Below are 144,179 nucleotides of genomic sequence, written 5' to 3'. Positions count from 1 at the left end.
GGAGTGGGGAGGGATGTTAGGAATCAGGGGAAAGTGGAATCTCAGAGATTGAGTGAGGGGAAGGGGTCCAAAAGGGCAAAACACAGGCCCAACCTAGAAAATTGCCAGGTTGTAGCTAGAAACTAGGGTTTGTGCAAAAATGAGGAATTTGGGGGATCTAAGGAATGAGAAGCATTTGATAAGGTATTTTAAGGATAGGGGAAGGTGTATGAACATCTGGATACAAGTTTTACCAATGATTTGACCGTCCAAGAGAAATTGGCTTTCAAAACCCTAGGAGAGGGAAATGACCTTGCCTAGGTGCCACTGAAGCATGAACAAGATGTAAAATGACTCATTAGACACTGAGATGATAATGACAACCCTATGAATGATGATAGAATCAGCTGAATAGTGACATAGATTGGCATTTGGGCAACTTTTAGAAGGAGTGAAAGCAAACCCTAGACCTAATGCCTAGTGACCAAATTTTGCTTGAAAACTCACTGAAATGAAAAAATTTGACCTTGACACTTCAAAATCACTTTGTAAGAGCATATTTGATCACTGGAGGAAGGATGGAAAGACTGACACTAACAGGCAATACGTGTGGAGGGCCACACGAAGGCGCACCTGCTCGTCAGTTGTAACAGGGGTGGAGAGCCACATGAAGGCGCGCCCGCTCGTGGTTGGTGATATGGGTGGAGGGCTGCACAAGGCGCCCACCTGTCGGTTGAACATGCGGGTGGAGGGCTGCACGAAGGCGGCCGCCCGCCGGTCAGTAACATGGGTGGAGCGTCGCACAAAGGCACCCCCGCCCGTCGGTTGGTGAACTTAGGTGGAGGGTGCACGAAGGCGCCCGCCCGACGGTGAACTCGGCTGGAGGGTGCATGAAGGCGCCCGCCCGCCGATTGGTGACACGGGTGGAGGGCCGCACGAAGGTGCTCGCCCGCGGTTGGAGTTTCGTGTGAGGCTGCACGAAGGTGTTGTCGAAGTGGAAATTTGGCTAAGTGTGGAATGTAAGAGTGACCATCGTGCAAGGTGTCCACGAGGTGGGTAGCTTGTTGGCAAGACACGAAGTCTGAATTTTGTCTAAGTATGAAACTTGGGGTTTCCAAGGTAATACTTGTAATTGTATGAAAATTGAAAATATATTGAAATCGGGTAGACTCATGTTCAGGGAGTTGCCCCTCCCTTTATACTGTTGCAATTGTGTTGTTTATGTATAATTGTTGTGGATAATGAATGTGTATGGGTGTTCATTAGTATAAAGGCTAATAATAATACTTGGTGAAAAAAATAAACTAAGTATCGAATGTTAAGGCGTAGTCCATGAACATTAGTATTGGTGAAAAGAAAGTGTTTTGTGGTGCTGCACCTCGCTATAAGCGGTTGAAAGACTACCACAGGTGTAGGGGCATGACTAGGACGGGTAGGACGCACATCCGATCACCTCTCACCCAAGTTCATTTCACCGTCGGGCGGGCGCCTTCGTGCACCCTCCACCCGAGTTCATCGTCGGGCGGGTGCCTTCGTGCACTCTCCACCCGAGTTCACCAACTGATGGGCGGGCGCCTTCGTGCAGCTCTCCACCCGAGTTACCAACTGGCGGGCGAGCGCCTTCATGCAGCCTTCCACCTGCACGTTCAACCGATGGGTGGGCGCCTCGTGCAGCCCTCCACCCGTATCACCAACAGCAGGCGGGCGTGCCTTCGTGCGACCCTCCACCCGTGTTACAACCGACGGGCGGGTGCGCCTTCGTGCGACCCTCCACCCGTATTGCCAACTGCGGGCGGGCACGTCTTCGTGTGGCCTACCACCCGTTCACCGAGACTTCGTGCAGCCCGTGCGAGTATGCTCGGCGGGCGGGCACATCAACTTGCGGTTCGACCTGCGCCTTTACACTTGCTCCTCCATGCTATAACCTGCACCTCACACCTCCTTAGATGCTCGAACTCGTCCCTTGGTCGAATGACTTGATCATCTGTTGTGAATTGTTTTCATCGTCCCAACCACACCAACTATTCATATGGTGGGTGGGCGAGTCGTGCCACTCGGTCGACTCGTCCAACTCGCCCAACCGACTTCCTTCGTTCATGAAAACTCGTCGAAGGTGCAGGTCAACTTGCCCATCACACGAGACTGCCCCACCATAGTTTTCCTATTTCACAACTCGCTTGGTCGGCTCGTGGGTAACTCGTTCAACTTGCCAACGCGTATAAACTCGCCTAGCAAACCAACTCTTATGCGCACTTCACATCGCACGCTCGTCGTGTTTACCTCAGCTCACCTATCTTCGCATCGGATGTGCGTCCTACCCATCGCACAGACCGCAGGTCCTTACATCCTCCTCCTCCTGAAGTCATTGTCGTCCTCGACGATATGCCATCCCGGTAACCATACTGCCACCAAGAACTTCAAGATAACTGTTTCATCCTTGGTCCATAATATCAACGAGTCCATACACTACAACATCCCTGCAACATATGTAAAACAACTGTCTCCATCATGTGTTGTCCCATCCTGTGAATTGTCGTTAGATACTCCAACATAATGCCAACATCTCTCTGGTACACTGCTAGCCCTCATGACTCGAACTATTCGGGTGATCAGTCCAACTGTCACGCTCAAATCATAAGAATGTCCATCCTTATGTTTACACCAGCCTTTCACAGACTTTGCCACATCCTGGACTCACCAAGAATCTCTCCCATGCTTAGGTCCATGGAAACTCCATCCCATCTACAACATGTCATGATGCTAATGCCGAACCATTCCTACATCATCTGTCATACATGCTCAACTTGTTTAAAGGACTCACTGCCATGAGCTGCTAACAATGAGCCCCATCTTTTAAGTCACCTAAGAAGATGTAGAGGGAGTAGAGCTTGAAGGCTCACCCTCACTAATAAGCTCAATCCATCTGTCAGGATCCTCTATCTCCATCCTCTGTAGATATGCAACCCGATCCTCCTCTCGGACATTCGCCCTCACATAAATATCCTCGTCATCATCATCCTCAACCTCCTCTAGCCTTCTTGACAAATCCAAGATACTATCAGATAGTGTCCTGATAACCAATGACTGCTCAGTAAGCTTTGCCTCAACAATAGACAATCGCTTACACATATCATCCATGCGCTTCTCGTCCTCCATCTGCATCACTGCTAGTTTACAATCAGGTCTGGTCACACCAATGGTTGGAACACCAATGGGTACATCTTCCCTTCCATCGTAAATGTACAAATTCTTCAAATGTGGAACAATCATAACATCATATTGTTTCAAGAATTCCATCCCCAGTACAACTTCATAGTCATCAATCCGCACTATAGTGAAGTTGACTTTCCCGGTCCACTCACCTAGTGTTGTGTCCACTCTTTCAGCTACACCAAGCACAAAATCAGGAAGAGAATTCACTGTCTTCATTTGTGCCTTCACCGATACAAATTTCAACCCAATCCTTCTCGCAACATCCTCACTCATGAAGTTGTGAGTAGCCCCACTATCCACCATAGTGAGTACATCAACACTCCCAATCTTCATCCGAACATACTCCAAGCTGTTCCTTTCAGGATCTCTTCGAGAGACCACTTCTGTAGCAGCAGCAACTCCAAGAATCTGCATCATCCCCACAAAAGCTTCTTCTTTCTTCGTATTAGACTGTGCAATAGCGGCCACTTTCGGTCTTGAAGGACAATTCTTCACTGTATGTGGTTCAACACATATCCAACACTTCAAGGCTTTCTTCGTCTTCGTCTTCTCATCCGATTTCGAAGCATATTCCTTCTTCTTCTCTTTTGGCTTATTGAACTTCTTTTTCTCATCAGAATTTTCGTCATAATGCTCCACCAAACAATCCACAACAGCGAAAGCTTCCTCAAGTGTTTTTTCTTCTGCCTCTTCACTTCATTGCGTGCCCAAGGTTTCAATCCAATAATGAAGTTGAACACCTTGTTCCTCTCCGTCATGTCAGGAAGTTCCAGAACTGCACTTGCAAACTCCCACTGATATGTCTGTAGGTTCCCTGTCTGCTTAATAAACTTAATCTTAATCCTTGCTTCCCATGTTTCATCGTGAGAACTAAAGTGGGTCTGCAAAGCCTTCTTCATGTCATCCCACAAAGTTATGTCATCAGAACTGCCATTGGAAATCTGATCCATTCTCCTTCGCCACCACATCTTAGCATCCTTTGTCAAGAATTGAGCAGCTACCTTCACCTTTGTCTCATCATCGGATAGACCCAAGCGTTCCAAGTATTGCTCCATATCCCAGAGAAAGTTACCAAGAGTCTTCGCACGTCTTGTACCATCATCAGATTCCGATTCCTTGTTCTTCACATGAGACACTCCACCTATGTTATGCCTCACGACCTTCTTCAACATCGCGATCTCATCTTTTGCTTCATCAAGAGATTTCTGCAAGTTCAAGATTTTTGCCAAACCTCGGTCCCTTGCTTCTCCAATCTCCTTGACTTCATCTTCAAGTTGTGTACACTTGAGATTAGTGTACTCATGCTGAGTCCGGAGTTCATCGAGTTCTTCCCTCATCTTCGCATTGGCTTCTTGATCTTTCATGACCACGGTCATCTTCGCGGTCCAGTAAGACTCCAATTCCTCCATTCTTTCCAATATCCTTTCTATGAAAGCATCGGTCGCATTGTGGCTAGATTCTCTTGTTACAACATGAGATTCACCTGCCATGTCTGCTAACAACTTCCTTCTTTGTGATATAGTATAGACCATCCACCAGCTTCACCAAGTTCCCTGCAAAACCGAACCATCTCTTGTCTCACTTGTATGTGAAACCAACTTCCTTCACCTGCAAGTACCTTGTTTCCACTGTCACTTCGTCACGTACCATCTCCAACCGTGAGCTCTGATAGCTCTCATCGAGCTCTCATGGAGTGAGCCTGAGTGCTTGCAAACATCAAGTAAAAATCCAAGGGAGGCTCCGAAATTGTATGTAGGCCAAAATTTTGGAGGGTGTTGCAGCCACCACAACAGGGCTTTTAAATTATATGCATTTTCATAAACTATAGGATATTTCATATTTGATACATTTTGAGTTCTATTGCATTTTTGTAATAATTTTTTTGCAAACCTAACATCCAATAATCCATTGACCTAGTAGATTTCTTGTTTATTGAATATATACACAATTAGGTTCATTATAACAATAAACTCAATGGAAGAAAAATATACCAATCTTAATCACACAATTCATAGAAACAAATTTTGCCCAATCAATAGTTCTTTATTGAATAAAATCTCAAAACCTGCTTGGACTCCTATCTTGGTATAAGGACCCAAGTGAAAGGTTTACAAATATATCAATAAACCTAGAATTATCCACTTAATCAAGCCTTAGTTCTGTGCTTTGATCCTCCTTCGCTAATCAAAATATGTCTCCCTTGTTGCTCCTTACACCTTCTTCAAACTTGACACACACAAGTGAAAGTCCCTCTCCACAACGTCACTAAAATATCCCTCTTGTCATTCTATAATCCACAATCCACTCTATACCCTAAAATGTATAACATGTCTTATGAAACATGCACACGAAAAGAAACCAAGTACTATTTATAAATACATGACCTTTGCTTCCATAAGAAATTTACCCTAAATGAATGTAGTGCTACATTTTGACTAAAAATAAAATCAAAGATATGGTAAACAATTTGAAATATGCTCACTAAATGATGTAAAAAAAATCTTATAATTTACCTTTTGTTTTACACGTTCATGCACTAATTAGGGGAAACAATTACTGCATAGGCTTCTCTTGGAATTTTTCTTAGGAATCTGACACACACGTCTCCAAACCGCATTTTGCATGCTACTTTATGCAAATTATCAACACACCTTTCCTTATTTATCTACGTTAAGAGCAATGAAAAAATGGTTTCAATACCATGTAATTGTATTTTGTAAATGGAACAATGGTTCACATAATAGTTAAACAATTTATACATTGAACACAATATGGCTATTAATTCAAATGTATATGAATGTGACATCTAGTTCAAATGTATATACATATATGTAAATGTGATTTGGAAAAAACTTATTACTTTGCAATTTCATTCTATTTTTTCTCAAAATAAAGTGTGAACAATCTATTTTTTTTGAAATGTAAATTATCAAAATTTGTCATAAGTATGAATATTGTTATGCTCTATAAAACAATCTTAATTAAATAGTGCTTTCATTTGATAGAATGATTTTTTTTTTAAAAGATTTTTGATTTTTGTTTTTTTATAAAAAAAAGAAAAAGAAAATATAAGCATTTGTATAGTAAGCACTTATGCTCTATAAAAACAATCTTAATAAAATACTGCTTTCATTTGATTTTTTTTTAAAAGATTTTTGATTTTTGTTTTTTTATAAAAAAGAAAAGAAAATATAAGCATTTGTATAGTAAGCACTTTTAGATTCAAACTTGCTCAATGTGTTTGCTTATAATAGCTCACTTTTAAGCCGTTTAACAATAAGAGCTCATTTTTTTTTGAAAATGTAAATAATTTAAATTTGTGATATTATGAATAAAACGATATTTTTGTAAAACATTTTGAAAGAATAATAGTTAGATTATAGTGTGTGCAATTTCTTTTGAAAATGCATATATTTTTATACAAATTAAAATTACTACTTTGAATTGATAAACTTAATGGAAATTTCCTATAAATCTCAATTTGATTATCAAAATGCTCATGTGATTTTATGGTTTTAAGGTAGATTGGGAGAAAAACAAAACAAAACAAAATATGCCATAAAGAGCATATATATACCAATAAAAATAGAGTTTAAAATTTATCAAGTTATATTTTTATGTTCTATAAAATAAAATAAGTTATACTTATTTAAAGTAAGATAATACAAGCATATTCTATATATAATGTTATTAGCATTTAAGCATTTTTAAGACCATGTTGCATGCAACACTTGTTTTATTTTAATAGTTAATCATTTATGACTATAATTTAATGTCTCCATAAATAAACGCTGTCATATTATGTTATTGTGTCTAGAGGCTTTATAGTAAAAATAGAAGTTGGATCATGTGCACATATATTAACTTGATGCATTTGGTAGAGCATAATTTTGTGGGGAAGATTTATTCATATTTGGCAACATAAAAATAATTTGGAGAGAGCTTCGGGATCCCTCAAGTGAGCCGATGAAAAGGAAAGTTGTTGAATCTGTAAAAATGAAATATACCTCTATATATATACATTGTCTAAATACTCTAGCACTTTTGAGTACATATCTTATGTACAATACACACCTTAATTATCTTCAAGTTCCTTTTTCATGTCATGAATTGTTGTCTTCTATACAGCTAGGGAAGTGGTTGAATATCCTTGTCTTACATTTACAATACATACTTCAATTTTTTTAGGGTTTGTTTTCATCTTATGAAATGCGGGGACTTATTAAAAAATTAAGAGACTAATGATGCTAAAATATGGATAGATATCGTTATCAGGGTAGGCTTTGTGTCCTGAGCAATTACTATTACTAAGAAAATATTTAAAAACAAAAAGCTAAAATATGTTTTACTCCATTTTATATAATATAGTTAAAAATAACAAATTGAATTTCAAGAATGAAGTACTACAAAATTATCACTAATTTATTTTGTTGTTATAATTTAATAAATATAAAAGAACAAAATATTAATTGTTCAACATTGAAAGAACACTATAACAACTTTGTAGTTTAACATAAACTAGCCTATATCTATTTTAATCCCATATCTATCAAATGTTAAGAGGGACCAAATCTCTCTAGGTGCAAATATCCTTTTAAAATGTTTGCATCTCAAGAGATTTGATCCCTCTTGACATTTGATAGATCCAAGGTTAAAATAGATCTAGCTAGTTTAAGTTAAACTACAAGTTGTTATAGTGTTACTTCCATGTTGAACCATTAATATTTGTTTTCTTTTTCTTTTATTAAATTACAAAAACATACTAAATAAGTAAAAATATTGTAGTACTTCATTCTTGAATATGATTTGTTACTTTTAATTATAGTACTAGAATGTCCATAGGAGTAAAATAGATTATAACCTTTTTATTTTATTTTTTAAAATGTGTTTTCTTAGTTGTTCATGATACAAAGAATACCCTGATAATGAGGTGAAAACATTTTAAAAAGGTATTTGCACCTCGATGTTGAATGGTGTCATCATTGATGCCAACATCAGTCTTTGAATGCTCTTAATATACCTTAGTGGATTGCATTACTTGGAAGCTCCAATGGACAAGAAGCCCCGTAAGAGAGCCCAAGTCTAAGTGCCTCACAATTGTTATGGAAAGAGGATGTAAGGGTAATGAATTAACAAGCAAGACCATCATCATTTGAAAGCAATCATCATGTTGTTTATAATGGTAGGTGGCACGCCACGTAACTCCTCAAAGTTGAGGAGATATTCCATCGTAAAGTTAAGGCCCAAAAGTACGGTCATGGTGTCCAAATGGATGAGAAAATCAAACTTTATGATTGGTCAATTTTTGGCAGCAATATTTGAGAAAATATTGAATAATTTATGTGGGTCTTAAGTTGACCAAGTCACCTTAAAAAATTATTATTTCTAGCCCTCAAAACATTATGTGTATTATTGCAAAAAGGAAGTCGACACCTTCCTAAGGCTATGTTTTGGCCTCCTTAAGTAGGTTAAATTTGGACTTTGTGAGGCTTGTATTTATGCATTTTTGGCCCCTTCTCAAGGCTATGTTTCAGCCCTCCTGAGGTCATCTTTATAAGTCACAATTTTTCCAGATAGAACTGAGGCAAGACAACCCAAATTTTTGAGGCATCCTTCCAACCTTTATGTGGCAAGAATTTTACCTCCCTAAGGTATACTTTCAAACTCTTTCTGAAGGCTAATATGAGTTTTGGTTGAGGATTGTTTGAGGTAGAATTCAAGGTGTCAAGGTTGCGTTCTCTAAGGAGCATTTGTTACATCTTATCTAGTGTTTCACACTGGATAGTCCCTTTTATGAGGCATTTCCTAATCCGATTTTTTTTGTGAATACTTTCTTAAACAAAAAAATTCATTGCAGGACCTTTAACTAACATTTAAATTTGCATTCCCGGATGCGGGTGACATCACTGTCCATGCCGCGTGTTAGAACAGTTATGAGGCATGTGGCTTGTCACATGGGCCTCTGTCAGCCCGGACAAGCCACGCCAAGCCAAGGAGCAGGCTCCTTAAATTCGCCGGAAGGCGATGCAATCAGCAAATTCGCAATGTTTTGCGAGGAGAGGAATGTAGTTAGGCTGTCTAGTCTGGAGCAGGGGAACGACGGGGGAATGTATAGGAGGTTGCAGGTGCCATTCAATGCGCTGCAATATCCGAGGAGCATGGGAGCTATTAAGGTTGCCTCCCTGACCTCTCTGTCGCATACCAGGCCGTTTGAGTGGGTTATTGCTTGGAACAAGGTTTCTGGAGGAATTGTAGGTGAGGGAAGCCATCGCCAAATGCCAAGGGAGAGGCTCAGGATGAGCAGTCGCAGAGGAATGGCTAGATGGCATTCTGCCTCTCAGAGGCCTGAGATTTCTCCAACGTCCTCAGTTGAAATTACCTCTGAGCAAAACAGGCCTCCAGGCCGCAATGCTAGAGGCAATTGGGGCATTCCGGAGTGTGGTCACTCGGAACATCCGGCCATTCGATATAGAATTCCCTGTGCTTTTGCTAATAACACTCTGATAGTGTCGGTTACTGTGGAGCATTGTAGCAATGCTCGTGGGCGCTTGGATACGGTGACTGTCCCGCGGGTCGACATGGAGACTCCCACTGTAGACTTCACGCGTCCGGTTCAGACGGATGAAGCTGGCCCCAGCGAACCTGTTCAGAGAAGCTCGTGCCAGGGTAAGGAACCTGCTCAAAGGAGCTCGTGCCAGGGTAAGGATGCAGCGGAAAAGCTCAAGGGTCCAGCATCTGATGAACCTCACACCACGGATGACGATTAACTCAGCAGTCGCCAAGTCTGGGCAGCAAGGAATGAATTTCTCTGACCTTTTCATTTTCATGATTTTGTATATCTATTATGGAGTTTATGTCTGTAATTTCGGTCCATATCACCATAGTCTCAGCCCACGCGTCGTTCAACATGTTCACCATGTCGTTTTCCATACACAGCGTGTCGATTTGTGTTCACCTTGTCCAGTAATGCATCCATCGTGTCAGTTTCGATACTCACCGTGTCATGTAATGAATCCACCATGTCGATTACTGTATGCTACGTGTCGCTCTTCTATGCAAGGTAGCAATGACTGATATCTTCTCTGAAGGTACAGGGCTTTGGCCCAGATGTAATTTTTGTAATATTTTTGACTTTTTGTAATATAAATAGATCAGTGTTATCGAGAAAAAAAAAAAAAAAAACATTTAAATTTGCATGTGAACATGAGCAAGAACATACTTTAAACAATGCTTCACATATCCATCAACATAATAAAGAAGTAATTAACCAAGAAGCAAACATAAAACAAGACATGATAACGAAGATAATCCAGTGTGGACTATGCCTTTGGGCCTTGTGTCAATAATGGGGAGGTCTCTTCATTAATCTCAACAAAAGAAGATGAGTAAATGGCAAAAAATCTCTGTTAGCACGAGGATGGAACTCTCATCACGAGTGACATTGTCTCTCTTACAAAGATACATTATTCTACAAAGAAATATCACTCACAAAGACGTTCTCCTTTGATAAGACAAATAAATAATTTCTCATAAAAGTGGCATAAAATGGACACTCACATAAGTGTCCTCAAGTCCTCTTGGATCCGATAGTCAGATTCAAATTATACTCATCATCATCATAATTGTCTTGCAATTCTGATACAAATTGTTGTAAAAATGACTACTTTCTAACAAAGTGTCAACATGGTTTTTTCTCAACACTATACCACCTCGGTTTCCATGCAAAGGCTCAAACAATAAATTCCCTTCAAAGATTCAACTCTTGCTGCCTTGCTCCCAATTTGAACATGACCTGAAAATGAAATGCTCAAATGAAAAACTAGTTTGCACCTTTGTGATACTTGCGAAATTCTGAGCAATTTGAGTATAAACTTGATCCCATTCTGACACTGTCAAATATAAACCTCAAGGGAATTTTTTAGATTCCTCAAATATACCGCAATTGAATATTCCCTAGAATATTCCCTCTTCCTAGAATTATATTGTCAAGGTTCCGCCCTGGCTCCTAGTTTCGGGCACGTGTGGTTTCTCATCGACTCTATTGGTTCCGCTCACAACCCTCACGTCCTTCACCTTCTCCCCCGAATGGAAAATGAGTGGGTTTAAAATGTATGGTGCTGGCGGTGATTACGAAACACGACCTCGCTAGCACAACAGTTTGGCGACTATGTTGGGTTCTATGGGTCATGGGTTCAATACCCACTAGACTCATTTTAAAATATAAAACAACATAAATGTCAAAACAATCAAAATAGTATACATCCTTTGTTTGAATTTTAAACCTCTAGTCAGTTCGAAACTCTGCTGGTATATAAATAGACTGCTCGTCAATACAATTAACAACCATTTGAAAAAATGTTGTATGAAATGTTAATGTCACTGAAACTCCTTTGTAGATCGCTCGTGCTATGGTATATAACCGTGGTTTTTGGTTATCATAACCATTATTAATGTGCCGAGTATATACTGCCATTATACCGACTGTAACCACTGAATCATGTAGTTTGAAAACCGTTTGCAAACAATTTTATGTCTTCAATAATTATGTTGACCTGCCATGATTTTAAAACATTGCCATAACCATAACTTGCACATGCGGAGTCGTATTGAGGTGTTGTTTGCACTGTTGGAATAAGGATGATGAGCTCTTCGATCTGGTCCTCGTTTTTGATAAGATATGATGACTTCTATTTTTGATCTTTTCCAGAGCCACTTGGATCATTCCTCCCCATTAAGGAGAATTTAGTGCTCCAAAATCATAAACGTGAGCTGTAACCTTAATATTCATAACATATGCCTATGAAAAACCACCTTCCCTTTCCTTCACCTTTGTACTTTGGGACTTGAAATGATGAAATTGACACCCGTATCCATATGCAAACATATAGCTTCCAATACGTGTATAACTTACAAGACCCAAACAAAGCCATACTTGCCAAGAGTGTATAACACACTCATGGTCAAGTTTACATAAAAAATAATGCCCCATGCTATCTTTGTGAAAGGTTAGAATATCACTATGTTTCATATACAAGTGATGTTATACGTTCATTGCTTTTGCAAACAATTTCGTAACATGTGATTTACAATCATGGCCATGCCAAACTACTTAAAAATGCTTCCATCTTTGGATGGAGCTTCTTGAGATGCAACTCTGGATGGAGCTTTCAACAGGTAGCTCTCTGGTGTCTTTTCTCGTGGCAATGGCCACAATGGTTCTTCTTCCTCCAGAGTTTTGTGACCTTCCTTTTCTCCTAATGTGGAAAAGGGTCTTCATGTCTTGGCTTCTTCCTGGTTGCCATTCTTTTCCAACACTTGAAGGCAACATGATTATTCAAACCACAAAATGTACATGGTTTTCTACGCCATAAATTTTGCTTAACATTTCCAGTTTGTTTATAATTGAAAGGAACTCTAGAATACATGTGTGGATCATACCTTTTAGGATTTTCCTTACTGCAATTATGAGTAGGAGATTTGGACCATGTTCTTCTCCTGGATCTCTTGTTAGAGGCATTATTCCTAGAAAGTGATGTGCCACCCTTTCTCTTAGATGGTATTGGCGATGGCTTGGATTCTTTGTTTGAGGAATCCCTTGCTTCTGCTGCCTTTGAACATTCTCCTTCAATATACCCCAGTCCTGCAAATTGAGGCCTCCTAGAAACCTCCAATAGTTGAATAATTCCTTGGCTGCTAATACCAAGTCCCCCTCCTTTATACCCCATCTTGGTGAGGAGCTTCATGCTGGTTCCTGAAATAGGTACCTCAATGATTTCAGTAGAAATAACATCATGAGAAGGAGTTTCCTTTACCTTTGTTCTTGTCGGTGATGCTTGGTCATGTTCTTTGGCCAACTATCCTTTTGTAGTGGAACATTTTCCCATTTGTTCCTCCACATCCTCTTCTAACATGAGCCTCAATTTCTACTTCTCCTCCTCTGCATTTTGTAGAATTCTTCTAAGTGTTTCATTTTCTACTTGAATGCATCGATTAATTTATTCCAACTCTTGAAGTCTTTCTCGCTTCAATCCCTTGCCCATGATGACATTGACAATCCCTGGAAAAATGGTCGGACCACTCTAATACCATTTGATCCGATTTTTTTTGTAAATACTTTCTTAGAGAAAAATATTCGTTTTAGTACCTTTAACTGAAACTTAAGTTTGCATGTGAACATGACAATCACATACTTCAAACAATGCTTCACTAATCCATCAACATAATCAAGAAACAAATAACCAAGAAGCAAACATAGCACAATACATGATAACAAAGTTCGTCTAGTGTGGACTATGTCTTCGGGCCTTGGTTCAATAGTGGGGAGACTGCTTCTTTAATGTCAGCAATAGAAGATGAGCACATGGAAAAAATATTTTTCATCCCAAGGATGGAAATCTCATCTCTAGTGGCAATGTTTCTCATACAAAGAGACATTATCCTACAAATAAATCTCACTCACAAAGACATTCTCCTTTGATAAGACAAAGAAATGACTTCTCACAAAAGCGCATAAAATGGACACTCTCACATAAGTGGAAACAAGTCCTCTTGAATTTGTTCGTTAGATTCAAATCATACTCATCATCATCATAATTGTCTCGCAATTTTGAGATAAATGGTTGTAAACATGACTACTTTCTGACAAAGTGTCAACATGGCATTTCCTCAGCACTATACCACCTTGGTTTCCATGTAAAGGTTCAAATAATGAATTCCATGCAAAGATTAAGATCATGCTACCCTGATCCCAATCTGAAGATGACTTGAAAATGTGCTGCTCAAATGCAAAAACAGAGTACACCATTGCAATCCTAGTGAAAATTTGAGTATAAAATTGACCCTTGGCTCTTGGTTCTATGCACGAATGGTTCTGCATTGGCTCTACGGGTTTTGATAATAGCCCTAACGGCCTTCGACTTCTCCCGTGAATGGAAAATGAATGGGTTTTAAAATGTATGGTGCTAGTGGTGATTACAAAGGATGACCTTGCTGGTGCAATGGTTTGGCGACTATGTTTGATTCTGTGGGTCATGAAATCAATACCTTCGAGGCCCATTTTAAAATATAAAACAATATATATGTCAAAACTAACCTGCACCAAAAATAACCGTCTGTTGTTTGAATTTTAAAACTCCAGTTGGTTCAAAACTCCACTGGTATATAAATACACTGCTCATCAATATAGTTAACCACCGATTGATAAAAATTTTGTATGAGCTGCTAATGTCACCGAAAATCACTTGTAGACCGCTTGCGCTTTGGTATATAATTGTGGGTTTTGGTTATCACAAGAAGTTTGATAGTTTTTGGTTGGGTCCTTACATTATCAAAGGAATTGCCAGACCAGATTCATTTCACTTGAGCACATTGGATGGAAAACCACTTGACTTCCTTGCAAATGGCCAAATGCTCAAGTTGTTCTTCAAATATGACATATGATGTCATAGGGAATCCTTTCTATTGTATTTTTAACCCTACTCCTTGTTGTTTCAACATTTTATTTCATAGGTAAAATTTCATTTCTACCTTTATATTAGCTTTACATTTCATGTTAGTAGAATTGTTATTGGTTAAAAAGCTTCTATTTCATGTACTTAATGTTATATGGTGATTTTTGGATTATATTTGAATGGAGGCTAATTATATGAATTTGTGGGTTGCTTCAATGCAGCTTCTAGATTCTCACATTCCTTCAATGAAGCAACGTGTCCCCAAGTAGAGAAAAACGTTGACCACTCTGTTTCAACTACCTTATAGCAATACACTTTTTTGCAAAGGTGATTTCAGGGTCTCTCAAGATTGTATATGGTTGGGAATCTTGTTTCCATTATTCATCCTCTAAGATTTATTAACATTTCCATAATTATCATTTTTGTTTCATTGTTGATAAACATTTTGCTAAAAGGTAGCCTTGCATTAGCACATAAGCTCTAAATGACTTGCTAAATCTGATATCTAAAAGGGCATTGGGTAATCTTTTTACATTGCATAAAAAAATAATTGGCTAATTGTTTGAAAGGATAAGTGCTCTAGTTGTTATTTGACTTATTGTTCATGTATTATGTGGTTATCTAATTTATGAATTCTAAGTTAGTGCATTATTGTGGAGAGCATTCATCTCATAGCAATTTTATCTTGTGGTTACCCTCCTATTATTTTAATTTATATTGTATCTTGAATATCATTAATAAGTACTTGTTGATATAACTCAAGATTAACCATAAATAAAGTACTTGAAGCTTAAATAGTCTTGCATCAAGATCACTCAACTCACCTTGCACATCATTCTAAGCTAGTCTTGCATCTAAAAACTTACCTCCAAGCATAAGCTTGGTTGATATATTTCTAGGACATCCCTTCTCATTTAGATTGAGGGGCCTAGGAAACTCTTCAGTGGTTAACACAGTGACCTTGCAGTCGTCAGAGCCACAGTCTCTACAACGCTAGAGACACCGAATGGTAGGAGACTAACAAAAGGTGTCGTTAATCAATCCCTTGCTTGCTTCCTACTGGCCTCCTTCCCAAAACCTACCTTGGATCCCATCTTCAAAACAGTTAAGGGAGGGTCATATTTAGATCAAGCATTTAATTAATTAACCAAGATATTTTCATTTCACGTAAGACTTAATATTTTCATTTCATATAGGTTAGTAGAACATCAAAGCAACAGTTGTTTATCCGGTACTTGGTCTCAATTTTATAAAGTAAGAGTGTTGACTCCATAAGGCACTGGTTTCAAATATAATTTCAATCTAATCCTTAAATTCTTGCTAAATTTCATTAGGTTTATAGGACACTCAATTGTGTCTCTCAGACTTGTTGGTTCCCAAATTGTCTACCCCCCATAGCATGCTGTTGGGAGACAATTAGAATGAAGAGGTTGGGGACAAGGTGACAACCCTCGACGTAAGTCGCTGTCACGGTGCCTGTACAATTTGAGTGAGAACAAACACTATAAGAGAGATTGTCCTAAACTTAAGAAGGACAAGAAAATAAAATAAAGTATTGAAGCCCATATCAACGAAGTAGTGGAAGAACTAGATGAGAAGAAATACAAGAAATAAGGGATAGATCTTCACTATTAATATATCTATAGCAAGAAAAAGTGAGAGGTGAAAAGACCTCCACTATGGTTAAATATTACTATTAGATGGAAATAATTGTTAGCATGCATCATATTAGAAGCATACAATTGAAGCAAGAGCTTGTGATATTTTGCAAAACCTTGAAAGGATGTCTTAACTAGAAGTCTACATGGTTGTAGAAAGAAAGGAAGTAGATCTTGGTAATCTCATTGAAAGCACAAGTAGTACATATGTTTAGAAGAAAGTCATCTAGCATAAAAAGAGTTCATCATGCATCATCATCATTAGGAAGGAGCATTTGCATGATGAGGATAATCAAGTTCCTTTGTTGGAATCTTCATTAGAAGGTTCACCTCTACTTGGAAGATGAAAGTGTCTCGTAGATCATTCCACCTTGTGTGGGATCCATTGTTTAGAAGGATGATGGTATGATGACATAAGGAGTGCAACATGTCAAGATGGTTGAATTAATTTCAATCAAGGAAAGGCAGTTGCCGAAGGAAATATAGATGACCAAAGGGAGAAAAGAGGTATGCATATATATTTGATAAGTCATGCCATCACATAGTTGCAAACAACATGAGTGAATGCTTTACCTCATAAGCATGATTGTAGAAAAGGGATCTCTTCCTTTGGAACTATGGATAAAGACATGGTTCACATATTGAAAAGATGAAATAAATGTAATATGTCCTCATATGGAATATGAGGTAGTTGACAAAGATGAAGGAACTATGGATGGAAGTTCCTGAGGAGAAATATGCGAAGAAAGAAAGAAGAGATAATTAAAGATGCAACTATAGTCACATAAGATAAGAGAAAGTTTTCAAACATTCGATGAATAAAAGAATTGGCTAGGACATCTCCAATGAAAAGGTAAGGTATGAAGACTTTGATGAAGTCTGTAAAGAAAGGAGACCCTTGACATTGAAAGTCTTGGAGACGCGTTTAGGAATGTGCAGTATTTTGATGTTGCGAGCAAGAAGATGTCATGATGAAAAGGCCATCACAAAGGGTAACTTTTATTCTATGTTCATTTTCATTTTAAAAACATCTAGATGGGATGATGCAAGACTACCGAAAGAGAGTTGTAAATGTCACCTACATTTAGCACTCATGTGGTTGGATGGAAGATCCCGAAGGAAACATGACTTGGAAGAGGTAAATGTATGAAGAAAATCTAGATGTGGACTAGAAGATCACTTTTTGATGGAGAGAAGGATGACATGACTACATGGTTCATGAAGGAAAGTGATGGATGGTCGATGCAATACAAGATGAAGGCTCCATAAAGATGAATATGAAATTCATGACATAGAATGAAGGAGCTCTACAAGCAACTGAAGGTACCATTATCTCCACCAAATAATAGATAGTTGGTGCTGGAAACAAGTTCCTAATTAAAAGGGAGCTTGAACAAGTCCCTAGTTAAGAGGGAGCTTGGACAAGTCTCAGGATAATGTTGGGTTGTGTTATATTCTTTCCATGACTAACCTACGTAGTTAAACTGGGGGTTAGAGGGGGGCGGTAGCCCCCCTCTACGGGGTCCGGGGCAGCGCCCCGGGAAATTTTTTTTTGGACCCTATATTAGGTTGGGCGAACCTACCTATGGTTTTGTGCATGATTTTCGCACATGGTATTGGACACGATGGTTTTTCGGTCCATGGTATTGGATGCTTCGGCATGTATAAATATGTATTGTAACATTGAAAGGAACATAATGAAAAATCAAGCTGGTAGTCCCGGTTTTGGGATCCAGGGAAAAATCTCTGTGCATATGTGTTTTATGGGTTATGCTCTTGCATTGTTTATTTTCTTTGTTTAAGAATTCGTATGCAGGTAATTTCTGTACAGGGTTAAAACCTACATTTGGTATCAGAGCTGTTTTGGCTTCAAGGGGACGCCTTTGTTGCTGAGGGGTTTCGATCGGGCCTGTGGTAGACCCTGTTCAGTGGGAGATCTGCGAGATCGATTCTGGTGGTGAAAGAAGATGGCGAGCAGTGGAAAGATCGAGATTGAAAAGTTCAATGGTCAGAGTTTTGAGTTGTGGAAACTCAAGATGGAGGATCTGTTGGTCGATAAAGATCAATGGATCGCGGTAGATCCAGGTACTAAACCATCGGGAGTGACCGATGAAGAATGGAAGAAATTGGATCGGAAGGCAAAGAGCACAATATGATTGTGTGTCTCAGATTCAGTATTGCTGAATGTATCAGGGGAAGCTACGGCAAAGGCTTTGTGGGTCAAGTTAGGGACTTTGTACCAATCTAAGTCTCTGGTGAATAAACTGTTCCTGCGGAAAAAGCTGTATAACCTGAGGATGAAAGATGGAGACTCGGTGACTAAGCATCTGAATGCGTTTAATACTGTGGTAAGTCAATTATTATCTGTTGATATTAAAATTTCAGATGAAGATAAGTGCATCAGTCTATTGTGTTCTCTACCAGATTCGTGGGATAGTCTGGTTATTGCAATAGGTAGCAATGCAACTGCTTTGCAGTTTGATGAAATAGTCTCAGCCTTGCTGACGGAGGAGATGAGACGAAAGAATATGGACAACCAGAATGGTGATGCCTTGTCTGTACGAGGACGGTCCCAGAACAGAAACAAAAATAAGTCATCGAGTGGGAGATCTAAATCTAGAGGGAGATCTAAATCTCTAGGAAAACCTACAAAGGTGGTGTGTTGGAAATGCGGAAAGGAAGGGCACTTCAGAAGGGATTGTAAATCTAAAGCTCCTGATAAAGGAAAGGGATCTGATGATGCTCCTTCTGCAGAGGCGAAAACCACCTCAGATGAAGGTGGGGATGTGTACTTGGCTTCTTCAAGTACACATGTAGATCATGAGGCATGGTTGATTGACTCAGGTGCATCCTTTCACTTCACTCCCCATAGAGAGTGGTTCTGCGAGTATGAGAAATACGATGGTGGTGATGTCTTCTTAGGAGATGATAGGAAGGCTAGAATCATTGGTCGGGGAAAAGTAAAGTTGAAGTTGCAAGGTGGAAGGGTTAGAACACTTCCGGGTGTTCTACATATTCCTGCATTGGCCAGAAATTTGATTTCTCTAAGCAAGTTGGATGATGCAGGTGTAAAGACGGTGTTCGAGAAAGATACCTGCAAGATGGTTCGAGGAGCACTGATATTGATGCGGGGAGTTCGGACTGGAACTCTGTACAAACTGCAAGGTAGCACTGTTGTTGATGGGTGCAATAGTTCTATGGTTCCTGAAAATGGAGTAGAAAATCTAGTGGTCTCTGGAGAGAAGACCATGTTGTGGCATCAAAGGCTTGGACATATTGGAGAGAAGGGCCTTCGAATACTTCATGGTAAAGGTATGGTAGAAGGTATGAATGATAGCTCTCTGGATTTTGATTTCTGTGAAAATTGTGTGTATGGGAAGCAGAATCGAGTGAGTTTCCCCTCTGGTGGTAAGAGGACGAAACAGATATTAGAGCTTGTGCACAGTGATGTGTTTGGACCTGTGAAGGTTCCATCACTGGGTAAGTCTGTGTACTATGTATCATTCATAGATGACTTCTCAAGGAATACATGGATATATTTCCTTAAGAAGAAATCTGAAGTCTTTGACAGGTTTAAAGAATTTAAGGCTCTGGTGGAAAATCAGACAGAGAAGAAGACAAAGGTGTTGAGGACAGATAATGGTGGAGAATTTTGCAGCAAGGAATTTGAAGAATTTTGTAAGAAGTGTGGTATAGCACGGCAGAAGACTACTCCATATACACCTCAAAAAAATGGAGTCGCAGAAAGAATGAACAAGACGTTGATGGAAAGGGCAAGAAGCATGCTCAGTGGTGCCGGGTTAGGACAGGAATTCTGGGCAGAGGCGGTGGATACTGCACGTTACCTGATCAACAGATCACCCTCATCAACGTTGGAGGATAAGACTCCACAAGAAGTATGGACTGGTAAGAAACCCTCTCTTTCACATCTGAGGGTATTTGGATGTGATGCATATGTACATGTTCCAAAGGAGAAACGAACCAAGTTGGATAGTAAATCTGAAAAGTGCATCTTTATTGGGTATAAGGATGGTTTAAAGGGTTATAAGCTTTGGAACCCAGTCACACGGAAGGTTGTGTACAATCGAGATGTGGTGTTCAGAGAGGTAAAAGATGTTATTCAATCTGAAGTCCAACCAAAGGAACCTGAGAAGATAGAGTTTGAGCCAAAGAAGGAAGAATCAGACTCTGCAGCAGAGGAGGAATCAGAAGATGAAGAGCCACAAACTCCGGCTGTGAGAAGATCAGGTCGAGAAAGAAGGCAGCCAGAAAGGTATATTCCATCTGCTTTCAATTCAAATTTTGCTTTGTCTGTTACTGATGATGATCCCAGAACTGTGAAGGAAGCAGTGGATTCAGAGGATGAAAAACTCTGGAAAGAGGCCATGGTTGATGAAATGGCATCTTTGCACAAAAATGAGGCTTGGGATCTGGTAGAGTTGCCGGCTGGAAGGAAACCCATTGGCAGCAAATGGGTGTTCAAGAAGAAGACTAATGCAGAAGGAAAGGTGGAGAAATACAAAGCTCGGTTGGTAGCAAAAGGTTATTCCCAGGTGCCGGGAATTGATTTTGGTGATATTTTTTCTCCTGTTGCCAAGGTAGCTTCTATTAGATTACTTTTATCTGTTGCTGCTGCTTTTGATTTTGAGGTAGAACAGATGGATGTGAAGACATCATTTCTTCACGGGGATTTGGAAGAGGAAATCTACATGAGGCAACCTGAAGGCTTTGCGGTGAAGGGTAAGAAAGAACTGGTATGCAAGTTAAAGAAGTCTCTGTATTGGTTAAAACAATCACCAAGGATGTGGTATCAGAAATTTGATACATTTATACGGGGACTTGGCTTCACCAGAAGCAAAGCAGATCATTGTGTGTATTTTAAATTAATTGGTGACCGTGTTATTTATCTGGTCTTGTATGTGGATGATATGTTGCTGGTTGGAAATGACAAAGAAATTATCCAGGATTTGAAGACCCAATTGTCCTCCAAATTTGACATGAAAGATCTTGGTGCTGCAAACTATATTTTGGGCATGGAAATTAAAAGAGATCGGGCAAAGAGGAAGCTCTGGTTAAACCAGAGGAAGTATGTCGAGACAATACTGCAGAGGTTTAATATGCAGGATAGTAAACCGGTGAAGGTTCCTATTCCTGTAGGTGTGAGGTTATCTGCTGAACAGTGTCCCAAGACACAAGAAGAGGAAGAGGACATGTCCCGTGTTCCATATGCAAGTGCAGTTGGTAGCCTGATGTATGCAATGGTCTGTACTAGACCAGACATTGCACATGCAGTGGGAGTATTGAGCAGGTTTATGTCAAAACCTGGGAAGGAGCACTGGACAACAGTGAAGCGGGTTTTCAGGTATTTGCATGGCACTATTGATTATGGTTTGTGCTACCAAGGAAGACCAGGATTGGACATAGTATTGGATATTCATGGTTTTGTTGATGCAGACTGGGCTGGAGATCTGGATCAGAGAAGATCTACAAGTGGGTATGTGTTTAACCTATTTGGAGGTGCAGTCAGTTGGATGAGTAAGAAACAATCTGTAGTGGCACTATCAACTACAGAGGCAGAATACATGGCAGCCACTCATGCAAGCAAGGAAGCAGTTTGGTTGCAGAGATTGTGTTCAAGTATGGGGTTAGTACATGGAACTATAAGAATAGACTGTGACAGCCAAAGTGCAATTTTCTTGGCAAAGAACCCTGCTTATCATTCAAAGACAAAGCACATTGATGTTCAGTATCACTTTGTGAGGGATATGATAGAAGACAAAAAGGTGTTGCTGGTAAAGGTGGACACTTTGAAGAATACTGCAGATGCATTGACAAAATCTGTGAGCTCTGAGAAGTTCTCTTCGTGTAGAGAAACAATGGGTGTTTCAGGGCTGGAAAAATGACTAAGCTCTCCTGTGGCCCCCTGTGGAAAGAAAACAACAAGTGGGAGATTGTTGGGTTGTGTTATATTCTTTCCACGACTAACCTACGTAGTTAAACGGGGGGTTAGAGGGGGGCGGCAGCCCCCCTTCGTTGCGCCGATTGCGCAGCGGGGGGTGGCAGCCCCCCCTGTCCTGGGGGTTTGAGGGGGGCAGGTAGCCTCCCTCTACGGGGTCCGGGGCAGCGCCCCGAGAAATTTTTTTTTGGACCCTATATTAGGTTGGGCGAACCTATCTATGGTTTTGTGCATGATTTTCGCACATGGTATTGGACGCGATGGTTTTTCGGTCCATGGTATTGGATGCTTCGGCATGTATGAATATGTATTGTAACATTGAAAGGAACATAATGAAATATCAAGCTGGTAGTCCCGGTTTTGGGATCCAGGGAAAAATCTCTGTGCATATGTGTTTTATGGGTTATGCTCTCGCATTGTTTATTTTCTTTGTTTAAGAATTCATATGCAGGTAATTTCTGTACAGGGTTAAAACCTACAGATAAGAGGGAGCTTGGGTACATTCCTTTTATAGGAATGGGTATATCTTCCCTAGTTGAGAAGGAGAGGTAGACACATCATTCTTGTCTTCACTTTGTGAAGATAGAATGGAGGATTGGGTAAGCATATGGAATCTGAGACTCTTTGAGGATGAGGTAGGGAATCCAAGGTAAGAATAGTCATAGAGAAATTCCTTGAGGACGTGTCATTGCAAGATAGGAATTTTCCTAGAAGGACATACCCTGTGAACACTCAGGTGTGGTATGTGCCTTGAGAGATAATGATGATGGTGTCTATCAATCATTGATCTTGCCAGCATTATGCTATGATCTTGTGGAGAGATATAATTGTTAGTCAATGCCTTGCTATGTGACAATGTTGGTTGGTATGATCCAAATATATGGCTTAGCAATCCGAATCTTCTTATCAGAATTCTTTAGTTTGAAGATGTCCAAGTACCTTGTATGGATTATGAATACCTCCCTAGTTAAGAGGAAGTGTTGAAATATGTAACTAGGTTTGGTCTTCATAATGACATATGTGATCATGATTTTGCGTATTTATTGTAAAGAAAAAATTAAATTTATTATTGTTATTCTTGAGGTATGGGTTTCATGCTCTAGAGAAAATTATTTTTAGGTCAAGCACCCATTGAGTGCTTCTAGGGCTTGTTATTGAGTCTACAAGTCAATTGAGTCATTGTCTTGTATGGAAGACCCTTTTGGGCGTTACATATTGTAAAGTAAAATTATTTGAGTAAAAAATAGAGTCAAAGACCCTCCAAAACCTTGTCAAACAAGTAGCAACAAGTCGACCTACATGAAGCGACAAGTCCGCCTAAAGACAATGATTCGTACCCCTCAAAAGCCTATAAATAAGAAGGAACTCGACCTCATTTGTACATACTCTCAAGCAAGTTTTATCTCCTCAAGGTAAATGCTGGAAAAAGATGAAAAAGAAGAAGAAGAGCAAGATCAATTTTTTTGGCCTCTCTCTCTCTCTCATGTTAGGCTTTCTAGAGTTGCTAGGAAAGTTACTAGGCAAGTCAAAGTGTTGGAAAGTTGTTGGACAAGTCGAAGTGATGGAAATATACTTGGTCAATGTTGTAGAAGAAACTATTGGGTCAAAGTTACAAAAGAAATTGTTGGGTCGAAGTTGCAGAAGAAACTGTTGGGTCAAAGTTGTAGAAGAAACTGCTGGGTCGAAGTTGCAAAAGAAATTGTTGGGGTCGAAGTTGTTGGATTAAAATTACTGGAAATAAATTTCATCAAGGAGAAAGTTTGACTTGGTCTTAGAAGGGTTTGTGTCAAGGGTATTAGGTCTTGGAATTCGTCATTTGAAGATTCTATAAGAAGAGAAGAATTCTTATGGGTTTTCCTCTCAAGAGGAGAGATTTCGGCCATGGATGATCACCTACATCTTATGTCCTCTTGTCTCATTTTTATTTATGATTTGGTAGTTGTTTGATGATAAGAACACTAAATAGAATCAAGAAGATGAAGAAGCTAATTAAGTTAAGTAAAAATACACCACAATCAATTATCAAAGTAAGAGAAATCACCTAATCTAGTTGCCCTAGATTTCTCAACATCTTAGACCTCGATTCGGTTATTTGTATATATGTTATAGTATTTATATGTTGTAACACTAATGTTAGTATGGTGAACCATTGATGACAATGTCTAAATCTTGTTCACAAATGAAGTTGTGAACAAGCTTGTATAGGCTTCGAGAAGCTTGATGGTATATGTACCTTTTTTGTTGAACTTCGATGATAATCTAATTGAAGAAGAAGAAGAATTTAGAAGGATTTTCCCCCTTGTGGGGTTTTTCCCTAGTCTTTGGCCAATCCTATTGTCTCTATGTGTTCTTGTTTTTCTTCTATCGTTCCTTTATGTTTTGCTGCATTGTTGTTGATATTCTTCTTTCTACATAATCGCATATGGTTTAATGATGTTATAATGCTACTGGGTGAACTCAATATGTAAATGAAGAAACGTATAATGATGAAATTATTTAAAGAAAAGAACAATATAGCCCTAAGAGAAAAATTAACAACATGAAGAAGTCAAAGTTGTAGGTCCAAGTTACAATAGGACAAAGTGCAAAATATTGTAGCTGGAAGGAAGAAAACCCTATATTCACCTCATTGACCCTCGAAGAGTTGTCTTACTCTAGGAAGGTCTCAATAAGCAGTTGGATTAAGGTTTCCAAAGAAGATGCAAGGCTGAAATTGCAGGGTCGAAGTTGCAGGACGAGTTGTAGTATTGAAGCCACATTGTTTGTTAATTTTTCTTCTAGCACTCTTTAATTATGTTTATATTTCTTCAACCTGTCATTCTTGGGCTGATTGTTTTTGTTTTTCAATTTCTTGTCATGCCTCCATTTTCTACGACAAAGTTTTGAACCCTAATATTGTATTCTTTGTCGTGCCTTGTAACTATCTAAATTTCTTATTAACTATTGCCTCTAACTCTATTTAAATTTTTGCTCATCTCTTCTCCCCTTTTCTAGTGATTCTACATATTCATAAAAACTATTTAGGGTAATTTTGTTGGACCTTCATTTCACTGGTTAAGTTTTGGCTATGTAATGAAGTAAAAGAAGCTATGTAATAAAGTAAAAAAAGAGAAAATAAATAAGAACTTATGCACCTGATTATAGTATTGTAGTAAATTAGTTGCATGACATAATTAGCCCTACATCAAAATTGCCACAGGTTCAAAATCGCCCAAGTTCGCAGCAAATGATAGGATCAATCATATTATGTACCACTACAGAGAATCTATTCAAACGATCACGGAGAACTGATTTAGATCACCGTAAATACAACCCTTAAATCGCATAGAATCTATGTATGGTTAATATGGTAAGTTAATATGAAAATTTTACCCTAGAGTTGATATGTTGTAGTGTTAATAAATTTTCGTCGCGGTGTTCCTATGCCTAGATTTTACATACATCTTTGCTCGTTTGGAAGTTAATGCACAGAGTTGTCGTGTATGCCTAGAGTGTATTCAAATATCAATAAATCCGCATAGTTCATTTTTAGCATATGCCCCAATGTTATATTCATAAGTCAACAAATCCGTACACCTCAGAGTTCTTATTAGTCTCACTTACTCTAGCGTTCGATTTAGCTTTCACTACCAATTAGTTAATATTTGAATTTTAATATATTATTTGGAGTGAGTTTAATTTAGGAAAAATAGATATTAATTGTAATATTTAATATAAATTTATATATATATATATATATATATATATTATTAGATTGAAGAATTGTACTTTTATTGATCGATTTCATGGATGAAGACTTCACAATGTTTCACGTTGATATTTAATATTTCATTCTATTGAGTCAAAGCATATTTGTCAAGCCTCAATCATTGTGACAACCACTTCATGTGTCTTTATAGGGATTGTCACATCCTCCAAAACGGTCACTGCAATAGCTCATCTATGCAAATTCCACTAAACCCCTTGTCAAGCCCTCCACCATTGCCAAAACCATCTCATGCACCTCTACTAGGACTATCACCCCTTCCACGACTGCCACTATAACTACTTATCCAAATTGGAAACCCACTATGTCAACACTTAATTGATCATGTTCCTTCTACATCGGGGGAGCCAGTACTTGCAGCAAGGTCACTCCAGAAATCTCAAAAGAGACAAAGATAAGTAGGTCTAGAAGTACCACAAAACACAATCTAATTTGCATTTGGGTTATCGACAATGAGCATTGGTATTGTGGTTGCAATTTACGTTGTTTGTTAGAAGACTCAGACTTACCAACCTAGTAGATTCTCTGAAAGAGTTAGTATAATCTATCAACAATATGGTCATGAAGACATCAAGGTCCTATACATAATTGGTGAGTTTGTGTGTTCTAATTGTCATGCTTCTGTGCATAGGAATGCAAATATACTTAATTTAGTCTCTAAATGAATACTAAAAGTAGCCTGCAATCTTGAAGAATGGGGACAAGAGTTTTCATTCCTCTTTTTGGGTTTCCTTTTCTTGGATCCCCTTTAACATTGCTCATAACAGAGTTTAAGAGTACTTAGATCATGTTGCATTTTTTTGGCTCCAAAAGCCCTATTTTCATTTGTTGCATTGTATAATTTATGAATATCTAGTTTATCAATTCCTAAGAAGAATATATATTTATCCCATCCCCTTTTTTTCATTTGTGATGTGGCTTTAACATTTTCCAACCTTGTTGTGAGCATCAACTTATGGATTAGGCTCATCCTACGAAGAATTATGAATTATTTTGTATTTAACCTAATAATTATCCTCTTCATTTCTTGGTACATGTTTGACATTTTAATTAGATATATTGTAAGTTAAGCTATAAGATAGTTGAACTAGATGTTTGACACTATCAAATTCAATGGACATGCAAAAGGGACCGACGATATGTCAATCCTGCTTGCATCTTTTTATTTTGGATTTTGTAATGTTGTCATTTATGCTCCCAATACTGGACCCTTTTGGAAAACATATGAGAAGCTAGAACATGAGCATCATCATACTAGCTCCCCCTTGACTTCCATTTTGGTCATGCCACGATTTCTTACTTTGCATTTAGTGATTTGATTGATTCTAAGTTAGGTCTGGACTCTAGGTGAACAAGTCTGACTAGTTATAGTTCTTCATATCTAAGTGTATCCCTTTTGCCAAAATTCAAAGCGTGGCTTTTTGTTTGACTTATGTATATTAGAGTTGTGTAGTATATACATGCAGGTGCAAACTATAGACTATGGATTATGCTGCTAAGAAGGTGTTTTTATACTAAAGTAATGGGTTTATATTTTATTTGGTATTGCAAACAATTATAGTTGGAAAGCTATTTTGAATGAGGGTTGTCTTGTCAAAAATTGCTTAAGTATTGTTTTGGTCTACCTACTATAGTTTTATGGTTCTTTTAACAATCAATGACTTTTCTACATCCAACAATGTAGTTTGATGACTTGAACTTGTGGCTTTCTTGAGAAAGCATTTACAAGACAAAAATGCAACTACTTTGAGAGTAGCCTTGAACCACCACATCAATCATTACAAAGTGTGTGTCCTTGTTTAACCAAGTCTACACCCTACTTATCCTATTATCTAGAATTAAAGGTTGTGTTTGTAGTTGGGGCTAGTAGAGCAAGAGAATATTCTTCTCCATTATACTTCTTAAAATTCCTACTTTTTTATATATTCTTGTATATTCTAGGCTTAGTGTTTGACTCTTTTTTCTTTCTGATCCACTAATGTGGGAGTATGACTATAGTTTAATCCTTGATAACTCATCTTGGTTAGGTTGATGGGAAAGGACCATATTAGTACATAACACAATGTTACCATTTGGTGAGAAGATTGCAATTCCGAGTTGGTTATTGATGGACATGAAGTAATTAAATGAATTTCCTTTAGATCGTAGTCCGAGAAGATTGATAAAAATAATTAATACCAAAAATCCATCCACAGGAAAGAAAATGCTTGATCAAAATATAAGAGAAATCCTCTCTATATAACAAAGAAATGAAATCCATTCCAAGTTGGTTATAATGCTTAGTTACATATATATGAATTAGGTGGGATTTCCAAGCATATTTGAATGTCTGAAAAATCAGAATTGGGAGATAGATCATGTACATATTAAAATATTGTGCTATTTTATCTCAATTTGGCAGTGAAGGCTCAAAGTACAAGGAAAAATAAACATTAGCTATAAGTCAATTTATCTTATTTTTTTATTATTCAAGTACATTAATTGATTTCATACCATCATGGTATTGTTGCTATTTGACATTTTATCACTTGGTTGTGTGGCTAGATTCAAGGTCCAAATTTGTAATATCTCATATTGGTGATAAGGACTAGGAGTAAAGGAAGATTAAAACTCCCTTGGGTGTATTGAGATATATTTGAATTTGAGATTATATGACTACATTCAATTCATGCCACGACGGTTATACTTGATTGTAGAAATATCTCTTAACTCATAAATGGTAACATCAAAATTGCATATTGGAAACTCTCATTCACCAATTTGAACTAAATTGAAAGTAAAATATTGATTTCGATATTGTAGTTGGTACGTAATGTAGGCTTTGTTTTTCAAATGGATGCCTACTACCCTACAACAAGATCCTACTAAAACTTTGTAGGAGTATCCCTTCCAGTGGTAATTGGTAAATATAGAAGTTGTAGTTTCCCTTTGTAATATAATCAATTGTTTATATATATCTTATGTTCCTTTGATGTGATGTTATTGGTTTTGATACTAAATTGTAAGAAAAAAATTGATTCATTCCAATAGTAAAGGAGCAAACTTATTATTATAGGTGTTTTTTTTGTTTTATTTAAGAGAATATAACTTATATCAATTTTTTTTTGTTTTGTTGAGTGAAATATAGGTTATATGAAAGTGAGTTGAGTGAAAGATAATTGAATATAATTTATATCAAAGTTTTTGTTGTGTGGAGTGAAATATAGGTTAATAATGGCTGGCTTTGAAATGGTTCAATTAGTTGTCAGAGTTTCCTTTACTCCTTATTGGTAGCGGTGGGATCAGTAATAACAGAATGACAATGGACAAGATAACTCAATAACGACAAAATAACAATGGAGAAGATAACATAAAGATAAAAAGGTGAAAATTATTAACATAGGGTGACGCAGAAAACCAACAAGTGGGTGTACATATACACCATCCATAGATCTAATTTCATTTGAACTGGACTGATTTTTTAAACTCAAGAAAAGTGCATTTCTATGCAATTTTCTATTTTGAATAATACAAATCAATTGGGAGCCCTTGTGTTCAATGTGCGCCTTAGCCCCTCACACTATTTGTCCCTTGTGTTCAATGTGCGCCTTAGCCCCTCACACTATTTGTATTTTATTGGTGTGCCTTTACACTAAAACGACAATTGATAGTGACTATGTTTCTTTCTTTTAAATTTTGTTGTACATGGTTAATACTTATCCTATATTGAGTTTAATAAAATAATAATATGTTAATTAAATATAAAAATAAAGTATAAACAAATGTTTTTAAAAATATATTTTATAAAAATAAAAAGAGATAATTAAAAAAGAATATAAATTTATAAAAATAAAAGGAGATATGAAATTAAAAAAGAATATAAATTTATAGATAAATGTTGTTATCATGTAAATATAAATGTATTGATGATAATGAGTTTTGGGTATTTAGTTAATAGGATATTAATTTTTTTTAGGTGGATATATAGTAAATATAATATATTTTTGTTAAAGTGTTTAGAAGTTTTAATGGTTTTTTCATCTTAATTGGATGTTATAGAAAATTTTATAATTGGATATTTTTCATTAAGTTAAAATATTGGTGAATGCAATAAATGAGCGGCTCTTGGTTTTATTTTTGAAGAAGATTGTCAATTTTTTCATATACTTATATGTTCATATTTTTCGTATAATTATGTCCAACATCCCCTTCTTAAGTCAAAGGGGTGTTTGTGAGTTCAAGCATCATTCTCAAATTTTCAAACTTATTTATTGAGCAGTTTGGTGAAGTTGTTCACAATTTGGTTATCTCCGAAACAATGTTTCAATTGAGTTTTTTTAGTCTAAATGTCATTAATTTAAATGGTACTGTGTTGACGTGTTTAGTTCGATCATAGAATATGGGATTCTTAGCCAAATTAATTGTATAAATATTGTCAATGGGTAGGGGAATATAATTCACTTGTTTGTTCTACAAATCTTCAAGTATTTTTGGGCCATGCAATCTCCTTTGTTGCTTTTGCAACCGCCACATATTTTGCTTCTCTTATGGAATTTGTTGGAATTGTGTCACTTTTAGGAGACAATTGTTGATCCAAGACTCATGAGATAATCTAAAGTTGACATCATTTTATTTGTCCCCATCTAGATCATTGCTAAGATAAATCACAATAGCAAAAGAAAGGTACATAAAGCCCTTGATGATAGCTTCAAAATTAAAGATTCTTGGAGACTTGTTCTGCAAATAATAACAATAATAGCAACTCAAAGTAATATCTATATTGTTGGTTGTTCTAATGGGTTAACTATTTATTCAGGGTTTGAGAGATCATCAATGATTGAGCATAGCCAACTCATGATGATGATCTCAACTTGGGGATTGAAATGTTGAGACAAACTAATTATGAACTTAGTTCCATTTCACTAAAATATCCAATCAAGCTAAAGTCATCAAGTATTTTAGAGTTCTTTTCTTGGTAGATCAATGCGCTTCACATGGTTTTTGTGTAAACTTTGAAAGAACAACAACAAATGAAATGTTTGGTTTGGTGGTAGTAGATAAGGTCTATAACATGATACCTTTATTTGGTCGAATCCCAAAATTTCTCTACTTTTGATGTGAACTTCAATTTCTATTCCGTTGGGGTAGATATAGGGTTGCATTCAACCATACCAAACTTGTTTAACGATTCTACAATGTGCTCCTTTTGGTAGATGAATATGTCGTGTGGATGTTGAATCACTTCAATGTCCAAGTAATAGTGAGAAGCCCTAAATTTTTCATTTCAAATCCCTTCAACTCTTTTATGGATACAATATAGCTGATATTGTTCCCTGTCATAAATAAATCATCTACATACACTACAAAATATACAACAATTTTGCCAACTTTTTTGATGAATAAAATTGCATCATCAAGATTAAAGTGTTTGACATTCAATTTTATCAATGTGTATTTACACTTACAATAACAATTAGTAATGATTAAATTACTTTCTCTTAAAATATATTTTTTAATATTCTACATGGAAAATCAATATGTTATCTTTATTTTTACATTAATTTTAATGTTATGAAGATAGGATAGTTTTAGATTTAAACTTGTCCATTGTGAGAGATATCTTGTACATGGTTAATACTTATCCTATATTGGGTTTAATAAAATAATAATATATATTATATATTCATTAAATATAAATATAATTAATAAAAAATATATCATATAATTTTTTTTAATAAAAATTTTAATAAAAATAAAGAGATATATGAAATATAAAAATAAATATAAATCTATAAATAAATATTCTTATCATGTGAGTTTGGGGTTCTTAGTTAATGGGATATGAATTTTTTTTAGATGAAATATTGGTTATTAAAGTGTTTATAAGTTTTAATGGTTTTCTTAGGGTAGAGACAACTTTGTAATGGGATGTTTTTTATTAAGGTTAAAATTTTAGTGAATGTAATAAATGAGTGATTCTTGGTTTTTTTTTTTTTTTTGAAGAGGATTGCTAATTTTTTCAAATACTTATATGTTCATATTTCTTTTATAATTGCGTTCAACATCTTTTTCTTAAGTCGAAGGGGTGTTTGTGAGTTCAAGGACCATTATCAATTTTTTAAACTTATTTATTGAACACTTTGGTGAAGATGTTCTCAATTTGGTTATTTGTAAAACTGTGTTTCAATTGAATTTTTTTAACCTAAATGCCATTAATTTAAACGACACCGTGTTGATGTGTTTAGTTCGATCATAGAATATGGGATTCTTAGCCAACTTGATTGTAGAAATATTGTCAACGAGTAGGGGAGTATAACTCACTTGTTTCTTCTACAAATCTTCAAGTATTTTTTGAGCCATGCAATCTCCTTTGTTGCTTCTGCAACCACCACATATTTTGCTTCTCTTATGGAATTTGTTGGAACAATGTCACTTTTAGGAGAGAAATTCTGATCTAAGACTCATGAGATAGTCTAAAGTTGACATCCTTTTATTTATCCCCATCTAGATCATACAAATACCATTGCTAAGATAAGCCACTATGGAAAAAGAAAGGTACGTAAAGCCCTTGATGATGGCTTCAAAATTAAATATTCTTGTAGACTTGTTCTGCAAATAATAACTATAATAACAACTCAAAGTAATATCTATGTTGTTGGTTTTTCTAATAGTTTAACTATTTATTTACAACTTGAGAGATCATCAATTATTGAGTTGATCCAAATCATCACGATGATCTCAACCTAGGGATTGAAATGTTGAGACAATCTAATTTTTTTTTTTTTTGTGTGTAAGCCTGGTAGTCCTTTTTCTATTAATATTTTCTGAAAATAAGTATATCTTTAATAAAAATTGCAGGTGTCCTCAACCTGCCTGCAGGAAACCAGGTCTGTTGGCCACCTGTCTGCATTGAATGCTATCCAAAATTTAAAAAGAGTTTTCATTACCATCCAAGCTACATTGGCAACTTTATCTACTATGAAATCAATATTAAAACAATAAACGGTAGCTGTCATATAAATGAAATTCTACTTAAAGACCTTCTTCATTCATCTCATGAGTCCACTAGGGTTGGGGCTTTTGCGCTGGAGCCCGAGATTTCACTTCTCTTCATATCTTGAATGCTCTGTTCAATCCTGTTTACCGTGAGATTGTTTCGATACAGTTGCATTTGGACAGACTGGATCTCCCTATGCAGATCCTTCATGCTTGACTCAGTTGGTCTGGCATCCTCTAGCTCCTCCCTTTCCTTATAGTTTGTCATTGCTCGGGCTAGGATATTCTTCATGACCCAATACTGTTGAATTGTTTGATAGAACATCGTTTGAAATCCTCTGGTATTCCCAGGGTCTTTAACCATTGTTTCCCATTCCTCTGCCTTAATCTCTTGATTTTCTATATTGTCGTTTAGCTCTCTCTCCCATTCGGAAATTATTACTTTCACCTCCAGCGGTGTTCCTACCACATATGCATTGATTAGGTTCTGCATACTCTCCTTCCCGGTCTTCCTTCCTCTTTTACTTGGTCCTCTGCTGAAAGTCGCCTCCAACCCTTTCGTATTTTTTCCGGCCTTTCCCATTCCTCTGTTTCCTCTGTTTCCCACTTCGTTACCTTCCTTTTCCATCCTGTTCTCCTTCCAACTTACTTCCTCCTTTCCGGACGACGCACCTATTCCTGGGATGGAGCACAGGATGAGTTCTAAGACTCCAGAATTCTCTGCACTTTGCTTGTTATATTACCTAAAATAGAAACGAGGCAAATATCCTTATAATTCAATATCAATTTAAACAGAGTAAACACAGGCTTCCCCCCTCCCGGTTGGGGCTTCTCTGGCACAAGCTTTTCCTATTGCTACTGACCTGGAGAATTGTAATAGACCCTATTATCACCCACATTCCCCCCTCCCTCCTCAGAGAAATTGAGGCTTCTGACCTCCTCTTCATTCTAGTTGTTCCCCATTAAAATTTGAAGAACCTAGTTTCCCAGTGCCCACGAGGTTTCTCTGCTTCTCCTCCCGACTATAATTTCTTCCCTCCCCTGAGTATCACCACCCCAATGGACGAGGGGATGCTTCTCAGAATGGATAATTGTAATTGTAGCCCTACCCTGGGTCCCGACAGAGGGGCAGGACAGGGATTTTCTCAGTGTTATATCCCTACCCCGATTGCTACCCCAATTACTGCCTTTGATCCCGCGACCTTCGACCGGGTCTCGGTTCGGCTCAGGTTTGAGAATAGATAGCCTTGCCGCTAAATCAAAGAAGGTGTCTGACCCTCCACACTTAACTATGACTCCTTCCTTCCCAGGCAACGGACTGCACCATAAGGTTTGATAGGTTTGATTCTACCCCCATTGTGGAAACCCCAAAGGATGTCCTAGCGGGCCACAATACCTTGGGACCTATCTACCCTGAGACCAATACCAATGTTCCCGAACCCCCTTCCCCGGGTGGCATTCCAAACAAATTCACTCTAGGTTGATAGGCCAGAACCGCAAGAGAAACAAAGGGTCTCTACTATGGCTGCTTCCAGGGGTATCATTTCCATTAACCAACATTCCTATTTGAAAATCATATTTGTCATACAGTTGAGAATGGGAGCCGAGGGAACATACCAGTTCTTGCAGACGAAAACCAGTTGCAGCTTGACGTCCTCCAGCCCACCACTTCCACCACCTTCAACAACACGTCTTGACTCCTCACTCTGCATGCAAATGCCTCCTATCCTAACTATCTTACCTTTTAGTTTCCTTGGCCAGCTACCCCACCTGCTGTCTGAAGGACTCTCCACGTGCCGTCATCCTCCTTCCCCTGCCCATTCTCTCGTTGGATTTTCTAGGGATGGGGTTTCCCTGACATCTCCATAATTTCCCTTCATAACTCCTCTCTTACCGCGACTTATCCTACTGTGAGCTAGCTCTATCCACATTGCCACTCGCCAACTGCCATTGCCTACCCTCTACCATGCTTGACACCTGGTCTCCTTCTCTCCCCTCAACCCTCATCCACATCTTCCCCTGCCATGTACTTCCTGCTGCCCCACTCCCCTTCACCTACTCTTGTGGCCTCGTGTTGTCCGCTTCTTCCTCTACCCTCCAAGCCAGCTGGGTGACTGATCCCTCCTCGCCCCCCATGCCCTATGTCCCACCTCACCTTCCTTTACTTCATCGTACCTTTTGCACCCCGATTGTGGGTTTTCTCCCTTCTTCTTGTCGATTCTTAGGATTTCCTATAAACTTCCCATGCCTTCCATTTGACTTAAATCCTCTCCCATTATATCAAGGCTGCTGCTTGCCTACCTGCACCCCTAGTTGGCTAGGTTGTCTACTGCCATGTTACCTGATTTGCGGACATGCAAATTAGATTTCCTATTTCTTGGACTAGCCGTTCTGTTCTCCAACTTTGGCTTATCTTCTCCCATGTAGTTCCTTGCTGAATTTTTTTCACCATTTCTATTGCCAGCTTCGAGTCTCCCTCCACCTTAAGTCTATGAAAGCTTTCCCTATTTGTGGTTTCCAACCCCCACTTCAATGCATAGAGCTCATATTAGTTATTGTTTCGCAGTGCCACAATCCATAGAAAACATGTGGATAGTGTTGCCTTTGTCATCTCTGAACACGCCTCCAGATCCTGCTGCCCCCGGGTTCCCTTTTGCAGTTCCGTCAAAGTTGAGTTTAATGAAGTCTTTCCGAGGAAGCACGAAAATGGTTGAAGACTCATAGTGAGGGGATTTCTGTTTCCACGAGTTAGGATTCAGCATGTTGGGTTTTAGGCTTAGTCCTGCCATTATTCGTCCTTCCTGGGGATTAGTTTCCTAGTCCTCTATGTACCAATTCTCAGCTAAGATCGTTTCTCTTATATTATGGACTATCATTCCCCATCATTCTGCTGATATTCTCTTTTACCCTTTGAATATTCTTTTGTTTCTTTCCTTTCAGACCACCTAGAGTAAGAATCGTAATGATATCTGGTAAGCACCAGTATTGTAGCAATAATGCTGCAACTCCTGGGCTGCCTACTTTACTCTTATCAACCCGGTAGTTCGTAAAAAACTTGGAAGCAACGGTGCTGTATGCACAAGTACTAGTTCTTACTGCAGGTTGTCACTTGTTCAGTTGACGCAAGATCACTAGGATCTCAAGCCAACTTCTATGGATTCTAGAAGAAGCTCTATATGTGATGAAAGGAGAGAAAGAATACTCTACAGATACTACTCTAACTACAGAAAGGTGAAAGACTGAAATGTAAAGCAAATCAAGTAAATCCTAATTAACCAACTAATCCTACTTTTGCAGAAAGCACTATGAAAACCATGAAAAGAATACCATTACGTACTCAAGGAAGTAAACATCTAACTAACTATTTCTGGAAGTAAATGAGCAAAAAACATCTTTTTGGATTTTTAGGTATTTTTATGTGAATTTGTCATGCATGTAATTTATTTGTTTGTGAACGTGGCAACGAATAGGTGGTGTTGGAGGGTGTTTTTGGGACTTGAGAGGATGTAGGATGGTGTGGTTGGGTCCTAGGAGGTCTCAGGTGGCCTTTTGGAGGCTTTTCCCACACTTGTCCTTCAAAATAAAGCCTACAAGAAAATCTACAGGAGGACACAAGAAATCTACAAGAGGAAAAGAAACGTTCTACAAGAGGCCTACAGGAGGAGGCCGAGAGCAGTTTTGGCTGTTTTGAAGGTGTGAGAGTGGGTGGAAAAGGTGAATGAGGGTTGGAATGAAGTGTTAGGGCACATAGGGTCTACAAATAATCATTAGGAGAGAGAAATATGATTGGATTTTCTCAAGGAGAGAGGAAGAAATTCTATGGAAAATGAAGGAAACTAAGCCAGAATTGAGGGGAGACTTGGGCGACCTGTAGGGCATGGATGGGATGGAGGATGGGATGGATGATAGGCTGGAATGCTACTAGAAGATATCTACTACATAAACAACTGACATTAAACCAATGAGATTAAGCAAGCAATGAAATAAGTGCATCTAGAAAAATAAATTTTTGCATCAAACTAGTCTAAACTATGATCTATGAAAGGAAGTGCTGAGAAATGTTGCAAGAAAGGAAAGAATGAAAGAAGACTGTTGTAAATGAAGAAATGATCATGATGGAGAAGTTTTGAAGCAAAGCAAGACTAGACTATTAACCAACTAAAAAGATGCAAACACTAGAAGTCCCATGAATGAAGAAAATCTGTGTTTTTGGGGCAGCAAGAGGGTCTTTGCCTCAAATCATGGTCCCAAAGGGAGGAAGAGAGGCCAAGGCAATGTTGCTAGCCTTTTGGATATTTTCTTTATCACTGCTCAACCTACTATAGGAAGCACAAATGGAAGAAAATTATTGAATCATCAAAAGCAACCTATTCTTAACCATGAAAGAGATACATCTAACAACAACCTAATCTACAAACTGAAATAAAACATACAAGTACAAGTAAAGAGGAGCTTGGCTGCTTGGATTGGGCCCTAACCCAAGAGCTTCAGCCCTCTGAGGTAACTCAGTGCTAGCTCAAAAAGGATTCCATCTTTATTTCCACAACAATAACAAGATTACATGGAACTGTAAAAAAAAATAATAAGCTCGAAGTTGGAGCAGAGTTTACATCAGAAAAAATACAAAAAAATCCGACAAAAATCCGACCCTAGTGAGGCCCTAGGCCTCTCTACTTATAGAAATGAAGATACCAACAACTTCCTTAAAATCAGGGAGGCTTGGCTCCCAAAACTCGAGATAATCATCAATCACCCTCCACTTGCTCGACTGCCTTCTAGTGCATGAATTGGTTGCTTGTACTTCGAGCTGAATGAAGGGTAATTCAAAGTGAGGAGTAATAAATGAGGGGGATTCCCTCCTATAATTCCTCTCCTTTGTCCACTTCGAGTTATTGCTGCCATTTGTCCACTGGATCCTTGACTTTGACCTCAAAATTCATCAATAATCTACATTAAACACATATTAGACCACATGGCATCATAACTAACTCAACTCACTCCATAAGCATAAATATAATCAGAAAACAATACAATAAGCTAAGAAAATGGTTGATTTGACTAGGTTACGAGGTAAAATGAGCCCACATAATTACCCATTTATGAGGCTCATCATCACCCCCCTAATGAAAGTGTTGCTCATCCTTTGAGCAACTTAGTCCATCTCCTCATATTTTATGGCCCTGGTGGCCTACCTAGCATCCCATGCTTTTGATGTGGTCTCCTCTTCCTTGTCATAGAATCCTACCTTCCTGTCTATTTCTTCCCACTGCTCCTATTCTTCTTCTTCTCTTCTACCTTCCAGCATGCTTAGCAGCAGTGGAGGACTCAATTTGAGGCCAATCCAATTGACCTTCAGCCTCTGCATGGAGCACTTGTACATTGACACTCTCCTTAATGCCTCCTTCATCCTCATTGGGGAATGATATTCCCTGATCTGCAGACTGTGTGGTAAGGTGTTCCATCTCCTCATACATGCATGCACACAGTCATACCCAAGTAGCCTTTCTATATCCTCAAAGTGTGTAATGGCTTGTGCCTGATCACTTATATATATAGGGGAAACCTGAGGATTATTGGCAAGCAGGTTATGTGTGCTGATGAGTGCCATGGGGTCTGATGGCTTAGCTCTGATCATTAATGGCTCATTCTACTGCTTTATCATCAACTTCTTATTTATGATGCCCTTAACTCTTCATGGTTCATGCATGAGGCCATGCCCATTAGTTGCAGGTCCCCTAGCCTAGCATTGGGGTCCCACACATTTATGTCTGTGAGGGCCATATTATGTAGGTAGAATTCTGCCATCTTTGTCTTATCCTCTGATGTGCTTTGGTCACACAGGTCCATAAACTGCCTATAATCTTGGAAAGACATTGTGCCTCTTTATGCCAAAGTCTTGACCTGAAATTACAACCATTGGTACTTGAGATACAAGCCATAGGATTTTGCTGGTGTTCTACATTGCAATGCCTCCATGGACCAGCTGGCCATGAATGCCAGTTGGGTCTCTTTCTCTTGCAGCTGCCTCCTTAGAAATTCATTTTCTGTTTCAAGTTGGCTTCTTGTAATTTCTTCCCTATGTCTGATAGCACTTAACTCTCTGCCCATTTCTCTGAGTTTGTTCTCCATATGGCCAATATCCTCAACTCCTTTGGATTTGGCTATTTACATCCACCTATGTGTTCTTATTCTCTCTTTCTCTAATTCAAAGAATAATGGAATTGCAAATTTTTGTGGAATTATTCTTCCCCCCTCAAGAAGATTGTAGTAGGAGCCAAGAATAGGCTGGGGATCAGGTTCTTGTAGCTCTATTCCTTCCTCCTTTACCTGTGGATGTCCTTCCATTTATTTCTCCAGCTTTTTGGTCTCCTGTAGTTTTGACATTGTCTCCTGTAGAACTGTCTGTGCCTCCTGTACGACTGTTTTTGGGTCCTGTAATTCTACCTTTTCTTTCCATGTGGGAGATCTAGGAGTCCCCCTTTCATATGTGATAAGTTCCTTAGAAGGGGATTCCTTTGCTTGGGCAGAGGGTGAATCTTCAATTATAATTGGCACTTTTGAAGAAGGCTGGGGTTTCCTTGTTTTGATTCTTGTGCTCTTCCTAGCGTTGAAATACATGGAGGCCTATCTTTTCCTCTTTTGTTTTGGCTTTATGGGTGTACTGAGGGCAGTGAGAGCAGCTGCTGCTTCTCTTTTCAGAGTCTCAGGGCATACTTCTCCTTGTTCTGTCTTTTCTACCCATTTTTCTCCTCCTTCTGTCTCTTTTTTATGTCTCTGTTTCTTCCTGCTTTGTTTCTTCAGCTTTCTCCTCCTCTATCTTAGTTTCTTCCTTCTTCCCTTCTTATTATGCTAAGTCACCAATTGCTTCACCTTCTCCCCCTAGCCGCTCTTCCTCCCTAGTGCCAGTAGGAATGATATCATATGTTAGGGTCTTTATGTCATCCTCAACTGTCATGTTTCAGAAGATTTCCCATGATATAGGGAGTGTAAATGTATGGAGGGATTCTTCCACTAAAATTTTGATTAACACATGGTGAGCTAGGTGCTCTGAATTTCCTGCTTGAACTTTAGTGCTGGAGTCAATGAGAGACTACAGGAGGAAGTAGGGGATGCTGAGCTTCTGAGGGGCTGGAGTGTCCATGCCATTCCTTAATTCATGAAGGATTATAAAGTGGTAACCATCCCAAGGATATGGTATTCTAGCCCTTCTAATGCCATTTTTGTCCTCTACAGGGATTTCATTGTTTTGGAAGAAGTTTTTCTTAGCAGCTTGGCAAATTGGTTTCTTATCCTTACTCCAAGGCAATCCAAGAGGAATGGTAGTGACCCTACTGATAAAATCAGGGGTTATCTCCATGGAAAGACCTCTAAAGGTGACAGTGGTATGTGTTCTAGTGTGAGGGACCAAAGAGGGAAAATTCTTGAGCAATTTCCTCATCAAACCCTCAGAATTTCTCAAAAAATTTCATCCAATTTGCTCTTGTGAATATGTCCACTACTTGGGGATGTGCATGGAGCCTGGAGGATTTGGTGGGATCTTTCCTCATAAAACCTCTTGTCATTTTGTTAATGCTTCTTTGGGAAACCAAATGTGGAGAAGGAGACAACAATTTTAGAAGAAAACAGAGAAACAAAGAGACTGTGTTTTTTGTTTTTTGTTTTTAAATAAACAATTTTTTTTTATGTATCTCTTCCACCTAAAGGCTTGATTTCACCCTCAAATTGAAACCACTGCTTGCATATTTTGATATTCAATGGGGGTATGCATGGAACCTACCTTCCAGCCTGAGAATCGTGCTAAAACCCATGTTTTCACCCTTCAAAACAACTCACTGGCCCTCCTGTAGAAGACTGCTGTCCCTCCTGTAGAATCCATGAAGGTGCTCCTGTAGAACCTGTAAGTGCTCCTGTAGAAAATGCCGAGAGTAGGAATATGGGAGAGATCAATGATAACAATGGTTATGAGGCAGTGGGGGCATGAGGAGATTACAGGAGTGGAGTTTCTAGGAGAGAATGAAGGAAAAGGTGGTGAGAGTGCGCGGGGATGAGTACTTATTAATTTTTATGGATATTTCCAGTGATGGAGGGTGAGCTGGCAAAGTGTATGCTGGCCATATTTGGACTGTTGGTCCCCACCTACCTTGTCATCATGGCCCTTTCCTCGTAATCATCCCTCATGATTGCATCGAAGTTCACACTTCCTCCACTACTTGTCCTTGACATCTTTCTTGAGTTGATTGTGCGCACGTGTGGGTGAAATCTTCGGATGAGTGGAGTCAACTAGATGAAGGTGGCCAATTTAACTGGCCACATTTCCCTCGTTCAACCTCAACCATCTCATTTCTGTTGCATGCCTTCTAATTACACAGATGCAAACAGAGGGGCGGGTTAGTTACTTACCTGAGATCCGAATGCATTTGCTGTGAGGTTCTGTGGCTCTCTCTCTCTGCTGCATGCCTTTGTTTCTTTTGTTGCGTGCTGTTGATGTGTGGCTGTGCCTTGTGCAGGTTCTTCTTTGGCTGGATATGAGCTTCAGGTTTCTTCTTCAACCTTCATATTTGCACCCTCTTGCTGCTAATGCTGGATTTTAATGGGATCAGCTGCTACAGTAATTCTTACAAGAGCTCCTGTAGCTGCTTCTCCCCTTGAAACTTCAGCTTGTTTTTGTGCTTGGAGCTGTGAGGATGATGCCAAAGTTGTAGATAGAGATATAGAGGTAATAGGTCGGCTTCAGGTGAGGTGGATGGTGCTATTTCCTTTTTTATTTTTTTGTTTTTTTCTTTTCCTGAAAAACTGTTTTTTTGTGTTTTTCTTGGACAGGAAGAAGAATAATGCTTGGGATGTGATGCAGGCTTGGAAATGATGGCAAGGAGGTTTGAAGACTACAAGAGGATTTGTAGATTTTTTGTGAAGCTTCCCTACCTCAAACTGCCTTTGATATCCATTTCTGCCTATTTGTAATTCCTACAGGAGCCTCCTGTAGAAAATACAGAGCCTCCTGTAGAAAGCACAGTTTTTGAAAAAGAAGCATAGTGAGGTGAAAAAAATGCCAAGAATGATGGAGAAAGGTGTGGAAAGGTAGGATAAGTGCTAGTTTTGGTTTTAGGGCTCCCTTGGCACCTTCTGCTGCTTCCTGTAGTCCTCCTGCAAACCTGCAATGCAACTATTTTTTTTTTTTTTGAAAACAACTAGGGTGCCTCAGGGAGGCTTTCACCCTAATTGCTTGACCTGGGCACCTCCAAGGGAGGTTTTCACCCAGGGATCTTATTTTTATCTCTTATTTTTTTGACATCATTAGGTTGCCTCAAAAGAGGTTTTCAACCCAATGATGGGACTCAAGCGCCTCATGGAGGTTTTCACTTGAGTCCTTATTTTTTTTATTTTTTCTTTTTCTTTAGTGAGTGGGTGAAGTGGAGGCTAAGACATGCTCTACTACCATCACTGTCTTATTCAAATCTTCAATGAACTCTGGCTTAGAGAGGGTTTTCTTGTATACTTCAACCGATGTCCATTAATAGGCATGGGGATGGCTTCATCATCAATTGTTCTGATCAGAACTGAACCATTTTCATTGCATTTCTCCATAGTGTAGGGTCCCAACCATCTTGTCCTTAGCTTTCCCTTGAAATATTTGTATCTGGAATCATAGAGTAGTGCCCATTCTCCCTCTTGGAATTGCTTTTCCTTGATATTTTTTCATGCCATATATTTCTTTGAAGCTGAACTACCTCTGTATGGAGAAGGGCTTGTATTCTGTGTTCATCCAATCCATTGAGCTGAAGTAATCTTTCTTTATGTGCACGGCTGAGGTCTAGGTCCAGCTGAGCTTCCATTCTCAGGGTATTGAATTCAAATTCTATTGACAGCAAAGCCTTCTTCCCATAGACCAGTTCATAGGGTGTGAACTCTGTAGTGGTCTTCCATGTTGTCTTGTAGGCCCAAGTGGCCTCAACTAATCTGTCCACCCAGTATTTCTGCTGCTGCTCACTACCTTTGTCAGGATCCCTTCCAATGCTTTGTTAGTGATCTCCACCTGCCCATTGGCTTGTGGATGGTAAGGGGTCGAAGTCCTGTGATTGATTCTATGATGTGCAAGCAGGTCTTCAATCAGATTGGAAGTGAACTGACTACCTTGAACTGTGACCAACTCTCTTGGATACCCAAACTTGTAGAATATGTTTTCTCTCAAAAATTCAGCTACTTTTCCCTCTGTCGCTGCTTTGATTACTTTTGTCTTTGCCCACTTTGTCAGGTAATCGGTGCACACAATGATGTATTTCTTTTGCTTTGAAGGAGGGCTGATAGGCCCCACAAAGTCCATGCCCCACTTCTCAAATGGCTCAAAGGTCACTTGAGGTTGCATGTGCATTTCATCCTTTGGAGTAGGTTTCTCCATCCTCTGACACCGATCACATTGGATGGTATATCTTCTCACATCCTCATGAAGAGTGGGCCAGTAGTAGCATGCTTGCAGTATCTTGAAGGCGGTTCTTTTTGCTGCAAAATGACCTCCACAAGGCCCATCATGATAGGTCAGGAGAATGTCAAATACTTCCTCCTCCCTGAGAAATCTTCTCAGGATCTGATCTGGGCCAAGTTTGATGAGATTGCCTCCAATCCAGGTGAAAGGGGTGCTTTTCCTTATTATATTGCTCTTTTCTTTTGAGGATAGGTGTGGTGGGAACTGTGCTGAAACCAAGTAGTTTGCTATATCAACAAACCATGGAGAGAGTACTGAGATAGCAAACAAATGTTCATCTGGCATTTGGTCATCCACCATTCCTTCTTCACCTACAGGCAAATTTACTTTAGACAAAAAGTCAACAACAACATTTTCTTTACCAGGCTTATCAATAATGGTCAAATCAAACTGCTACAGTAAAAGAAACCATCTAATAATGCGAGCATTTACATCCGGTTTCTTCATTAAATATCTAATTGTAGCATGATCAGTGTGCACAAAGGTTTGATAGCCTGTGATATAATGTTTGAATTTGTTTAAGGAATGCACGACAGCTAGGAGTTCTTTATCGGTCACTGTATAGTTTAACTCGGCCTTTGAACAATATTTGCTTATAAATTATATGGCATAAGGCAACTTTTCATCAATTTGTCCCAAGGTTGCTCCTATTGCTTTGTTCAAGGCATCTGTGTGAATGTGGAAAGGTAGGGCCCAGTTTGGGCCTCTCAGAATTGGGGCAGTCATGAGCTTGCTCTTCAAGGTACCTAGGGCTTCTTGACAGTTTTTTGACCATATAAACTTGACAGCGTTACCTAAAAGGCCAAACAAAGGAGAGGCTAGCTTATTGAAATCTTTAATGAATCTCTGGTGATCCAGCCGCACCTTCCAGTACGGCTACCTTGATACGACTTCACTCCAGTCACTAGCCCAGCCTTCGGCATCCCCCTCCTTGCGGTTAAGGTAACGAATTGGGGCATGGCCAGCTCCCATAGTGTGACGAGCAGTGTGTACAAGGCCCGGGAACGGATTCACCGCCGTATGGCTGACCAGCGATTACTAGCGATTCCGGCTTCATGCAGGTGAGTTGCAGCCTGCGATAGTTCGTTCCCTGTGAATAGAAACAAATATTAAAAAAACTTGATTAGATCCAGAAATAGAATAAGTGCACAAAGGTACCTATCAGAAATTTGATCCGGGTTGCCCGGGACTCGAACCCGGAGCTCGTCGGATGGAGTGGATGATCTGCTCTTCAGTATCCTGGTTCACCAATCATTGATGGTTCTAGAACCGCTAAACCTATTGTACATGCAATAGTACCTAAAATTACTATTGGAAAAATATATGAAAGATCATTGGGCCAAGCGGGCTCTCCATAATAATTATGTCCCATAAGCTAAGCCTAGGAAACTTTTGACATCTTTCACTTTTTGAGGAGGTAGGACCCTTTTTATGATGGAAATTTTGTTGGGGTCCATCTGCAGTCCCTGTTGAGATATTGCATGACCTAGCATGATCATAAAAAATTCACATTTTTCCAGACTGAGGGACAGGTTCATCTCAATACACTTGTCTATAACTTTTCCTACATTAGATAAGGCTTACTAAAAGTCAGATCCATAAGGAGTAAAGTCATCCATGTATATCTCTACTGCATCATGAACTAATTCATAGAATATACTCAATACCACTCTTTGGAAAGTGGCGGGAGTGTTACAAAAACCAAAAGGAAGGACCCGGTATGCAAAGGTACCCCAAGGACAAGTGAAAGTAGTCTTATCTTGGTCCTCCAAGCTGATTTGAATTTGATTGTACCCACTAAACCCATCTAGGAAAGAGAAAAACTTTTTCCCTGCCAGACCGTCTAACACTTGATCTATGAAAGGTAAAGGAAAATGGTCCTTTTTAGTGGTTTTGTTCAATTCCCGATAGTCGACACAGATTCTCCACTTACCATTTTTCTTTGGCACTAGCACCAAAGGAGAGACCCATTCATTGTCAGAGATGGGATAGATGAATCCTGCATCAAGCAATTTATGTAGTTCTTCCTTAACAATATCTTTAAGTGCTGGATTCATCCTCCTTTGAGGCTGCTTGACTGGCTTGCAATCCTCCTTGATGTATATATGATGAGTACATATTGAAGGGTGCACTCCCTTCATCTCCTTATAACTCTAGGCGAAGGCATCTAGGTGTTTTCTCAGTAAGCTACATAGTTCCTTCTCCTGGGAAGTGGATAGGGATGGATTGATTTTCAAGGTTCTTTCTGGTTTGAACTGTATATTCTTAACACGGAGAGGAGTCTAGTCGGCCACACAAAGATCAGTTTAGGGGTTGTTTTGGGTTCTCTTATTATGTACTGTAATGGTGATACATTGGGAGGTGGATTCTGAATCAAATTTTCAATCATATCATCCTCATCTTGCGGTTTTCCCCCCATGACGATTTCTAATGCACACAGTGGTGCAGAATAGACTTCATCCTCATCTTCCTCCTCCAACCAGAGAGGTAGATCATGTTCTAACAAGGGTTGTGTAGGAGGATATAAGATTAACTGCTTGGACATATGCCTGTTCTTTATGGTCATGTTCCCAGCTTGATAGCTGATGTAGGCATCGACAGTAGCCAACCAGGGTATTCCAAGAATGAGAGGATACCCAGTGAGCTTTGCCTTTGGCTGGAGAACTAAGAAATCAATAGGGTACTCCCAAGAATCAATGGAGACCATCATATCTTCCACAATCCCCTCAGGGGTCACAGTGGAGCGGTCTACTAACTGTAGCATGGTCGTGGTCTTCCTTAAGGAGCCCTGGAGGTTGAGTTTGAGCATTGTGTCCTTTGTCATCACATTAATGGCAGCTCCCAGATCAATCAAGGTGTGTGGGATCATGGTGCTATTGATGTGGACATCAACTACTCGGCTTCCAGGGTCCAGATATTTTGGACAAATTACCTACCCCAACATCAGGTCAGACAGTTTCCCTATGACATTGATGGTTGGGGCATCTCTCTTGCGCCTTCCTGGATGCCTAAAGCACTTCTGTTTGATCAACCTATTGTAGATAGGCACATCTTTTATGGATTGGAGAAGTGCTATCTTCACACATAAATGTTTCAATTCTCCCAGGAGTTCAGTTTCTTCTGGGGTAGGCTGGATTATTGCGAATACTCTCTGATGAAAGGGTGGATTTGCTTTAGGTTCGCTTTCCTCTTTATCTTCCTCAACCTCCCTGGGTGGAGGCTGGCTATTTGGGAGAACATTCCTAGATCACAAGTTAATTTATTGAATCTCCACAACATAAGTTGGGCATGATGGTTCCCCACTATACACTTGCTGAGCCTATCTATTGTTCAGGTTCAGATTTGGTTGGGTAGGAATTTGGGGTTGCTTTGGTGGAGAAGGAGGTAACAGTTGTGGTTGGGTAGGTGGTGGAGGCGAAAGAGCAGGAGGAGAGTTGTATTGGGGCATCCACCCCTGATGAGGTGCATTCCATTGAGGTGGTGCCTGAGCATAGGATTGAAATGAATGGCTGGCTGGTTGGGCATGATATTGAGATGTGAAGGACCAAGGAGGAGGCATGGACCAGGAAGGATGAGCAGGGGGGCCCCAAGAAGGTATGGAATTGACTTGGTTGGGGTTGTAGTATGCTTGAGATGTCCATTGCATCCCCTGCTAGTATGGTCTAGGTCCATGCGGCCTTCTTTGGTTTATGTAATAGAGCTGTTCAGTGACTCCCTCAGTCCCTTGATATACAACTTTAAGTCCGGGTAAGAAAGGGCACTTGTCTGTAGAATTATTTTCTTCACAGACTGAACAAACTTCTATAGAGTTTAATGGGCATTCATTCCTAGGATGCCTCTTGGTGCACCTAGGGAAAAAAATGGCCAAAGCCCTCTCTGCTTCCTCTTGTTTCCTTTTGATATGAAAGGTATCCATTTGCATGGAAAGAGTCTGAAGCATTTCACTCTTGAAGTCTTCCAGCATGTTTCCAGTTTCTCCTTTAATGGATGAGTTAGAGGAAGAGGTACTGACTATGGGTTGACTCCCCCTATCGTTCATTCTAGCTGCTCTAGAATGGTTTTTAAAAACAATATTTATGTCCTCATAGGACAGTTGGTAGATGTCTCCCCCAACCAATAGATGGAGGGTGTCTAACAGATCTTCCCGAATTCCCCTTAGTAGGACCAGCTTCAGAGACTCAGGGTCAAGTGTAAACCTGACCCTTTTGTAACTGAGTTGGAACCTCTCCTCATAGTCTTCCAAGGACTCATCACTTCCTATAGTCATTCGGAAAATTTCTTCTTTAGTATCTTTTGACCTACAATAGTCTCGATACTTGTTGTTAAAGGTTTGCTGCATCTAAGCCCAAGTTGTGATGCTATTTCCAGGTAATCTCATGAACCAGCACAATGCTGCATCCTTGAGAGTAGAAGGGAACAATTTCAACTTTCGCTCATCTTCTGCATAGTCATAGGTTCGACAGATAACAAAAAACTCAAACAAAAAGGTGTCAGGATCTTTTGTAGTCAGACCATGAAAATGAGGTAGGGTGGAAGGGCTTATATTCTTCATTTTGGTGTCCCCATTGGTCTCCTTAATGGGAAAAGTACCCTCTATTCTCTCTCCATTCCCCCTAGCATTTCCGTGTTCAGCCATTGGCTCCAAAGGAATGTTTTCTTCTTCTTCTTCCCCTATAGGTTCTTCAAATATGTCTGGCTATTCACCTAAGGGTTCTTCTTGATCGCATCCATTGAAGAACAGAGAAGGTTGGCTGTGTGAAGCAATGGGGGTGTTGGGCAAGAATTTTCCTAAATTATCTCTATTCCTACGAGGCATGAAAGGAAATCTTTTTGGGTGGTTTTTGTTTCCTTTCCCCACATTGATAGTACCTGCAAAACTGAAATTGATTGAACAAAACAAATTGCAACTAACTGGAATGAACTTGCTGAAATGAAATTTGCAGAATTGAAGAAGAGAAATGACTAGTCTACTTTTGTTGAAATGAAATTTCCAGAATTGAAAAGGAAAAGAAAGGACTCGTCTACTTTTGCTGAAATAAACTATTAGCAGAATGTTGCAATAGAAAATAGAAGAAAGCAGTAATCACATAATACTCTGACGCTTCCCCGGAAATGGTGCCAAAAAAGTGATGAGCACCAGTATTGCAACAATAATGCTACAACTCCTGGGCTGCCTACTTTACTCTTATCAACCTGGTAGTTCGTAACAAACTTGGAAGCGATGGTGCTGTATGCACAAGTACTAGTTCTCACTGCAGGTTGTCACTTGGCTAGCCGACACAAGATCACTAGGATCTCAAGCCAACTTCTATGGATTCCAGAAGAAGCTCTATATGTGATGAAAGGAGAGAAAGACTACTCTACAAATACTACTCTAACTGAGGAAAGGTGAAAGACTGAAATGTAAAGCAAACCAAGTAAATCTTAATTAACCAACTAATCCTACTTTTGCAAAAATCACTATGAAAACCATGAAAATAATGCCATTACCTACTCAAGGAAGTAAACAACATCTAACTAACTATTTCTGGAAGTAAATGAACAAAAAACATCTTTTTGGATTTTTAGGTATTTTTATGTGAATTTGTCATGCATGTAATTTATTTGTTTGTGAATGTGGCAGCGAATAGGTGGCGTTGGAGGGTGGTTTTGGGACTTGAGAGGATGTAGGATGGTGTGATTGGGTCCTAGGAGGTCTTAGGTGACCTTCTGGAGGATTTTCCCACACTCGGCCTTCAAAAGAAAGCCTACAGGAAAATCTACAGGAGGAAAAATAACATTCTTCAAGAGGCCTACAGGAGGAGGCCGAGAGCAGTTTTGGCTGTTTTGAAGGTGTGAGAGTGGGTGGAAAATGTGGATGAGGGTTGGAATGAAGTGTTATGGAACCTAGGGTCTACCAAGAATCATTAGGAGAGAGAAAGATGATTGGATTTTCTCAAGGAGAGAGGAAGAAATTCTATGGAAAATGCAGGAAACTAAGGCAGAATTGAGGGGAGACTTGGGCGACCTATAGGGCATGGATCAGATGGAGGATGGGATGGCTAATAGGCTGGCATGCTGATAGAAGATATCTGTTGCATAAACAATTGACAGTCAACCAATGAGATTAAGCAAGCAATGAAATAAGTGCATCTAGAAAAACAGAGTTTTGCATCAAACTAGTCTAAACTATGATCTATGAAAGGAAATGCTGAGAAATGCTGCAAGAAAGGAAAGCATGAAAGAAGACTATTGTAAATAAAGAAATGAGCATGATGGAGAAGTTCTGAAGCAAAGCAAGACTAGACTATTAACCAACTAAAAAGCTGCAAACACTAGAAGTCCTATGAATGAGGAAAATCTGTGTTTTTGGGGCAGCAAGAGGGTCTTTGCCTCAAATCATGGTCCCAAAGGGAGGAAGAGAGGCCAAGGCACTGTTTCTAGCCTTTTCGATATTTTCTTTATCACTGCTCAACCTGCAATAGGAAGTACAAATGGAAGCAAACTATTGAATCATCAAAAGCAACGTATTCTTAACCATGAAAGAGATACATCTAACAACAACCTAATCTACAAACTGAAATAAAACATACAAATACAAGTAAAGAGGAGCTTGGCTGCTTGGATTGGGCCCTAACCCAAGAGATTCATCCCTTTGAGGTAACTCAGTGCTAGCTCAAAAAGGATTCCATCTTTGTTTCCACAATAATAACAAGATTACATGGAACTGTAAAAAAAAATAATAAGCTCAAAGTTGGAGCAAAGTTTACATCAGCAAAAATACAACAAAAATCCAACAAAAATCTGACCCTAGTGAGGCCCTAGGCCTCTCTACTTATAGAAATGAAGCTACCAACAACTTCTTTAAAATAAGGGAGGCTTGGCTCCCAAAACTCGAGATAATCATCAGTCATCCTCCACTTGCTCGACTGCCTTATAATGCTTGACTTGGTTGCTTGTACTCTGAGCTGAATGAAGGGGAATTCGAAGTGAGGAGTAATAAATGAGGTGGATTCGCTTCTATAAGTCCTCTCCTTTGTCCACTTCGAGTTATTGGTACCATTTTGTCCACTGGATCCTTGACTTTGACCTCAAAATTCATCAATAATCTACATTAAACACATATTAGACCACATGGCATCATAACTAACTCAACTCACTCTATAAGCATAAATATAATTAGAAAACCATACAATAAGCTAAGAGAATGGTTGATTTGACTAGGTTAGGAGGTAAAATGAGCCCATATAATTACCCACTTATGAGACTCATCAATATCCACCAAGCGTGATTCAGAATGGGGTTCTGGTAAATCTTTCTTCTCCATTTGTCCATTGTTGCTTTCATGCTTGTTTGATCCCTGTCACTAACACCGAAGAGATGTTCATGGTTTTTCTAGAGGATTTCACTATAGCTGCAGGCATTTGTTAGATGTTCCATTGATTCTGAGTGTCCTCCATAGGTAGTACAGGCCGATGGTCCCTGTAGAACGTTTATCTGGAGTTGATCCCAAGTGAGTGCTCTACCATGCCAAGTTATCCATAGGAAGAAAGTAATTTTCAGCCATGATTTATCTTGCCAGATTCTATCCCATATAGGTGGCCCTTGTTGCAGGTGGTGCGCTGCTTGTAGGTGGTAGCCTTCTTGAATGGTGAACATCCCTTTGATTTTGTACCCCCACCTTATTATATTCGAACCTTTCGAGATTGAAATTTTTCAGGTTTCCATCTCTTTCTCATATGTTTCCCACTGGGTAGATTCAGGAGCACCCGACTAGTCTTGTTTCTTCTTCCATTTTCACCAATATTCTCCCATGTCCGATCTCCAAAATCCTTTCACTATCTGTTTTGCAAGGTTATTGGTTAATTGACATATTTCCCCTAGATCAGTTCTATTATGTAGTTTTTTCTCTGATGCCACACCTCATTCCAAAAAATTTCTTTGTCTCCTTCCATTATTTCCTAGAAGTTGTGAGTTCTTATCAGTTCTATATTTTCTGATGTTAAATTCCATATGGCCGATCCCTTGATGTTTTCCTGGACTCTTAGCCTTCCTTCGATTGATATTGGCATTCCATATTTCCTCCCCCATATTTCCTTCCATAGATCTATTCCTCCTTGAACCCATTGCCACCATAACTCGTCCCCCATGACTTGGTTGAGAATATATAGGTCTCTGAGACCCAACCCTCCTTCTTTTAATGGCTTGCTGAGGCAGTTCCATGATAGCAAAACCCATTTTTTCTTCTGTTTTTGGCCCTTGCCACATAATTTTTTAAATATGTCAATCATCCCTTGACACACTGTTTTTGGAACAACTTGACTAGATAGTTGGTAGATCAGAATTGACTGGAGCACATCTTTCAACAATATATCATGGCTTGGCATATTCAGTGATCTGAAGGTCCAGTTCTCCATTCTCCCTTGGATTTTTTCCAGGAGAGTCTTCTAGTTCGCCACTCTGGTTTGGTGGACACGTATCTGAATTCTCAAATATTTTGAAGGGATATTTCCAATGCGAAATCCCATAATTCTTGCTAGGAAGGCTTGAGATGGGGCTGTAGTATTAAATAAAAATATATCCAACTTATCCTTATTGATCTCCGTCCCAGAGGCACTCATGAAGTCGTTCAGGATTTCCATCAGGCCTCTGGCTTCCTTGAGGGTTGCTTGCCCAAACATCATTATGTCATCAAAAAACTGTTGATGTGTTAATGAAAAATCATTGCCCCACATTCTGAGACCTGTAAATTGATCACCTTGCACTTTTTCTTTTACATACCTTCCTAATCCTTCAACAACCAATATAAACAAGAACAGGGACATTGGATCGCCTTGTCTAAACCCCCTAGTTGCATTGAATGCCTCAGTAGGAGACCTGTTAAGGAGGATTGAGAATACCGAGGTCGAGATCATCGGCGTTATCCAACTTATCCATCTTGAAAAAAAGGTAAACACCTTTAGGGTACTCTGTAAGTACTTCCAGCTCAGACGGTCATAGGCTTTCAATAATTCTAGTTTTACCAACATCCCTTTAGTTTTTTGGCTCTTCAGGGAGTATATAGCCTCTTGAGCCATAACAATTCCGTCCACTATTTGTCTCCCTTTGACAAAGCTTGTCTATTCTTGAGAGATTAATCCATGTAGGATAGGTTTGAGGTGATTCACCATGATTGTGGCCATGATTTTATATATTACATTGCAGAGAGCTATTGGTCTGAATCCTTGCAGTTCTTCTAAGTGGTCAGTTTTGGGGATGAGGGCAAGGAAGGTGGAATTTAGGGCCAGATGCATTCTTTTATTACGTCGTGACTCCTCCACGATTTCCCAAATATTGTATCCCATGAATGGCCATGTAGCCTGGAAGAACTCGGCTGTGAACCCATTTGGGCCTGGTGCTTTGTTTTTCACAAGGCTTTTGATTACTTCCTCCACCTCGGACTTGGTGATTTCCCTTAGGAGGGCCAAGTTCTAATCCCTGCTCACTAATTGGGGAATATGTCGAATTAGTTTGGATATATTCTCTATCCTATCTGTTAGAGTCGGTGTAGTAGCCCTCCATCAGCGATCAAAGCTCTTTGAATTTGCATAGGTAGGTGTCTCATCAGTGTCATTCTCTGCATCCCGTTAGGCATGCCATAACCCTGATGGAGGAGCTGGTGTCTTTGTCCCCCTCTTGGCACTGCTGGATCAACTTGTTTCAGTCATTAAACTTTGTCAAGCTTACTTGTCTTGTCTTGAAGTCAAATTCTAGGTCTAGGGTTTTGGTCAAGATTGTCTTCAAGGTCATGTCTCTGAAGGTCAATAAGTGCCCAGCAAGCCAGAGGGATGATTTTCAAAGTATTTCTTCGAAAGATTATATCTTGTACAGTTAAATTTCACCTTGGATTTAAAAACCCTGTTTTTAAAGCCAAGGTCATTTTTCCAAAATTTTGTAAAAAATGTTAAAATTTCAAAAGGCTTCAAAGGATAGCATGTAACCCTGGCTCCCTTGTCAAGATCCCTCAGATGTTATCCCTGCAAAAAGTATCGAGCAAAAGCATCAAATTAGTCAATTTCAGGATAAAAGGAAACCAAAAACATCAAGTTTATAAAGTGTCAAAGAAAAACATTATAAAGTGGGTTTGGGCATGAAATTAATTCAAATCAAGGTTATAAAAGCCCAATCTCCCTCCATCGAGCCTCATTCTGAATCCAAGTCACTTGCAAGAGAGATTGGGCGAGAGATTGGACGAAGTTTTTGAGCTGGACATGCGCGCGACCCGTCAGAGGAGCGCGACCCGTCAGCGCCCTCCTTATAAAACCGCCTGCAAATTTCACCAAAGAGCCACAAAATTGCCGGATTGTGTGAGGTAGGCCCTCAAGCTTAAAAAATTTGTTGCCTGTTATGGTTAAAGGAAATCATGAGTACATTTTCAAAGATCTCCATGTGCAAGAGAAAAGCTCCATGTTGCTGTAGTTTGAAATTGTAAAAGTGGCTAGGGTTTTATGCTGTTTTAAGGTATTCCCTTGTAATCATTTTTTCCCCATTCCCATTTCTTTTTCCTTGACATTTCATGTAAATTTCCCTTGCAAAATTAGTGAAAAGCCCTAAACCCTACCCCTCTTCCCTAACAAGTAAAAATCAAACCCTAACCCTACCTCTAATAATATCCATGTTAATAAGTTTGTATAATGGTGTATATGCAATGATTTTTCCCAAAATCCCTGTTTTATATATTTATTCCCATTTTCCCTTTAAAGTGTCCCTCCCCTAACATTCCCCTCGTGCTCCTTGTCCCCTTGAAAACAACATTTCAATCAGCAGTTTATAAAGCAGAAACAACAGTACATTTCAGCCATTTTTCTCCTAAAACAATGTCAGAAACCGAAACCAGTTATGAGCAAAGTGATGACCATGCATCAGCTTCAGAGTTTGAGGAACAGAGGAGGCCTCACAAGGGTGGAAAGGGTGGTCATCATAGGAGATAGGAGCCCACTTCTTTGACAAATTTACAGGCTTGTCCTATGGCAGTCTCATGCTTCCGGTATATGTCTTGTTATGAGTTTTGCGAGAGGATCTCTCGAATTCAGCATCACAGGGAGTTGGCTCGCCTATTTGTTTTACATTTCCATGATGGACATGTCAACCTTGCCGGGGTGGACTTTACATTGACACCCGAGATGATTGCTCAAGCCACAGGGATACCGAATGTCGGAGAGGTGTGGAACAAGCGCAGGATGTTGGACAGTGTTCAGTTTGAGCCTTTCATTGGACCTGCATTCATGAGACATTTGACGGGTGTATTTCCCTTCAGATTTTTGAGGAGTGAGTTTGCTCCCATGATGAGGCTTATCATGCTCTTTTTCACCTGTGAGGGCAGATTTTCACAGATATATTCGTACCATATTCACCTATTGATGCATTTCACATGGGTACGGATGATGAACATCCCTGTTTTCATGTGCCAGAACATTGAGAGGATGGTGCCTTTGATGCAGAGGAAGAGCCCAGCTCAGCAATATAGGAGTCTCTATCATTACGGTTTGATTCAGCTTGTGGTCAGACATCAGTTGGCTCAGCAGGGCATCGCATGGGAGGAATTCATCTCTCGTGAGTTCTTTACAGCACCACCACCACACCCGGAGATTGTTCATGAGGAGGGAGGATCATCACAACAACATGATATCCCCGGGACTAGTCATGTCAGCTCTCCTCCGCTTGTCACTTATCAGAGAGGCCAAAGGGCCTTATTTGCAGCAGCTCGGCGAGTATTTTCTCCACATCAGGTGGAAGGGGTCTCGCCTTCTTCATCAGCTCAGCGAGTGTTATCTCCACAGCAAGTGAAAGGGGCCTCGCTTTCTTCAGCAGCACAAGCAGCACAGAGGGGCAAGCAGCCCAAGATTGATGAGGGGCCATCAGGTGTTCCAGATATAGAGCTTATTGATCTTGATGTCAGTTCTCCTAGCCTAGAGTCGAAGGAGATCATTCAGCACCTTAGAGCTGAAAATGATGCATTGCAGAGGAGATTAGAGGGGGCACAATGGACAATCTCATATCTAGAGCAACGCAACAAACAGTTGGAGGATGAGCAAACTCTTGATGAGTTGTGGAGGATTCGTAGTGACCGCAACTTGAATCGAAGAAGACCTGGTGATCTATTGCCCACTGAGCGAGAGTCTATGATTATCCAGCTCAATGCTCATTTGGAGAGGCTGTTGGCCAAGGCCAACCAAGATAAAGAATTGCTTAGAAACATGAAGAATCATTATTGGGCACGGATGCATGTGTACAAGGCGAAGATGAAGGTGTTTCAAAGGCGGTTGGCCAAAGCACAAAAAAGGAGAAAAAGGCCCGATCCCCTCCACATCTTGGCCGAGGCTTCCTTGAAGGAGCAAGGCATTAAATAGTTCAGTCACAACACAAATCCCAAGAAATTTTGAGCGTTTTGGGTCAATTTTGGCTTTTTCAGGCAATTTACAGGTTTTTCTGCTTGACGGGTCTCACCCCCCGCGCGACCCTTTCACTTGGCAACTCTATTTTCAAAAAACTCAGAATTTCTGGATTTGGCATGAAAAGTTACACATGCTCACCCATTTCCAAGAGATTTTATGAAGTTTTGGGCCTCCTGAAAGTCAAAAAACAAGCAAAAAATGACTTTCTGCCACATTTTTGACACACAGAAAGCAGTCTTTTGAGATTGCAATTTTGGAGGGGCAAATGACAACCAAATTCAGAAATTCTAGTTGGGTTGGAAAGTAGACTCAAATAAATTTCCAACAAGCCTACTCTTGCCTCATTTGAACACCTGGAAGTGCCCCAAAAATGCTCTCAAATGCGTGCGACTCGTCAGGATCTGGCGTGCGACCCATCAGGCAAATTTCATAATTTTTCACTTACAGCTCATGGATTCGCCCAGCTATTACTAGTTTTGACTTTTGATGGGGTTTTTCACCCTCTTTGATGTAATTTATGTATTTTCATGTTGATGTGATACTTAGTTACCTATTCTAGAAGATTCATTCATGAAATAGCTTGTATTTAATGAATGAATTGGTTTCCTAGCTTATAGAGGCAAGTTGTTTTGATTGCCTAGTTTTCAGTGCTTAGTTTAGAAGTGGTTGAAACAGCTCCTAGGATAGTGAGCTCGACCCCTAGAGGCAGGGAAAGATGTTAGATGGTCTATATTATGTACTCTCTTGCTCATTTTCATGGTTGGACTCTTGAGGGAGAAGCTATCATTGTATTATTCACTGTATCTCTGCAATTTTTGGCTAAGGAAGACCAGGGTTTTGCAGTCCTTTTTGGGATTCTTGTGGATACATGTATTGATGGTGTATTTCTCTATGTACTTGTAAGTTTTTTATGTGAATCATTTCCTTTCTTTTCCTTCTGCACATTAAACAAATGAAGTGTTAAGGTAGAACTCATGACTGTCATGCTCTGCTTTTAAGTTTGTTTAATTTCAATGTTTTCTACTATTTAAGGAGAATTCAAAGTTATTGTTTTCTCTCCTTAACTCCTCATCTGCCATTCTTAATCATCCACATCAATCAAAGGCATCAATACTATCTCCTACCTCGCCCCAAAGAACCCCCTGCAGAAACTGTGTCCAATCCCCGCACCCAAAATTGCCACCTCCTCAATTTGCCACCAAAAACCCTAAAAATCCCAAATCAACCCTTTTGATCAGTTTACTAGCCTAAAATCAGTTTCTTTTAAAGTCATCTCAGCCCCTTTTAGAAAACTCTTTGCAGAGATAGACCGGAGAGAGCCCTCTCCTGCCCCGTAGGGCTAGCTACGAGGCTAAGTGGTTTGATGTTGCCTTGGAGTTTGCCTTTCTCAGCCTGAGGTGAAATTTCAAGCGCTAACACTATCTATGTTGGGTTCTGTCAACAATTTTTGAAAATGGTGAACTAATAAGCTCCCCATATCTTCCTTTTGGATAAGGCGATTTCCTTCCTGGTCCACTAGGGAGAAGATCCTGTTATGCTACCTGTATTGAATCATCGCTTTGTGAAAAAATCTAGAATTCCTTTCACCTTCCTTCAACCACTGGATTCTTGATTTCTGTTTCCACATGATCTCTTCTTGTTGCCTCCTTTCCTCTAATTTATTTAGCAGTTGTCCTTCTGCCTCTACTAGGGTTTCAGATCTTCCCTCATTAATTATCTGTTGTTTCACTTTCCTCATCTTAGCTTGAATCAATTCCTATTCATCTGGTATGTTACCAAACTCTTCCCCGTTCCATTTTTTTATTTTACCTTTAATATCTTTGAGATGGAGTTGGAAAGTATGCATTAGGTTTCTACCTTCTTTCTCACTTTCTTTCCACCATTCCTTCAGTTTTCCAATTAAGGTTGGGTCTCTTAACCAAAATGCTTCAAACCTAAAGGGTCTCTTTGTTTTCCCTTGTTTCATATCCACTTCTAATCTAATCCGCCAGTGATTCGAGCCCAAGCATGGTAGGATGGATGCCTCATAGTAAACATATTTGTTTATGAGTTGTTCTGTTTCCAAAAATCCGTCAAGGTGAGACACAATTTTCCCATTTCCTCCTCATCTATTGTTCCACGTATACCTTCCATTAATTGTTGGAATGTCCACCAAGTGAATATCTTCTTGGATATCCCCGAATTGCTCCATTTCTGGCTCCTCCTAATCCCTCCCTTTTTCTCCTATAATGATGTTATTAGGTTGAAGTCACCTGCTATCAGCCATATATTTTTATCATGCATTTGGTTTAGGGTCTTTATACTTTGAAGGAATTTTTCCTTTTCAATTGAGATGTGCGGGTCATAAACTGCTGAGAGCATGAACCAATATTTAATTCCTATGAGGCAGAACCAACCTGTGAGGATGCATTGCATGATTATCCAATAGTCTTCTTTTACTTATGTTGGTTTCCACAAAATTGCTATCCCTCCTGCACTTCCTTTTGCATCTGTTGCCATTGCCTCATACCTTGGTTTCATCTTGCTCAGGATCTCTTCTAGTTTTTCTCCTGTGATCTTAGTTTCTTGGAGAAGCATGATTTGTGGTTTTTCTTTTTTCAATTGCTCCATTAAGTATATCTGATTTCCTTGGCTGTTTAGGCCTCTTATGTTCCAGGATATTACTATCATTGGGAAAATTTATTAAGTTGTTGGTATACCGCTGATAGCATTGCAACCCTACTTGTGTTCACCAACATTTCTCCCATTATCTGTATTTATTCCTGTAGGTTTCTCCAACCTCTTTTCTTCCCACCTTTTGCTTTGTTTTGGTACTCCTGGGGGTTTTCCTGGTGCATTCCCAGTTGTTCTGTGATCTCGACCTGTCCCTGTCCTTTCTTAGCTTGATATTGTTGAAAAGTCTCTTTGTACAATTTCTTTTTGTCTTCCAGAATGAATCTTTCATCTAAGTGTCTCCATTCATTCAACAATTTCTTAAGGACTTCTTCTTCAATACTAAGCTCCTCCCCCTTGCTTGGGTCGATTTCCATTATAGTGGTTTCCATCCCTACCTATTCATCTTTGTCTGTGAGGTCTCTTTGAGCTTTCCGCTTAGGTGTGTTGGGTTGTGTTATATTGTTTCCACGACTAGCCCACATAGTTAACTGGGGGGTTAGAGGGGGGGTCACATGGGGTTTGAGGTGTACCCGTAACCCCATTTTATGGGGTCCGGGGCAGCACCCCAGAAAATTTTGGTTTTGGACCCTATGTTAGGTTGTTTTTGCTTGACTAGAATTGCTCCCTTTTCCTTTTTCTTGGCAATCCATGGGCTGGATCTCATTTTCTGCTTCTTCTTCCACTTGTAGTACTTCATATCTATTTTAACTACTCGACTGAGCTTGGTTTTCTTTTTCTGGGTTATGGAGTCCCTTTGGTGGCCTCCTCTTGTTTTTAACTTCTTGGAACCCCTCATTTCCGTCCTGTGGGGTCTTCAGCTGTTTATCCTTGTTCTCCATCTCTTCCTAGTTCAGTGGGAATTCCTTGAATAAATGGCCATATTCATGGCACCTTCGGCATCTGAACAGAATATGCTCATAGTCTAGGGTTTACTACCATACATCCTCATGGTATTTTAGCTCTATTGATTTGGGTATGGGTTCTTCTATGTTCATATACACACAGATTCTCTCATAGGATGTATACCGACCTCTTTTTGTGGTTTCTACTATTTTGACAAATTTTCCTATCGTGTTCTCGATTCCCTCTAATATTTCTGGATCCTGGAAGTCCATTGGGAGGCCGAACAGTCTTACCCATATAGGGGTTGCCAGGAATTTCTCTTTATCGGTTTCATAACTTTCCTTCCAATATCGCATGAACATACAAACATTATAATGGAAATAGGGGCCATTTTTAAATACTCTTTCTTTATCTTGCAGGTTTGAGAAAATTACCGTAAATGAGCCTCTGGCTCCCAACTTAAGTTCAGTATGGCCTTTGGGTTCCATTTCTGTTGTATCCACTTGATGAGGTCTTTCTCAGTCGGCCACACTCTTATGAATTTGCAGATCATCGCGTGGTCCTTCATGAAACTTCTATATATTTCCAATTTGGTCACCAGGATAACAAATATCGGTTTCTCTGCTGCACATGGAAGGAATTTTCGCCTACTACGAGCCTGCCAACACACCCCGAGGACATGGCCATTTGTCTGGTTTGTTTCTTGGGCTTGCGGTTGAGTGGTTTATTTGTGGCGTGAGTCACCCGCCGCAGCATCCCAGTAGGACGGGATCTCCCCCTCGACTTCTTCTGTCATTCTAGCCTGTCTAACGACCCACATGCTGGCAGAGCTACTGTAGCAATCAAGAAATCAGGTTCCCGACTTAGTTTTAGGGCATGGCAGAGGCTCAGATCTGCTAGGGTTGTAGAGCTAGAATTCACGTGTTCCGTAAAGTATCAAGTGAGACAAACTAATTATGAACATAGTTCCATTTCACTAAAATATCCAACCAAGCTAAATTCATCAAGTATTTTAGAGTTCTTTTCTTGGTAGATCTCTGCCCTTCACATGATTTTTGTATAAACTTTGAAAGAACAAAAACGAATGAAATGTTTAGTTTGGTGGTTGTAGATAAGGCTTATAACATGATATCTTTACTTGGTTGAGTCTAAAAAATTCTCTTCTTTTGATGTGATCTTCAAATTCTATTCCATTGGAGTAGATAGAGGGTTGCATTCAACCATACCAAACTTGTTTAGAAATTCTACAATGTCCTCCTTTTGGCAGATGAATATGTACTTTAGACATTGAATCACTTCAATTTCTAAGTAATAGTGAAATATCATAAATTTGTCATTTCAAATCCCTTCTTCAACTCTTTTATGGATGCAGTATAGCTTGTATTGTTCCCTATCATCAATAGATCATCTACATACTCTACAAGATATACAACAATTTTGCAAACTTTCTTTATGAATGTAATAGCATCATCAATATTAAAGTGTTTGAAATTCAATTTTAGAAGATGTTAACTTTTAATAATAGTCTCAAGGTGCTTATTTCAAGCCACATAAGGATTTGATGAGTTTTCATACATTTTGTTCTTGGCCCTTTACAACAAAACCTTTTGGTTGAAACATGATGACAATTTTTCTTTCAGGTCTCTATTAAGAAAACAATATTCACTTTCATTTGATGGGTTTTCCATCCATTTTGTGGTACGAATGCAAACAAAGTTTGAATGGTGGCTCGTTTTGGTGTGGGGGCAGAAATATCCTCCTAATTAACACCCATGATTTTTGCAAATCATTTTTCCAATAACCTTGTTTTGTGCTTGTTAATTGAGTCATCTCATTTGTACATCCACTTGCAACAAGTTGATTTGGTTTCAAAAGGAGGGTCTAACAACTTCCATGTCCCATTTTTTTATGAGAGTGCATTTCTTCTTTCCACTTATCATGAGCAATGAATTTTCAAATGAAAGTCAGTTCAAAATCAGTAGATAAATAGAATTCACAATTATACGCAACATCCATATCTACATTGTCATAATTGGAATTATCTATGCCACCTCCATCTTGTTTGATGTAACCTATGATTTTTATTTTTTCAGCCTCATTAGGATGGACAATTTCAAATATTTTGATGAACCACTTTGGTATATATATTTTTACTAATCACATCATTCCTTAGGGGATCATAATCGGTGGAACCAAAGACCTTGAGATGGAATGATACCACATTCCATAAAGAGTCTTACTCTCAAGAGCATGAGATGGACACCTTTATTTCACATATATTTCACATAGAACTACATGAGCCCAAAACATCGCCTTTACATTTTTTAAAAAGCTCATGTAACAAACCATATTCAAGATAGTCTCATTTATTCTTTTAGCTACACCATTGATCCAAGGGATCAGTAAAGTGCTCAAGATTAAAAGTGTTCAAAAGTTATTGAAATTGGTGCCAAAGCGTAGATCTCGCCGACCTGAATCTAACACAACTTGAATCACTCAAAATCGATATCGTATGCTCCTGATATCGCGTTCTAATGGTTTTCCCAAACATGTAAAAAATTTGCAAGTTGGATGCAAGATTGCTGATTGGGCAGTTCGTATGCTGAGTTGATAGGGTGACTGGGAAAGCTGTATGTAGAGCCTCTATTCTACACCTACTTGTCTACCATTTTCCTCAGTTCTTCCTTATCTTTCCTTCACTTTTGCCTCATTTTCACCATAAAACCACCCAGATCATTACATTAGGTGTCATTAAGCATGATCAAGCAAGTTTTGCTAATGAATGACTATTTGTTTAGATTTTGACTTACTTGCAGGAATCCCGCAGCTATCTGATGATCCTGCAGCTATCTGAAGATCCTGCAGCCTTTTTGTTAAACGCAATGTTCCACGTGTCGGTTTGCTAGATGAGCCACATGGGCACTCAGGTATCAACGTGCTCGAGGTTCCTGTCCCATTTTTCCAGCCATCCACGTCATCTTTACCCATGGTCAAAGCTGGTCAAGTTACGGTCAACTCAAGGCTGTTTAACGGTGATTGTGAGCTGCTTGGTCACGTCATCCTAAACGGTGATTTGTCCATGTTCTACAGGTGGCAGGGGACATGATCCAACATGGGATTCAATACCCATGACGACAGAACCATTAAACTCGTCCACGCAGCCGTATGATGTGTCAAGGGACCATAAATACGCATGACTGTTTGTTGTTTTTCTGTTAATTAGCTGTACGAGTAGGCTATCTTAGAAACCTCTATAAATAGCTGCGTCTGCGTATGCTCATCAGACTTTTATCAGTTGTAATTTTCTGAACTTGTGTTAAATTTAAGAGCATTGTGAACTCTGTTTTTTTAGTGCTATACTAGCACTCTGTTTTGTATACTTTTTGCAAATGGAGGAATAGACATAGCACCGTTTTGAAGTTTCCAGATCTCTGAGTTTTCTTGTGGCTGAATGAACAGAGGGCCCCTACTCATCTCAGCCTCTGTAAAGTATTTTATGTGCAGTATTTCGTTATTTGCTTATTCATTTCCTTAAGCATGTATAGTTTCATTTACTTGTTTTCCTTTCTTTCAAGCTGATCAGTGTTATTTCTTTGCAGGTTTCTTTTAGCCTGGGATTTATTTTTATATGTGTGTGTTTGCTTTACAAACTAATGGTATTTGAAGTTGACAATTCAAGTGCTGCCTTTGTTTTTTTATAGTTGATTTTTAATCTTATTTCTCAAAGAGCTGCTAACACACATGAATGATCTTCATCATAAACTGTTATCTTTTAAGATCAGAATATCACTAATTTGCAGTTAGTTTGAGTGCTTTTTGGACTGTTCTTTCACTACTTTCTAACCATACTTTGCATAGTACATATGGCTGAAGTAGAGAGTTAGAAAGAGCAAACTATTACCACTAGTCTTTAAAGTAGAGTTTTGATTTTTAAGTGCTTCTTAGACTATTCTCTCACTACTTTCTAATCATACTTTGCATAGTACATATGGCTGAAGTAGAGAATTAGAAAGAGCAAATCATTATCATTAGTCTTTCAAGCATATTTTTCTCACTTTTCTAATTCAACTTAAGCTACTTTCTATCCGTGCTTTACACAGTACATGTGCTTTGAAGCATCGAGTTAGAGAGAGATAATCTTTATTCTTGGGTTTTAAAAGTGACTTTCTTTTCTTTTATTAGCAGCAGCTTGAACGGTGTCTAGTGCCATTGGAAGTGGTCATTTGCTTTCAATTTTATTTCAAGTCATTTCAGTTCACTTATTCCTTTCAAGCATTTCCTTTCAAGCAAATAGTTAGAGATCACTCAACACACACTTTCACTCATTTAGGATTCACTCTACACACACACCATCACTCACTTGTTTATAAATTCTCACTCCATCTTAGGAACATAATTAACCACAACAACACCCCCCAACGATAAGAAAAACTCTAAGAGGTTACTTAAGTACATATAGTACACCTTCACTTCATCAGCTTACGAGCCCCGGGTTGACAATAAATACTAGCAATTTAGATAACACTAAATTGACTAAACATTTTGGCGCCGTTGCCGGGGAAGTGAAATTAAGTAGCCATATTCTTAGAAGAAAAAAAAATATAAAAAAAAGTTTCAAGAAAAGAAGTTAATAGCCTATCTAAGTATGCTCTCCTCTTGCACTTTGAAGTGATCTGGAGGATCAGAAAGGAGAAAGTTATTGATTTAATAGTCTCTTGAGTATGCTCTCTTCTCGCACCTAGAGTGAACTGGAAGATCAGAAAAAGAACTATTTAACTTGACTTGAAGATAAAATAAAAAATGACATGCATAGAGCTAGAGATTCTAGGGGAAGGTTTTTAGCTAGAGCTCGAAGTTCAATTTTTACAAGTCCATCTGCCTCAAGAGATAGACAAGAGACACCTCCCTTATCTCCAACCGAAATTCCTAGTCCTGAAATTCAAGAGCCAAGAGTTGACTCTCCTATACCTTCTATTGAGTTTGAACTAGGAAAAGACTCTTCTCTTTCTCCTACAAGAAAACCAATTGTAATTGAGGAAATAGACTCACCTGAGGAGGAAGGAGAAATCTCTTCTCATTCACCCTTTGTAGAAGAACTAGAAGATTTTGAAATCCCTAGGAGAATCATTATGGCAGAGGAAGAAGGAGGTGGTAGAGGTAGAGGTAGAGGAGGAGGAGGAAATAACAATAACAATGGAGGAGGTAGAGGTCCCATTGGAGGAAATAGAGATGGGGATAATTCATTTGGGTTTCCCATTGTTGATGAGGACTCCCGAGCCACCATGAAAAACATATCACCATCCGTCCTCCCAAATTTTCATGGATTAAGAACTGAGGACCCTGAAACATTCTTGTTTGAATTTGAAGTTGTGTGTCGAACCTATGACTATCTGGATGATACTCAGAAACTCAAACTGTTCCCATCAACATTAAAAGATCAAGCTTTGAAATGGTTCATGGGGTTACTTACTCAATCCATTAGGACCTGGGATGAAATGAAACAAACCTTTTTGGATAGGTATTTGGACTATTGTATGCCTACTAATCATAAGGACGAGGTTTTTAAAATGGTGCAAAAAGAGGATGAGAGCTTAGAAGATTTACTTGAGAGATTTCAATATAATTTAAAAAGAGCAAAAATGAGTACCTTGGATGAAGAGACCTTAAAAGCCCTCTTATTAAAAGCCATTAGGGATGAATGGATAGATATCTTAAACATGATGGGGAAAGGGGATATTTCTCAACTTTCTCTCAATGATATAGCAGAACTTTGTATCCATCTCTCAAGGGGCAAATCAAAAACTCAAAAAGGGCCTAGAGATCCTTCTCTCCTTAGGGCAAATAAATCTGCAACAGGATCAATGAGTAGGGCTGAAATCGGTAATATGCTAGATGAATTTAAAACCGACATCTTAGGGAGTCTTAGTGAACAAATTGATACCCTTAAGATTCAAAATAAACAAAAAGCAGAAGCCGAGGCTATGACTATCTTTTGCCCGAAGTGTAGAAAGAAGCATGCTTTAAGGGAATGTCCCTTGGAGGCACAAGTTGTGGAAACCTGTGTAATTTGCTCAGAAACCCATGAGACCAAGGAATGTCCTTCAATCCCTGGCCTCAAAGCAGTCTTTCAAGAAGATCCAAGTACGCTTGAATCCCTTTGTTTTGTTGCAAGAAGACCTTGGCAGGGGCAGCAAAATCAAGGGTTTAACAACTCTATGAATTTCCAGCCCCCACCAAATTGGAATCCTTGGCAACAACCTTGGTCACAACCACAAAATCCTTTCCAAGCATGGTTGCAAAGCATGCAAATGCAAAATCCTTATGGGAGATTTGCCCAATTCTATCAATATCCTCAATCCTTTCAAAATCAGCAAGCTCCCCAACTTCCAAATCAAGGTCAACAATTGTCATTACCATTCCCTCAACAACAACAACCTCCTCCACAAAATCAAAATTCTCAACTCTTGTTACAATCTCAACAGAGGCCAAATCAACTTCCCTCTCAACCTCAACCAAACCCCAATAATAGGAATCCTCAAGGTGCTTATGTGATGGAAGGTCAACCACTCATGGAAGGTCAACCATTCCCTACCTATATGGTTGTTCCTCTCAATGAGGTCCAACTCAGATAAGGTAGAATCCTAGACCAACCTTCTACAAGTGCTCAACAACCAAGCATTTCTGAGGAAGAATCTCTCAAAGCCAATAAGGGTTCTGAGGTATCCCTTCAAAACCCAAGCATTAAAGAAAAAGAAAAAGAATCAACTCCCTTAGTAGAGCAACCCACATCTTCAGCTATTCCTCCTTTTCCTGAAAGATTGCAAATCGATAAAGGAGTGGAGAAGCAGATTTGGTTGCCTGACTATAGCTTTCTAGATGAATTGAAAAATGTCTGTATCAAGATTCCCTTGTTAACAGCCATTAAAGAGATTCCCATTCTAGCAAAGACAATAAAGGAGATGAGTTTGAAAAAAACAATAAAAAGAACCAGAGATACCAAAAGGATACATCTAGTTGGAAAAATTGCAGACATTATGATGGGTAAAATTACCATGCAAAAATATGTAGATCCCGGTAGCCCTATTGTTAAAACTCATATTAATGGGGTTGAAATCCCAAATACCTTGATTGACTTAGGAGCCGCTATCAACATTATGAGTAGACAGACCATGGATCAGTTAAAACTTCCTAACCTTCTCTTTACACCTACTTTGTTGCAACTTGCAGATAGATCAATCATTAAACCTGATGGTGTATTGGAAGACATTCCAGTCTCACTAGACTCTTGGGAATATCCAGTTGATTTTATGATTTTAACTCCCAAGAACAATCTAGGAGGACATCCTCTTATTCTAGGAAGACCTTGGCTGGCCACAGCTGATGCTTTCATAAGTTGTAGGTCGGGAGACATGTATATATCAGATGGTAATTCTACCAAGAAATTCAACTTGTATCCTCCCGCAAAGGCAATAACAGAAATAGGAGAAGATGAGTGGATTGATGATGAGGATACTCTTCAACCTGTTCTAACCATCTCTGAAATCAGTGAGGACAGTCAAATTCTAAATACATTAGAAAATTTTGAGGTACCTTTAGAATATGACTCTTCACAGTTTCAGTTAGATGCAGATATTGAATATCTCTCCTCTAGACAGATGTCTCTCTTCTCAATGGAAGAGTTTGGTAGTTCTACAGTTGAAATCTTTCCAGGAAAAACATTAAACATTAACAAGAACTTGGAAAGACTACAACAAGGAGAATTAACTAAACTGTTGCAAAAACATTCCACTGCCTTTGCATGGGAATATACTGACATGAAAGGAATCGACCCTAAGACTTGTATTCATCACATTTATATTGAAGAAAACAGCAGACCTATTAGGCAGCCACAAAGACGGATGAATCCAAATCTTAGGGAAATTGTGAAAGAAGAACTTCAGAAATTGCTCAAGGTAAACTTCATTTACCCCATTTCAGATAGCCAATGGGTTTCTCCCTTGGTTATAGTACCCAAAAAGAATGGTAAATGGAGAGTTTGCATTGACTATCGAGAATTGAACAAGGCAACCTTAAAGGATCATTTTCCTCTACCTTTTATTGATCAGGTACTAGACACTTTAGCAGGTAAAAAGTATTTCTCATTCTTGGATGGTTTTAGTGGTTACAATCAGATTCAGGTAGCACCTGAAGATCAAGACAAAACCACCTTTACTTGTCCTTGGGGAACTTTTGCCTATCGAGTACTCCCTTTTGGATTGTGCAATGCACCCGCTACATTTCAAAGGGCTGTACTAGGATTCTTCTCAGATCTGATTCATGATTGTGTAGAGGTATACATGGACGATTTCACAGTCTATGGTAATACATTTGAAGAAGCTTTGGCAAATCTGGAAAAAGTACTGGTAAGATGTAAGGAAACAAATCTTTCTTTAAGTCATGAAAAGTGTTTTATGATGTTTACTGAAGGGATTGTTTTAGGACATCATATTTCAGGAGATGGAATCAAAGTTGATAGATCTAAAGTAGAAGTCATCTCTAAGTTACCTGTTCCAAATTGCCAAAGAGATGTTAGAAGTTTTCTTGGGTTTACTGGTTATTACAGAAGATTTATTGAAAACTTCACTAAGATAGCATCCCCTCTTTTCAAACTACTTACTAAAGATTGTGAATTTAAGTGGGATCCTGAATGTCAATCTGCCTTTGAAGCTTTAAAGACTAGAATATCTGAAGCACCCATTTTAAGGGGTCCAAATTGGAAACTCCCTTTCCACATTTCTACTGATGCTTCAGATACAGCTTTAGGAGCTGTTTTGGGACAAAAGGATTTGATCCCTTATGCCATTTATTACACGAGTAAGAATTTGACTCCTACTGAGTTAAATTATACTGTTACTGAAAAGGAATTTCTAACCGTTGTTCATGCTATAAACAAGTTTAGACACTATATAACCGGCTATGAAACCTTTGTCCACACTGATCACTCTGCCATTAGATACCTCATGAACAAACCAGTCACTAATGGTAGAGTTACAAGATGGCTTTTGCTTTTACAAGAATTCAACATAACTGTGTTAGATCGACTAGGTAAACAGAACACAGTAGCTGACTTCTTGTCAAGAATCCAAAACACTAATGAGGACTCTCTTGTAGAGGATAAATTTCCAGATGAGTATTTGTTTGCAGTAACTACCAAAACCCCTTGGTATGCTGATATTGCTAATTATTTAGTTACTAGAAAGTTACCTTTACATTTATTTCCTAATGAGAAAAGGAAAATCATTCAGGATAGTTCACATTATTCTTGGATTTCTAATGAATTGTTCAGAACAGGGCCAGATTTGATGATCAGAAGATGTGTACGGGAGGATGAAATGCCTGACATCCTTAAGGCATGTCATGACGAACCTTGTGGCGGACATTTTTCTGATAAGAGGACTGCCTATAAAATCCTTTCATCAGGATATTATTGGCCTTCTCTCTTTAAGGATGCGAAGCAATATGTTAAAAGGTGTGACAGTTGTCAAAGAATTGGAAGACCAACTCTTTCAAATGAAATGCCACTACAGCCACAGGTATGCATCGAACCTTTCGAGAAATGGGCACTAGATTTTGTTGGACCAATTAATCCGCCATCCAAGCAAAATAGATATATACTGGTTTGTACTGATTATGTTACCAAGTGGGTAGAAGCTATAGCATTAACTTCTGCTACTGAAAATTCAGTTGTTCAATTTCTTTTCAAGGATATTTTCACTCGTTTTGGTGTCCCAAGAGAAATTGTAACAGATCAGGGAAGCCAATTTACATCAAGGATGGTGGAAAAGCTGATGGAGGAATATAAGATTAAGCATAGAACATCTACTCCATACCATCCGCAAGCGAATGGTCAAGTAGAATCTACAAATAAAGTTCTTGAAAGCATCATCACAAAGACTGTTCATCTTCATAGAAGAGATTGGGCGGAAAGGCTTCCTGAAGCCTTATGGGCCTATAGAACTACATGGAGGAACACCACAGGACATTCTCCCTATGAACTTGTTTATGGGAAGGAAGTCCTGTTCCCCATTGAGTTCCAAATCAAGACCTTCAAGACAACAGTTCAATTGGGGATGAGCTTATCAGAAGCCCAGAAGCACAGAATGGACCAGTTAAACGAACTAGATGAAATGAGACAAGATGCAATTCTAAGAACCGATCTAGTTCAGCACCAAAGAAGCAAATGTCATGATCGACATATCAAAGAAAAGAAGTTTCAAAAGGGTGATTGGGCACTCTTGTTTGATTCAAAATTTAAGGACTTCAAAGGAAAATTTCAAACTCATTGGCTTGGGCCATATGAGATTGATGAAGTCTTTAATAATGGAGCAGTTAGAGTGAAGACTATTGATGAACTTCAAACCCCCTTTATTGTGAATGGCCACCGGTTGAAAGTTTACCACAAGCCACTCTCAAAAGAGGAGTTTGTTAAGTTATTCCAAGGCGATTCTGAAATGAGGCTGGTTGAGAAGAATTCTTCTCCTCCATCAGCCTAATCTCTGTTTCTTTCAATTTTAATAAAAAAAAAAAGAAAAAAAAAGAAAAAAAAAAAAAAAAAAAAAAAAAAAAAAAATGAATAAATGTATGAGCCTGAAAACCAATCTCTGATTGGCAGTCTCATGCAGAAAACATGAGGTGAAAATCAGGGTCACCTAACACCCATGTTTTCCAAAAAAAAAAAAAATCTCTCTCTCTCTTTCATCTCATTTCATTTATTCCATCTCACCATTTCTTTCCATCTCACCATCCTCACTTCACCTCACTGCTTTCCACCCATTCATTCATTCATTCATTCCATTTCACTTCATTAATAAAGTTTTTTTAGGCAACTAAAGTATTTTATGCAGCTGGAAGACTTCATTACAGTTCCTGCAGCTATTTGACAATTCTGCAGCCGTTTAGCCTTTCTGCAGCCTTCTGCACCTGCACAAGAAACACAGTCTGTCTGAAGAAAATATGTACAGTTCAAAATCATCAAAGACAAGGAGGAAAGAATCATGTGCTAGCAATAAAGTTAACAAAAGGTTAGTAGCAAATTATCAGAAGCCAAATCAAATGCTGATCTGAGGTATGTTTAAAATTTTAAACCTATAGTTATTTCGTTACGCGGAATTTTCTGGGTTATGTCTTGTTGGCCACTAATCGTAATGATTACCCATTTTCTTTTCCCATGCGACCACAAATCCACGAATCCTCCACGTCTACCAGCTCATAATACCCATGATTTTTGAAATCACATATGGCTGTTTCTGTCATTAAGGTCTCGTACCCTAATGACGTAACCTACCGTATTACGTCTCTCAGTTCTCGTCCCGCAGCCATGTGTCAATCCACAGCCGAAATCGGAGAATATAGCCGTTCCATTCATCATTTCGAAACCCTCTGTGCTCATAACACTCCATTCCTCGCTATCATCTCCCTTATTCCGTTTCACTCACTACGATTACCTCCATAAACCATACTCTGTTTTTTTTTCCTCTGCCGTATAGCCAGTAAACCTGTGATACAGTTGTATTACGACTGTTAGTCACCGTTTCACTGTGTTCACGCTGTTATCCACCACTTAACTCTGATTCAAGCCGTGAATTCTCGGTGTCTGAGGCTGTTGATGCACCCATATACCCTCTGTTCCACAAAGTCTGAACAGGAACCGAGGAGTTACTGTGTAAAGTTACGGAGTTACTGTGTAAAGTCACCATCAAAGTCGTGTTTTAAACAGAGCTGAGGAGTCGATGGGAAAACTTTTAAGGGCTGAACCAGAAGGTTCGAAATTCTTGGAGGCATACCCTCAGGTTGAGGAGGCATTACAAAAAGCCAATTGGCTACAGTGCATCAAGAAGTTTAAGGGCTACCACAAAGAAGTAACAAAAGCCTTTGCAAGGTCATTCAAGGATAAAGACAGTCAAGTAGAGGTGGGTGATTTAACATTTGTAGTCAGTGAAGGAAGCATAGCAAGGGCTACATCTCTTCCACAAACCGGTGAACGTTGGTTCAAAAACCGGGCAATTCAGGATCAACAATGGAAGCGGATTTTTAAAAACCCAGGTATGGATACAAGTGTTTTCACCAAAGGAATTCCTATCTCTCATGTTAAAGAAGAATGGAAAATTCTATTGTTGTTAGTGCAAAAAATTTTCACGTGTGAAGGGAGATTTGGAGTATTGTACGTTTATCATGGTAAAATTATGCTGCAATTTCAAGGAGAACATGATATAAATCTTCCCTACTTTCTATTCCAAAGCCTTAGGAAAATGTGTTCCATGGCTCAACGGAATTCAAGAAACATAGAAGCTTACCTCTGTCACCATAGTCTTGTCAAGTTATTGATAGAAGAACAATTAAAAGAAAAACAAGACACATGGGAGAAATTCCTTGTAAGGAATCATTTTGAAGAACCTGGAGAATCTTCTATACCTAGGAAAAGCAGAAGGAAGAGAAAAGAAAGTATCTCTGAGACTGATATCCTAGAGGAAACTGTTCAAGGGCAAACTGTAGAGGAAATAGAAGTACATCATCCTGAACCTGAGATTGAACCTACTGAAGAAAGTGCTCAAGAGATTATCTCAGAAACCCTCGCTGAACTTGCCAAAGAAGCTGTCAAAAAGAGAAGAGAAGATAAAAAGAAACAAAAACAAGACAAGGGAAAATCCATAATTCAAGAAATTGATCAGACTCCAGAGCATTCTAGTGATGAAGAAAGAGATAGCCAGCCCTTAGCACAAAGGTCAGCTAAACTCCATGAGAAAATTGCCCTCTCCAAGAAAGTAAAAGTACAAAAACCAAGGAAAAAGGCACAAAAAGAAACACAGAGTGCTGCCACTGTGAGAAGGAGTAGTAGGTTGCAGAATAAAGGGAAAGCCACAAGGACACTCTTCGTTGATCTAAGCACACCTGAGAAGGGTGCTATAAAAGCAGACCTTGAGGATAGTCCACAACGTGAGGCAGCTACTCCTCCAAGGGAGGACAGTCCATTTCAGCCGGAGTTTGAAACTGAAATTGAGCATGAATATAGTCCAAGGAAGTCACCAATTGTTGACCCAATTCAACAAGAGGTGTACAACTATTTTGAAACATTGGAGCAGAACACTGCTGGCCCAAGTAATGTCATACCTCATGAGCAGCAAATAGACTTACTCAAACAAGAGATCTATGAACTTGAGGTGCTAAACCGTCACATTAAACAGAGAAATGAAGAAATGAAGCAGCAAGCTGATATTGCCAAAGCTATCCAAGATAACACCTTTCTTCACATGAGCATGTGGCAGAAGAAACACAGCAGACTCAAGAAGAGATGTAGAAGGCTGAACAGAGCCTTAATCAATTTGAAATTCAGATGCATGTTCAAGAGACCAAAGGTTAATGTTTCCACACAAAGGAAGAGAAGGAGATTGGATGTCTTAGCTGAGGCATCCCAGCAGGTGGATTGAATTGTGTTTTCATTGCATGAGGACATGCAATACCCTCGGAGTGGGGGTATGTAGAGCCTCTATTCTACACCTACTTGTCTACCATTTTCCTCAGTTCTTCCTTATCTTTCCTTCACTTTTGCCTCATTTTCACCATAAAACCACCCAGATCATTACATTAGGTGTCATTAAGCATGATCAAGCAAGTTTTGCTAATGAATGACTATTTGTTTAGATTTTGACTTACTTGCAGGAATCCCGCAGCTATCTGATGATCCTGCAGCTATCTGAAGATCCTGCAGCCTTTTTGTTAAACGCAATGTTCCACGTGTCGGTTTGCTAGATGAGCCACATGGGCACTCAGGTATCAACGTGCTCGAGGTTCCTGTCCCATTTTTCCAGCCATCCACGTCATCTTTACCCATGGTCAAAGCTGGTCAAGTTACGGTCAACTCAAGGCTGTTTAACGGTGATTGTGAGCTGCTTGGTCATGTCATCCTAAACGGTGATTTGTCCATGTTATACAGGTGGCAGGGGACATGATCCAACATGGGATTCAATACCCATGACGACAGAACCATTAAACTCGTCCACGCAGCCGTATGATGTGTCAAGGGACCATAAATACACATGACTGTTTGTTGTTTTTCTGTTAATTAGCTGTACGAGTAGGCTATCTTAGAAACCTCTATAAATAGCTGCGTCTGCGTACGCTCATCAGACTTTTATCAGTTGTAATTTTCTGAACTTGTGTTAAATTTAAGAGCATTGTGAACTCTGTTTTTTTAGTGCTATACTAGCACTCTGTTTTGTATACTTTTTGCAAATGGAGGAATAGACATAGCACCGTTTTGAAGTTTCCAGATCTCTGAGTTTTCTTGTGGCTGAATGAACAGAGGGCCCCTGCTCATCTCAGCCTCTGTAAAGTATTTTATGTGCAGTATTTCGTTATTTGCTTATTCATTTCCTTAAGCATGTATAGTTTCATTTACTTGTTTTCCTTTCTTTCAAGCTGATCAATGTTATTTCTTTGCAGGTTTCTTTTAGCCCGGGATTTATTTTTATATGTGTGTGTTTGCTTTACAAACTAATGGTATTTGAAGTTGACAATTCAAGTGCTGCCTTTGTTTTTTTATAGTTGATTTTTAATCTTATTTCTCAAAGAGCTGCTAACACACATGAATGATCTTCATCATAAACTGTTATCTTTTAAGATCAGAATATCACTAATTTGCAGTTAGTTTGAGTGCTTTTTGGACTGTTCTTTCACTACTTTCTAACCATACTTTGCATAGTACATATGGCTGAAGTAGAGAGTTAGAAAGAGCAAACTATTACCACTAGTCTTTAAAGTAGAGTTTTGATTTTTAAGTGCTTCTTAGACTATTCTCTCACTACTTTCTAATCATACTTTGCATAGTACATATGGCTGAAGTAGAGAATTAGAAAGAGCAAATCATTATCATTAGTCTTTCAAGCATATTTTTCTCACTTTTCTAATTCAACTTAAGCTACTTTCTATCCGTGCTTTACACAGTACATGTGCTTTGAAGCATCGAGTTAGAGAGAGATAATCTTTATTCTTGGGTTTTAAAAGTGACTTTCTTTTCTTTTATTAGCAGCAGCTTGAACGGTGTCTAGTGCCATTGGAAGTGGTCATTTTCTTTCAATTTTATTTCAAGTCATTTCAGTTCACTTATTCCTTTCAAGCAAATAGTTAGAGATCACTCAACACACACTTTCACTCATTTAGGATTCACTCTACACACACACCATCACTCACTTGTTTATAAATTCTCACTCCATCTTAGGAACATAATTAACCACAACAACACCCCCCAACGATAAGAAAAACTCTAAGAGGTTACTTAAGTACATATAGTACACCTTCACTTCATCAGCTTACGAGCCCCGGGTTGACAATAAATACTAGCAATTTAGATAACACTAAATTGACTAAACACTGATTGTACCTCATGGGCCAATGGCAGGCTCCTAAGTGGACTCACCTGATTGGACCGAATTCGCAGGTTCTGATTGGTTGATGGAATTTTCATGGCCCAATGATTGGGTGCCACGTGGACCAATCACAGGCAACCACGTGGCACCCTGAGGTGGCACAAAATTTGGTTTAGGTTTGAACATGCCTCCACAAGATTCAAATGGGTGACCTCCAGTTTAAAGGCCATGCGTATTACCACTAGGCCACGGGTGTTTCTTAACACATAGGTCACAAATTTTTATTTAAACATTCGACGCAGTTATGTTGGGGGATAGGGTCGGACCTAAGTCCTGACCCCCGATCACCCCACGACCATGAGACCACAGGCAGAGGGCTAGGGGCTCAGGCTTAGCCCCATCCCCAGGTCACAAATGGACCATATGTTCATCGTTTCGGACCGAAGCGCTAACAATCAAAGGAGCTAGTAGTCAAGTCCAACCCAATGTTACGCAACCTGACATATGACCGATGTGAGGGCTAAGCTGTTGGCACGATAGTTGTTGTTGACACCTAATCATAGGGATTGGGTGAACAATTGTAATTAATGTAAATAAATAATAGAAAATATGAAGAGTCACCGGGAGATGAAATGAACAATCTCTCCCTCTTGTATATAATAATGAACAACCTGAATGAATTTCATGATTTGTTTTGAGGAGTTACCTCCTGGTTGTTAGGTAAACTTGACTCAGCATAGAGTCAAAGTTGACCAGGTTAAACAGTGATGGTTTTGGGGCACATGGTATTCTGCACCCATAATATTCTGCCCGTGGTATTATATGAAATGGAGCTTATACAAGGTTGGAAGGACTTCATTGTAATGCAAGACCTGGAGGTGAGTGGTGAAGGCTCACTTGGTCAGATTGGCCAGGGTTTTGGCCAATACTGATGAGATCTTATTAGGTTGGGTTTTACCCCGGATTTGGGGTTTTCCCATATAAACATTTGCGTTTATGTGTTTATGGTTGTTGCTGGTTATTTTTATATTTATTCCTCTCAGTAATTATTTATGTTATGCAGTAAATTTCTTAACAACTGGTATCGGAGCCAAATATTGGTTTCAAAGGGATTCTTTGATGCCAGGGGTTTATAGTGCCTGATGAGATCAATGCAACCTTTTTTACAGATTTGAAAAATAATGGTGGAACAATCGTACACGGAAGAACCTTGAGGAGAATGTGCGAAAGATAGTGCCGTAACTGCCAGGGATCGTAGTGCATTTGCGATATTTACCGGTTTGGAACATGCATGCTGATAAATTGTTCGGGATTCATGTGGCTATTTAAAGAAGCTCAGCAGAAGAAAATAGAACAAAAAATTAAAAATTAAAAATTAATGAAGTCAAAATTATTGCATGTAAATGGGCATACTACTGTAAGACCTGGTAAGGCATGTGTACCCCTCGGTGATCACCGGTAAAGTCTGGGTTAGACCTAGGTGATAGGGGGATGTCGGGTTAACAACTCTAAGCGGAGTAAGAGATAGAGTGAGCGAGATTGTCTCACTTAGCAAGTTTGGCTGGAGTTAGTCAAGGAACCCAAGTCAAGTTTAAGGGGGGAATTGTTAGGTAAACTTGACTCAGGATAGAGTCAAAGTTGACCAGGTTAAACAATGATGGTTTTGGGGCACATGGTATTGTGCACCCATGGTATTCTACCCATGGTATTATATGAAATGGAGCTTATACAAGGTTGGAAGGACTTCATTGTAATACAAGACCTGGAGGTGAGTGGTGAAGGCTCACTTGGTCAAATTGGCCAGGGTTTTGGCCAATGCTAATGAGATCTTATTAGGTTTGGTTTTACCCCGGATTTGGGGTTTTCCCATATAATCATTTGTGTTTATGTGTTTATGGTTGTTGCTGGTTATTTTTATATTTATTCCTCTTTGTAATTATTTATGTTATGCAGTAAATTTCTTAACACTGGTTTGACATGGTATCAGACCCAACACCATTTTTGGCTTCGAGCTCCATTTTGTAATTCCCTTCTGCCATTTCTTCAGAAGTTTGTCCTGCATTTTCCTGCCAATTTTCCTGGTATTGTCTCCCACGCTCCTCCACTTTCATGCTCTTCCGCGTTCTTTTCTATAAATATTGGATTGGTGTGGTCTAATAGCACTGCTCTTCCATACCTCTCCCAGTTGAATATTACGCTGATGAAAAAAAAAATGCAGTTCTGCATGCTAAACTTCTTCTGGTTCACGCTTTGATTGACATTGAAATACCTCGATGGAGCCCTCTGGCGTAGCAGAATCTTGATGGAGCCTTCTGGCTTTGGTGGAGAGATTAGTTTTTGGAAGGTTATCGCTTGAGATGTGGCGTGACATGACTGTGGTTAAATGTTGAGACCCACAAGCCCGTGACCTTATATTGAAGGTCGTTTTCTGCAAACATAGAGGTGGAATTTTAAATATTCTACATGGAATATTGCTTCCTGTATTGATAAACATTTATCCATATTACTCCATATTACGCTGACCTCTATACGCTGTTCCATATATATATCAAGCTGGTATATATAAGCGTTGTTCCACATATATAATGTTGTCTCCACTCTAACGTTGTTTTCATATATACGTTGGTATATATAACATTGTCTCCACGCTAATGCTGTTTTCATATAGACGATATCCCATATATACCACGCTGTTAGGCTCCCATAATGTTGTTTTCATAACGTTGTTTTCAAAGTGGCTAACATAGATAACGCTCCTACGTTTGACTGTGTTTAATATATTGTTTGTGAATATCATCGTGGGGCCCGAACACACTTTGATATCCTCTCTAATACCTCTATCAGAATAGTTTTTTTTTAGCAGCAGAAGTTTTTTTTTCTCAACAGAAGCACTTTTTTCCAGCAGAAGTATTTTTATAGCACTCAGATTTTACAATGCATTCAATCATATCTGTTGTGGGAGTAGTTCTCACTAGCAAGGAGAACTATTTTGAGTGGTATCGGAAGATAAAACACACCCTAATTTTCAATGAGTTGTGGAAAGGAGTGTGTGTTGGAGACGAAGACAAAGAGCCAGAACAACCTACCTTAGACAAGGAGTTCACCATTTGGGAAAATAAGAACAGCACGGCCTATGCATTGATTGCAGCATCTGTAAGTGAAGAGGCAAGTCGCCAGATTTCGCCATTTACAAATGCTTTTGAAGCCTTACAAAAACTGAAGGAACTCTATGAATCACACTCTGCACTTGAAGTTGTTCAACTCATGATTAAACTCTTCACTCTTGAATTACAAAATAATGATCCTCTTGCTCTTGCATCCGAAGTAAAATCTATAATGCATGATATCAAAGCCACTGAGGTTGAATTGGATATTCCTCTGATCGCCTTTCTCAAGGCACTTTATCCTACTTACTCCAATTATCTTAAGTCATTGCAAGCAAATGTAAATCTCAAAGATATCACCTTTGACTCTCTTGTGAAAAAATTTGCTAAAAGAGAGAAAGCTTTTGGAAAGAAGACATCCCCTGAATCTTCTTAAGAGGCTTTGTGCCTTGCTCATAAAGAAAAGAATCTTGCCCAAGATTATTCCAGAGGAAGAGGTGGTCGAAGAGAAAGAGGAAGATATTTCAGAGGCAGGGGGCAGACATTCTCAAGGAGAAAAGTCAGATTTGCACTGCATACGCTACAAAAGAAATGGATCATATGATGCCTCCACATGCAAGTTAACTTGGGACAAAATTGAGCAGTAAAGAAACCAACCCAAAGGTAAAACTAATGACATAGAAAAGGTAAAGCACCTGAATCCGCTCATTATGTTGTGGCACAATGTAATATTGGAGTAAATGAAGACTTATTTAATGCTTCACTTGCTTCTTGGAAAAATGTTTGGTTGCTTGATTTAGGAGAAACTTGCCACATGAATCATAGAAAAGTTTTTTCTGAAGAATTTACTGACAATGTTGATGGAGCAGTATACTTTGCAGACCAATCAAAACTCAAGCCATCAGGGCTTGGCACAATCAGGCTTAAATTGCTTGGTCTTCCAGACTTTCTTCTGCAACATGTTCTATATCTCCCACAACTGAAGAGAAACTTGCTGTCCTTGGTCCACATTCACAAGTAAGGTCACTCCATTCATATGTTTGATGGCAAGCTTGAGGTGAGAAAAGCATCTGACCACTCACTTGTCATGAGGGGGATAGAAGAAGAAAGGCTTCTCAAGCTGCAGGGTACCTCTACTCGTGCACAAAATTTCTCATACAATTCTCATTATGAAGAAGGTACACTTCCATCAAGTTTATTATGGCATGCTAGATTTGGACATTTGAACTATGACAACCTCCACTTGTTGAAGAAAAATGGTGTTACTGGTTTGCCTACAATTCCTAGGAAACTTAAGCAATGTGATGCTTGCATTCTAGGAAACCATAGCAAATAGTATTTTCATGATTCACATTCGAGAGCACATAGAAAACTTGAACTCATTCATTCAGATTTATGTGGTCTAATGCCTGTTCCTTTTGAAAATGGAAATAAATATATGATGACATTTATTGATGACTACACCAGAATGTGTTGGGTTTATTTATTGAAGAACAAATTTGATGCTTTTCAAACATTCAAGAAATTTCATACATGGATTGAAAATGATGCACAATCTCATATTGGCTATATTCACATTGATAATGGAAAAGAATACACTTCAAATGAATTTTAAAACTATCTTCGCCAACATGGGATCAAACATCAAACAACTATGCCTTATAATCCCCAGTAGAACGGTGTAGCTAAAAGAATGAATAGGACAATCTTCAATATGGTGCGCTCCATGATGTTTTTCCAAAATGTAAAATTGATGTTTTGGGCTGATTCAGTTCTATGTGCTGTATATATAAGTAATAGATGTCCATCTAATGCTATTAGAAACAAGACTCCCTACGAAATGTGGTATGGGTACATTCCTTCGGTAAAGCATCTCAAGGTCTTTGGTTCCACTTGTTATGCCTTGATACCAAAGGTACATAGAAACAAACTTGGTGCAAGAAGTCGTAAGTGTATCTTCCTGGGGTATTTAAACACCTCCAAAGCATACCATCTCTATGATGAAGTCAATAAAAAGTTTGTTGTATCTAGAGATGTAATCTTTCTTGAATCATCCAAAATTGATAATGTTGTTGAGTGGCAACTTGATTGCTTGGATAGATTCGCAAATGAAAAATCATTTCAAGAATTTGATAATCAAATTCCACATCTTGAAGGGGGGATTCCTATACTAGATCAACCTGTGGAATCTTCTTCTGAAGCACTCTCTCCCCTGCATGAAACTCCAACAACGGATGATACTTTAAGTGATGTGATTGATAGAATTGGGAGACTCAATCTTGATTTAGTCCCAACTCAATCAATGGAGCAGCCTGGACCATCTGAGAAAGGTCCCCCAAAGTGGCTGACAAAGACACTTGAAAGTGTTCATCCTGATGAGGTTGGAAAGACAGGAACTAGAAATTCAAACCGGTAAAATGGACGTGATGTAGATGAATCTGATTCACCTGTTGATATGGATGTTTCTTATGATTCTGAATTGAATTTGTCTACAGATTTTGAACCAACTTCCTTCAAAGAAGTTGCTTCTCATGATGAATGGAAAGAAGCGATGCAAAAGGAGTATGATGCCCTGATAAAGAATGGCACTTGGAAGCTGGTTGATCCTCCATTAGGAACCAAACCAATTGGTTGCAAGTGGGTCTACAAGAACAAGTATAAAGCTGATGGCTCACTTGACAAGCACAAATCCAGGCTTGTGGAAAAAGGTTTTTCATAGAAGGAAGGGGTCGATTATGAAGAGACTTTTGCCCCCACAACAAAATGGGCTACCATCCGAACACTCTTTTCCCTAGCAGCTCAAAACGGTTTGAAAGTCCATCAAATGGATGTAAAAATTGCTTTCTTGAATGGAGATCTTAAAGATAATGTCTTTATGTTCCAACTTGAAGGATTTGCTGTGAAAGGACATGAACATAAAGTATGCAAACTTGTGAAATCCTTGTATGGCCTCAAATAAGCATCGGGAGCTTGGTATGAAAAACTAATTGAGCATCTTCTAAAACTCAATTTCAAACATTATGATCTTGATGATGCAACTTTGTTTGTCAAGAAAGTTGGCAAAATAGTTGTATATCTTGTTGTATATGTAGATGATCTTTTGATGACAGGGAACAATGAGAGCTACATTGCATCCATAAAAAAGGAATTGAGGAAAGGTTTTGAAATGATTGATTTGGGATATGTTCACTACTATCTTGGTATTGAAGTAACTCAACATCTGAAATCCATATTCCTTTATCAAAAGAATTACATTGGAGATCTATTGAACAAGTTTGGCATGATAGAATGAAATCCCGTGACTACTCCAATGGAACAAAACTTAAAGCTCACATCCATTGAAGGAAAAGAATTTGAGGATGCAACAAAGTATAGACAACTTGTAGGAAGTCTCAACTACCTAACTACTACCATACCAGACATTTCATTTGCTGTTGGAATCTTCTCCAGGTTTATGCAAAAACCTTGTGAGGGACATTGATTTGCTGCAAAAAGAGTTCTAAAGTACTTGAAGGGAACTCAAGACTTTGGAATCAAGTATACACAGGTGGGCGACTTCAGCTTGATTGGATACTCTGATTCAAACTTCGATGGAGAGAAAGAAACTGTGGTATCTACTTCAGGTTATGCTATGAGTCTTGGATCAGGAGCTGTCTCCTAGAGATCATGCAAACAATCAGTTCCAGCAGATTCCACAACAGAGGCAGAATATGTGGCATCAACTGAGGAAACAAAATAAATTGTGTGGCTCAAGAAAATTCTTGAAGATTTGCAGGTAAAACAAGTACAATCAACTCCACTCATGATTGACAATACCTCAGCAATAAAGTTGGCCATGAACCAAAAGTTCCATGATCGAATGAAGCACATCAATACTAAATATCATTTGATTCGACATCATGTTGAGGCCAAAAAATCCATCTCGGCCATTGTTCCACTAATGAGCAAATTGCAGACATCTTCACCAAAGCGCTTGGAAGAAAAAAGCTTGAAAGATTCAGAATGATGCTTGGACTCACCAATATCCCTTCAAATTAAGGGGGCGAATGTTGACACCTAATCATAGGGATTGGGTAAACAACTGTAATTAATGTAAATAAATAATATAAAATATGAAGAGTCACCGAGAGATGAAATGAATAGTCTCTCCCTCTTATATATAATAATGAACAACCTGAATGAATTTCATGATTTGTTTTGAGGAGTTACCTCCTGGTCTGACAGTTGTAAGGGATAAGGATTAAGCCCAACCTAAGGTCACATTGTAGACTATATGACCAGAGGCGGATTAGTTTGGAGCGATGACAGGTTAGGAGCTAAAGATAGGCCCTAAACCTTGGTTTCATGCGTGCCCACAACACCGCAACTCCAGTTCGAAGGCGCTAGGAAACAGGTCGCTACGGAGGGGGAGGTCAGTCCCAGGTCATATGGTGACTCATATGACCCAGGGCACAGGATAGATGGGCCAGTGTGTAAATCAGGGACTAGCCCCAGGCCACGTGGTGTGGTAAGACCGTGGGTGCAGAGGTTGAGGGGACTATGCCAATGAGGGCGAGCGATTAGCCCCAGCTCCCACGCATATGGCCCATATGACGAGTTTTTCCAATCATGGGGGTCTTTGTGCATTTAAAGGAGGTGAAAAATTGCATACTAACCAACGGGAATCTTTCCGATGTTGGGCGAAAATGGCACTTGGTGGTTCCGGAAAAGGCGCAATTCGTAGGATGGATACCAAGAGAGTGTAGTTTGTAGGGGAGTTAGCAAAAAAACTTCTAGAGAGCATAAATTCTTCAATTTTTCCCCAAAATTTAGCCCAACAAGAGCCCAACTGGGGGTTTTTAACTATTCTGAAGCCATTGGAGACATAATTTTACATTCTTAGCATTGTAAATCCATGTAAATACAAATTTGATCACTTAATGAAAGAGGCCCAACATTGGAAGTTGGACTAGGAGATGTAGCGCAGGAGAGGGGTGAACTCCTTTATCATTTTTGTTGTTATGTGTTTTATGATATTGTATATGTGTCTCTGTTTATGCTGTTAAATAATTTTTAAAACCATTATTTTATGTGTTTTTCAAAATTATCCATTGCCTAAAATACATAAAAAATTACTTGCAAATTTTTCCATCACCTTCAAGTTTGCATTACAGATCAGTTTGGTATCAAAGCTCAAGGCTATTTTGAAGGTTTGATTTTTTTTGCAAGTGTTTTCTGATTCTTACAAGGTTGAAGCTCATAAGAGGAGAAGGAGAACTTGTGGAGACAAGGTCTCAAATTGTTTCAAGGAGAACACACATCTCAAGCTTCACCAGTTATGGCACATGAAGAAGGTCCTGAAGGGACATCTGAAGATGAAAGAAATTTCAAAAAACATTTCTTTGAAATGTTTGAAATGGTAAAAATTATTTATGAGGAGAGGAACTTAAGGTTGCAAGGAGAAAGCTCAAAACCTCCAAAGGGAGATGGAGGAAAAAGAGAGAAACCTCCAAAAGGGAATGGAGGGAATGATGATAATCCACCACCTTCACCTCCATCCTCATCCTCATCTTCATCCTCATTTTCTTATACTTCTTCTACCCTTTCACAAACACCTCCAAATTATCCAAATGGACATGGTAAAACTCCTTTGTTAAAGCTTGACATAAAGTTTGAATTGCGTATGTATGATGGAGAGGTAGATGCTGAGAAATTGGATAATTGGGTTCGTCAGATTCAAGAGTATTGCAGGATACAATGAATTAAATATGCTGAAACCAAAATTGAGCTTGATTCTCTTAGGTTGGAAAGTGCAACACTCATTTGGTGGGAGGCCAAAACTCAAGAGGACATGAAGTAAAGTGGCAAGGATTTATCCTCTTGGAATGATTTTGTTGTTGCAATAAGAAGACAATTTTATCCATTAGTATACATGCAAAAGGCTATAATGGATTGGCAAAAATTTAGACAAGCTAAGGGTAAAAATGTGCAAAGCCGCTGCTCAAGAATTTAGGAAAAGAGATTTAATTTTGGGTATATATTTGTCCTCCCAAGACACTATACTGAAATACATTGGAGGATTGCATAATTATTTAAGACACACAATTCTCATGTTTAACCCTATAAAGCTAGATGAATTTTGTGTACATGCAACTCATTTAGAAGCAAGAGGGAAGAATGTTTCCAAAGAAACTAGTGAGACGTCATTTAAGGCTGGAGAAAAAGGAAAAGGGAAGTTCAAAGGCAAGGATAAAAATAATGATTCAATCAAGAAGGAGGGAGACAAACTCACATGTAAGCACTGTTCTAAAGAAGGCCATGATGAAGACCACTATTGGAAACTTCATCTTGAGATGAGACCCAAAAAATTTAATAACAAGGATAAAGAAAAGAATGTTGCAACTACACAACAAGATCTAGGATCTGATTCCAGATATGAAACAAAAAACATAGCCATGGGATTGAAAGGTAAGGGTTCTATTGAAAGTACTAGTTCTTCTAACAAACCCATTGAAACTCAAAATGAAAGAGAAATAATAGAGATTTTCCATATTAGAGTCATCACAAAACATAATAAAGTAGATACTTTGTTTGATAGTGGATCACAAGAAAACCTCATTTGTCAAGAAAATAAATTTGCATACCATTCATCATCTTAAACATTATCCTTTGGGTTGGGCATGTGACAATCCAAAATTGCAAGTGAAAAGAAAATGCATAATTAGATTTTCCATCACTGCAAATTTGATTGATGAGGTAGAACTTGATGTAGTACCATTTGACGTATGTGGGATTGTTTTGGGAAGCCCATACTTATATGACAGGAAAACCATCTTTCATCGCTATGAGAAAACGTATCATTTGTTTAAAATTGGGATCAAGTACATTGTTAGAGCACATCACAAGAAGTTGAATTTGTCTCTTGTGAATGTTGGACAAATGAAGAGGTTTGTAAATGCTAGTCAGAACTTTGCATTGCTAATGATTAAACACAAAGATGTTGATGAAGATGAAGCCTTCCAAGAATGTGATGCAAGATTAAAATTTGATTTAGTTGAAGTTGTTAGCAAATGTGATAATATGTTTCAGGAATCTGACATGTTACCTCCTAAAAGAGGAAAACAACATGAAGTTTAATTGCAATAGGATGCATCACTTTTGAACATTGGTTTGAACAAGATGCCCATGTTAGAGAATGCAGGGATCAAGAAGCTATTTGACAAAGGGAACATTAGTTCTAATACATATTCTTATGGGTCTCCTAACGTTTTGACTTTGACGAAGGATGGAGCATGGCGATGGCGATCACATCATTTGGTGAAGAGTTAAGACAAATACAAGGTGAAACATGATAAGCATCGTGTTGACCACATTTTTCAGGTTGGAGATGAAGTAAGGCTTTGCATCAACAAAGAAAAACTTCGAGAGGAAAATAACTTGAAATTGGGTGAGCTTCCTTTGATTGAAAATAAAGGAGAGAATGTTCATATTATTTTAACAGAAATTTTCTCTCCTGAATATCATGAAGAATTGCAGCAAGATCCTATCCTTGACATAAAAACAAGAACTTCAAAAAGAAGGAATGTGAAGTACCTTCATATGAGGCTGAAAGGTACAAATCCGACCAAATACAAATGGATTGAGATTGTAAGGGTGAGCGAACTATACCCTCATATGTTTTTTGACTGAAAATAGTATTTTTGAGGTCCAAAAGCTTCCAATGGGGAGGAGTGATCCAAGGGACCAGTAAGGTGCTCAAAATTCAAAGTACTCAAAAGTGCTTGAAACTGGTGCAAAGCATAGAGCTCATCGACTTGAATCTAACACAACTTGGATCATTGAAAGCTGATATTGTATGCTCCCAATATCGTGTTCTAATGGTTTTCCCAAACAGGTAAAAAATTTGCAGGTTGGATGTAGGACTACTGACTGGGCAGTCCGTACATTGACTGGACAGGGTGACTGGGCAAGTTGGTTATACCTCGTGGGCTAATGGTAGGATTCCAAGTGGTCTCATCTGATTGGCTCGAGTTGGAAAGTTTTGATTAGTTGATGGAATTATCATGGCCTAATGATTGGGTGCCACGTGGCCCAATCACAAGAAGCCACATGACACCTTGAGGTGGCGCAGAATTTGGTTGAGGTCTAAACATGCCTCCACAGGATTCGAACAGGTGACCTCTAATTTACAAGCCAAGTGCACTACCACTAGGTTGTGAGTGTTTCTTAATAACTGTGGTCACAAATTTTTAATTAAACATTCAATGCAATTATGTTGGAGGGCGGGGTTGGGGCTAAGCCCTGGCCCCCGGTCACCCAAGGCCCATGAGACCATAGGCAGAGGGCTGCGGGCTCAATCTTAGCCCTAGCCCCAGGTCACGGATGGACCATACACTCACCGTTTCAGACCGAAGCACTAACATTCAAAGGAGCTAACAATTAATCCCAACCCAAGGTTCCACAACTTGACATATGATTGACGTGAGGGCTAAGACATTACCGTGAAAGTTGTAAGGGCTAAGGATTAAGCCCAACCCAAGGCCACACCATAGAATATATGATCAGAGGCAAATCAATTTGGAGCGATGACAGGTGAGGAGCTAAAGATAGACCCTAAACCTTGGTTTCATGCGTGCCCATAGGACCACACTCTAGTTCGAAGACGCCAGGCGACAGGTCGCTATGGAGGGGGGGCCAACCCTAGGTCATATGGTGAGTCATGTGACCCAGCGTGCGAGATAGACAAGCCAATGCGTAGGTTAGGGACCAATCCCAGGTCACGTGGTACGATAAGATGGTGGGCATAGAGGTTGAGGGGATTATGTCGATGAGGACGGGCGGTTAGCCCTAGCCCCTGAGCATATGGCCCATATGACTATTTTTTCCACTCATGGGGGTCATTGTGCATTTAAAGGAGGCGAAAAATTACACCCAAACTGACGGGAATCTTGTTGACATTGAGTAAAAATGGTGCTTGGTGGTTCTGGAAAAGGCACAATTCATAGGATGGATAGCAAGAGAGTGCAATTTGTAGGGGAGTTAGTAGAAAAACTTCTAGAGAGCATAAATTTTTTGTTTTGTGGCCAAATTGATCCCAACAAGAGCCAAACTGGGGGTTTTTTTACTGTTTTGGAGATATTGGAGACATAATTTTTACATTCTGAGCATTGTAAATCCATGTAAACATAAATTTGAACTCTTAATGAAAGAGGCTCAACATTAGAAGTTGGACCAGGAGATGTAGCCCAAGAGAGGGGTGAACTTCTTTATCATTTTTTGTTGTTATTTGTTTTCTGATATGGTATATTTTTCTTTGTTTATGTTTTTAACTAAGTTTTAAAACTATTATTTGATGTGTTTTTCAAAGTGATCCATTGCCTAAATACATAAAAATTTACTTGCAAGTTTTTCCATCACCTTCAAGTTTGCATTACAGATCAACCATTTTGTTGAGGATTATGTTGTATGGTGGTTTAATGCATATTATTTTCCATTATCACTATGAAAAGAGTCAATATGTGATTGTGTTTCATTTTGAATACATACATGGAAATTTCAAAAAGTTTTAAAAGTTTGAGATATATATTTCAACAAGTACACTCAACACATCTTGGTGTAAACATCAATAAAAATCATTATATATTTAATGCCATTAGCGTATGGAACAAATATAGGGCCACACAAATAAAAATGTATAAATTCAAGTTTTCTGCATGCTTTGGAAGTGGAATCATGATACAAGCATCATATTGCTTTGATTTATTATGGATAGTAGGCAAACCAAAATCACTATTCTTTTTCAATAAATGAAGGTTGTTATAATTAGTGTCCAAATTTAGCATGCCATAGAAGTCTATATGTTATTGTACCTTCATTTTGATGAGAGAGGTATGTAGAATTCTATGCATGAGCCTATGTCCCTTTTAGTGTTAATAATGTTTCATCCTCTACTTCAATTATGACAACTATATTGTTGGAAGCCAACCTTATTTATACTTTTCCATCAAAGATATAGACGAAATGGCCTTGTTGTTGAATGTGCACAAGTCACATCAGTTTACTTCGCAGCTCTAGAATATTAGTACATCATGTAGAATAAAATTACGGAATCTAGGCAATTTAAGCTTGATGGTGTTAAGTTTTGAAAGTTTGAGACTTGATTTATCTGTAAAATATATTATGCCACCTACATTGTCTTTGAAATATTCAAAGAAGTCTCTTCTAAAGGTCATGGCATGTTCTGCTTAGGCAAGCATCTCTCCACGAAGCAAATGAAGCATGAAATAAATTTTCAGTTACTCTAGTATTGCAATGGGCTATGTAATGAGTATATTTAGGTGTTTTACATTGGATGTAATGATGTACCTCTATTTTCCTTTTGATCTTGTTTATTTTTTTATCTTTTATGAGGAAAATTTTGCATTTCGATGCATCATGTCCATTCCTGCTACAATGAATACAATGAAGATCAAGTCTCTCTCCATGATGATGTCTAAACCCCCTATGTTTGAAGCTCTTTCTTCCACGTCCTCATTTACTACTTTCTCCAATAGAAGAATCATGTGATTGATTATTCCTTTTTTTGAAAATGGTACATTGTTTCTTCAAGGGATAGAGCTATGATCTTCCTCTTCCAAAAGACTCACATTCTGCAATGTTCTCCACCAAAGAGTCATGTAATAGACTTTAGTTGGTCACTAGCTTGAAGGGATTCAAGATAGTGAGAGTATGTAGAGTAGAGGGCCTTGAAGAAGGTTGTGAGAGGAAGATATATCTTCACTCCAGCGACATCTATATTGTGCATGATGGCTTTGATCTTAGAAGCCAAAGGCATGGGGTCATTGTCCTTCAACCTAGATTGAAGAGTTTCACCAACAATAGCCCTTTTCTGGGTATATTTTCTAGTTGATTTTTCTCAAAATTTGCTAGGGAGTTGTTAATATTGTAAGTTTGAGCTATGAAATATACACAAATTGAGTGCTCCAAGGGATTTTTTAAGGTGTTGAATCCATTTATGCTTTCAAAAACACATTTTAAACAACTAAAACTCACAGTATTGCTAAAAATATTGCTAGATTCCAACCAAACAAATTAAAACTTCGCATAGTTAGACTATGCCATTTTATTAATTTCATGTTTTTTTAACCTTTTTCATGTTTGTTCTAAAACATTTCTACAATTGTAGTGATCTATTATTGTCATGGATATTCCATTGGATAGTTTGTCACAATAGATCTATTGAAATAAACCAAAAGTTATAATAGATCAGGTTCCTAATCTATTATAGCTTATCTAATGTTTATGCATGCAATATATAAAATGTAGGAAATAGATAACAATGAAATACAAACGCACACCAATTACAATGAATGCCAACATATGCTTTGGGAAATCCTTTTAAGAGAAAACCATCTGGAAGGTGAAGGCGTTTCACCCATTTTTTGTAAATACAAAAGGAGAAGACACTCTTTATGGAGGTACCTAATACTTGTGGCTTATGGGTTGCTACTTAACACAAACCCCCTTTGTTATGCTCTTTATCTATCCACTCTCATCTATTTTGTTTTATTATGTGAAAAAGATACACTCGAATAGAATGAAACCCATTTTCCTCCTAGCAACCTTGTTATAACACAATTCAAAAGCTAAATAGGGGTTATATTGGACTACAACTCTCAACTAGATTTACAACTTTGGCTTTTTTAGATTTTTCGTCATAGTGCCCATGTGGCTACCCCACTTGCATGAGTAATGGGGGTTGATGTGGCATCCACTCAAATTACGATGGTCAATCACAATAGGTCAAATTTTGGGAGGCATAATTTTTGCATGCGAACTTTGATTGATGTGGTTCTAGGACTATTGGAAAGGTACTTTAGTGTAGAATAGCAGCATGGGGCCAAATGCTTAAGCAACAAAATTTTACCTTAAAAAAAGGTCATTTAAGGCCTCAAATTTTCTCTAGAAGATTTTAAATCTCAATTCTCCAAACTTGGTCACATCGATAAAAAATTCCCTGTAAGTTTGTTCCTTCACGTTTTCCACTATGAAAGTATTGAGATGGGCAACAAACTATATAGTGATCCAATTGAGATCATGTAGGCAATGTTTCCTCAACTTTGAATGTATGTTTATTAGTTAATCATGTTGTTTTTAAAATAAGTAATTTTTATTTTATTTCTACTATTTATTATTTTCTTGTTTTGTTTTAACTGAATGATTACAAAATCGATCATAATTTAGTAGTCAACTAATATTAATCATAATTATTACTCATGATTGTTAATGATTCTTAAGAAATTGTTATCTTATTTTTTTATATTTGAGAAACATAATCTTTTAACTCATTAAAATTAGTTTTAAGTCTTACTTTAAAATTTAAATAATATTCATTAAAAAAAATAATACTAATTTGATTATATATATATTTTTGGGTAACATTACACTCTAATCTCATAAATAAAAATAAATACTACATTAGTAGAGATTTATTAATTAAATTGAGTGAATAATTCGTTATAAAGGATGACTAATTAAATTAAATATATTTTGTTTTTATATTATAAAATAAGAATTTTTTTTCTATTCCCGTGATTTAAAACTAAAATTTTATATAAAACCCACCAACAAAAACGAGTTGAAATATAAGTTGATATACCGTGAGATTCAATATCGAGTGTTACACATTGAGGTTGTTACACTGTTAATTTGAAGTGATATATATTATAAACCAAGTGTTATTTAGAAAAAGTAATTAATTTTTTTTATTATTATTTAAATTTAAATATCAAAACTATATATATAAAACAAAACAAAATATCTCAGGTTTAAATATTTTAAATAAAACAATTTGAAATTATTATAACAATATACTTTATATGAATTCAATAATTTGAACAAAGACCATAAAAATCATTCCTCCGGAGATTCAAAATAAATCCCATTAATAATACTTATAATATTTATTTTTAAAACTCTTATTTATGTTAAAGGTTTTACAACTTTCATGTTTCTTTCACGTATTTTTTAAAGTTATTTCATGATTCTTTTGTTAGCTATCACTCCCACTTTGGTTCTATTTTCCAATTATATGGATAATATTTTACATTGGAATTATGTTGGTATTTTAATAATTTATACTTTATTACAAATTTATTAATTATTTTTTTTGAAAAATAATAATTATTAAAAAAACTAACAATAATGATTAAGATAAAGAGTGATAAATTATTTTATTTTTTTTGTTTGGCCAAATATTAAGATATATAATAATAAATTATTCTTAAATTTCTTTTGTTTGGGTAATTAGTCGAATAAAGAATAATGACTCATATTATTTAATATTCAAGAATAGTATTCTCCATTGTCTTAAATAATTATTAAAGGAGAGTATTTCGATTTGTTTTTTTCTTTTTCTTTTTTAAGATATTGGAAAAACTTATCACAATTTAATTCCTAAATAAGTATTTTAAATAATTAGTAAAGGAGAATATTTAGATTCATATATATATATATATATATATATATATTTTAATACATTGAGAAAACTTATCATAATTTAATTTCCAAATAAGTAGGGACAACCATTACTAGGTGACTCTGACTCATCACTATTATTCAAGGAAAACCACGCCACCTAGAATTACTTGCTCATAGTTTGTAAGGCGTAGACTTTCGCTGCCAAATACCTCTTTAACCTATTTTCTTAAGTCCTAGAAAGACAAGCTCTTAGCTAAACATAAACAATTTTAGAATTTGTATAATCATTTTATAAATATGTATTTTTCCGTTTATATGTATTTATTATTTATATTAATTAATGCATTATTATTTTTTAACCACATATCATAATAATCAAAATTATCTTTTATAAATATATATTTTCCCATTTCTATACATTTACTATTTAAAATGAAAATAATACTTCATTATTATTTCTTTCCTCATAACAAGTGATATAATCTAATGTAAAAAAGTTACATTTCAATATTCTTTAGAGGGTTTACTCCCTTCAAAAGAGAGTATCAATTCCAAAACTACCCTTTTTGATCCAGGTGGCTCTAGAGACACACATAGGACAAAGAGGACTCGGGACAGCTCAAAAATCAAAGTGTTTGGATTATGCTCGAACTAGGACCAAAGCATAGATCTCGTCGTCTTGATTGTGGTGGTGTGAACGGTTCGTCAATCCGAGTCCGGATGAAGGAGATAGAGGTAGTCAAAGTTGGGTTGACTTTGATGACTACGCATGTTTAATGAGAACACAATTTGCACTTTTCCAGTGGACGAAATCCAGCCAACTCTGGCCAGATTCCAGGTGAAATTGTGGCCTCGTTAAAAAGACTCCTGCTTAAAAACTAAATTTCAAAAAATGCATATTGTTTGTTATTAAAACAAAAAAATATAAAAAAAAGGGGGTGGGGGCCACCAACCTCGCCACCCCCTCCGCACATAACTGCACATGTTATTAAATATGGTGGAGGGGTGGGCCACGACCCCCAGCCCCCTCCCACAGAACTCATAACCGCATCCACTGTGTATATGGGGGTGGGTTGGCCCTTAGGGCACGGACCCAACCACCCAACCATGGAACCGTCGAACCAAACCCAGAGCACGCCGTTATGGAGGTGGGCCGGCCCTTGGGGCGCGGACCCAACCACCCAACCCCGCCATGCAAATACATCGCCGACTGAAGGAGAACGGGGGCAGGCCGCCTAAGGCAGGCCCAACCAACCCTAAAATTGTTTTTAAAAACAAAAAAATTCGTTATAATGTATGGAAAAAGGAGGAGGCAGGGTTTGATCGCCCGACCTCCTCCATATAAACTGAGCGCCTTAACCAACCCACCTCATTGAGAAATCCGCCCGAGAAATTTTATTTAAAACACAGTTTGTTAGTACCTTTAGGGGGAAAAGACAGGGCACACAGTTCGAGGCAGAATTTTGCAGGAGGGCCAAATTTTCACTTTGTCAGACTTTGACAAATTTTATATGGTTTCAGCACTTCTCAACGCCATGAATGTAATTACGTTTTCCATTTCTCCATCAGAGTTCTGCGTTTTTCGATCATTTTTCAGTATGTAGGTGGAACCATCACTGTTGCAGAAACATGGAGTGGAACCATGATCCTTGAAATTTTTCTCCATGTTGGAATATAGTCAAGTTTACAGTCATTTTTCATGGTTTTCCGTAGGAATCACAATGATGAGGTCAGATTCGCCTTTTCAGTTGTAGATTTCCAGTCCAACCATGGAGCAGAATCTTTGAGGAATCTAGGGGGAATCTAAAAGATTCCTTGAGCCCCAGACTCTTACTTTCTCAGAATTCAAAAATTGGATAGTCGATTTTTCACTATTCGACGCCACAAATCTGATGGTGCGTTCAAGTTTCTCATTTTCTTATTCTATTTTTTAGCTTCTTTTCTAAGTGGAATGTAGGTGTCAGCATTCATGTGCAAGTAGCCATTTCCATGCGATTGATGCCATGAAATCGATGGGATGAACAACTTCAGTGGTTTGACATTCACTTCTTCAGATGACCCTTGGTTATGAGGTATATGCAGTGTGTTCATGTACTTCTTTTGCTATGCATTGTGCTGCACAGATCCCTGTTTGATGTTGACGAGGGATCTTGTTTATTACTTGTTTTCATGATTCCTGCTTAATGTGACGCGGAATCGTCTATGTGATGTACTTGTTGTCATGATTCATCATGTTATGTTTTGAGATCCCTTTGTTGTATGTTGATGGGATACTCATATTTTCGTCATATATGTTTGCATTGAGATCCCTTTTATGCCATGTTGGCGGGATGCTCATCGTACATGAGTTTTGTGTCATACTGATATGATTCCTTTTTGACTGAGAATTCCTGTAGTGGAACATCTCTTGGAGCCACTCCTGCGTGAGGGAATTTTCCTTGTATGATAGCGACATCACCTCTTATGTGCATCATCACTATTGACAACACTTAATGCAACGACCTACACCATCTTGACACCAGGGCCCGGAGAGGTAGTCCCTCCTAGACAAACTCCATTATCAACGACTTATGTTTTTGTGTTGCTGATGATTGTCTTGTTCCTCTTCCTTACATCATGTAGATGTATTTATTTATGTTCTTTTAAAAAATGCAATTTAACACATCACGAAAGTAAAAGGTCTTGGAAGGGTCCTTCGCCACACCCAGACCTAGATCAAGTGGTATCGGAGCAGTCTTTGCATTGATGTGAATGGTAGCGTGAACAATGGAACATTTAGTGACAGAGGATGAAAAAGCGATGTACGAGACCATGCTCAAAATTTCCAAGAGGGTAGAGATAATGTATGAAACTCTACAGAAAGATACAGAGGAAAAGAAGCGATTATAGCTTCAGTTGCAAGCCACAAAAGAGGCCATGGAAGAACTGAAGCAAAACAAACATAATCTTCAAATAGAGAACATTGAATTGAAGATGCATCTACATGAAGAGAAAGAGGACAAACAGATTTTTCTACGATAACTGCAAGCAAAGGACGAGGCCTTGGAAAAGCTGCAGTGTGACCCATGCGAGGTAAAAAGTAGTTCTCCATCTTCATGTATGTTTCCTGATGATGATTTCGCCATTTTTGAAAATCATGCCATAGGAATTGGCTCCAAACTGCTGAAGAGAATGGGGTATGAAGGAAAAGGCTTAGGCATTAATGGCCAAGTCATTGTCAACCTCATCAAAGTAGAGGAATTACCGTGTTGAACAGGACTTGGGTATGTCAGAAAGGAAGTTGGGGAATGCGCCACGATAGTTAGCAAACCACCAACAACAGATGATGAGTAGCCCTCATCAGTTCTTTCCAAATCGACAAAGGAGGTAAAAGATGTTGATTTAATTTCAGTTTCATCGTCACATAGTATGATTTCTGTTGGAGAATTTGAGATCCCAATTATAGGGGCAAACATGAGGCTCCTTACCAGGATGAAGCACAAGAAGGAAGAAGAACTTGGTGTTAATAACCAAGGCATAACTCAACCATTAGACGTTGTGCAGAGACCTCAATTCGCAAGCTTGAGATACACCGAGGGAGAATGCTCGAACGTGTCATATGCTTCCGAGACATCGTTGAAAACGTTGAAGAAAGAGAATGATGGGAACACATCCCCATCATCCCATGGCAATTTCCATTTCAGGGAAAGAGCCGAGGCAAGTTCTCATCACCATACTTACACCAGAGACAACAAGGAAAGGTATAACCACTTTCAACATGTGAATGTTCATTTCGATTATGATCATGTTGTTAATGATGAACGTAAAACATGGCATCGAAAAACATGTACCTTTTGTGGATTACATAACCATACATTTTCTAAGTGTTGGAAAAGAATGGCAGCACACAAAAGGATGAGGCATGAAAGACCCTCTCAGCAGTAGGTAAAGAAACATGTTAAACAGATCTAGAGGAAGAAGACCTATTCCAGTAATTTGCGACAGAAGTGGCCATCAAAGAGCCACATGTTGGAAGCTCCATCTAGAGCAGCGCCTTAAAGACAAGGTGTCGGTGCATGAACCAGGTGAAGCAGTTGTTCAATCATTGAATGTGCCACAAGGAGGCGACCCATTCACCTTGATAAGTGAAAAATGGTTTCTATATATGTTAGCATTTCATGGTCATGCTTTTGTAAATAATTTGTTGCATTTTAAAATGTAAAAGTGATGATGTGTTTCCATCACTTGTTCAACAACAATGATGTTTGATATTATTTTGGGTTGCATGTTAAACTTTGAAAGCGATGTCATGTTTCCATCACTTACCAAGATAATAGTGTTTGGCCTTATGATTTTAAATCATGTGTTGTAGTGATGATGTGTTTTCCCTCACTTGTTGAAGCAACAATGATATTTCAGCCTTGTTGTCGTAGCTGAGTTATTGTGTCCATCTTGATGTAAACTTGACCACCAAGTATGTGTTATAAACTTGTGGCAAGTGTGGGGCACTTGGGTCATTAGTTGGTTATGAAAGTCAAGCATGTAATTTGCAAAACAATGTACGATGGGTTGCAGAGGTCACATGTGTCGGATCATCGCTTAAGGCTTCGAAGAACAAAGGTGAAGGAGATGGAAGTGAGGCCTTTCAAGACGGTTGTGATACAAAAAAGGTACAGAGAAGTTGCAGATTATTTTTCATGCTTTTGGAGAACCAAAAGCTCCTTAGTGGGGAGGATTGATCCAAGTGGCTCCAGAGACACACACAGGACAAAGAGGACTCGGGAAAGCTCAAAAATAAAAGTGTTTTGATTATGCTCGAACCAGGATCAGAGCGTAGATCTCATCGTGTTGATCACGGTGGTGTGAACGGTTCATTAATTCAAGTCTGGATGAAGGAGATAGAGGCAGTCAAAGTTGGGTTGACTTTTGATGACTAGGCAGGTTTAATGAGGACACAATTTGCGCTTTTTCGACGGACGGAATCTGGCCAACTCCGGCTAGATTCTAGGTGAAATCGTGGCCTCATTAAAAAGACTCCTTCCACTTAAAAACTGAATTTCAAAAAAATGCATATTGTTTGTTATTAAAACAAAAAAATATAAATAAAAAGGGGGTGGGGGCCACCAATCCCACCACCCCCTTTGCACATAACTGCACATGTTATTAAAAAAGGTGGAGGGGCGGTCCAGGACCCCCGGCCCCCTCCCACAGAACTCATAACTGCAGCCACCGTGTATATGGGGGTGGGTCGTCCCTTAGGGCACAGACCCAACCACCCAACCACCGAACCAAAACCAGAGCATGCCGTTATGGAGGTGGGTCAGCCATTGGGGCACAGACCCAACCACCCAACCCCGCCATGAAAATACATAGCCGATGGAGGGATAATGGGGGCGGGCCCAGCGAACCCCAAAATTGTTTTTAAAAACAAAAAATTCGTTATAATGTATGGAAAAAGGAAGAGGCGGGGTTTGACCGCTCAACCTCCTCCATATAAACTGAGTGCCTTAACCAACCTAGCTAACCACCTCATTGAGAAATCCGCCTGAGAAATTTTATTTAAAACACAGTTTGTCAGTGCATTTAGGGGGAAAGACACAGGGCACATAGTTCGAGGCAGAGTTTTGTAGGAGGGACGAATTTTCACTTTGTCAGATTTTGAAAATTTTTATATGGTTTCAGCACTTCTTGAAGCCATGAACGTAATGGCGTTGCCCGTTTCTCCATCAGAGTTCTACATTTTTTGACCATTTTTCAGTGTGCAGGGGGAACCATGACTGCTGCAGAAACAAGGAGCGGAACCATGATCCTTGAAATTTTTCTTCATGTCAGAATATAGTCAAGTTTACAGTCATTTTTCATGGTTTTCTGCAGGGATCACAATGGAAAGGTCGGATTCGCCTTTTCAGTTGCAGATTTCCAGTCCAACCATGGAGTAGAATCTTTGAGGAATCTAGGGGGAATCTAAAGATTCCTTGAGCCCCAGATTCTCACTTTCTCAGAATTCAAAATTGGACAGTCGATTTTGCACTATTCGACGCCACAAATCTAATGGTGCATTCAGGTTTTTCATTTTCTCATTATATTTTTCAGCCACTTTTCTTAGTGGAATGCAGGTGTCAACATTCATGTGCGAGCAACCATTTCCATGCGATTGATGCCGTGAAATCGATGGCACGGACAACTTCAGCAGTTTGACATCCGCTTCTTCAGATGGCCCTTGGTTGTGAGGTATATGTATTGTGTTCATGTACTTATTTTGCTATGCATTGTGCTGCACAGATCCCTGTTTGATGTTGATGAGCGATCTTGTTTATTACTTGTTTTCATGATTCCTGATTGATGTGATGCAGAATCGTATAGGTGATGTACTTGTTGTCATGATTCATGATATTATGTTTTGAGATCCCTTTGTTGTATGTTGATGGGATACTCATATTGTCGTCATGTATGTTTGCATTGAGATCCCTTTTATGCCATGTTGGCGGGATGCTCATCGTGCATGAGTTTTGTGTCATACTAATAGGATTCCTTTTTGACTGAGAGTTCCTGTAGTGGAACATCTCTTGGAGCCACTCTCGTGTGAGGGCATTTTCCTTGTATGATAGCGACATCACCTCTTATGTACATCATCACTATTGACAACACTTAATGCAGCGACCTACACTATCTTGACACCGGGGCCCGGAGATGTAGTCCCTCCTGGACGAACTCCTTTATCAACGACTTATGTTTTTATATTGCTAATGATTGTCTTGTTCCTCTTCCCTACAACATGCAGATGTATTCATTTATGTTCTTTTAAAAAATGCAATTTAACACATCACGAAAGTAAAAGGTGTTGGAAGGGTCTTTCATCACACCCGAACCTGGGTCACTTTTAATATATCACTCAATAATACACTACCCACATTATTGATATTTCTCTAGAAAACATTATAACTTATCAAAACCTCTCCATATATCAATATATTTAGCAAAATACATGACGCAATAGAGCCAAAAGTTTCCAAGAATTAAATGAGTTTATACCAATAATAATAGAAATCATAATATATTAAACAAAAGAAAATAGATTTAGAAAAAATATATTTAAAAAACATAGCAATGTTAACCCTTAAACTCTTCCCTATGACATTAACCTATATTCATTTATGATTTGGAAAGAATGAGATTCTCACGCTTGCCCACCACTTATTACACTACATACAAATCTCTTTTTTCTACTTAGCAATGTAACTCCACTACTCATTTCATAATCATTTGGCTATAGATGAAAGCTTATAGTGATCTTTGATCTCTATTTGTTGAAAGAAAACAACTAAGTGAAGAACTTAGATTTATTTTCATTATCTTCGGATAAAGAGAAATAAATAGTCGATTATCATACAAGTGGCAACACAATATAAATTTAAAATTTCCGTTTGTCTTTTTTTTTCATCTTTCATTCATTTTATTTTGCGTCTTTAATAACTTTTTATTTTTTCTAAAGCGAAACCATTTGTAATTTTGTTTAATTTTTTTTTGAAAAAAACAAAATTACATTCTATAGACGTTGATTATATTTGGTAAAAGCAATCTCTCGCCTTATATGCATAAGAAAAATTTGAAAAAATAATAGAAACCAACGAAGTTAAGTTTGATAATAATCATTTTTTTTCCTGGATCTTCTGTCATCCTTGTGAGTTGGGATCGATTGGGACCATTGCTAAATCACTTTCGATTGTTTTCGGTGGGAGTTTTTTGTCTAGATATGAACTTTTTGAAACATGAAATCTCTTTATGCTCACTATCCCATCCTCTTTGTGTACCACTTTTTTCTGTTGTATTGGTTCATGGATATCTTCTAATTTTGTACAATTATGCTTATGGGTCGTGTTTCCATTCTGGACCGAAGCATCCAATGCTTCTTTGTTTGGAAGGTTCTTTGTGATTTCTTCTTCTTCATCCATGAGGTAGGGATCAAAAGGTTGTCATCCTTTTGTTTTGATAACTTGCCCCTTTTTCTTTTTTGGGTACTTTTTTGCCTGTGGACATGTGTTCTGCAAGTGTCCTATTTGGAAGCATGGTAAACATCTAAATATTGTATTTTCAGAATCTGGAAGTTGGGTCCACTTGATTTTTTTATGATTCAATTAAATGTGATCAGGTAGACCTTTACTTAGGTCTATTTTTGCATTGGTTCTAGCGAAGGTAAATAATCCTATCTTTGTTCTGTCGCAATCCATCTTTTCAAATGACTCCAGGGTGTTCCCAATTTCCTCAAGAATCTTATGATGCCATAAAGGAAAGGGAAGGTTTGGTAACCTCAACCATACTGGCATTGTTGAGACCATATTGTTGTGGCATCAAAATATGGAAATAAAGGGGCAATGAAAAGTCATGCATTTCCCAAAAACCAGGGCCCTTATTTCAATGCTCTCTCCACATCTTCTTGAGTATCGAACTGAACAATGAAGAAACCTTTTGAGCATAGGTATATGTTGTATATTTTGGTCTAGGTTTTCAAAAAACCCATTGATGCAAAGCATCAAATATGGTCCAAAAATCATTGAATCTACAAACCACTGCCCTCGATTGAAGAACATAAAAAAGTTGATTTACTTGTGTTAGGTTTACTCCATGGAAAGTGCTTATTGTTGTTGTTCAACATTGTAAGGTCAAATTTTGTATTATGGAATATCTGATGGATTAGATATTTTACCCCATGCCACATCCTTGTAAGAGATGGAGCCTCTTGGGTTCCTAGCTCCTGAAGCACCCCCTTGTAACCTTATATTCAAGCCAATGGTGGAATATCTAGAGATGTTGTAGTCTTCCATCTAAAAATAATCTTGTAGTCGCTTCCCTTCAAGAAGGAAACGTTGTGTATCTACAAGATACCACAACTGATTCACTATCTTCTGCTTGAGATTCACCACATAATCTAGATGCAAAACCCATAATAGGGAGGACTTCCGATTAATACAAGGGGTTTTTTCCTATAGATATGCACCATTCAGATAGCTACATAGATTGTGTAAACCTAGATCTGGCGTTCCATCCCAAGAAAGCTAAAGAACTAAAACAATATCCCCTAGATCTAATTTAGCTTTAGACATTGACTTTGTTGAATGATGTTGTCATTGGTGCCAATGTCCATTAGTGAATGCTCTTAATATTTGTCTGGATTGCATTAGTTGGAAGTTCCAGTGGAAGGATGGTTAGAAACCCTAGTAGCCCCACATTTGTTGAGGTTTTTGAAGATTAAGATCTATGAAATTGATCTCAAGATCATCATCATTAGATGCTCCTCGTCAAGTCGATTTTAGTGGTATGTTGAACGCCAGAAGAGCCTTCACAATTTCAGAGTTATGCTTGTTTGAAGATGGAGCACCTAATTTATGGGCAAAACCCCCTAAGGTTGATAATGTGGCCTTTTATCATTGGGGAAAGTCATGAGGTCAAATAAAATCTTTTTTTTTAAGGATAAATTAAATATTTTTTGGCATCAAAAGTTGAATAAAATTTGATCTAAGGATATTAAGGTTTTTGGCTCAAAAATTTGAATTTAAAATTATTTTTTCCTCCCTAAAACATAAAGTTGACTCCTCTATTTGCGGCCCTATGGACAAATTGTAAAATTAGAATAGAAGCAGTATTGTGGAAGTGTTTTGGTTTTTGAAAATAACAACAATAAATGTTAAAATATCATCTAGAAATTTTAATTTAATTTGTCCTTGAATTAAATTGGGAATGAAATTGTAATTCTATTCTCATGGCAGCTTGTAGCTAAGTTAAGTTGACTTAGTTGGCTCAGTAAATTCGAGTTGGAAGTATATCTAAAGTCATGTAGAGTGATTCCTAAGTTTTAGGGGTCCAAGTTGAGTTCTTTTAATTAACATGTGATGTTCTCATCTTCCTTCATCCTTAGTTGTTCAAATTGAGCTCTGTAAATTTGAAGTTTTTCTTCCTTGACCTTCGAGTCTCCTATGTATATATTCTGAAGCTTGTCCCATACCTCCTTAGTTGTTTTACAACCAAATACCTTATTGAGTGAGTCCACTTATAATAAGATATTTTTCTTTAGCATCATTTGAGATATTTTTCTTACCTTGTTCATATTTTGTTGTTGTGTAGCCCTGCTCAACAATTTCCCAAACTTCATATCCTTATGAAAGTAAGCGAACTTGCATCCTTCTGCTCTAAAGTACATATTTATCTCCATTAAATAGATGAACTCTATTCTTGGTGTATTCCATGAGCTCCTTCAAGTTGTTAAACTATTATTGGAGGAACCAAGCTCTGATACCAGTTGTTGGAAATACTGAGAGGGGGGGTGAATCAATATTTCTAAGAGAATATAACTTTATTAAACATTTTCATAGCATTAGTTAATCTTCAGTTATTATTATTATCGTTCAGTTAGAGAAGTAAACAAAAATACAAAAATAAAGACAGTAGGCACAATATTTTTAGGTGGAAAACCCCCTCCGGGTCAAAAACCACCGAACATTTTTCTAATAAGTTCTTTAATCTTCAACGCCAACTGAAAAGAAAGCTACGTCTTCCTATAACTATAGAAAAAAATTCTTCTCCATCTCCCATTGGAAGGACGCCCCAACGCCCTAGTTTTATCAGCAGCTAGTTGAATGGATGTCCCAACACCCCCGCGAGCCACAACTCACCCTAGCACCACCATACAACCCTGAAGTGTTTACAAGCCCCGTCCTATAGGTGACTTCATTCACTTTCCTAGAAAAACCCTACCACCCTATAAAGAAAAAAATTTAATACAAAAGTGTGGACTCCCGTACCAGGGAAAATGATCCACGTTACAACAATGATTTTCTTTGACTAACTGATACACTAGGACCTAAACCCTTGTCCCGACAAACCAATAACCCTTGTCCCAACTATAATACAAGATCTTATCCCAAGACAAATTTTCCTTCTTAAACTCTAGGCAATGATATCTACTCTTTATCAAATTTGTGCTCCCAATTACAATGATGTACAATAATTGACTCAATTGATAATAATGATTTTAGGATTAAATCTTTACAAGACAATGGGTTACTATTGTGTATGTTCCACTGTTGTAATGCTTTTTCTCAGCCTTCATTGCTTGTGCCTTCACTGCTTCATTTGATGCCACTGGTTGACCTTCAGTTCATGCCACTGATTCACGTGCTCAGAGTTGTTATATTGTTGTAGATGAGGATTATTCAACCATTTTTGAACTTGCAATTAAAATTATTCCCAAGCGAAACCCAATCCCAAAACAAAACAAAATACCCTTCAACTTACCTTTGTCTGCAATACTTATGTAAGTACATAATAATGAAAGTACAAGATTAAATAACTATAGTATGTAGTTAAAGTGTACTTGTAGCTTTCTTATTGTCCTGATGTTCTTGTCTTGTTAAATCATTACCATTAATTTAAGGCTGGATTGGATTGTTGACTAGGATAGACCTAAGGGATACCTTGCAATTCTACCTACACCATAAAAGCTATACAGGAATCCTAATGACCTTGATTACAAATTTCTATACTAATTAAAATTGTACAAGATTTAGGACTGTAGTTACAAGACACAGTATTCTCCTCAACAAACTTTGACTCAACTCTAGTTACAAGACCAACATTGCCCCAACCTTCTAGCAAGAGATAATAAATATTGTAGTTAGGACAAGTTTGTTACAACATGTCATTGATCCTAGACTCAATGCAAATCTTAACACAAAACAAAATATTATACAATTTCAAATTATGACGAGAAGATATTACACAATTTTATAACACTAAATGCAACCCCTAATGTAGCCTTAACTAAACTTGACACGGTATACTAGATACAGTTCTAAAGATGCAGAATGTTGTAGCCAGACTTCAAGTCAAAATAGATACCTGGTCACTGTTGTAGGAAAGATAAAAATATACATGTGCCTAACATAACATCCAAGTGAATCCCATGGTTGCAGATTAACAATAAACTAACCTGATATTTAATCTTTTCACCTACTATCCAAGACAACTTCATCACGAAATTACCTTGATACTCTGAAAAAAATCTTTAGGAGTCTGAGACCTAAATGATGTGTAGAAGACGCTGGTCTGAAATTTTCATAAAAGCCTCAGATTTAAGCTTTGAAGTGTCGAATTTGAATTTTCTCTTAAATTCTTAGAAGCACTTTCTTGAGCCAGTTAATGAGTTCCGAGATTTTGTGGATGTTTCTCAACTCCAAAACTACAGGAAAATTTTGAAGAGTGCTTATGTAAATTCGTTCAATAGATCAGTCCTAAAGTACCAAGAGAAACCTAAAAAAATGCTCTAGATCCTTCAATAAAGCTTCTCTCTTCTCCAATAAGTAGACCTCCATTAAATCGAACCACAAGCACAAGGAAACTGAACCCTAACCCTCTCATGATTCCAATGTTATAACCTCAGGGAAATCCGAGGATTTTAGGGCTTTTCTTTTCAATATTATTCGTTGAGTTCACATGTATTTTGGAAGATGTATAAGGTTCCATTTTATATTCTTCTAGTATGAACGTTAGAGGTTTGCAAAAGAGTTTCAAGGAGTAGACATTGAGGATATATTTATTTATTTTTTAAAAATAAAATCAAATTATTGTATGCCTTATGGACTAAGTTAACCTTTTAATGGATGAATAGGGGTTTCAATGATAACTGGTAGAGGAGGAAACTTAGAAATTTTAATTATTTTGAAATATTTAATTTTTCTAACATGCTTTGCCTTAAGGTCTAAGGAAGGAAGTTGTTGGTGTCCTTGAATTTTTAAATTAACTTTATGAAACCCTTAAGGACCCTATTTAATATTTTTGTCAAGGATTTTTCTTAGAAATATTTTTAATTTCACTAGAATTTTAAGTCAATGATTGGCTTAGTGCATATGGTCCTACCCGAGTGTGATGTCAATTATTGGTTTACTACCTTTAGACCTTGAAGTTATTCAACTTATATATGGTGGGATTCCCTATCATATAGTGACAATCATTGGTGAATAAGGTGTCATGTCTCTACCCCCTGGGGTTTGAGCCCACAAAACTGGGTCTTCAACTTCAATCTCAATTTTCTCTCAAACCAGGAGGAACCACGAGGCATAACATATATCAACGGAAACATCTCATCAAGGAGAATCTATCTAGAAGGATATTGACACAAGATTCCATGAATTTCCATGTCAAATTTTCCATGGAAGATCATGGTAGCTCCTGGTGCTTCTTGTGTTGACATCAATGACAACCACCTATCAACAAATTAGAAATTATAGACTAATAATAAGACTACTGCTACATTTCGTGTGCTTCCACTAATCTTATGTTGGGGCATATGGATCACATGCAACAGAGCTATCTTCTAGGACTTTTCGTCTTACCTAGAAAAAAATGTTGTTGAGGTGTTGGATTTTCTTTCTCATTACCCACAATCAAGGATTCCCTTGAATGATTAGTTTTTTTGCATTGAATCCCCAGATAATACAAATCCTTGGGGTTACTTTGAAGGTGTATCCCATGAGGATGTGCCTATTTGTGGTGGTGGTTTTGTTCTCCATATATCTGAAAACCATTCCTTCCATGTTAGAAAGGGGTAGGGAAATGGGGTCAAATAATTGGGTTAAGGTTAATACTTGTTGTATCCTTAGTACCTTTGCTGTTGAGAAAGGAATTTATCACCTTTAGTGCTTCAATGACTCTTTGGTTACTATCAATTGGGTTAACATGACTCAATGTTGAAGCAATATATTGTTTGTTGATATTGTGGGGGACATTCAGTGAATCAAACTATTTTTCTAATCTTTCACATGCTACCATGTTTTCAGGGAAAGGAACAAGATCACTAATGGTCTTTCTAAACAAGGCATGTTAATGGATCTGGGATTATGGCTGGTGACAGAGGTCTGGGGTGCGGTTCAGCTTTAGTTCTTAAATCGACCCTATATGGATGGGCATTTTTTTTATTTGCACTTATATACTATAGATATATTGCTCCTATGCAACCATTTTGTATGATTTCATATCACTCTTTTGTATGATCTTTACATCACTCCTATATTGCACAAATAAGAATTTGTTTCTTGTTTTGATTTTTTTTATGTTATAGCACTGATAATATGTGTTTCGTATACAATTAACTAATATTTTTGTGATAGTATTACCACACTTGGATCAGGCCGGATCCTTGCATAATACACATGAAAATTATTTATATACATAATGTGTTTTCCTTTTATAGGAATGAAAATATCAGTTTCTTTTCGCAAAAAAAAAACACAACTCATTCTTCAATGTATTTATATATGGCTCTCATTAATAAAGATCCTTTAATGCATGGAATGAATCAATCCTATCCTGATATTAGTATTAGAGTAGGTTAGTTTTATATAAATTCTAATAATGCATTTGAAAACCCTAAGGACACTTCTGCCTTGTGCAATGCTTTACACCTTGAATTGAGGGCTTCTTCTCTTTGGTAGGAGTCAAGATTTCACAAATTAAGGCATGGGGATTGAATTTTTGAGGTATATGTACCTTAGCAGTTATATAGACGGTGCTATGATTTAGTTAAATGTGAATGGTAGCAAGTTTCAAGGAGAGGAATGAGATATCAAAACCTTGAGTGATAAAGGTGTGGGTTTTCTGTTGCATAAACACAAAACCAGAAGATGAATATTTTCCTTGCATGTTACAAAAAACTGAGAAGCCAACTCTAAAATCAAGATTTCATGCAAAGTTTTATCATCAAAGGTCATGGAGTTTGATTTCCAAGTTTCATTTTTCCCTAGGTTTTATGCTTTAATTACAATGTACAGGCCACAAAGCAAGTTGTTTGTAATAATATTAGAGACCTTTATTAATTTATTTCTGGAGAAGTTAGTCATAGAAAATTAAGGACCTTGACTTAATATGGCTTATGATGGGGAAAATGGCGAGATTGCAACATTTAGTGCATATTTGGGATTGTTTATTTGCTTTGTCATAAATTATTTTCCCTATTCTTTATGATAACATGGACAAAATGCTTTATTTTGTCTACACTTGTTTAGGAAACTCCAACCTTAGACCTCACAACATACATGAAATGGTCTTAGGGATTAGGTAATTGTTCTATCACATATGAAATTCAAACTCATGATCTAAAAAGAAACTCATAATTCCCCAACCTACTTGCAATATGTGTTGCATGTATTTGGAATCTGTTGGATTTTTCCTTTTTTCAATCTTCATTGCAATTTAAATTTCCTTCCAAATCATGACAAATCAATTCTAGAGGACTTTTTTCTTCTCAAACGATGATGACCATTTTTATTTTTGGCACTGTTTCATATTTTTTTGAGAGCAATGGTTTTTATTTTTGCAAGGAGTTTCAAAAGGCTACCCCTTTGGCACTACTTCCATTATAATTTTTTCTACAATATTTGGTTGTCCTATGCTATTTCTTATTCAAGCACAAGGTTTTCAATATTCTTGCTCTTGGTGGTAGAAAATTATTTCTCTTGTAAGAAAAGGGAAGAATAAATCACATGATTCTTCTCGAGGAAAATGTAGTAAGAGAGGATGTGGAAAGATGAATTTTGTATGCAGAGGGGGTAGGCACAATCATGGTGAAAGATATGGTCTTCATATGTTTTTTGTGGAAATGATGGGCATGAAGCAAAGACATGTAGGATCCCAATTGAGAATATCAAATCGAAGTAGGAACAAAAAGAACATAAAGATGAAGCTCTTGCACCTGCTCATCCTGTTAATGCTTATTGTAATACTAGGATAAATGATTCCCCGTACACAGGATGGGAAATCAAAGAAAATTAACCATTCTCCCAAATAATTATTTGAGCCTAATTACATGTTTCCGCTAGTCATCATTCAAAGAGACACCAATGGCATGATTCATTAAATATGAATTTCCAATGCTCAATCTGCAATGAATTTTTGGGTGTGGATGATTGTCCACTTTCCTAGATTGAACTTTCTAGAGTTAGACTTTCCACCTTGCTACAAAAAATTTCAAATTTATTTTTCCATCTACATATGGAGCCCCAAAGGAGCTAGCAATGCTGAGAATTGGTACAAAGGAATATTAAAAAAGACAAGTTTTATAAGAATGACTCTACTAGTTGGCTTCAAAAAATGGGTGCCCCATTGGTCAAATTTCAGTTTAAACTTAAAAAATGGGAACTCAGGACTAATGGACATGAAACTTAAAACTAATTGGAATGCGTAGGTATTTAAATTCCTTCTAGGCCTTTGCAACAAATAATACCAAAGTGTGTATCATTTGTTCTTAGATTAATTTTCCAATATTCCAACTATAAATTTCGTTTTTCCCTTTGTTTTTCATTACTTGAGAGGCCTGCAAATTCTTTTCTAGAATAGAATGGTATCTCACTGCAATAATATTTGTGGCACCACCCAAGAGTAGTGTTTCATCAACAAAGTGTGTGTGATTTATATTTTTTGTTCCTCTCACAAGTATGATTCCTCAAATTGATTCTCTTCTTCGTTCAAAATCTAATCCTCTTCTACGAGAGTCTGTCATTCAAATATAAAAAATGGGAAATAATGTGTAGCCTTTCCTTAATCCTATAGAAGCTTTGAAGAAATCAACCCAATCTCCCATCAACAAATGGAGAAATACAAAGGTTGTAGATACAAGAGGAGATCCAAAAAATAATTTTTTTCTTCAAAACCAAATTTCCTCATCACCTTAAATAAAAATTTGTGGAAGATTCTATCAAATTCATTGGCCATGACTAATTTAGTGATCATTTCTTTCTCCCATTTAGATTTTCTATAGGGGACTGCTTCTTGAACAAGAATGATATTATCTACAATCTGCCTATGACTCAGAACCCACCCCTATTTTCAAAGATTAATTTAGGCACCAATGATTTGAATATGAGGGAAATAATTTTGGATAACAATTTATATGACATATTACCAAGAGAGATTGGTCTGAATCTAGAAATTGAAGAAGGATTCACTTCTTTTGGAACTAACACTAAAAATCAGGATTTGATCCCAACTCCAATGTAATTATGTGTGAAAGCATAATAAATTATTCTACATAGATCAAACTTGATGACATCCCAACATTGTTGATAACAATTTTCTGAAAAACCATCCAAACTAGGGGCCTTGTTTGGATTGAAGGAATTTAATACCATCTACATTTCATCCTTAGAGATGTGGCATAGAATATACATTTTATCTTCCATAGTTACCAAGGGAGGGACGTGCTCCAACATATATCACATGACTTTCTCATCATAATTACCTTAGTCTTTGTATGGATTGTTGAAATGTTGGACCACCTTATCTTTGATTTGAGAGAATTTTGATATGGTTTCCACATCAACTAATATAGTTTTAATGTTATTTTTTCTAGTTGAATTTTGGTTTGATTTTGAAAAGATCGATGTTCTTGTCCCCTACTTGGAGCCACAAGTTGTGTGAATTCAACCTCCATACTTCCTCTTCCTCTCAAAAATCCTTGTGATACAAATTAAATTCTTGTTTCCTTTAAAAATTCCACTAAAATTTATTCATAATCCATTCATCTTTGTATTACTTTCAGATGAATTTTGCGCTAAAGAATTCTTTTTTTTTCAAATCATGTTGATTTTCCTTAGTTGATAGCTTTAATGCCATCTTTAACTCTTATTTTATTCTCCCAACTAAAGACTGGGAATCTAGAGACCAATTTTCCCCATGCTTGAAAAATTGATTCCATGAAGCCATATTTTTGCAGCCATTGTGGATAAAAATGGAAAGTTGAAGGGCCCTAATCCACTTCAAGGTGAATATCTAGTGAGATGATATGATGGTTTGATCCACTCTAAGACAATATTTGAGATGAAATGAGGAAAAATTGAGCTAGGGAGAAGTTGAAGACTAATAATTTGTCCAATTTAGTCACAATATTTACAAGCTCTACTCTCTTATTTCTACATGTAAATTTGTTGGATATCGGCTTGATGTCAAGCAAGTCCAATTTGGAAATAATATATTCCAAATTCTCCTTAAATGGATTACTAACTAGGGATACTCCTTTTTTTCACAAGGATGAAGAATGGTATTGAAGTCTCCTCCAAAAATATAAATTTTCTTAAACTCAAAATCCCCCAAAGAAAAAATAGATGATCGAAAAGCAACTTTTTTTTTTATTATAAATGACTGGCATATAAACATATATAATACAACATGCCTTATGACTTGGATTGTGAAGAAGAAACACAATGATCTAATGAATAGAGATATAATGGGAAAGAATCTAAAAACTTGAAGAGGGATACATAGTACATAAACCTCCCAATGCACCACAAGCACTGACCACCTTTGCCTCACATCCTTGCCACAAATTCACACATTTTTGGAGGGTGTCTTGATCCCCCAATTTCATCTCCTGGAGAATGAGGATTACAATATTTTCTTTCTTAATTAGAATTTATGTTTAGACATGTTTCTTTCTTAGCCTAATCCTATGCAATTCCATGAGACAATTTTCATCTACTAATTGATTTTGAGCCCCCTTACACAAGGGTTGGATTATTATCTTTCCTAGTTATTCTTGGGGTTTTTTGAAAAAAAACCTCAATGGTTTGTTGAGTGACCGATTATATATCTTTGTTTTCTTTTTCCTCACATCCATATTTTCCTTTCTTCATGTACTTCTATTATTTTTTTCTTGATCTTCTTCTTTTCTCCTTCAAAATTTTTAGCTATAGACCTAAAGAACATGGTCCCTTGTTGATTCCTCATATTTTTGGGCAAGATGAAGATTTATTCTTCATTTGAATCATATTATTCATTATTATTTTCCACAATTGGGACATATTCTAATGCAGCATGTTTGCATTTCAACCTTCTAAGATGGTGTGTGAATGATATTCAAATAGGTTCTTTTGGGTTTTTTGCACATGAAATTATTCATCTTCATCTAGTTGCTCTAGAAATTCAAAATTATTACCTTACAAGTTAGATCTGTTATTTTTTCTAGAAGAGGAACCCTTAATAGTTGCAAGGGTAGGTTATTTTTGGGGAAGGAGGAGCTTTTGGATTAGATCCATTGGTTTTCAATGTTTTGGTTGTTGTATTTTGACGAGGAGGGCCCCTTCTACTCTTTGATTGCTGCCAATGATCTCCATCTTCAACCTCCTTCTACACTTCCTTTGATTTATTATAATATTTGTTAATCTACCCATACTCATGGCATTATTTACACTTAAAATGGAGTTTATCATAATCAACTTCCTAAAGAAAAGTTTAGTTGTCCAAGGTCAGATTTATTGCTATAGGAAAACCCTTTTCTAGATCTACCTCTACACTTATTCGAGCACAAGCTCACATCACTTCTCATTGCTTGGCTCAATTTATATAATGTATTGGAGTGTTGTTGATGTTTCAAAAGGTCTCTTCACTCTAGCCATGGAGGGGAAAATAGGGCAGTGTAAACCAAACTTGGACTACAAAGGGAACATCACTTTCTACATTAAAATCTGGGCCCCACTGGTCCAAATAGATTCCCTACACTCCCATGATGTATGGTTAACTTAAAAACATGATATATTTATCTACCTTATCTTTGAACAAGAAGGTTAAAAAACGCAGAACATAGAAGGAAAAATAGATTTGTCCCTTGAGAAGGGGTGTGGTGTAGGAATATCCTCTCTGTGGATAGAGACGATCCCTCTAGCCCAAGAGAGTGGGTCTAGCCACAAACAAGACAATCTAATGTAAATTTCCTTAGATTAGAATCGAATAAGAGGGCCTACCTCTTATAACGCTAATCCACTTGATGGTGATCTTGCTTCCTTTCTCCAGCTTCCTTTTGTTCCTTTCGTTCAAGTACCTGAAACAAACATGCAAGAAACAACAAAAAACGTGATAGCATAAAAACAAATCCAATCTAATTAAAAGTCAAGGAGTTATAAGATATCAAATGTAATATTACACCCGATATAGGAAATAAACCATTAGTATTATTAAAATAAACTTCAAAGATAAATACAACCGAAGCCTTGATGTTGGAGATCTCCTTTGCGGTATCCAAGTCCTACTACTACATGCCTTTTTAGCACTCTTTTCCTTCTCTAGCTTGACATGAAATGGCTTCCAATCTCTAAATCTCTCTCCTCATGCTTTAGCTACAAAAGACTAGTCTTTTTTCATCTAAGACTAATCTTCTTCTATGAAAAGCTAAAGATTTCATAATTTTGCAGCTAGTTCTATATCTCCACCACTTTCACTATGTGTTGTATTGTGGTAAGAGGAAGTGGTTTATATAGGGAGAGGAGGATAAGAATGAGTTCCACTCAAGGGAGAAGAAGGTCTTATCTCCTTGGGAAGTTCCACTTTTAAGGGGGAAAGAACCTTATATGGAGTTCTCGACCCTTATCCAACCAAAAGAACATCCAACACATCACCACTAGAAGTTTCTAGACGTGAAACTCCATTTCATTTTATAAAAAATTTCCAGAAGTAGACCAATGTGGGTATTGAGCTAATAGTAGTGCTGATTGGTGTGGTTCCTAGTGTTAAACTCTGCAAATCGGTGCAGGTGAGACACTGGGAAAGAGCACTGATCTTAAAAACTGCGTTTTAAGAAGGATTCTCTGGAAATGTTCTGAAGGGAGTGAGAAATACTTTCTTCAAACTTCAAGGGATGCAAGAGCATAGGTTTCATGGTGAAAGTATAACATAGTAGTCACTACTAGGGTTCTCGAGGATCAGGAACAGGAAGAGATAGGAGAGACAAATTATTGTGTAACAAGGGGCCACCAATTTTTATCGATATCTTGGTTCAACAACCTGGGGGAGGGCCAAATGCCTATAAATTGCTTTATTAAATTTACTAGTTTTAGGGTTATTACTTGGGATTGATGGAAATTGATTGCAATCTTATGGATTTTATTGATATTATTAACAAAAAAAATAGGCTTGGCATGAGGGTTTCAGATGGGAGGTGTGGGGTTTCAATCAGTGTTGGGCATCTGGGTTTTGGACCAGATATTTAAGGTTTTGGTAGGATGGGGGAGATGGAAATGATAGATTATGCTAGCAGTCCGATTTATGTGAATTTTTTGTTTCTAAAGAGGAGTTTCGACATTCAAGGGTAGTTACAAATCATCTTGGTGGGTCTATGGAAAAGTGATTGATTTTTCTAAGGTTTTTTTTCGGGGGTTTACAAGTTTTCTAAGTAAAAAATTGGGGACTTTGGGTCTGGTAACTCCAATTTTTTAACTCATGATACCCAATATTTTACCACTTCTCTGGAAATAATTGGGTCAATGACTTTGGTGGATTCAAGTGTTTATAACATTTTGGAACCCCCATTATCTTGTGGGTTAGGTTTTTATATACAGGGGGTGAATCTAGCGGGTTTTATGGGTTTTGGGTTTGGGGACCCTCTGGATTATTCTATGTTTGAGAGGACTTTACCTCTTTTTTCCGTTGAGGTGAGATTCCATTCACTAGTTTTGGGGTATTTTATGATGTTTAAACATGAGATAGATATTTTTGAGCCTACCATAAGTAGGATCCTGAGATATTTCTTAGCAGACGGGGATGGTGGTGAACTAAGGCATGAAGTTTGTGGTGTAAAATAAAATGAAGGTGGGGGTGAGGAAGTATCCTATTCACATGCAAAAGGGTTTTCTAGTTCAGAGAAAAACGTAAAGAAGAATAAGGTTCTAAAGTGTGAAAAAGTTACAACCTCTTATAAGCTCAATTTGGCAGATGATGTAGAAGAGAACAAGTGGAACTCCTAGTGGAGAAGTCTCAGGTCGGAAGAGCTATAGGGAATAAATTTAGCATCAAGACTTTGCAGGAGTGGCTCTTGGTCATGATAGTCCCAAAAGTAACTTCTCTTCCTGAAATTTTTACTCTTGCAAAAGGATGGATTCAAATAAACTTTATCTCTCATAAGGAGGTGGTTAAAATTTGAGATTCTATTTGTTCCAATGATTTGAACCCCATAATGTTCAAATTTTGTACCTTTCTCTTCAATGCAAGCTAATAGCGACTATATATGGTTCCTATATGGGTTAGATTTCTTAGCTTTCCCTCTCACATGTGGAATGCAAAGAGTTTTCAAGATCTTGGGGATAGGATTGAGACTTTCTTGGATGTGAACTACTCATTCCAATAGACTAAGGACATGTATCTGGCTAGAATTCTTCTCAGCTTGGATCTGTGCAAGGGTTTACATGAATACATAAACATCAACATAGAAGTTGAGAGACTCTAAGTTCTTGACTGTGAAGGAGTATCATTTTAGAGTAGGAGATGTCACAAATATGGCTTGTTGTCTAGGTAAATCCTCTCTATAGACAGGGATCTAAAGCCGGGGTGATGGCGAAAGCAGGCGTAAAAACAGCGAGATTCGATCCTGAGGCTGCGAGATCGGTGAGATTGGCGACGGATAAGTTCAGAACCCTGTACCTGCCTATCGCTCCACAGGTGAAAGAGGGCTTCCGGCGCAGTTCGAGACCTGAGCATCGAATAGATCTAGCACCCAGCAAATTTAGCAATGTAAATGTCTGCGAAGCGCGTCCGGATTCAGAGCGGAGGGCATTCAATCACTGTGTTTTGATCTGCAGTGGTATACTGATACAGATCCGAGGACTAGAAGCCCATGTCGACAAAACCCTGGACGTAAGAAAAAGAAATCTCAAAAATTTTGCACATCAGAACCGGTATCTGTTTCTACAGGCTGCAGATCTCATTAAAAACCTACTCAAGCAAGTGCCATTGAGCCCAGATCGGGCATTATTTTACTTGATCTGTGGCATGGAGCTGAGATCGAGCCACGAGATCCAAAATCTAGAACCGCGCATTGTAAAACGACCCCCATCTTGGATTACGCCCTAGATAGGAAGCAGCGCCTGCGTCTACAGGATTTTGATCCGGTAGACTGATCCTCTGCGATCTACAGTACTTGGGCACAGATCGGGTCATAGGCTTTCAGATCTAGACCCCTGTAGTGCAGATATGGAAATACACTCACCGGCAAAGACGATTGAAGATAAAAAAAATCCCTCTATTTATTAGATCTATGGGAGGGAACACAATATGCATCGAAATAGGGATATGGGAGGCAACAGAAATCCTCAAACAGAGGATACATGAAAAGACTGGAATTCTACCATGCAAACAACTCCTCCTCTATGCAGGGAAGGTAATTCAGGAGGGGTTCAAACTAATGGAATACGGTATAGCAAAGGACTCTACCATCTGTCTCAGTACAAGATTGCGCGGAGGCTGCCCCGGCACAAGCTCAAAAGGACCTGTTTCCTTCAAAGATGTAGTCAAAGGGAAGATGGAACCACAAAAGAAACCAGAACAGCAAGCTACAGCACCAGGGGCATACATTGTTGAGCAGACAACACAGAACCCTGCATTAACAATCTCCATACCAGAGGTGAATGAAATACAAACTGATTACTCAACTAAAGCAGTGATATGCAGGTTCAATGGATTTTGGCCCAAGCCGGAAGCCCTTCGTCAATGGATCTACTCCATATGGACAGAAAACTGTGATATCCACCTCTGTTCAAAAGGATTCTTTATTGTCAAATTTGACACCATAAAGGACAAAGAATATGCTTTGAACGAGGGACCATGGTTTTGGGGAAACACTGGCCTTTTCTTGAAATCTTGGTTCCCAGATTTCGATCCAAACAGCATGGTGGTCACCAAAATGCCAGTTTGGGTAAAACTGTTTAACCTTCCTATACACTTTTGGCACTACAAAGTACTGGAAGGAATAGGCAATACCCTGGGATCTTTTTTAAAAGCAGATCATGAGCGCCTATCCAAGGATATCTACACATTTGCCAGGATATGCGTGGAGGTAGATCTCAGTCAAGGCCTACCTGAGCACATTCTCCTAATACATAATGGAAAACAATGGGCACAACTACTGGATTATGAAAACACCGCCTTCCGCTGCCGCATATGTAGACATACAGGTCATCTACAGAATGCATGCCCACAAAACAAAAAAGATAGGAAAAGGAGACAACCACCAAAGCCGAAAGGATGGCAATTTTCAACCACATGGGTGGAGGATATAGAAGAGGATATAGAAGAGGAAAAGAATGCAGAAACCACCAGCAATATACAAGAAGATGAAGAAGGAAGGAATAACCCAGAAATCAGCAAAGAAAGCTATCCACGCTACCTACAGAACAATGAAAATCTGATTGAAGGAACAATAGACACAAATGCAGGTAACCCTCAGCAGCAATATGAGAACTCCAGGCAGGAAATAGGAGGCAGCAAACGAGCATGCTCACCAACAAGCACAGATTCTGAAAAGGACATCATGGCTGCCACAAATGAAACAAAAATGATTATTGTAACAGCTCCGCCTAACAATGAAGGTTGGCGGAAAGTGGAAAAAAAGAAGAGTAGGAAAGCCTAGATTGACTATTTGATTGATTATTAGCTCCTGATTAGCAGGACAAGTTTTGTTACAGCATATGCTATTCAGCATCTACAACATGTAATTTTACTCATAATGAATAAAATTACGATTTTTCCAGTGGAAAAAAAAATCCTCTCTATAGACAAAGATGATTCGTCTAGCCCAATGAGTGGGTCTAGCAACCGAAGTGACAATCTACTAGACACTTCCCTAAGTTTCAATTGAAAAGAGAGACAAAGAAGATGGCCTACCTCATTCTGATGCTATCTCGATCTCCTTTGTTGAAGACCTTGAATCACTCGTGCCACGAGATCGTTCTTGCCTCTCTCAACATTTACGCACCTCCACAAGAATTGTCTAGGTAAATCCTCTCTGCGGATAGAGACGATCCCTCTAGCCCAATGAGTGGGTCTAGTAACCGAAGTGACAATCTACTAGACACTTCCCTAAGTTGCAATTGAAAAGAGAGATGAAGAAGATGGCCTACCTCATTCTGATGTTATCCTGATATCCTTTGTTGAAGACCTTGAATCACTCATGCCATGGGCTCGTTCTTGTTGATCTCAACATTTATGCACCTGCACAAGAGATCAAGACACAACAAGCTATGCAAATACAAATAGCATATCCAAAATAAACGTACTTAATTGATTAAGGAATGTTAAGCTAAATGATACATGAGCATATACATTTAGGGAAAATGAACTAGAAGTTGTATATTAATAGAAAATGAGGGAAGCATACAACTAAGCCTTGATGTTGATAGGCTCTCCTTGCACTCCTTCTCCAACCCAAATGAATAGCATATAGGCACAATCTTAGCATAAGGTTGCAAATAGGCATATACCAACCAACCTCCAACCATTTGGGAATGGGAGAGGATGAATATATAGGCTGGGAAAGGAGTTAGGATCTCTCCAAAGATAGGAGTAGGCCCTTGTCTCAAGGAGGTAGCTCATAGGGATAAGACCAAGAGGCCAAGTTGGGAGAATTTGACCTCATCTACACCAAACAACCTCCATCTCGTCGCTCTAGAAGCTTCTAGATCACGAAGCTTCTCATACTCTTTGGGAAAATTTCCTTTTTGGGATCATCGCGGGTATACAAGTGAACAAAGTGATGCCATCATGGGTCGAGTATAATACAACAAGCGACCATCACGGTTTTTAGTCTCATAAGAGTGATGATTCTCAAATTAGGTTTTTAGATCTATTTCCTTCATGGGAAGCTCAAGGCATTTTCCAATCAATATCTTAGGGAGGATCTGAGTTTGATATATAAATGAGTACACTTCATGATGAACATGTTTCAGGAACTTCGGGGTATGTCACAGGGAAGTGCAGGAGGTGTGACAAAATACTGTGTAACAAATGCCCCCTAAAGAATGAAGGCAGAATAGGGAGTGATGGCTGAGATGCTTTACAAGCTTTTGGAAGGATGAGGACAAACACTGTCAGGAGACCAGCAAATCAAGGATGCATATACATATACATATATGATGTAAAAACATGAATCCACACTATGGACGCATCCATTCGGATAATAAGGACTATATGAAAGGATCCATGGCATGGGCGCATCCATCCAAATAAAAAGGATCATCTGTAAATCTAAGATCCAAGGTATGGACATAGCCATCCAATATAGAAGGATCATCATAAATGTAAAGTCCCACGGTATGGTCACAACCATCCACTGGTAGAAACATGTGTACAATCATGAATAACACATAACTCCATGTAGCCTGAGTCATATCAGACAAGACTCAGGGTCTTGTGCTCCATCCCAACCCAATCAAAGTATGAATTCTAACATGCGAATGAATGTGTCGAAGTCAAACATGCTAGAAAACCACCTGATTACTGACCAATGATGTGGACCATTAACAGGCACGAGAGAAACCACCAATAATGACAATGGTCCTCAAGGTATGACAATACAATCCGTGAATGTGAAAACGAAGTTGATGTCGAACACTCGTGGAATCACCCGAATGAAGGTCAATAATGAAAACCTATCGTCGAATGTGAAGAACTTGCCATTAAGGCATGTAAGCTTTAAGGTAATGAAAGGGAGTTTCTAAGTCATCTTCTTGGATAATGAGTTGAAGTCGATAGGAAGTGACCTATTAAAGGAGGGTCATAATGATTCCCTCATCATCGACACGAAACGAGGAATAAAGTGGAATAAAATGAGTAGGATCCAAGACTGTAGCAAAGAGTCAGACAATGTATAGGTAATAGACTGCAGATAAGACTTCTCTTGAACATATTGGCGACACGACTCCAGAGTGTGGTAACATTTGACTCAACATAGGACCAAGGGTCATAATGACGAAGTGGAATAATTAAATGAGAGGAAAAATGGATTACCCAAACCCAGAAGGACAAGTGACTGAGTGAGGATATCCCAAATTCGACATGATAACCAAATGAGTGTCATGTTCAAGAGTGACATGCTGCCTATACAAGAGATGTTTCATCTTCATTTTTCCCCACTATTTCTAGCGAGTACCACAATTATTTTTATCACAATCTTGAAGGGGATAGCATATGCTTGTCATGTAAATTCAATCTTCAAATGAATCCATCCTACTAAGTTTTACGAGTCCTAGGAAGGAGAAACTCGGTCTCATCATGGCGACGAGTCTTTTGTTGTGAAATTTTAACGAGTTTGACGTAAGAATGACTCAGTGTCTTTTTCATATTTAGAGAGTTTGAAAAAGAGATGAAAAAGAAAACTCCATCAGGCCCCTTTTCGTAATTTTTCTCTTGAATCTGAAAATGTAGAAAACAATATTCAAGAGAACCTCTTGACAATGTCGATCAAGGTGTACCTTTTTCATAAATATTCAATGTCAGCTAGAAAAATGGGTAAACATATACTGAGATGAAGTTAATTCATTTAATTTAACGAGTTTGAAAGGACAAGTACTCGACAATCTTTTCATATTTCAAGAGTCAGAAAAGAGCTGAAAGACGACTCTTCCTGGAGGAATGAGTGGTATAAAAGGATAGAAATTGGTTTCTGTCATGATGGAACTGCTCAAAATATGTAATGGTCAAGAGGCTGGCTAACAAGACCACTCATCGCAGATATTCCTCAGGCACAGGTAAAACAACCAAGTGAAAGCATATGATGGGCCAAAGAGATGGTGATGATGGAATGAAATAACCAAGGCTCATCTGGAAAAAAATAGCTGATAAAAACGGAATTCACAAGATGTAAAGTGGGAATGGTTTCATTTTTACACAATCTTGAAGCATGGGAAACTATGCTTGAATATACTTGAGGATGGTTTCATTTTTTACAAGCTTGAAACATGAGAAAGAACTATGATTGGGTTTGGTTTCATTTTTACACAAGCTTGAAACAAATATAAAACATTCTTGAGATAAGTTTACATGCCCCAAGTGTAATGATTCAATTCGAGGTACATGCCCCCCAAGCTTTAGTTCATTAACCTAAGTAGACTATGAGTTACTAACAGGTGGATGGAATGAGCGTTCACTTACGAGATTAAGTGAAAGATTCGACTGGGACTTTATGAGATCTAATCAAAGACTCAAATTGGAAGGGGATTTGTTTCATTTTTTAATGAGCTTGACATAGGAAAAAGAACCATGTTCATGACCTATTTCATTTTTTAACGAGGTTGACTGATCAGGTGCTCAGTGTTTAGCTCAAAATTCAAAGTTCTTAGAATGGCTCAAAGCCTAAACTACCACGTTCATCTCGGAAAAATGATCCTAACACAACTCGTTTCGTTGAAAACTGATTTCATATGAGAAAGTTATTGTGTTCTAATCGCTTTGCTAAACAGGCGAAATTTTCAAAAAAATGCCCAGTCACTGCACAGTTAGTAGTCCGTACTACTGATGTGGCAGGTGACTAGGCATGGTCAATGATTGGTCAATAGTGAATCAGGATCATACGGGCCCTAGACAACCAACGTGCCCTAGAGAACCATCACATCTATATAGACAATCTTTCCTCCCAAAGTAATAGGTAACTTAGGAAGGATCCATAATAGTTGATTGGTTCCTCTGTTAAAAGCTAACATATTTTAGGTGACAGGGACAAGCTGAGGAGAACCTAAAGCTTTCTAAGCAGTTGAATACATGATGCTAATAGATGCGCCCTCTTCTATGAATGTTCTAGGTACGGTGAGATGGCAAGCTTGTACTCTAATCTGGAAAGGCACATAAGACGGAAGATGATATCTTGCCAGTCGACTCCAATAAAAATAAGTGACCAAACTACTTGGAGGGGGTATCTTAGGAACATTAGAGTTGCCATCTTGCTCGATGGGAACAAGAGAAATGTTCTCATGCACCTTGGGAATGGGAGGATTTCCCTCTAGTTCATTCAAAACTGAAGAAACCAGAAGAACCTAAGTAGTCTGAGTTTCACTCTCTACCAAAAAGGTACGGTTAATTGAAGGTGGAGTCAAGTCTATTGTTTTATCAACCAATGGTTGGTCAAGAACAGACAAACAAGACTCACTTTCAGAGAGAGTGGGGTTGACCAAAGATGACTTTTGATCAATGACTGGATCAATTAGTGAAGGATCAGGGGAAATATTTTGATACCCATCAAAAAACGAGGTTGAGAAGTTGTAATGTTTTCCAACTCTTTGGAAGCTTCATCCATAAGAGGACAAAGGTGAATGGGATGATTACCTTCACACAACTTACAAGGAAATTTGACCTTTCATTTTTTCCCATGTGATTTACTATTACTAGTTGAGGGGTTGTCACCAGCATGATCACCAGAGGCTGATGAAAAAGGTTGATGTGAACCTATGGACCACACTTCTAAGACCTCTGGAATACCAAGACAATTCTGAAGAAGGTGGTCACCCTTACATAAAATGCAAGGAAATTTTACTTTCGGGGGATGGTTGGAAGATTTTTCTTCATTAGTTGCATCGGTAACAATAGTTGTTTGGTTGCTCCCTTTCTTATTTTTCTTCTTCTTGTTGTCCTCTTCTTCTTCTTCTTAGTTTCCTGGTTACTAGAATCCAAACTTTCGCCAAGCGAAGAGGAAGAACGAGGTGAAGAAATAAGCAAAGAAGGGGAGAGCTCAACTTTAGGATCAACATGAGATTGATGTTGTTCAGGTGGAGGAGAACTCGGTTGAAAAGAGATTTGGACACTCAGAATCAATGAGGTTGAAAATAACCAAACTTGCATACCAATGGTCAATCTAGGAAGGGACAACGTTGCCATATAGGGAGCACTAGTGTTTCCAAAAGAAGGAAAAGGACTAAGATTCCCATCAGAGAGGTTTCCTTGATTGGTAGACCCAGAGAATGTTTCCATTGGTATCAACCTAAGATCTACTAAGGAGTATTTCCATAGGAAGGATGTTGTTTTGTAGTCAATTAATTTTAGAATTTGAAACAAAAACTTTGCCTTTTCATGTTTTAAGAGTCGAGAAAAGGACGAAAAGGTGATTCTAGTGGCTTCTAGTGATCTAGTCAATTCGACACTAATGAAAACAAATTAATACGCAAGAACCAAAAGTGATTTGAAAAATATGTCCAAACAAAAAAAGACTCTTTGAACAAGGGTAATTGATCTCTGAAAAGAAGACCGATGAGTGAATGAAGGATGACCTAGAAGAACTAAAACCCTAGAAGGCAAATTAAGCTCCAAACACACTTAAACCAAATCAAGAGGTAATTGTAATCAGAAAAACCTGCAAGAAAGATAAGAACACTAAAGTCGCACTAGTAAACCACTGACAGAAGGCAAAAACTAAAAAAAAGAAGACAAATCCTAATTTTCTTTAACCTTTGTTATCATCGCACCTGTTAAAAGAAAAGCATAGATCATCACTACTGTAATAAATATATATGCGATGTCATCGCGACTGTGAGGGCCAAAACCATGATGGTTGAGAAAGATAAAGAAAAGACAAAAATATGCAAGAGCAACACAAATCAAGAACCTTCAAGCAATTACCAGAAAGTGAAAATAGTTATAGACAAGAAAACAAGTCTGGGAATGGACGGTTGGTCAAAATAATCACAAAAACAAGGTGAAAAATTGGATGGAAAGGATTATAGGCTCCCTAGTGGAGTCACCATTTTTTTGTCTAGGTAAATCCTCTCTACGGACATAGACGATCCCTCTAGCCCAATGAGTGGGTCTAACAATTGAAGTGACATTCTACTAGACACTTCCCTAAGTTGCAATTGAAAAGAGAGATGAAGAAGTTGGCCTACCTCGTTCTGATGCTATCTCGATCTCCTTTGTTGTAGACCTTGAACCACTCATGCCATGGGCTCGTTCTTGCTTCTCTCAACATTTATGCACTTGCACAAGAGATCAAGACACAACAAGGCATGCAAATACAAATAGCATATCCAAAAGCAACCTACTTAACTGATCAAGTAATGTTAAGCTAATTTATACATGAGCATACACATTTAGGGAAAATGAACCAGCAGTTATATATTAAGAGAAAATAAGGGAAGCATACAACCAAGCCTTGATGTTGATAGGCTCTCCTTGAATGAATATCCAAGTCCAAGATAAGCTCTTCAAGCACTCCTTCTCCAAGTCAAATGAATAGCATATATGCACAATCTTAGCATAATGGTGCAAATAGGCATAGACAAACCAACCTCCAACCATTTGGGAATGGGAGAGGATGAATATATAGGTTGGGAAAGGGAGTTAGGATCTCTCCAAAAATAGGAGTAGGCCCTTATCTCAAGGAGGTATCTCATAGGGATAAGACCAAGAGGCCAAGTTGGGAGAATTCGACCTCATATACACCAAACAACCTTTATATCACCGCTCTGGAAGATTTTAGATCACGAAGCATCTCATCCTCTTTGGGAAAATTTCCTTTTTGGGATCATCGTGGGTATACAAGTGAACGGAGTGATGCCATCGCGGGTCGATTATAATGCAATAGGCGACCATCGCGATTTTTAGTCTCATAAGAGCAATGATTCTCAAATTAAGGTTTTAGAGCTATTTCCTTCAAGGGAAGCTCAATGTATTGTCCAACCAATATCTTAGGGAGGATCTGAGCTGCATATATGAATGAGTACACTGCATGATGGTCATGTTTCGGGAACTTTGGGGTATGTCACAGGGAAGTGAAAGAGGTGTGACAAAATACTGTGTAACATGGCTACATTGTTATCCATTGCAATCTCTCTTTTAAAAGAGGTTTTCATAATGAACCCAATCAATTCGGATTTGTGTAGGTAAATATTTCCCTAGTCATCTTACACTTTTGTAGATATTGTGAATGTATTCCTGGTCATTTGTACTGGAATAAATAGTGTAAACACTTTGAAGTAATATATATATATATATATATATATTTATTTATTTATTTATTTATTGTTGAAAACCTTGCTTGGTACTTGTGAGGGCATTGTAAATTTTGCCTTGGACATTTTGCACTCTTTTAGATATGGTGAATGTTTCTCTGGTCATTTTTCATTGGCATAAATGGTGTAAACATTTTGAATATGTTTTTGTGTGTATGTATAATGATTTAGACACATGGGAAAAGGGAAAAAAAAATGACAATTAATTCCAGGACCTTAGAAGATTTTTTCTTGCATAAACACATTTTTTTGTTGACAAATGGCAGGCAAGCGACAAAAGGTTAAGTGGAATTAATTTGATTTTCCTACAAGACTGGGTTGGCAAACCCAAAACCAACCAGTGATGACAAGGCCAATCAACACAAAAGATGGACATAGAGGACAAGTGGGAGATTTTTAGTTGGTCCAAAAGGTTTGGGCTAGCCTAAACACTAATTACCAGTGGGAAGGATTCAACAGGAAAAATTAGAGGGAGAGAAATACGTTTCGTAGAGGGAGAGATACAAATAGAAAAAAAAAACATTGGAGTTGAGATATCTTCGATATACATAGAGAAAAAGAGCACATCTATGGTTTGTGAATGGGATAAGTATAACTATAGTATGTTTTCCACTAGAAGCACAAAATGATCCTATCAAAATATATGGTTGAATCCACTTGTGGTTATGAGAGGTCAGTGAAAACAATTCATGGAAACTAGTAGGAGTTTTCATCTACAAAATCAAGTAGATGAGTCTTTCAGCACAGTTGAACTCATAAGAGACAAGGAAAATGATGACTAGGCATAGGAGAATGGGTAAACTCTCTTCTGGGTGAGGATGTAAACCTTTGGACTCCTAGGGCTTTAGGTTGGAGATAATGCTCTCTGGACTCCCTAGATAGCCCGATGAAATTAGCACCTTGGTTCTTAGAAATTAGAGAGATCCCAACTTCCCTTTCACATTTCAATCATCCTGACAGTAGACTTTAGATTCCCTTCATTAGGTGGAGTTATTGTGGCAAATAATTTTCCAATGGGTGGAGGTTGCATACATCTAGAGTCCCTAGAATAGCCTGTAGCTCTGGATTCCTTTCATTAGGTTGAGTTACTGTGGCAGTAAATTGACTAGTGGGTGTAGGTTTCATTCCTTTGAAGTCCCTACACTAGCTTGTAATTAAGTACTCTTTGGTTGAAGAGTGGAGGTGGACTAAACCTCTAGAATCCCTGGTACATCTAGAACTTGATCCTTGAACAAACTTCTCAAGCCCCAAAGTCAATCTCGGGGGTGATAGCTGCATAAGGGGTTGAATTGCAACAAGTCAATGGTTGGGAGGTGAGTATTGTCCCAAACTCCATTTCCCATTAGTATTTAAGGAAAAATAATGTTTACATTAAATTCCTCACAAAATCTGATTACACTGAATTAATATGGATAATTATTTACTAATTTTTGTATGTCATGGATGACCATGCATAAATAATATGTGGTTGCTGAAATTATAGGTGAATGTGGGGTCTCATGTTTGTTCATGCATGTCTGAAAATATGGTACTAGTTCATATAATGTTATTTTTGAATAACACTGTGTAGAGGCTCATAATACCTTGTACATAGTTATATTAGTTCACATGATATTGTGCATGATTTTTTCTATGCAATATGATGAAGTGTGTAGGTTGGAGACAAGTCCCAACCTGAGTTTGATATTGTCCTGTAGGAGGGACACCTTCTTAGTTTAATAATCTACAACCTATAGTGTTATATAGGTCAGAGTTCATCACATGATTGTTTTGGTACAAATCCTACTACTAAAAATCTTGTACACAACGAGTCTGACAATTTTCTATAATTCCGTTAGGTACCTTCAATACACTCTTGGTAAACAAAACCATAAACTAATGGACAACAATAGCCACAGATCCTACATACCATGGTCCATACCCTCATATAGTAGATGTTTTATCATTGGATTTACATTGTATAGGGTTGTGTTACAATGATTTAGAATAGGAATACAATATTTTGGTTTTTGATGACTTTTCATAGTTAAGAGCATATTCTAGTCATATATCTTAAATAATTATAATGTGTTCTTTTGGAAATTAGTTTAAGTATAGAGGACCAGAGACTAATCACTTGTATGTGTGAGATCGTAAACTGCAAATAATGTTAAAGCCTATATACATGTCCCAACTCGTTACTACTTTAGCCAAAAGAATAATGTTTAAGCTTATACATGTCCCAACTTATTACTTCTTTAGCAAAATCGTAGGTTATTTTGGGGCTTTCTTGAATTGGTAATAGTAGCATAAAATATAGTAACATGGAAAATGTGATTGTTGTTGCATGAGGAACCCAACACACAAATTTTAGGAGAAAGCATACCACCAAGCAAAGGAAATTGATCAAGGGACAAAAGCTACATTTTTGTAAGGATACAATTGTGTAATTCAGTAAGATCTACAACATTTATGTAAGATGTGATTCTATATTTCTATATTTCGGTAAGATCTATGGTTATTTTGTATAGATGTGATTCTAAATTACATCTGTAAATCCCTCAAATTTGAATCCCAATCCTTAATTCAATCTCTTGCTTGAATCATAGGGTGAATATAGTTTAAACCCAAACCTTAAATTTCATTGTTTTATCTTATTAATTTGCAACGTTAGTAATCTAAAGCCCTCAATTTCACTTCTATATACGCATGGGTTCCCAAAATTTTATATACATGCATGGAACAATGACATGCGCTATATTGAAAGAACATAGAGGAATTAGGACTACAAAGAATATGGAGTGTTCTTTTTTGTGGCGTTGTGAAGATCCTCTCTTATTAGTACTACTGAATATTTTGTGACTTTTGTTGCTTTATAGTTCTACTAGAGCTTGTAAACATGTTGTGCGTAGATTTCAACTTTTAAAGTATAACAATAACTTATTAATATGTCTCTCTACACATATGATGTGATTTGTATCCACTAATTCAAAGAACTAATTTCTACTCAGGATGCTCCAACATTCTAAGGCCAACAAAATGCCTTTTGAGGATTGAAAATCTCTTCAATCAAGCCTCTGTTATTTTTCTATTATTGACATGAAGCTATTGGAGTGTTTGAAATAGAACACTTCCTCTCCAAATATTAAATTCACGTTCAAGAGTTAGCATGCTACTGCAAACAACTAAAACTCTTATACCTAATTGTACTCTTGGTAAGTATTTCAAAGATTTTCCATAATGATTGTTTTGAGTCTAACCTTGAATTCATTGATGATAAACTGCTATGTTTGCAAAATACTCGCCCAAACTTTGTTCTTGGACATTCAATGCAAGGGTTTCATATTAACGTTACAAATTTGTTCTGAAATGTCCCACTATGCAATCGTTTGGAGCTAACATGGAGGCTTCATTGTGGCTAACTTTCTATAATAAGATGAAACTATTCCTTAAATTCCAGAGCACTTGAATTATATGGTTTAACGTTAGGTATTAAAAATTACGTAATTGTTTTTTTGAGTATTTATATCAACGGTTACGGTCATAATCAAGAATTAAATGCTTACTTGGTTGATATGACAAGTTACACCTATGGTTTATCCTTGCAATGTTCTCTAGGTTATTTAGACTGAAATATGATACTGAAAATTGATGTAATAAACAAAAAAACCTACCACATAATGTCAAATATCACATTGGTTTTCCTTAGAACTTCATTTGGTTCTTGGGTGTCACTATTGGGTTAATTGTCTGAATTGTTTACATGATCTCAAGACATATATAACAAAGGAACTTTGTGGCATCTATAATGTTGTTCTAAGCATGATTTCTAGGTGTAAATTCAATATCACATGATTATCTTTTGAGTATGATTTGTATCCTTCAATTTATGAGTAGCCAAACGTTTTCACACGTATTTTGTGAACACTGTAAAGGGTATTTTATGAGTGCTATAGAGGTTTCCTACATTACACTAATACTCTAAAATATTACTTGGAATTTCACTGCTATAAGAAAACTAGATTCTGCTTAAAAGGAGAGAAAACAAAGGGTGTAATATCAAACCCCATTTTCATAACTCTACATTGGAAATCGAGTTAACCTAATAACTAATCGCCTTATGGGGTGGTTAAGGAGGGGTTTGTTACAGAGTGGTATTAGAGCAAGGTTCCAACACTAGAACTTAGGGTTGAAAATAACTTGTTATATTGATAAGATTTTGATGTATGCATTAATAATAATGATTAGATAGCTTAGTACCAGTAGTTTAACTAAATGATCTTAAGGGATATCTTGCATTGTGCATCTCTGAATTACATACCTTATAGATGTGTGTGATTTCAACACATCTCAAGCACCCAAAGGACAAGGGAATGAATAGACATATGGTTGAGTACAGTTCCAAAAGATCCCAACATGGGTAAGAAGAAAGGTCAATTAGATGGGAAATGCCAGTTGAGCAGCAAGAAGAAGGAGACTATCTGGAATGGGCAGAAACGTTGGGGAGCTTAAGGGTTGACTTGAGAAGTTATAAGGTTGTTAATGAAAGAATGGTAGAAGCATAAGAAAGGAAAGAAAAAATGAATGATGTCATCCTATAGAGCCTTTCAGACATGCAAAGACAAGGACAGCATGGACTAGGAACCAATCATGGAGATAGATAGGGGCCCAAGGAAACAGAGGAAGAGAAAAATGGGGCAGATGGGAGTAGGTATAGAAAAATGCACAGGTGGGAGAGTGAATATACCATAACGAGAAATACCCCAGTGATTACACCCAAGAGGGGAGCTAGTACTTATTGACAACACCCTGATTCTCCCCTAGGAGGCATCATCATCATCATTAGAATATGAAGGAAGCAAATCATATGCCATAAGAATTTAAGAAGGCTAAACCACTTAGTTTTAATGGTGATATGAAGAAATCCGAAGATGCAAAAGCTTGGTTGCTAGGAATGAAGAAGTTATTCATAAGTCACAATTATTTTAAGAACATGAAGGCGAAGGTAGCCACATTCAACTTGAAAGGAAAAGTAGATATATGGTGGGAAGGTGTGAAGAATGTGAAAAACATATAGGAAGAAGATCTAACATGGAGTGAATTTGAAGAACATTTTTGGAAGAATTACATGTCAGAAACATACTTTGACAACAAGGCAAAGGAATTTTATGATCTTAGGATGGGACAAATGTCGAATGATAATTATGTCACCGAGTTCCTGTAACTACTAAAATATGTACCCTATCTAAAGGGTGAGAAGAAAAATTATAGAGGTTCATCAGTGGGCTACCCTTGTCCTTCAAGGATCACACTGAATTTGATGAACCTCATACATTAGAGGATGCCATTAGAAAATCAAAGCATTTCTTTGAGTAGTCAAGACACAAGACTAAATTAAAAAGTGGTTGGAAGCCACATGGAAAAAACATAAATAAATAAAAATGGCAAACGAAAGGAGGGAAAATTCAAAATACAAGTAAAAATAAAATTGGGGCCTTAACCAATACAATCCGACCTTAATCGAGATTCAAATTAACTCAAAAAGGCTATGTGCATCAATGTGTATGAGGACAAGATAGATTTGATGCCAAGAATCCATTAAGTTGTCGGACATGTGGAGAGAATCACTGCAAGATAGATTTTCCACACTAGAAGGATACGAGGCCACAAATCTATAATGCACGACAAGCTCGTCCTGTGGGGGTTGTAGCAAAGAGTATACCTGGGATTATGCAGCCATGGACAACAAAGCCAACCATCACGCTTCTATAATTGAATGGAAGGTAAGATTTCTAATAAAAGTGTTTCTATTTTAATTAAACCTGGCTCTAATTACAACTATATTAGTCCTGAACTTGTGGATCATTTCCAACTTGCTAAAGAAACACATGCAGAGTCTTGGTTGGTTCAATTAGAAATAGGGACAAAGAGAAGGGTAAGTCAATGGGTGAAATCATGTGAATTTGAACTCAATGGTATGCCAACAGTATAAAACCTTAATATTCTCCCTTTGGGTGCATATAATATGTTGTTGGGCATGGATTGGTTGTATGCCCATAAGACAAAAATAGATTGCTATGAGAAGGCTATTGAATGGTTAGAGGGGGATGGGGAAAGAATAATGTTACAAGGGACAAAAAAATCCTATGTCATTAAGAATGATCACAACTATGCAAGATAAGCACAACCACAAAAAAATGTTTCTTCTATTTGTTGTGCACATTTGTAGTAATGCGGAAGCTAGCAATAATTCAAGGAAAGAGGATAGTGAGATCCGGAATAGATATCCTATTCTACAATAATACCATGATGTATTTCATCCATACATTCTTGGCTTTCCCCCTCATAGGAAGGTATACTTTTTTATTTAGTTGATGATATAAACAACACTGACATCTAAGGCAACATATAGGATGAGTCCTCCTGAGTTGGTAGAACTGAAATTACAATTGAAGGAGATTCTTGATAAGGGCTACGTAAGACCAAGTGTGTCTCCACGGGAAACACCAATAGTTTTTGTAAATAAAAAAGATGGAACATTCAAATTATGCACTGATTATAGGCAAATGAATAACGTGACCATAACAAATACATACCCATTTCCACAAATTGATGATTTATTCGATTATTTGAAAGGAGCAAAAATATTCTCCAAAATTGATATAAGGTCAAGATAAAATCAAGTGTGCATAAAGGAGGAAGATATCCATAAGAAATAATTTTGAATAAGGTATGTGAATTACGAGTTTGTAATGGTGTCGTTTGAGCTTACTCATGCCCATGCCACTTTTATGTTCCTAATGAACAACATGTTGCACCCCTATTTAGATAAATTTGTGATTGTCTTTGTCGATGACATATTGGTATGTTAAAGGACCAAGGAGGAACATGAAGAACATCTGGAAAAAATACTATAGTTACTAAGAGAATATAAGTGTTAGGCGAAATAATCCCTCTTGCAGACATGACGAATCTCCCTAGACCTCAAAGAAATCTAGTAATAAACAAGAAAAAACTACCACCTTTCCCTAGCTTATGATTGATTGAAACAAACAAGATGAGAGAGGTCACTTACCATTTAATAGAAATTCCTAATGAAGTCCCTTTCAGTTCCTTCATTCATTCACTTCTCCTTGAATATTTAAAGATCGTTACAGCGCTTCCCACAACTTCCCCATGATGTCTTGAAGGAGATATGCATAGACAGAAACACACATAGGATCAAATCATCCAGTATATAACATAAAATATAAATGAACTAATTAACTCAATAAGCAATCATAACCTATGTGGGTGATAAAGGAATCCCACAAATGATATCGAAGAAGAGATAATTGGGAAAGAACAATTGCTTGTATATTAAATAAATGGAGAACAAACTTACAACCTCAAAGCCTTGATGTTACAAGCCTCTTCTCACAATATCCAAACCTCTCCTTAAATGAATAACCTCCTAGCATTATTTCTAAAACACAATCCTACCTTCAATAGTCCTTCCCAATCCTTAGGTCTGTGTTAGCTTTATAGGCCAAGAGGGGGAAGTTTTGGATCCATTTCCCAAGGGATGAGATCCACAATTGGTGGGATATGGGTTCCACAAAGAGAGGGAAGTAGATCCATGATGGGAGGGATTAAGGCTGAATAGGAATCCACTCAAAGCTTGTTAATTATGAAATATTTGACTAACAATGCTTATAGACTTTACTTTTTATTTTTACTTGCATTAAGTCATGTGTGCAGGCCATAGTGTCAGACGGAGTGCACTTATGCGCAGTTTCTAATGGACTTTTCTATGTATGTGTAGAAATGTCCTAGGGAACTACGCAGGAGGCCAAAAATAGGCTTTTGAGCCTTGAGATCCAGGAATTTTATTCTCTTTAGGATTATTTGGGTTCTAACCTTGCAGGGGATGCTTTGGAACACATTTATGGATAGCGAAAGATCCAAACCGATGGTCATTTTCCTAATCCGACAAAATGACATGTAACAATAAGCTTTATGTAAAGTTGAGTAAGTGTGATTTCTTCCAATCTCAAATTCATTACTTGGGACATGTAGTCTCTAAGGAAGGGATTGCAGTTGATCGATAAAAGATTAAGGCCATAATGGAGTGGCCAACACGAAAGAATGTGATAGAGGTAATATCATTCATGGGATTGGTAGGATATTGTAGGTGGTTTATCAAAAAAAATTCTAAGATAGGCCATCCAATCATCACCTTACAGAGCAAGGCGAATAATTTTAGCTGAATGTGCAACACGTTTTGATGAGTTGAAGCAGTTTCTTACCAATGCAGTGATCTTAAGGATTGCAAATCTAGATAAGGAATTTGTGGTTTGTACCGACGTATGAAAGGAGGGGCTTGGTGGGGTCTGAATGCAAGAAGGGAAAGTGGTTTTCTATGAGTCACAAAATCTAAATGAACATGAGCTAAATTATGTGACCCATGACCTGGAACGAGCTGCCATTTAACATGCATTAAAGATGTGGAGGAATTAACTCCTTAACAAGAAATTTACATTAATGATTGATCATTGAGGGTTGGAATACTTTTTTTATCAGCCTAAATTAAATCTAAGACAAGCTAAGTGGATGGCAACGCTTAATGAATTTGAATTTGAGATCAAGTATATAAAGGACAACGAAAATAGGGTTTTCATTGCACTTAGCCGAAAATTGCAAATAAACTACCTAAAACCATAAGATCCTATGGAACCGATCTTGGAGAATGAAATAAAGATGAAGGACAATATGATGAAAAATATCAACAAATAAAGGAAGAGTTACAAAAGGCTAGCGAGGGAGATAATAATGTTGAATATAATTTTACAAAAGATGGCATGATCAAATTCAAGAACGTAATCTATGTGCCAAATAACAATGAATTGAAGAAGCTCATACTTAAGGAGTTTCATGCCAAATCGTATCTCGACCACCTAGGATATCAAAAGACCCTCTCGAACATCAAGAAATTTTATCATTGGCCTAATTTGAATAAAGAGGTAGTTGAATTTTTTGCGAGGTCATGGAGTACCAATAGGTGAATGCAAAATCCAAGCACCCAGTGGGATTATTGCAGCCTATCACTATTACATAATGCAAATGGGAAGGGATATCCATGGATTTTATTTTAGGGTTTCCAAGAACATCCAAGCAACCGAATACAATTATAGTGATGATTGAAAAATTGAGGAAGGTGGCTCACTTTGTAGCAGTCAAGTCCAACAATTCAGCTAGTGAAGTAGCCAAAATGTTCATCAAGGAATTTGTGAGACTGCATGGGGTTACCAAGAAAATCATCTCAGATAGAGATGCCAAGTTCAATTCAATATTTTGGAAGGAAATATTTGTAGGCTTGGGGACAATATTGGCCTTCACTACAACTTATCATCTACAAACAAATGGGAAAATAGAGAGAACAAATAATATCCTCGAGGATATGTTGAGGATGTATGTGATGCACTAGCCAAAATATTGGGAGGAGTACCTTCCACTTGTATAATTTGCATACAATAATGGCTACTACCAAGAATCTATGAATATGAGCCCATTTAAGGCACTATATGAGAGGAATTCTAGTACTCCTATCAGCTAGAATGATCCAGTGAACAGGGTCCTAATTGGACCTGAGATATTGAGGAAAATGGAACAGGGATTATTGACCATCAAGAGAAATTTAAAGGTGGTGCATGGCTAACAAAAGAGTTATGTGGATAAACATAGAGTGCATAAAGAGTTCTAATTTGGGGAACATGTGTATTTTTGCATTAGATCCAAGAAGAGTCCTATGAATATTGGGTATTGTGCCAAGATGGCACAATGGTTTTGTGGACCTTTCAAAATATTGGAAAGGAATAGACTAGTGGCTTATAGATTGGCCTTAGCTCCTTTAGTAAAAATTCATGATGTTTTCCATGTGACCTTGATTAAAGGATATGTGTGAGATCACAATCATGTCATTGATTGGTTTTTTCTATAGGTGCAACTAGAGGGAGAGTTCCATCCAAAGCCATTATGCATCTTAGAGTGGGGGAAGCTCATGCTCCATAATTGAGAAATGGATCAAGTTAAAGTGTAATGGAGACACATTGGACCTGAGGAAGCCACATGGGATATGGTTGATCATATGTAAACAACATATCCATATTTTATTGCTAGTAAAAACAAGCGAAATAATATTGTAAATATTATATAGAGTTGGGTATATAAATCTCCATGAACAACATGTTTAAATATGATATGTTTTGTTTTATTGTATATAGTCATAGAAAACTGAGGACGATGTTCCAACAAAAGGGGAGGGGTTGTAATGACCCCGGTCATTTCACACTTGTGTAGACATTATAAATATTTCCCTAGTCATCTTACACTTTTGTAGATATTTTGATTGTCTTCCTCATCATTTTGCACTTAAACATAAATAGTGTCAACAATATATATATATATATATATATATATATATATATATATATAAGGATTTAGACACATGGGCAAAGGGGACAAGGGGAAATTGATTTTAAGGCCTGAGATGATTTTTTACTACATAGACACACTTTGTTTGTTGACAAATGGAAAGCAAGGGGAAAAGGTTGAGTGGAATTAGGTTGTTTGGCCTACAAGATTGGGCTGGCAGACACAAAACCAACTAGTGATGACAGGGCTAATCCACACACAAGAAACTGGAGATAGAGGATATGTGGGACATTTTTATTTGGTCTAAAAGGTCTAGTCCATACTAGACACTAATTTCCAGTGGGAAATATTCGACAGGAGAAATTGGAGGGAGGGAAACATGTTGTGCAAAGGGAGAGATATGAAGAGGAAAGAAAAACATTGGAGTTGAGATATCTTCAATATACATAGGGGAAAAGAGCACAATTATGGTTCATGGATGGGATAAGTATAATTGTTGTATGTTTTTTCATTGAAAGAGCACAATAATCCTACCAGAATATATGGTTTAATCCACTTGTGGTTACGAGAGGTAAGTGAAATGAGTTCACAAACACTAGTGGGAGTTTTCATTTGTAGGATAAAGCAAAGGAGGATTACAGTGTATCTGATGTAGTAAGATATTAGGATAATGATAACTGAGTAGAGGAGAATGGGTAAAATTTCTTCCAGGAAAGGATGCAAACCTTTAGACTCTTGGGGTTGCAAGGTGGAGATAGTGCTCTCTCGAATCCCTATACAACCAAGTGGAGTTAGCACCTTGGATTCCATGAAAATGGAGAGATCATAGCTTCCCTTTATTATTTCAATCATCTTGGCAGTAGAATCTAGATTCCCTTCATTGGGTGGAGTTACTGTGACAATAAATGGCTAGTGGGTGGAGGTTTCATACCTTTGGAGCCCCTAGACTAGCATGTAATTATGGATTCCCTTCATTTGGTGTAGTTATTGTGGTAGTAAATTGACTAGTGGGTAGAGGTTGCATACCTCTGAAGCCTCAGATTAGCCTATGATTGAGTAATCTTTGGTTGAAGGGTGGAGGTAGACTAAACCTTTGGAACAATTGTTACATCTGGAAGCTTGATCCTGGAACACTCTTCTCAAGCCCTGAAGTCAGGTTCGGGGGTGACAGTTACACGAGGGGCTAAATTGCAACAAATTAATGGTTGAGAGTTGAGTATTGTCCCAAACTCCATTTCCCATTAGTATTTAAAGAAAATTAATGTGTACTGTAAATTCATCACACTGAATTAATATGGATAATGAATTGCTCATGTTTTGTATGTCATGGATGACCATGCATAAATAATTTATGGTCACTGAAATTATAGGTGCATGTGGATGTCATGATTGTTCATACATGTCTAAAAATGTTGTACTAATTCAGATAATGTGATGTTTTATAACATTGTGTAAAGGTTCATAATTCCCTGTGTAATCTAAAATTAAAATTGAAGGTTTAATGTAAAGTTTTGCAAGCTAGTTTATGTATTTTGAGCAATGGATCATAAATTGCAAAAGCACACAAGCTAAGTTAATTTTTACAGATTTTAACAATTAAAAATGGACAATAATCAACATCACAACACAAAAAATTGATGACAGATTTTACCCCTCTTGGGCTACGTCTTTGGGTCTAGCTTCCAATGGTGGCCCTTTACATTATATGCTCAAATGTTAAATTGCATCGACATAAAATGATCATACAAAAATAACACTACCATTGTGTCCAAAATTCCCAAAAACTCCTCTGTAGGCTCTTTGGCTCAAAAAGGTTAAAAAATGACCAAGTTAGGCCTATTAGACCAAATACGTTGGTTAAGTATTCTGCAAAACCCGCCTCCTCTGCAAACTTGGAAAAAACCATGTGTTAGCCCAATTGGTGGGTGCTTAGTTTGTGGTTCCATAGGTTGTGGATTTTACCCTCCCCGCCCGCCGATTATTTCATTGTTTGTTTATAAACATGGTGGGGTTTGTTTGACCGACCACACCCTTTTTTGAGCCACCTGCTGATAGTATAGGTTAAAAGGGAGGGCATGATAGTGGTTTAACAAACCATGTGCCCACCCCCATGACTAGCATGTGACTTTTAAGGCATTTTGTTCAGGACGGTTAGGGGTTCGACCCACCGGCCCACCATTTTATATGCCACCTTTGCTGATTGTAAAACATAAATATAAATTCACCCATGTGTATTAACAAGCACCTTTGTATCCCAACTGGTTAGGAGGTGGTTTCATTACCTGTATATTTTGTGTTTGATTCTCACGGAGGCTAGTTGGTCAACCCCAACCAATTTTGGTCCAACTGAGGGTGCCATGTGGCACCACATGATTAGGCCATGTGTCACCCAACTATTGTCCCACTTGTCCAAACTGTACTCACTTACCACTATCCAACCATTAGATGCCACATGTAATCTCATCAGGAGGTCATTTCTCTGGTCTATACACCTAGTCAGCTGATGATTTCATCAGATGGACTGCCACATGGTAGCCATACATTGTCCATTCAATCGTGCAAGTTGACTTTTTAGTTGTTTGCCAAAAAATTCAGAACTATATAACTTCCTCATACAATGTCAGATTGAGGTGATTCAAGAATTGTTGTTATCAGAATGACGAGATCTACGATTTGGTGTCAGTTTCAGGAAAATTTGAGCACTTTCATTCTTGAGCATATTTTTTATCCCGTGGGTCATTCCTCTCCACTTGAAGCTTTTGGACCTCCAAAAGTATAGATTCACAACAAAACAAATTTTCATGTAAGGTGGAAAATCTAATCATAAAGCGTTGTTACCAATCTTCTCCAAGATTTTTAAGGGACCATATCTGATTGGCTTGAGATTTTTACCTTCACCTTGTAGTCTTTCCTTGCTGATGTACAACCAAACTTGATCTCTTGCTTGGAAATCATGATCAACCTGATGCCTATCATGTCTTGCTTTGTACTTGGCTTTGCTTTTCTCCAGTTGTTCTTGTAACCTTTGATGCACTAGCTGAATTTGTTTAATGAAATGTTTGGATTTGTCCACATCACTATGTCCATCTACTGCAATATATTTACCAATGATGAAATTCAAAGGAGACTTTGGCAATTAACCCAAACAAGATTCAAATGGAGATACTTGTGTAGATGAATGTTTAACACGATTTTAGACATGTTGGATCTAATGTAAATGTTCATCCCAAAGTTTAGGATGCTTACGACAATATCCTCGAAGGAGATGCACTATTTTTTTGTTCACTACTTCTATCTGGTTGTCGATTTGTGGATGAAATGTTGTGCTCTTTTTCAAACGTGCATCCATGAATTCCCATAAACTTGACCAAAACTTCCCGATAAATTGAGAATCTTGATAAAAAAGAATAGAAGTGGGTTACCCAAAGTGAACCCATACATTTTGGAAAAATATATTTTCAGTATGTTCAGTTGTAACATGTTTCTTACATGGCATCAACACACACATTTTGTTGAAATGATCCATTGCAACATATAGATAATCATGACCTTTCCTATACATTGGTATTCCGCTAACAAAATCCATATAAATACTTTCCCAAGGACGAGAAGGGATAGGAATTGGAGTGGAAAAACACAATTTCCCATTGCTTGGCATGCTAGTAGCACACATAGAACATCCTTTCACATATCTGGATACAATTTCATTCATGTGAGGTCAATAATAATACCTTTGAATTTGAGCAACTATTTTTCCTAAACCAAAGTGGCCAGCAATAAGAGAAGTATGGGATTCCCTTATGAAATTGAATCTTCCACCCTGTCGAACACATAACTTGCCAAGATGATACAACCACTTGTTATTAACATGATAATCCAACTCTTCAACATGATTGCCTTGACTCAAAGTTTCATAAACATCTTTAAAATCTTCCTCTTGAGCATATTATTCAATATAACTTTCATGCATGATTGAGTGACGCTTAAGAATAACATATGCATTAATAATAGGCCTTGATAACATATCTGTGACTTTGTTGTATATACCTGATTACCAAATGAAATTGGTGTAGGAATCCCATTCACCTGAAATGTCTAGCTTGTTGTAGCTTGTTTTGCAATTGTAAATATTGAAAAGGTTGATGGTAAATATGAATAATCGTTTCTTTACCCATCAAATAATGCTTCCATTTCTTCACTCTTTGTACCAAAGCATACAATTCTTTATCATAAGTTGGATAGTTAATTATTGCATTGGTAAAGGTTTCAAAATGATAACATATTGGCTAACCATGTTGCATCAAAATTTCTCCCATACCATATTCGCTTGCATCGGTTTGAATTTCAAATGGTTGCTTAAGATTTGGGAGTGCTAGAAGGTTTTCTGTTTCTTGCCTCCCCACTGAAAGACTTGCTTCACATTTGCCAAAGCATATAATGGTGTTGCAATCAAAGAGAAGTTAGTGATAAATTTTCTCCAATGTTAGGTTTCTCCCAAAAAGATCCTAACTTTTGTCCAATTTTTGGGTTTAAGCTAATTCACAATAACTGTTGAGATTGCAACAAGATGATGGAGCTTAGTGAAAAGAGTCACCTTCACTAAGTGGGCCCGCAGGCAAATTATGGCGCAAGTTCTATTTTTTGATCCCAACAGGGATGATCACAGTGTGGGTGACCACAGTATGAGTGATCACAGTGCGGGTGACCACAGTGTGAGTGATCACAGTATGAGTGATCAAAGTCTATTTTTAGACTGGCTGTCAAAAATAGAAAAGCCAAATATTATTGTCTCATAATAATATTTGGACTATAAACTTGATCTTATTCTCTTGGAGCACTTCAGTTTGAGCTACAGATGTGGCCCATGCAGCTGTCAGAAGGAAGTACGCTTTTATTATGAGTCAGTTGAGTTGTTGCATGCATGACTTCAGTTAGAACTCAATCAATTGAGTTTGGTGGAGTTGATTGTGGAGTTGATGGAGTTGTTTTCAGTTTGACTTGGTTAAACTAGTTGTAGTTAGTATAACTGCAAATAGACTAATGATGAGTTGTTAAACTAATTATTAACTCATAATACAACTATAAAATACATCATTTAACTTAGTTTCGTGTCAGTGCATGTTCACTTCAGCAGGGACATGTGTTAGAGGATCAAATTGCTATCAGTTGTGACTATAGTTGTGCATGAGGATTTGCACAATCAAAGGGATTGAGTATGCCAATGAATTGGCCAATATCGAGAATTGTAGCCTGTGCTCACGTCCAACACAGTGTGAGTGATTCTTTGTAGGTGAAATACGAGTTTGGTAAACCATTCTCATCAATTCTTGAGCGGGTATTGAGCAGTGGAGACAGGCAAGCAGTGGAATAGATTTGGAGATCAGATCTTAGCTGTATTGTGTGTAACAGGTGGAGCTGGTACTGGATTGCTTGTGATAAGCATTGTACTTTGTAATGTTACATGGTCTCAATCATTAATATACAGATAGTGTGGGGTTTTTAGCGAGATGCTTTCCCCGGGTTACATACTGTGTTAATGTGTGAATGCTCTTGATGTTTTATTGTTATTGATGCTGCTATATTGATGATCAACGTAGAGGAGTTTATGTATTGTGTATGTATTATGCAATAGTACATGATCAGGATAATCTATGTTGAATATGTGTTAAATTATTCAACGTTTCTACATGGTATCAAAGCGAGCTAGATGATTTGTAGAAAACGTTTCTACATGATATCAGAGCTGTTGATCATCATATCTACTATTCAGGAAGTGTTTACATTCTATTTCTTCAGGCAGAGTCTGTAATCGGGCCAGGTAGCCTCTGGATTCATCCTTCCTTTGGAAGGTGAGATATCCAGTGAATTCCCATATAGTCAATCTCTGTACGAGAAATATTGTGTTCTCACGAATCTTAGATTGGAAGCGGTTGAGTTGGTTGCTGCTGGAATTCGATTTTGCAGCAGTGTTGTTGAAATGTCTTTCAACAGATTGCAAATTTTATTCCAAAGCAAGAGCGATCTGGCGCTCAAATATAAACTCAGAAACAATAAGGATGAGAATGGATCTTCATCGAAGGTATTTGATGAAGAGAATTGCACTTTGGCTGCCAAAGCAAAGAAAGGGAAGAGCAAGAAAGCTTCTCAGTCTGGTGCAAAAGGCAAGAAGCAGGATATGTCCAAGGTGAAGTGTTTTCACTGTCACCAGCACGGACACTATGCCACTAATTGTCTGCAAAAGAAGAAGAACAAGCAGGCTGCTGGATCTTCAGCATGAGAGGCTCTAGCCTCACAGTTTGAGCTTGATTTTTCATTGATCACATGCTTGGTTTCAAGTGTGATGGGATCGGAGTGGTTCTTGGACAGTGGTGTGTCTTTTCACATGACGAGAGATAGAGATTTGTTCTCTAATCTGGAGGACAAAGATCTTGGAGTGCACATCGAGATGGGCGATGATGGTAGATACAGTGCGACCGGTATCGGTACCATTTCCTTTGAGAGGGAGTCTGGTAAACCCTTCGTATTGAAGGAAGTCATGCATGTTCCAGGATTGAAGAAGAATCTTATCTCAGTGGCAATGTTAGAAGACAAGGGGTATGATGTTGTTTTCAGCGAGGGAAAGGCTCTCCTGCGCAGCAAGACAACTGGTGAGACCCGGAAGATAGGGGTTCGAGTGAGGAACCTTTATCAGTTGCATGTAGATGGATACGTAGCAATGGCGGGCAAGGCAGAAGGATTGGTGAGTCGAGATGATGGCGAGTTGTGGCACAGGAGATTGGGTCACCTTCACCATGGAGCCTTGAAGATACTGCAGCAGATCACTACAGGGCTTCCTAAAGGCACACTTGCGCAGTCAAATCAGTGTAAGGGGTGTACTTTGGGGAAGTTTGTGAAAGCCACCTTTCACGAGAAGGATAGTCACGCCACGACGATCCTTGAGAAAATTCACACAGACGTGTGTGGACCTTTCTCAGTTGCTTCGATAGCAAAACACATGTATTATGTGATTTTTGTTGATGATTTCTCTTGTAAGTGCTGGATCTTCTTCATGCAGAAGAAGAGCGAGACATATTCAAAGTTCTGTGAATTCAAAGCACTGGTCGAGAAGGATTCGGGGAAGAAGGTGAAGGCTCTTAGGAGTGATAATGGTGGTGAATACATCTCGGACGAGTTCAAGGATTTATGCAAGGCAGAAGGGATTCGAAGAGAGCTCATAGCTCCCCATAACCCATAGCAGAACGGGGTAGCTGAGCGGAAGAATAGAACGATTGTGGGTGCTGCACGGGCAATGTTGCATGATCAGGGCCTACCCCTTCACTTGTGGGCGGAAGCATGCAATACAACAGTTTATGTGCAGAACCATTGTCCTCATAGGATACTTGGCATGAGTACACCCGAGGAGGCTTATTCTGGTAAGAAGCCTGATCTTTCTCATCTGAGGATTTTTGGTGCTAACGTTTACATGCATGTGACGAAGGATGCCAGGAAGAAGTTGGAGCCGACCGCAGAGGTTGGGATATTTGTGGGGTACACTGATACGCCCCACAACTATCGTGTGTATTTGCCAGACAGTGGTAAAACTATCGTGCAACGGGATATAAAATTTCAGGAGGACAAAGCCATGAAGTGTTCGCTTGAGAGGGAGCTACACTTGCATGCAGATGAGGAGCTATTAGATCCTAAGGATGAGCTTTAGGATGTGGATCAGCCACAGGACGAGGTTCATGGAGTGGAAGAGACCACTCATGCAGTGCCAACCATCAGAGGGCGAAAGCGCTTGACAGAAGCTGAGCGACTGGCTCAAGGTGCAGAGAAAGTTGTAGGACCACCTACAGCCCAACGGAGGTAGAGACAGTCACCTGATCGGTACACTGGATACATGGCTCTTATGAGCAAGTGTGTTGTGATTGAGCCATCCTCTTTCGAGGAAGCTGTGGAGGATCCCGCATGGGTAGACGCCATGGTGGAAGAGTATGATTCTATTGTCAGAAACAGTGCATGGGAGATTGTTCCTAGACCGAAAGGGAAATCAGTGGTGGGTTTGAGATGGATCTATAAAGTTAAGCAGGCAGCTGACGGGAGTGTGGAGAAGTACAAGGCAAGATTTGTTGCCCGAGGATTTTCACAGATAGAAGGGATCGATTATGAGGAGACCTTTGCACCTGTCGCAAGGTATTCTTCCATACGGACGATTCTTGCTCTCTCAGCACAGATGGGATAGCATATTCATCAGATGGATGTGAAGATTGCGTTCCTCAATGGAGTCATTGAGGAGGAGGTATACATTGAGCAGCCCGAAGGCTTTGAGGTCTTCAGCAGCGAGTTTCATGTGTGCAGGCTCAAGAGAGCGCTATATGGGTTGAAGCAACCACCACGTGCTTGGTACACATGGATAGACTGCTATTTCACAGGACTTGGATTCTCCAAGAGCGAGGCGGATCCTAACCTATACCAGATTGTGGTGGAGGGTAAGTTGCTTATCATTGTACTGTATGTTGATGATTTGATTCTAACGGGTGATGAGTTGTTGATACTGTCATGCAAGAAGGATCTTGCTACAGAGTTTGAGATGAAGGACTTGGGCCTCCTTCACTATTTCCTAGGATTGGAAATATGGCAGCGCAGTGGTGGACTGTTTGTTTCTCAGGGCAAGTATGCTCGGGAGATACTGGAGAAGTTCAACATGCATGGCTGCAAGCCTGTTGATACTCCTCTTCCTGGAAGTTGGAGGAAGGAGGATGCCACTTCGGGAGAAGAAGTGGATGCCACTGTTTACCGACAGTTGGTGGGGTCGCTGATGTATTTGGTCAATACACGACCCGATATATGCTATGCAGTTAACCATCTTTCACAAGCTATGGTTAAGCCTACTAAGCTCTTCTGGAAGGCAGGCAAGCGTGTATTGTGCTACTTGAGAGGCACATCGGGATATGGTTTGTGGTACAGACAGGAGGATGAGGTGAAGCTATGTGGCTTCATGGATGCAGATTGGGTAGGGAGCCCAACGGACAGAAAGAGCACATCAGGAGGGGTCTTCAGTATTGGATCGACAGCAGTTTCTTGGTACAGCAGGAAGCAGAGATCCGTGGCACTCAGTTCAGCGGAGGCCGAGTATATGGTAGCAAGTTTGGTTGCATGCGAGGCTATATGGATGAGGAAGATCCTGGTTGGTTTGCTCGGTTCTCATTTGGATCCTACTGTGATTTACTATGATAACCAGAGTTGCATTGAACTCTCGGCTAATCCTATATTTCATGATAGATCTAAGCATATTGACATCAGGTACCATCATATCAGAGATTGTGTGCAGCGGAGGATCATGTTGCTTTCATACATTCCAATGGAGGATCAGGATGCTGATATTTTGACGAAGGCTCTCACCAGGAGAAAATTGGAGTACCACCGAGGCAGGATAGGGGTTGCTGATAATCCATATCTTGTCGAGAGGGAGTGTTGAGATTGCAACAAGATGATGGAGCTTAGTGAAAAGAGTCGCATTCACTAAGTGGGCCCGCAGGCAAATTATGGCGCAAGTTCTATTTTTTTATCCCAGCAGGGATGATCTCAGTGTGGGTGACCACAGTATGAGTGATCACAGTGTGGGTTACCACAGTGTGAGTGATCACAGTATGAGTGATCAAAGTCTATTTTTAGACTGGCTGTCAAAAATAGAAAAGTCAAATATTATTGTCTCATAATAATATTTGGACTATAAACTTGATCTTATTCTCTTGGAGCACTTCAGTTTGAGCTACAGATGTGGCCCATGCAGCTGTCAGAAGGAAGTACACTTTTCTTATGAGTCAGTTGAGTTGTTGCATGCATGACTTTAGTTAGAACTCAATCAGTTGAGTTTGGTGGAGTTGTTGTGGAGTTGTTGGAGTTGTGTTCAATTTGACTTGGTTAAACTAGTTGTAGTTAGTCTAACTGAAAATAGACTAATGATGAGTTGTTAAAATAATTATTAACTCATAATAAAACTATAGAATACATCAGTTAACTCAGTTTCATGTCAGTGCATGTTCAGTTCAGCGGGGACAAGTGTTAGAGGATCAAATTGCTATCAGTTGTGACTATAGTTGTGCATGAGGATTTGCACAATCAAAGGGATTGAGTATGCCAATGAATTGGCCAATACCAAGAATTGTAGCCTGTGCTCACGTCCAACACAGTGTGAGTGATTCTTTGCAGGTGAAATACGAGTTTGGTAAACCATTCTCATCAATTCTTGAGCAGGTATTGAGCAGTGGAGGCAGGCAAGTAGTGGAATAGATTTGGAGATCAGATCTTAGCTGTATTGTGTGTAACAGGCGGAGCTGGTATTGGATTGCTTGTGATAAGCATTGTACTTTGTAATGTTACATGGTCTCAATCATTAATATATAGATAGTGTGGGGTTTTTAGCAAGATGCTTTCCCCGGGTTACATATTGTGTTAATGTGTGAATGATCTTGATGTTTTATTGTTATTGATGCTGCTATATTGATGATCAACGTAGAGGAGCTTATGTATTGTGTATGTATTCCGCAATAGTACATGATCAGGATAATCTCTGTTGAATATGTGTTAAATTATTCAAAATTTCTACAATAACATCAATTTTTGAGGGATTGATGTTCAATTCACCCCCTCCTACAATATGACCCAAATAAACTATAGAAGTT

The sequence above is a fragment of the Pinus tabuliformis genome, chromosome 6 (genome assembly GCF_031772625.1).
Source record: "Pinus tabuliformis cultivar Carrire ecotype Pingquan chromosome 6, CPIR1, whole genome shotgun sequence".
NCBI classification, from domain to species: domain Eukaryota; kingdom Viridiplantae; phylum Streptophyta; class Pinopsida; order Pinales; family Pinaceae; genus Pinus; species Pinus tabuliformis.
This window is presented reverse-complemented; position numbering follows the sequence as displayed.